Source organism: Neomonachus schauinslandi, chromosome 3 (genome assembly GCF_002201575.2).
Source record: "Neomonachus schauinslandi chromosome 3, ASM220157v2, whole genome shotgun sequence".
NCBI classification, from domain to species: Eukaryota; Metazoa; Chordata; class Mammalia; order Carnivora; family Phocidae; genus Neomonachus; species Neomonachus schauinslandi.
Window position 1 is genome coordinate 112,708,478 of NC_058405.1, and position 144,179 is coordinate 112,852,656.

At 38.2% G+C, this 144,179-nt stretch overlaps 1 protein-coding gene and 1 pseudogene across 2 annotated transcripts; both read left to right on the forward strand.

The window, feature by feature from the left end:
- The first annotated feature begins 49,218 nt into the window (after positions 1 to 49,218).
- On the forward strand, positions 49,219 to 109,930 carry MBD5 (methyl-CpG binding domain protein 5). Of its 2 annotated transcripts, none has more exons than XM_044913283.1 (10): positions 49,219 to 49,499; positions 58,135 to 58,237; positions 59,291 to 59,471; positions 64,322 to 66,457; positions 78,637 to 79,662; positions 81,321 to 81,532; positions 85,441 to 86,649; positions 98,001 to 98,074; positions 105,664 to 105,739; positions 108,668 to 108,748. In XM_044913283.1, the coding sequence occupies exons 1-10, from the start codon at positions 49,387 to 49,389 to the stop codon at positions 108,737 to 108,739; spliced, it is 5,202 nt and encodes a 1,733-aa protein (XP_044769218.1). In that variant the 5' UTR covers positions 49,219 to 49,386; the 3' UTR covers positions 108,740 to 108,748. The 2 variants fall into 2 exon arrangements, with proteins under 2 accessions (XP_044769218.1, XP_021558618.1); XM_021702943.1 differs by having other exon boundaries at positions 49,230 to 49,499; positions 78,637 to 78,963; positions 108,668 to 109,930.
- Positions 109,931 to 133,174: 23,244 nt separating this feature from the next.
- Positions 133,175 to 133,754, forward strand: LOC110592331 (annotated as a pseudogene).
- Positions 133,755 to 144,179: the final 10,425 nt, after the last annotated feature.

Genomic DNA, 144,179 nt, shown 5'->3' on the forward strand with positions numbered 1-144,179 from the left:
TCTAAATACATGGGCAAATATAGTTAGTGACACTGTAGAAACATAAAGACATGAAAAGGATGAAAATAAAAGAATAATAAAAAGCTATGCTGGGCAAACACCAAATGAACAAAAGCTGGGGTATCAATTTTAATTAACAAGCATGACTAGAGATAAGGAGACCTTCCTACATAATAATAAAAGGTTCAGTTCACTAGAAAAATAAAACAATATTAAGCCTGCATACACATAATAACTTAGCCTCAAAATATATTAAAATTCAATAAAATTAGAGGAAGAAATTTATCAATATCTTAATAAAGTTTAATGTACATTTGTCTACATAGAACTGTGTACCCAACAATTAGAGAATATGCATCCTTAAGTGATTAAGCATTTATAAAAATTGACTATATTTTTAGCCCAAAAGGTCAATAAATTTCAAAGAATTGTCTTACAGACCACATCTTCTGACATAAAAGTCAATAGCAAAAAGATAAATTTGTAAATGATTATAAATTTGGAAATTTGCTTTAAAAAAGAATAACTTATGAACCAAAAAAAAATGTACTTTTAACTAGACAAAAGCTAAACATATTGAATTTATAGGATACATAACCTTAAATGCTTATATTAAAAAAGGAGGGAGGCTGAAATTTCATGACATAGACTTCCAATTTAATGAGTTAGAAAATGAACAACACCTTAAAAAATAAAAGTAAGAATGAGATAACAAAGAGCAGAAATTAGTGAAAAGAAAAATGTACATTTAGCACGTGGGATCAACAAACCCTGAAATTGCTTTTTTAAAAAAGACATATAAAAGAGATAAACCTCTGGAAGTTTAATCAGTTAAAAATTAAGGAGAAAAATCAGAAATAAACAATATTATGAGTAAAAATACTCTATTTACAAATCAAGTAGATATTTAAAAGAGAAGAGGATTCTATGGACACTTTATACCAATAAATTGTGAAAACTTAGGTGAAATGCACAAACTCCTAAGAATTATACCTTACCAGAAATGACTCAAGAAAAAATTGAAGGCCAAGTTACTCCTATAACCATTAAAGAATTAAATATTTTGTTAAAGGCTTCTCATTAAACACACACACACACACACACACACAAGTCTCACATGGTTACAACCGACCTTCGGTCTTTCAAATATCCTGATATTTCAAATTTACTCATTTTAATGGAAAAGAGAAAAAGGAAGAATTATTCCCAAACTCAGCTATACACATCTATATCAAAACCTTAATATTTAAACCAAAGAAAAACAGCAAGAGAAAGGAAAAGTACAATTCATTCTTATTTATCAATGTTAGTATCAAATCCTACACAAAACTTTAGCAAACATAATATAACAATGTTTAAAAAGGAAAATACATCATGATCAAGAAGGGCATCAAAAGAATGCAAGTATGGTTTAACACTGTTGGCAAAGGGGTGGGATGTATGCATGTCATTTAGCATAGCAAATTAAAGGAGAAAAACATGGTCATCTCAATAGATTTTTTTAATTTAAATTAAAGTTAGTTAACATATAGTGTCGTATTGGCTTCAGGAGTAGAATTTAGAGATTCTTCACTTATATATAACACCCTGTGCTTATCACAAGTGCCCTCTTTAATACCCATCACCCATTTAGCCCACCCCTCCACGTCCCCTCCATCAACCCTCAGTTTGTTATCTGTTGCTAAGAGTCTCTTATGGTTTTCCTCCCTCTCTTTTTATCTTATTTTATTTTTCTTTCCCTTCCCCTATGTTCATCTGTTTTGTTTCTTAAATTCCACATACGAGTGAAATCAATACAATCATAGTTGTTTTAATTAATAAATGACTTACTTCATTTAACATAATACACTTTAGTTCCATCCATGTTGTTGCAAATAGCAAGATTTTATTCTTTTTTGTTGGCTGAGTAATAGTCCAGTGTGTGTGTGTGTGTGTGTGTGTGTGTGTGCATGCACATGAGCACACACAATACATCTTCTTTATCCATTCATCAGTCAATGGATATTTGGGCTCTTTCCATAATTTGGCTATTGTTGATAGTGCTGCTATAAACATCAGGATGCATGTATCCCTTCAATTCAGCATTTTTGGATAAATACCTAGTAATGCATCTAAAGATTTTTTTTTTTAATTTTTTTAATTTTAGTTGACTCATTCATGGAGGAGAAAAAAACCTCTTAGATAAACTGGAAAGGAAGGGAAGATTCCCTAACTTGATAAAGGGTATCTATCAAGAATATGCAGCAAATACCATTTTTACCAATGAAATACTAGAGGCATTTTCTTTAAAATTAGAACAAGACAGTTAAACATTGTAGTGGAGGTCAGAGTCCTCACAACAAGAACAGAAAAGAAATATCAAGTATAACCATTTGGAAAAGAAGAAATTAAACTACATTCATTTATAGATCGCATGTTATTTACATAGAAAACTCAAAATAATTTACAGGTAAACTCATTTTAGAAATAAAATGAGAGTTTAGCAAGGAGACTGACTATAAAATCAATATACAATAATAAATTACATTTCTAACATTTAGAAAGTTAGAAAAGATACTATTTACTACATCCAAAAAGATGTAAAATACAAAGAAATAAAAGTGTGCAAGATCTTTATGAAAAAACTATAAACTTCATTGTGGAACATTAAGTTTAAGTGGAGAGTTGCACTAATATTTTTGATTAAATATAGACAAGATGTCAGTTTTTTCCAAATTGGTTTATAGATCAATGTGATTCCAGTGAAAAATCCTAACAGGGTGTTTGAAGAACTCTACTTGGGTCTAAATTTCACATGGGAAAGCAAAGAGCCTAGAATAGCCAACAGACTCCTAAAGAATAAGGTAAATGAATTTGTTCTGTCAGATAACAAGATTTGTTATAAAGTGGAGAATTTAAGAAAGTGTGGTATTGGCAGAGAGATAGACAACTTGACCAACAGAACAAAATATGTTGTTTTGAGGTTGCTAAATACGTGATAAAACTTTTTTTTTCAAAAGCAAAAGAAATAATGAATACAAAATTTAAAGTAATGATGCCTTCTGGGGCAGTGAGTTTGAGATTAGAGGTTAGGTATGTGTTCGTGGGCGTTTATTATTATGCTTTATCACATATATGACATATATGTTATATACATAATATAATTATAATTATATTAGTTTTAAAAGGCTGCTGTACAAACTACCACAGACTGCATGACTTAAACAATAGATAATTATTTTCTCATAGTTCTAGAGGCTAAAGTCCAAGACCAAGGTGCTGCAGGTCTGCTTTATCCTGGAGTCTCTCTCCTTGGCTTGCCTCAGAGAGCTGCCTTCTTGCTATGTCCTCACATGGCCTTTTCTCTGCTGTCCCACTCCTAATGTCTCTTTCTCCTCTTATAAGGACACTAGTCAATCGGACGAGGACCCCACCCTTATGACTTCATTTAACCTTAATTACCTCCTGAAAGGCCCTGTCTCCAATACTGTCATACTGGGGGGTGGGGTGGGTTAAGGACTTCGGCATAGAATTGTAGGGGCACTCAACTCAGTCCATAGCAATAATTTTTAATTAAAAAATTTAAATAGAACATGCACCCCACACTGTTACCCTTTTTGGTTTTCAGAAGTTCTTCATATTAACCTCTTTGGGAATTCCTTTTAGTATTTCTCTGAGAAAAGCAAATAAAAGAGCCTGATTAGGATAGGAATGGTTATATCCCTTAACAGGCATATTCATAAATCAGTCTGCATAAGTCTGTAAAGTCTACATTTCAAATCAGTAAATTGAAACTCCCAGGACTCTTTTATAATGGAAGAGACCAGAGAAGAAAATGTTTTGAGGTTTCTGAATATTTTATTTAATCTTAGATAGTCTCAAGGTATGTTTCAAGTTGTTTTTTATCTTCCATAAAGGGCTTAGAGAAATGTTGATTACTTTTTAAATAAGTTTCAGAAAACAATGTTAAAGAGCAGTACTTATTAGGCAAAAAAAAAAAAAAAAAGCCATATCTAAAAATAGTTGAATCACATGAGTTTATATTTTAGCACACTAACAAACAAAAATGTTCAGGTTTCATTTGCAGCCCAGCTATATTTTTGACATATTCTTGCTTTGCTCAGACTGAATGACTCAATGACTTAATATTTCTCTGCAATGAATTTTAGCAAATACCCAGATGATTTAATGTAATTTATACTATTTAAATCTCTTTTTCCAGCCTGACAGTAATTTTTGATTCTAGAATGCTTTTCTTTTGACATCATATATATCATAAGTAATGTACTTTGGGCGTCACCAAAACAAAGAACGAGTTTCTTATCAGCAGACAGCATTCCCGTCTAATGTGTTCATCTGCCTGATTTTAGTAAGCATGTAAGTAAGAATTAATGGAAGCTTCCAGTTATTTTTCCAATAGTCATACTTCTTCAATTAGTCTGTATCTTGTCAAAGCTTAATAGCCTGAAAGCTAATAGACATATTGATAAAGTTGTCATTGTTCTGAAAACAGTTAATATTCATGTCTTAGGTTTTGCATTTGTTCCTCAAGGAATATAAATATACATGTATTCTATAAAATAATATTTCTGTTGACCTTTATATGTATTTTTTCTGCTCTCTGACTTGAATTATTAAAAAACAAATGGAACATTTAATGATTTTTTTCTGTAGCCTCCTTCAGTCTGGTATACTACATTATGTAAATTTCTGTTGTACTTTTTTCTCACAAAGTAGAAATTACTTCATTTTTTTGCTGATTATAAAGATGGTGCTATTTATTGAAAATATCTATTTTTCTAATAATGTAGACAAAGTTCATATTAGAATGGCCTTCTGGAAGACATGATATCGCATTTCTTTATTGCTATAGCTATTTCTATAATAAGAGCAGTGTAAACAATACACAGTAACACAGCATAAATCCAAATTCCAAGTCTTTGTTATGGGGTTTGATTGTTTTTTATTGACAAAATCAACTGGAGAACTGCCAAATATTTTATTCCTTTTTTATGTTATAGACCAGTGTTTTTCTTTCTTTTTTTATTTTTTTGAAGATTTTTTTAATTTGTCAGAGAGAGAGAGCACAAGCAGGGGGAGTGGCAGGCAGAGCAGGTAGAGGGAGAAGCAGGCTCCCCACTGAGCAAGGAGCCTGATGGGGGACTCGATCCCAGCACTCTGGGATCATGACCTGAGCCGAAGGCAGATGCTTAACTGACTGAGCCACCCAGGTGTCCGACCAGTGTTTTTCAATATACTGTATCCATACTTTCTGTTCTATCAAAATTACCTGGAGGTGCTTGTTAAAAATAGAGATGCCTAGATGCTATGCTATAGCTTCTCAATCAGAATACCATCAGTCTGGCCTGGACATCTGCATTTTAACAAATGACAGTGGTAATTCTTAAGCACTCTACAGTTCAGGAACCACTGATGTTCACCATAGCCTGAGTACTGAAAGAGCTTTATTCCCTGCCTTTTGAGTTGTGTTTCATCCTCCAAATTACTACTTTTTGTTTATTGAGGTATAATTCACATATAATGTTATATTAATTTCAGGTATACATCATAATGATTTGATATTTGTATATATTGTGAAATGATCACTACAATAATTCTCATTAACATTCATCACCATACATAGTTAACAAAAAATTTTTTTCCTTGTGATGAGGACTTCTGAGATCTCTCTTAGCAACTTTTAAATATGCAATTCCATGTAATCACTATGCTGTACATTATTATCTCCATGACTTATTTGTTCTTTTATATGTACCTTTTGACCTCCTTCACCTATTTTGCCTTCTTCCCAACCTCTCCACTGGCAACCATCAGTCTGTTCTCTGTATCTATAAACTTGATTTTTGTTTTAATTCCACATATAAGCAAAATCATATAGCATTTGTCTTTCTTTGACTGATTTCACTTAGCATAACGCTTTCTAGGTCCATCCATGCTGTTGCAAATGGCAAGATTTTTTTCTCTTTTATTCCTGAATAGTATTTTATATATACCACACTTTCTTTACTCATTCATCCATCAGTGGACTCAGGTAATTTCCATATCTTGGCTATTGTAAATATTATTGCATTGAACATGGGGGTACATACATCTTTTCAAGTTAATATTTTTGTTTTCTTTGGATAAATACTCAGAAGTGGAATTGCTGGATCATATGGTAGTTCTATTTTTTATTTTTTGAGGAACCTCCATACTGTTTTCCATAATGGCTGCAACAATTTACATTCCCACCAAGAGTGCACGAGGGTTCTCTTTTCTCCACATTATCGTCAACACTTGTTATTTCTTGTCTTTTAGATAGCTATTTTAACAAATATGAGGTCATATCTTATTGTGTTTTTGATTTGCATTTCCATGAAGATTAATAACATTGAGCATCTTTCCAAATTACTTCTTAATAGTATTATATCTATATTGTGGCTCTAAATCAAAAAAATCAAACAACAGCTTAAAGCAAAAAGAACTAGCCTGAGCTCTGACTCTGTGCTAAATGGTTTGCCCTACACTAGTTTACCTGAGGAACTTCTCTTCATCCTTTACAGGATGGCTGCCCTGTGTTTGTCTGTGTCAGGCCTGGAGTATAGATAGCATTTGTAAAATTTGTCCCATTCTTTCTTGTTACAATGAGTTTAGGAATTACCAGCTCTTGATGTATTTAAAGAAATATTTTAGTCTGGTATTCATTTATGGGATAATATTTACAATGAGAGATTCATTTTCATTTCTTCATTCAATGTAATTGCAAATTGAAGCAGTTTAAAACTAAGTTTAAAAAAATTCACTGCTAGGGCGCCTGGGCGGCTCAGTCGGTTGAGCATCTGATTCTTGGTTTGGGCTCAGGTCTTGATATCAGAGTAATGGAATCAAGCCTTCCTTCGGGCTCTGCGCTCAATGGAGACTCTGCTGCAGGTTCTCTCTTCCCCTCTCCCTCTGCCCCTCCACCTGCTCAAGCTCTCTTTCTCTCTCTCTCTCCCTTTCCCTCTCTCTCTCTCTCCCCCTAAAAATAAATAAATCTTTTAAAAAATTCACTGCCCTTCCACCTCTTACATATCCTGTAATTCTCTACTAGGAGTTATGGTATATTTCTTTTAGTTTTGCATTACTGGGATGTCGTTAGTTCCAGAAACAATATAAGCCACAGACCTTTTGATATCCTTTTGGTTATATAGAGACCAAAGAGGGTAAATATAAAGGCCTTCTAACAAATCATTCAGCTCTCACTCCTGTGAGAATTTCTAGACAAAGGGAAAAAGAAACTACCTGCATGTTTTAGGGAACTGAGAAGTTTGACAATCCTATGGGAAAATATTCCTATCTAATCTTTTAAATTTATGTCCACCTAAACTGTTTTCAGTAGGCTTCAGAATCTCCTCTTTAACCCCGAGGATACTAATGTAAAGAAATAAATCACCTCAAGTCAAAAGTCTAGAATTAAGGAAAGCAAACAGTACATTAACCAGACTTTTCTGGTTCTCCTACTAGTTAAAATAACAAAACAGAAAAGCAACATGGTTTGTGATTGACATCTCTTTTCCAAAGACATCTCTAGCCTTATGTCATCTTCACAGATTAGCAGGAAATAGATGGTGAAGCCATAATGGGAAAAATTGTACACCCCAGAAATCAAAAGAAGAGAACATATTGCTAATTTCATTCATTCCTATTCTAACTCAAGTTAACCAGACATACCAGATTGGGTGGGGGGGGCACTGGTAGCTGACATTTTCTTGTTCAGGACACTGATCTCTTCTCACTTTTATCCTGGTTTGGGAAATCTGATCTTCTAACCTGAAGTTCACCAACTTTGAAAGGGAAGTCCAACCTCCTCCCCAGTAAACTGGAGACAGAGCTGATGTTCATGATGTTCATGTTCAACCCTAACACACCTAAGGGATCAAGGAAGGGAAATTGACAGATTGGGAGTAAGAAGAGGAGTTGTTAAAAATCACTGAAAATGTATTATAATTCTGAATTGGAAGGAAAGGGTCATGCTTATAACTTTAAGGTAGAAATTTAGGAAATGTTACTATTACTGTCTAGTATAGTACTTATACATTTTACTGCTTTATGTTACAAATCTGATTTAAGATTTTGCAAATAGCAAATATGTTTTTGCATCAACAAACATATGACGTCCTATTCTTATTTTCTGCCATACTAAGTTCACCATATGGCTAGATTGTTTTTTTGCAGTATTATTTTTATCTTGTATTAGGATCAGAATTATATTAGCTTTTTTTTGTTATGTTAATCATCATACCTTACATCATTAGTTTTTGATGTAGTGTTCCATGATTCATTGTGTGCATATAGCTATATTAGCTTTTATAAATAACTTGGATACCTTTTGCTCTTTTCATATTTTCTGAAACAACTTACATGAAATAGGAATTATATATATCTTGAAAATTTGGTAGAACCTACCAGCATAACCTGGTCCTGGGGTTTCTTAAGAGAAGTGGTCTTTGGGGTACCTGGCTGGCTCAGTCAGTAGAGTCAGTGACTTTTGATCTCAGGGTCATGATATTTGATCTCTACCCATGTTGGGAGTAGTGTTTACTTGATAAAAAAAAAAAAAGTGATCTTTGACTACCACTTCAATTTCTTTTTTTTTTTTAAGATTTTATCTATTTATTTGACAGAGAGAGAGAGCATAAGCAGGGGGGCTGGGAGAGGGAGAAACAGGCTCCTGCCAAGCAGGGAGAGCCAGATGCAGGGCTCGATCCCAGGACCCTGGGATCATGACCTGAGCCAAAGGCAGACGCTTAATTGACTGAGCCACCCAGGCATCCCTAAATTTCTTTATTACTTATTTGAGTTCTTTATTACTTGAGTTTTTCATTTTGTAATAATTGTGATGTTTCACATTTTCCTGGGAATTTATTCATTTCATCTCTATTTTCAAATATGTCTTATTTTATTTTATTTTAATTCCAGTTTATTTAACATACAGTGTTGTATTAGTTTCAGGCTTATAATACAGTGATTCAACAATTCTATACATTACTCAATGCTCATCACAAGTACACTCTTTAATACCCATCACCTATTTTACGTATTCCCCACCCTCCTCCCCTGTGGCAACCACCAGTTTGTTCTCTATAGGTAAGAGTCTGTTTCTTGGTTTGCCTCCCTCTCTGTTTTTTGTTTTTTGCTCATTTGTTTTGTTTCTTAAATTCCACAGATGAGGGAAATTATATGGTATTGTGTTTCTTTGACTAATAACACTTAGCATTATGCTCTTTAGCTCCATCCATGTCATTGCAAATGGCAAGATTTCATTCTTTTTTATGGCTGAATAATATTCCATTTGAGATATATCTATATATCACAGCTTCTTTATCCATTCGTCTATCAATGGACACTTGGGCTGCTTCCATAATTTAGCTATTTTACAATAAACATAGGGGTGCATGTATCTTTTGAATGTGTGTTTTTGTATTTTGGGGGTAGATACCTAGTAGTGTGACTACTGGATTGTAGGATAGTTCTATTTTTAACTTTTTGAGGAACCTCCATACTGTTTTCTACGGTGGCTGCACCAGTTTGCATTCCCACCAATAGTACAAGAGGGTTCCTTTGTCTCCACATAGTCACCAACACTTGCTGTTTCTTGTGTGTTTGATTTTAGCCATTCAGCAGATGTGAGGTGATATCTTCTTGTGGTTTTGATTTGCATTCCCCTGATGATGAATGCTATTAAGCATCTTTTCAGGTGTCTGTTGGCCATCTGTATGTGTTCTTTGGAGAAATGTCTGTTCCCGTCTTCAGCCCATGTTTCAATTGGATTATTATTTTTTTTTTTTTGGATGTTGAGTTGTATAAGTTCTTTATATATTTCAGATACTAACCCTTTATCTGATTTGTCATTTGCAAATATCTTCTCCCATTCCATGGGATGCCTTTTAGTTTTGTTGATTATTTCCTTCATTGTAGTAATCAAAACATTATGGTACTGGCACAAAAATAGACACATAGATCAATAGAACAGAATAGAAAACCCAGAAATAAACCCACAATTATATGGTCAGTTAATCTTCAACAAAGCAGGAAAGATTATCCAATGGGAAAAAGACGGTTCCTTCAACAAATGATGTTGGGAAAACTGGTCAGCTACATGCAAAAGAATGCTTTCTTACATTATATACAAAAATAACTTCAAAATGGATTAAAGACCTAAATATGAGTCCTTGTGGTTATTTTCCAACTCATTTAATTTTAATCTTTTTCATTTTTTTTGAGAAATGTATTTGAGCTTTGGACTTCCTTCTGACTCCTGCATTAACACTCTTTCTTACTTTCTTTCCTAAGATCACTGAGGGTTGGATTTTCCTTTCTTGTTTAAGACAACCCTTTGCATTTTGACTCCTCCATGACTTACTTTAGTCCTTGTCTTAGGGTTGGAGTTTAGGATGCAAGGAACAGAAACCCATTCATGTTAAGAGAAAAGAGGAGCTAATATAAGGACATCAATAAACCATAACTTGAAAGATATAAGGGAAGCTCTCTTTCTCTCTGAATCTCCTTTAGAGGGTCATGGTCTCTCAGGGAGACTCTGCCTCTCTCCATACATCTCTGTCCTCTTCTGTTTCTCTAAGAGCTAGACCTTATAGATGCTTTCTTTAGCCACTCATGGTTTTTATTATTTCTAACTTTAGTTTTAACATGGCTTATTACTGCTACATTATCTTTTTTTTTTTTTTTTTAGTATGGTTGACACACAACGTTACATTAACTTTAGGTGTACAGCTTAGTGATTTGGTATGTTTATATATTATACTATACTCACCACAAATGTAGCTGTCATCTGACCTTTTACATCACTATTACAGTATCACTGACTATAACCCTATGCTGTGCCTTTTATCCTTGTGACTTATTTTTCCACAGCTGAAGGGCTGTATCTCTCTCTCTCCCCTTCACCCATTTTGCCCAACCCCCTCCCCTTGGCAACCATCAGTTTGTTCTCTATATTTATAGGTCTAATTCTGCTTTTTGTTTGATTATTATCTTTTTTAGATTCCACTTATGAATGGAATCATATGGTATTTGTCTTTCTCAGTCTGATTTATTTTACTCCATCCCTGTCTCAAATGGCACAATTTTACTCTTTTTATAACTGTGTAATATTCCTGTGTGTGTGTTTGTGTGTGTATGCATCGCATTTTCCTTATCTATTCGTCTATTGATAGACACTTAGGTTGCTCTCATATCTTGGCTATTGTAAATAATGCTGCAGTAATCATAGGGGTACATATAACTTTTCAAACTAGTGTTTTCATTTTCTTTGGTTAAATACCCAGTAGTGGAATTTTTGGATCATACGGTATTTCTCTTTTTAATGTTTTGAGAAAACTCCATACCATTTAACACATTGGCTGTACCAATTTACATTCCCATCAACAGTGCACAAAGGGTTCTTTTTTCTTCACATCCTCACCAACACTTGTTATTTCTTGTCATTTTGATTTTAGCCATTCTAACAGGTGTAAGGTAGTATCTCATTGTGGTTTTGATTTGCATTTCCCTGATGATTAGTGATGTTGAGCATCTTTTCATGTGTCTATTAGCCATCTATAGATCTTCTTAGGAAAATTGTCTATTGAGGTCCTCTGACCATTTTTTAATTGGATTGTTTGGGGTTTTCTTTGGTATTGATTGAGTACAGTATCCTTTCTTTCTGTATCACCACCCTTAAATCTGTCTTTATACTGCTGATCAGCCAATTATTTACATATTTCTTAGTTCATACTCCTAACAAAGAGAATCCAATTGGCTCAACTCATCTTTTCATAATAGATAACTAACTAATGTGCTTACCTCAGTCAATCACCTGTATTGAGGGGTGAGAAACTATACTCCTCTCATTCTAATATATTCAGTTTTACTCCATTAGTTTCTTCTCCTCGTAGTTTAATTTTATTTGGTTTGTCACTCTAAAAAAAATTCCTCTTTTAATCCTGTTTTCATCTAGCTATCATCAATTCATTTTCCCTTTCACCTCATGCATTGTGCTCAAAAGGTTATTATTTGCTGTATTCACATTCTTATCTCTCATTAACTTCTCATCCCTTTGAAATTGGGCTTCCTTCCTTACTACATTCCTGGAACTACTCTAACCATGGCCACCAGTAATCTTCTAATTGTTATATCCAGTGGAAAGTTTTCAGTCCATATTTCACTGCCTTTTCTTTGACATTTGACATTCATGGCAACTTTCTTCTATAAATTTTCTGCTTTCTTGGTTTCTATGAATCTACTTTTCTTTGGTGCTGCTTGTAACCTTTTGACTTTCCTTGCTCTTTTTCTTTTTATGGGCTTTTTCTATGCCCCTTGCTTAAAATGTTGATTTTCCCCTGATTTCATACATAACTACTACTTTTTTTACTCTGTGTTGTCTTCACTTTCATGGTTTCTATGAACCATCACATATAAACTACTGATTCCAAAACTCCTATTTCCAATCTAAACTTCTCTGTAGAACTTCAGGTTCATATATCTATAGATGATCTTTGAGCATCTCAGAGTCAACACATTTCAAAGTCAACATACCCAAACTGAATTTATCATTCCCACTCCCAAATTGGTTCTCTTGTACTTTTTTTATTCACTATTGGTATGGCCATTTACCATTCAGGCAAACTAGAAGTGTGAAAGTCTTCATAGTCCAGGGTTGGAAAACATGACACACATGTCATTCCTCCATCCCATGCTTATTACAGACATAGGACTCATGAGCACACATGCTAACACTGCCTCATCCCATTCTCATAATGGGCATATGCCTTTCATGCTTATGTATTCTAATGAGGTTGAATGATATCACAAAATCCTTTTCTACACGGTGTTTCAGGCAACTACTATCAATCAAGATTGGTACCTGCTTATTCTCTAACCTGCTCTTTGTGCAATCACCTTTGTGCAAGACTATTTCAAGAGATTTCTTGCCCTCTTTCTTCCAATTGGGTTTGCTCAGAGGCATTCACAGAAGATTGGAAAGTGGGACAAGAGTGATGTTTGGATATTTATTCTTACAGGAGTTGCCACGGGTTGTCTGCATTTCTTTACTGAAAGACACAACTTCCATCAACAAGCTCTTCAATTCCAGAAACTGGTCATTTCTGACTTAGGGGTGATAATAGGTCTCCTATTGCTAGCCCTGGGATCATACACTATCCCTTGTCAGTTGCCCTAAATCTTTCCCACATCTTTGTAGGCAAAGTTTTCCACAGATTACCCAATTTGAGTGTACTGTCTTTTTTCTGCCAGGCCCTGACTGATATAGCATGTGAATTAAAACCTATTTGTCATCCCTTTCCTACATCACTATCAGGCCCCACACATCCATATATTTACTAAGACTTGCTTATTTCAGATCCCAAATATTACTCAATTTTATCCCTTCTCTCTACTCTCACTCTCAGAATTCTAGTTCAGGCCCTTAGTGTCTCTCTGTGAAATAAATGCATGAAATGGAAAAGGATTTATGCTGAAGCAAACTATTTAGCAAAGACTGACAATCCTGGCAAGCTGATTACATGGCCTACTTGATTATATTTGGCTTTTTATTCTCTGGTTAATTCATGGGTGTCTATCCTGTGGCCCCTATTTTTCTGTCTTCTAATCCTTATATTTTAAAAGATTGATTTTATAGGATCCTAATATATAAAATAAAGGTAGAACTGGTTCTAGTTAAAGTAAGGCTAGCACTTAAGATATGAATGTGACGTCACAATCTACCAGTGATTAAAAGGATTTGTCTTTTCTTGTTTATTTTCTCTAGCTCATTGTTTTCATAGCTCTTGTTTCACAAAGATTTATTTATTCCCATTTTTTCTATGAATTAAAGAAATTTGATGAATGAAATATGAAAATGCTTCCAGTTTATCAGAAGAATTTCACATTCTGATTTAGGGTGAATATTACTCTCTGATAAGTATGATCCTCTTAACCCTTTTACCAACTGCATTGTACAGAAAGACTTAGTGAACTTGCAGTTAGCCAAAAAAAAAAAATTTATATCATATACTGTAAATTATATCTCCTCTATCTTCCATTTAATCTTATTTTTTTAAGATTTTTTTTTCAAAATTCATTTAAGAATATTTGGATCCTAATTCTGTTCTGTAGTCATCAGCCATTCTTCCAATTCAGTTTATCTTCATCCTAGTTAATGGAAAATGTTTATCTGGTAGGACTGCAGAGAAAGCCTTTTGATCTGCCAGTAGAGAATTCTAATAGGAGATTGAGTGTAGAAATTGAGTCCTAAACCTGTAAATAGTCATTCAGTGAATAACAAGTATATACAACTTTTAAAATACCATCTAGCTCTTATTTTACCATCTGGTCCACAAGATTTCTAGTGATTTTGCTAAATACCTTCTTGAAATCAAAGTTACTAGGTCTAGAGTAGAGCTTTTTTGTTTTTTATATCTGCCAAGCAAGCAATCCTTTCAGAAGTGATTAAGGTTGGTCTGACATAACTTGTTCCTGGTGAAGCTGAACTAGCTCATAGTTACTACTATCTTCCTTCCTAAATACATGTAAACCTGTCTTTTCATTAATTCCTTCTAAAATCTTACAAGGCTAAAAAATAAAAAGCATGATTTAAAGCCTGATCTGTTTATAATTTGAGATGTCCACATTGTTTGCCTTTTTAAAAAAATTAGAAACTGTTTCATTATCTAGTCTTCTAGCATCTCTTCTATTCTCTATAGTTCTTCAAAATTACCATCAATCTAGTCATTTCATCTCCAGGTTTCCCTCATTCATTTTTTTTCAGGCAATTATGTAGGTCAAGATACAAATAAAAGATCTGCTAAAATAGGTAAGAGATCTGTTACTACTTTTTCACTTGTCCAAGCTTGTGATTTATTCTTTAAAGTTTTTTATTTACAGTAATTTTAGACTTGTAGAAGAATTGCAAAAATAGTACAGAGCATTTCCATACAGCCTTTACCTACCCTCCCCTAAGGTTAACACCCTGAATAGCCATCATCCTATTACCAAAACTAAGAAATTAATATTGTTACAATATTATTAACCAAACCATAGACTTTATTCTGATATCACCACTTTTTCCATTAATGTACTTTTTCTCCCCAAGATGCAGTCCAGGATCCCACATTATATTTAGTTTTCATGTCTCCTTAGTCTCCTCCAATCTGTAAGAGTTCCTTAGTCTCTCCTTATCTTTTTATCACCTTGACATTTTGATTACTAGTCAGGCATTCTGTTGTGTCCCTCAGTTGTGTTTATCTGATATTTTGTCCTGATTAAATTGAGATTATTCATTTGGGGAACAAATATTGGAAGTGATGTACCCTCCTCAGGGCATTATAGCAGGTGGCACATGATGTTGATATATATTATTATTGATGATGTTAACCTTGATCACTTGGTTTAGGGTGTGTGTGTCAGGTTTCTCCACTGTGAAGTTGCTATTTTCCCCCTTTGTAATTAATAAATATTTGCAAGGAGATCCTTTGATACCATGCAATTATCTTCTTTCTTCTTAAACATTCACCTACTGTTTTAGAATTTATTGATGGATCATTCCAGATCTCATTCCTTTTTATGGCTGAGTGATATTCCATTGTGTGTGGCTCAATTTCTAGTGTGGTGTTCTAATAATAATTTTCTATCTCCCTTATTCCTTCTGCGTTTATTGATTGGAATACTTCTGTAAGGAAGAGTTGTTCCTTCTTTTATTTATTTATTTTTAATGGTTTTATTGAGATATAGCTGACATACAGTAAACAACACATATATAAGGAGTACAATTTGATGTTTTAACATACATGTAACTATCACCACAATAAAGAAAATTAACATATCCATAACCACCAAAAGTTTCCTTATATTCATTTCTTTTTTTAAAAAAGATTTTTTGTTTTAAGATTTTATTTTTTTATTTGTCAGAGAGAGAGAGAGCACAAGCAGGAGGAGTGGCAGGCAGAGGGAGAAGCAGGCTCCCTGCTGAACAAGGAGCCCGATGCGGGGCTCGATCCCAGGACCCTGGGATCATGACCTGAGCTGAAGGCAGCTGCTTAGCCAACTGAGCCACCCAGGCATCCTGAAAAGATTTATTTATTTTGAGAGAGAGAATGAGAGAGAGTGCCAGCCTGTGAGTGGGGGGAGGGGCAGAGGGAGAAGAGAAAGAGAATCTCAAGCAGGCTCCCCGCTTAGTGCAGAGCCAGGATGCAAGGCTTGAGATCATGACCTGAGCAGAAATCAAGAGTCTGACACTTAAAGACTGAGCCACCCAGGCGCCCCTCCTTATATTCTTTTTTATTTTTATGTTATGTTAATCACCATACATTACATCATTAGTTTTTGATGTAGTGTTCCATGATTCTTTGTTTGCGTATAACACCCAGTATTCCATTCAGTACATGCCCTCTTTAATACCCATCACCAGGCTAACCCATCCCCCCACCCCCCTCCCCTCTAGAACCCTCAGTTTGTTTCTCAGAGTCCATAATCTCTCATGGTTCATCTCCCCCTCCAATTTCCCCCCCTTAATTTTTCCCTTCCTACTATCTTCTTTTTTTTAACATATAATGTATTATTTGTTTCAGAGGTACAGGTTTGTGATTCAACAGTCCTACCTCCCTTTTCTTCCCACTCTCCTTGATGTCTCCAGGCAACCACTCAACTGCTGTCACCGTAGATTATTTTGCACTTTCTAGAACTTTATATAAATGGAATAATACAGTATACATTCTCTTTTCATTTGGCCTCTTTCACTCAGGATAATTATTTTGAGATTTATTCTTGCTGTTTCATAAGTCAATAATTTTTTTTTCTGAGTTATATTCTGCTTCTCCGTATATGAAAATTAGTTTATATGTCCACCTATGATGGATATTTGGATTGTTTTTAGTTTTGGCTATCACAAATGCCCCTTCTAGCATTCTTGTATTAGTGTTAACAGAATTTATTTTTGTCCATAATTTTATTTTTGACCTATTATATCATTATATTTAAGTTGTGATTTTTATAGGCTGTATACATTTGGGCTTTGCTTTTTTATTTATTATTTATTTGTTTATTATCATGCACAGTATTTTATTGCATTTTATTTTATTGGGACATCTATCCCAATCTGTTTTTTACTTATTGAAGTATAGTTGACACACAATGTTACATTAGTTTTGGGGGTACAACATAGTAATTTAAAACTCTATACCTTATGCTTTGCTCACCACAAATGTAGCTATTACAGTACCATTGACTATATTTCTTATGCTGTACCTTTAATCCTACTGACTTATTCATTCCATAACTAAAAGCCTGTACCTCCCACTCCCCTTTATCCCATCTGCCCACCCTTCTCCCCTCTGGTAACCACCAGTTTGTTCTCTGTATTTATGAGTGTATTTCTGCTTTTATTGTCTGTTCATTTGTTTGTTTTTTAGATTCTACATATAAGTGAAATCATATGGTATTTGTCTTTCTCTGTCTGACTTATTTCACTTAGCATAATACCCTCTAGGTCCATATGTTGCAGATGGCAAGATCTCATTTCTTTTTATGGCTGACTGATATTCCATTGTGTGTGTATATGTATATATATGTATTCTATATATTCCATATTCCATATATATATATATATATATATGTATTACCCCTCCCCATTGTATATTCTTGCCTCCTTTGTTGTAGATTAATTCACCATATAAACATGAGTTTATGGGGCGCCTGGATGGCTCAGTTGGTTAAACGTCTGACTCTGGGTTTTGGCTCAGGTCATGATCTCATGGGTTGTGAGACTGAGCCCCAAGTTGGGATCCTCACTCAATGGGCAGTCTCCTTGAAGATTCTCTCCCTCTACCCCCCCACCACTCATGCATGCTCTCTCTCTCTCTCTCTCTCTCAAATAAACAAATAAATCCTTAAAAACAACCAAAAAAATGAGTTTATTTCTGGTCTCTATTTTGTTCCATAATCTATGTGTCTGTTTTTGTGCCAGTACCATACTGTTTTGGATATTATAGCTTTATAATATATCTTGAAATCTGGGATTGTGATACCTCCAGCTTTGTTCTTTTTCAAGATTGCTTTGGTTATTCAGGGTCTTTTGTTATTCCACACAAATTTAATATTATTTTTTCTAGTTTTGTGAAAAATGCTGTTGGTATTTTGATAGGGATTACAAAGAATATGTAGATTGCTTTGAGTAGACTGGACATTTTAACAAATATTAATTCTTCCAACCCATGAACATGGAATATCGTTCCATTTGTTTGTGTCATCTTGAACTTCAGTAATGATGTTTTATAGTTTTCAGAGTACAGGTGTTTCACTTCCTTGGTAAAGTTTATTCCTAGGTATTTTATTCTTTTTGTTGCAATTATAAATGGAATTTTTTTCTTAATTTCTCTTTCTGCTATTTTGTTATTAGTGTGTAGAAATGCAACCAGTTTCTGTATATTAATTTTGTATTCTGCAATTTTACTGGTTCATTTATTACTTCTAACAGTTTTTTGGTGGAGTCTTTAGGGTTTTCTAGATATGGTATTATGTCATCTAGAAATAGTAACAATTTTATTTCTTTCTCATCAATTTGGATGGGGCCTTTTTTTTTTCTTTTTCCTGTCTGATTGTAGACCTACAATCTGACAATCTCTGCCTTTTAATTTGGTGCTCAGACCATCTACATTTAATATGGTTATTGATATAGTTAGGTTTAAATCTATCATTTTGCTATTTGTCCCATGTTTCCCATTTTATATTTGTCCTATCTGTTCTTTGTTCTTTTTCCCCCTCTCTTTCTGTCCTTTTTTGGATTGAGTACTTTTTATGATTCCATTTTTATCTCCTTTAATGGCTCTTTAGATACAACTCTTTGTTTTGTTATTTATTGCTTGTTTTGGGTTTGGAGTATATACATCTTTAACTTCTCATCATCTACCTTCAAGTGATATTATATCACTTCACTTGTAGTATTAGAACCTTATAATTAGTGTACTGCCATTTCTCTTTTGGCTTTTGTGGTATAGTTATCATATATTTTACTTTTTCATGTGTTATAAACCTTACACTACATTTTAAAAATTTAAATTGTCAATATCTTTTTAAAATTTTAAATATAAAAATATGTTTGTAAGATATAAGAAATGTATGTTTAGGGATGCCTGGGTGGCTCAGTCAGTTGAGCGTCTGACTCTTAATCTTAGCTCAGGTCTTGATCTCAGGGTCATGATTTCAAGCCCCACCCTGGGCTCTGCACTGGGCATGGAGCTAACTTTAAAGAAAAAGAAAGAGAGAGAGATGTATGTTTAGTCATATAATTGCTATTTCTGATGCTCTTCATTACTTTATCTTAGATCCTTATTTCAATCTGGTATTATTTTGCTTCTTCCTGAAGAGTCTTCTTTACCATACTTGTACTGGTGGTCTGCTAGTGATCCAGCTTTTGTATATCTGAAAGTCTTTATATTACCTTCATTTTTGAAAGATATTTTTGCTGTATATAGAATTCTAGGTTGACAGGTTTGAGGGAATTTTTTAGTACTTTAAAGATGAGAGTCCACAGTCTTCTCACATGCATTGTTTACACTGAAGAATCTACTATCATCCTTATCTTTGTTCTTATGTACATAATATTTTCCCCCCTCTAGCTGTTTTTAAGACTTCTTCCTTTTCTCTGATTTTGAACAATTTGATTATGATGTACCTTAGTGTAGTTTTCTTTATACTTTTTGTGCTTGGGATTTTTTTTGCTTCTTAAATCTCTGAGTTTATAGGTTTTTTTTAATCAAATTGGGGAAAATTTCATCCTTTATTTCTTCAAATGTTTTTTGTCCCCCACTTTCTTCCCTCCTTTAGGGATTCCACTTACACATATAGTAGGCCATGTGAATTGGCCCACATATCACTGATACTCTATTTTTTTTTCCAGTTTCTTTTCTTTGTTTGATTTTGGATAGTTTCTGTTATTATGTCTTCAAGTTTACTAATCTGCAATGTCTAACCTGCTATTAATCCCATCCAGTGTATTTTTCATCTCATAAATTATAATTTTCATCTCCAGAAGTTAAGTTTAAGTCTTTTTTTTTTTTACTATCTTGCATATTTCATTATATTTTTGAACATTTGGAATACAGTTATAACTGTGTTAATGTTCTTTTTTTTTTTTTTAAGATTTTATTTATTTATTTGACAGAGAGGGTCACAGCAAGAGAGGGAACACAAGCAGGGGGAGTGGGAGAGGGAGAAGCAGGCTTCCCGTAGAGCAGGGAGCCCGATGCAGGGCTCGATCCCAGGAGCCTGGGATCATGACTTGAGCCGAAGGCAGACGCTTAACGACTGAGCCACCCAGGCGCCCTGTGTTAATGTTCTTATCTGTTAATTCTAAAATCTGTCAATCTGGATCAGTTTTAATTGATATTTTTAATTGAAATTTTTATTAATTGTAGATTCATATGCAGTTGTGAGGAGTCATACAGAGAAATCCCCTGTGCCCTTTACCCCCTTTTCCCTGATGGTAACACCTTGTAAAACTAGTAAAATATCGTAGCCAGAATGTGTTGATACAAAGCACTGATCTTGCTCAGATTTCCCTAATTTTACTTGTATTCATTTTTGTGCCTGTGTGTTTTTAGATCTGTACCATTCTATCCCATGTTTAGGTTCTTTCATCCACCACCACAGTCAAGGTACAGTTCCATCACCACAAGAATCCCTCTTCTTGTCTTTTTATAACCAAACCCCCTTCTATCTCGCCCCCACCTTACCCCCATCCCTACCCCTGCAACAACTAATCTGTCCTCCATTTCTAAAATTTTGTCATTTCAGGGGCTCCTGGGTGGCTCAGTCAGTTATAATTTTGTCATTTCAAAAATGTTAAATAAATGGTCTCCTATAATATATAACCTTTGGGGACTGGCTTTTTTCATTCAATGTAGTTCCCTGGAAGTTCATCTAAGACTGACTGATTTTTCACCTCACTATGTGTTTTATTTTTCTGCTGCTTTCCATGTGTGATAATTTTTTTAAGATTTTATTTATTTATTTGGGAGAGAGAGAGAGCATGAGTAGGGGGAAGTGCAGAGAGAGAGGCACAAGTAGACTCCCCGCTGAACAGGGAGCCTGACAAGGGGATCAATCCCAGGACCCTGAGATCATGACCTGAGCCAAAATCAGAGCTTAACCGACCAAGCCACCCAGGTGCCCCCATGTGTGATGATTTTTATTTGATGCTAGACATTGTGAATTTTCTCTGTTGGGTCCTGGGTATTTTTGTATGCATTTAAATATTTTTCAGGTTTGCTCTGGATTGCAGTTAAATTACTTGGAAATAATAATTTGATCCTTTCAGGTTTTGCTTTTAAAACTCATTAGGCAATACCAAAAAGTGTTTTATCTAAGTCTACCTATTCCCCACTACTAAGCAAGACCTTCTGAGTATTCTGTCTTACATCTCATGAGTTATGAAGTGTTTTAGTTCCCAGCCCAGCGTGTCAAGTGCATTTGCTTTATCCTTTCAGGGAATTCTTTCCTCAGCTTCATTTAGTTTCCTCATTGCATTCACTGCCCAGTACTATGCTAAATATTCAAAGGGAACCCTCTGGGGCACCTGGCTGGCTCATTTAGTAGAGCATGTGACTCTTAATCTCAGGGTCATGAGGTCAAGCCCCATGTTGGGCATAGAGCTTACTTTAAAAATAATAAAGTACAGGTCAAGCCCTATATTTAAAAAGTTGGGGGGACCCTTGCAGATCTCTGCATTTCTTTCTCTCTGCAACTCTTCTCCAGTACTCTGTCCTGAAAAATACACACTGCCTTGGTCTCCCCTGACCCTTTGAGCTCCAACTGGGTTCACCCTCTCTGCACATAGACTGGAAACTCACTCAAGGCAATAAGTTAAGGCAGTTCTAGGGCTCCTCTCCTTTGTTTCCTGGTTGTCTCCTTTGATTGCCTGGTGTCTGGTGTCTTTAAAAAAAAAAATTGTTTCATATATTTTGCCTGTTTTTTTTCTGGGTGGGCGTTCTTTCAAGCAAGAGGGCAAATCTCACCCCTATTATTCCATCTTGACTGGAAGCCAAAAGTATTTTATGATTTATTCTTGATCAGATAAATTTTTTCATTTTGACATAGATTTATTCTCTTTTTTCAAGAAAATAGAAACAAATTGAAATTTAATTTTCTTTCAATTTCATTTTATTATTGCAGTTGTTTGCCCAAGTATCCCTTAATCTTCATGTTCCAATTATAACTTTAAAAGTACCTTTTATATCTTTAGGATTTTTCTAAACTCCACTTCATTCTGGATTTGATAAACTTTTTGATATTTTTCTCAGATGCCTTTTCATTTTTCCCTCCCTTCTACATTTCTTCCTTCTTTCCATTCAATAAGTATTTATTGAAGGCCTATAATGTGCCACATGCTATGCTAAGCACTGAGGATAATGCCATGAAAAGGATAGACAAAGTCCTTGCTCTCTTACTGAAATTCTAGTGATGGGAGAAAGGCAATAAACACATAAACAGTAATTTTATTTAAGTTATGAATATATGCTATGAAGAAAATAAACAAGATGACATTTTAAGGTGATATTGGAGCTCAAATATTAGAAGAGTTAGAACAAAGAACAGCAACTTCAAAAGCCCAAAGTAAAAAATAAGTTTGACATATTCAGGGAACAGAAAAAAGGACATGACTGGAGAGACACTTATAAAATGTGGTCAGGGAAAGACACTCACAAAATGTGGTAGTCAGAGGTCAAATCATACAAGGTCTTGAAGGCTGAATCAGGTTTATCTGCCTTTCCTTTTGCCTTTTATACACAGCCTCTTTATACCTAAGCAATATAGAAAGCTCCCTGTACAACCCCTTGAGCTTCTACACATTTCTCTCTGGTTTCTTATCTTTGGGCTTAGGCTGTTTGTATGGCTATGGTCAGAATGTTCTTTTTTTTAATAACTTCAAAATCTTTTTTGCCTTCCTTATAATAAATGCTTACAATGCACTTTTACCTCTTTGAATACTTTGAAATATGCTTTCCAAAGTCTAAAATACCTAGGTAACCACTCCCAATGTGCACGTCCTAGACTATTACAGTCCCCCAGATAACATGACCCATTTCTCCAATTATTCCAATTGTGCCTATTATTATTCAGTTAAATACAAAGAGGTAGTTTTAAGAGGCTGCTGTGAATAGGCATCCAAAATTTTGTCAGCTTTTATCACAAAGTCTTCTAGCAGATTGCTTCTACCAGTCCATTCTTAACACAGCTAAAAGGAAATACTTTCCTCAAGTGCAATTAAGGTCTGTCACCCCTCTGCTTAAACTCTTCTGTTGCTTTCCCATTGCAGTTAAAATAAAATAAAATATAAAACACGATTATGAATAAGGTCGCCCTACATTGTTCCTTCCTTGCCTGTTTCTCTAACTTCATCTCGTGCCACTCCCCCTTTCCCTCATTACACTCCAGCGACATCAATCTTAACTTCCGTTCTAGAACACACCCTGCTCATGTCCAGCATGCTGTTTCCCTTGCCTGGAGTACTTGTGTCCCCCGCCCCAGATTCTTATGGCCAGTTTCTTTCTCACTCTTCAGGCTTCTCAAATTTCACCTCCTCAGAGAGGACTCCCCTTGTCTCTGAAGGAGATCTCTCTTTTCACCCCAGCCCCCCAATCCTTGTTTTCTCTTAGGCCCTTGTTTATTTCTTTCATAGCACTTAACATGACCTGCAGTTATTTTACTTATGTATTTGCTTATTGGTTTATGTTGTGTTGCCACCACTACAATGTAAGCCTCCCAAATGCAATGTCCCCAGTGCCTAGAACTAGGTCTGATATGTGGTAGGCCCTAAGGAAGGATTTAAATAATTTCATTTGCGTTCATACCTGGTTGAGGCTTTTGGATGAGTGAATGGATGAATAAACATATTAGTAAGCAGATCATAAAGTTTCAGAATAAAATTCACTTTATGACCAAGATTTTCTTTAATACGAAAGTATTAAAAAGTCCAATGAGGGAAAAAAAGACAGGTATTGTAAAATTCTCATTATCTAAATTACCAATTCACTGTGACCCAATTACCCTTGTGCATCTATTGATGAACAATGAAAAAGATTAACATCAACATCATCTCAAAACATGCATTTTTGCTAAATATAATTTCATTTTTAATTTTTTATGGTATCTTCTTTTGTATTTTGTAAGATTAATGAAAATTTTCAGTGGCTCTTGTATATATATTAAAATGTATTTATATGAATCTTTATATATATGAAGTAGATTGAGGAATTTTCTTTAAAAAATAAAACTTATGTAGTAGTGAGCTGTTTGGCAATGTTTGATATAAAACCATGATTGAAAATATGAAATGGTACAGAATCTTATCTCTTTATTATTCAGTATTAGTCATATAATACAGGTAAATCATAGTGCTTGTATTATAATATCCTGGCATTTTTTTTTAGTGATTTCATCTGTTGAAGTGTTCATGATTAAAATATAAAAATTATTACTGCAGTTGTCTATTGAAGTGTTCATGCTTGAAGCATTAAAATTATCATTGCAGTCATATCTTCAGATTTATCTATTAATTGTTTATTACTAGTAGGAAATGACCTGGTAGTCTAAATTTGAAGTTTGCTTGAGGGTTTCAGGATTATTTTCTTACAAATATGACAAACTCCTTTTATTTGTCCCTCTTGTTTTTAGTGTAAAAATTCATAGCTATATTTTGTAGTTGTCTGCTGTGTTTAGTAGATGATTTATTTGTCAACTTCTGCTTTCTGATTCTAATTTAGATATCTTTCTGACCAATATAATGAATCAATAACTAGTAATACTGCTCAGCTAGTGAGCTAAATTAATATATGCTCCGTGAAGCTATGTTACCTTTTTTAGATACTTGTAAGTCAGTAGAGACTAATTTATTAGCTGATAGGTTAATCTGAGTCATTAGTTTATTAGCTGATTGGTTAATCTGAGTCATTAGTATCCATCTTGAAAACTATAAAAATAAAAATATTAAAGCATATTCTAATTGGAAGGTTAAAAACAAAAAGCTACAGTAAGGAGTAAAATCTTCAAATGGTACCTATGGTTAGAACTAAAAAAAGCTTGGGGCGCCTGGGTGGCTCAGTCGTTAAGCGTCTGCCTTCAGCTCAGGTCATGATCCCAGGGTCCTGGGATCAAGCCCCACATCGGGCTCCCTGCTCCGCGGGAAGCCTGCTTCTCCCTCTCCCACTCCCCCTGCTTGTGTTCCCTCTCTCGCTGTGTCTCTCTCTGTCAAATAAATAAATAAAATCTTTGAAAAATAAAAAAAAAAATAGAACTAAAAAAAGCTTTATTTTTTTATTCTGTTCCTTTGCCTGTGTTTTAAGTTGCCATGGAAATTTTTTCGTTAACATTAGATTGATTTGCCCAGAAATGAAATTGCTTGCATCATCTTATCTCCCCATGTTCCTAAAGCCTCCTAAGCCAACTTTAGTGTTTTAGAGTCCCAGCTGGTCCCGATGCCCAAGTTTCTCCCATGCTGAGTATTCTTAAAACTCAAATATAATACACTGATGTGTTCGTTTTTAGTATTAAGGTCACTGTCCTGTTTTCATTCTTGGTCCCCCAAAATTCTTTTAAGCATTTTAAGTCATCGAGGAAAAACTTCGAATTATAAGCTAAAGAATGCTAAGGAAATCTACATAATAAAAACAAAGTCAAATGCTTTTATAAAAGCTTATGTTAGCATTTTAGGCCCTTTTGCTATAAAATATTAAAGTCCATGGTAACGAACATAGAAAACCAGTATTTAATATGAGTAATTGAACCTCATACGCCTCTGTTATGTGTTCAAATTTATGCCTAAATCAGTTCTTGAAAGTAGAACTTTGTGTCCATTGCCGAAAATAAACATAATTCTCTTCTAAGTACTTGATTGCTTCATGCCACTTAAGTGAAGCTCCCAAGTGATTTCCAAAAAGGTTTGGAGGAATTGTACCATGTATTATTTGTTTTTGAGAACTTATATAGTGGGTACTCAATACATGTTTGTTTGAATTAACATGTAATTTTAGTCTCTGAAGATTAAGATACAAAGATTATTTTTACTAAGACCACCCAAGGAAGGAAAGGTTGGAAATTCATGGTATTTTATGTAAAAGGGAATCCAATTTCAGCATCTATAGATACTAAAAGTACTACAACGTTATGTGTGATATTTAAATGTCACCTAAATGTTTTTACACTTAGAATATGTTCTTCAACTTGCTTTTCTTCACTTGACAGTATGTCTCAGAAATCTTTCCATATCACTTATAGAACTACCTCTTTTAAGTGTTGTATTATCTTCCATATTATAAATGTTACATTATTTATTTACCTATTCTCTAATTAATAGGCATTTAGGTTGTTTTGTGTTTTTCATTCTAATGAATTAGTGCTACTGTGAATATCATCTTACATAATTCTTTGTGCACAAATTTGATTATTTTTCCATACATGATGAAGAAGGATTGCTGTGCCAAAAGATATGCATGTTTTAAATTCATATCGATACTGATACATTACCCTTCTAAAAGGAGGTAACAGTTTGTCCCTCTACCAGTTTATGACACTAGTTTTCCCATACTCAACCAAACTTGATATTACCAATATTTTAAAAATGTTTACATGTCTTATGAGTGAAAAGTGATACTTCCTTATTGCTTTATTTTGCATTTTCTGATTACTACTAAGATTGAGCATCCTTTCTTAAATTTACTGGCCTTTTGCTTTACCTCTTCTCAGCATATCCATATTTACTGTCCATTTTTTCTTTTGGGCTTCTTATCTCTTTATTACTGATTTTAGAAGCTCTTTATACATTCCAGATATTAAGGCTTTGACTGTTAAATATCTTGTGAATATTTTCCTCAGCCTATCAATTATTTTTTAAGTTTGGTGATTCTTTTGCTGAATGGAGGTTTTAAATTTCGATATAGTCAAATTGAGCAGTCTTTTTCATTATGGCATTTGGTTTTCATCTCTTTTAGAAGGCCTCCATAAATATGGCACAAATAAACATATTCTTTTATACTGTCTTAATGCATTTATATTTTAGTTTGATTTAGTGTTTTTTATTTAAGTCTTGAATCATCTGGAATATGTTTTGTGAATTACATGAGTCAAGGAAGTAACTTATTTTTCTTCCAAGTGGGTATCCAATTGTCCCAACTCTATGTATTGAATTGACCATCCTTTTCCTACAGAATTAAAGTGACATCTATATGATGAACTAAATTTGCCTATCTATAGGTTTATTGGTGGCCACTCCCTTTTATTACACTACTTACCTATTCTCGCATCAATACTACAACTTTTTATTTATTTTTAATTTTTTTAAGATTTTATTTATTTATTTTAGAGAGAGGGAGTGAGAGCAGGGGGAGGGGCGGGAGGGGGAGGGACAGGAAGAGGGGGAAAGAATCTCAAGCAGACTCTGCACTGAGCAAGGAGCCTGACACCAGGCTCGATCTCACAACCCTGAGATCACAACCTGAGCTGAAACCAAGAGTCAGATATTTAACTGACAGAACCACCCAGGTGCCCCAATACTACAGCTTTTTAATATAATTTACTATTAGATAGGGTAATTATCCCTTTCTTGTTTTTGTATGTTGGTTTTATACCCAACTATCCTCTAAATATCTTTGTCATTGGTTCTAATAATTTTTCAGTGTGAGCTTTCTGAATAAATGACCACATTGACTTCAAGTACTGACAGTTTTATTTCTTTATTTCTATTAACTATATCTCATATAGTAGTTGTTTGTCTTGCTAAATATGCAAAACCAATTCCTTAGTCAATATTCAAGACCAATCCCATTTTGCATAAATACCTATAAAGGGGCCCATTTCTATCAACTTCTCCAAAAGGTTTTACCTTCTCTAGCTGTTCCCCCTCTCAAATTCCGTCCTTCTCCATTGTGCAAGATGGATTAGAGTTATTTTTCTCAATTTCTATAGCCTCCACATCTTTCTTTTCCTTCTTTCTTTCTTTCTTTCTTTCTTCCTTTCTCCCTTCTTTTCTTTCTTTCTTTCTAAATATTCTTTACCTTAAATTTGAGTTATTCCAACCCGTATATGAGGCTGAGGGAGTTAGGCGAAATAAGGAAGAGATTCAAAAGTACAGTAGCCCTTTATATTAACCTTTTCTGACCTTATGCAGAATTTTACTTTGCCCTTTATTTAAGCATTTAATCACTTTGCCTTATAATTTTCATGAGGCTATATTTTATCTCCCCAACATTTTAACTGCTTCAGGTCAGACTATTTCTCCTGCCTTTTATCTACTTATATTTCCTTTCCTCCTTCCCTTATACCTGTACTGCATGTTCTTTAACTTCATATAGACCTTTATTCCAGTTTAGATTCTGTTTTCCATATCCTCAATAACACATTTGCCATATCTCAAACTTCATTGCCCCTCTTTCTTTTGCTCACCCATCTCCACAACTCTGGTCCTATTTTACTTTTGTTTGTGTTTTCCCTACATTTTTTTTTAAGATTTTATTTATTTATTTGAGAGAGAGACAGATAGTGACAGAACAGGGAGGAGCGGGAGAAGCAGGCTTCCCGCTGAGCAAGGAGCCCAACACTGGGCTCGATCCCAGGACCCTGGGATCATGACCTGAGCCGAAGGCAGACGCTTAACCGAACTAGTCACCCAGGCACCCATTTTCCCTATATTTTTAAAACTTTTTATTTTGAAATGATTTCAGACTTACCAAGAAGTTATTATAGTTTATGTAAATTATCTATTTATTAGGTAATCTATTATCTATTTATCTATGTATCTATTTATTATCTACGTGTACAAATTCAACAATTAACATTTTGCCATATTTACTTTATCATTCTCTCTCACACACACCCCTTGTGGGTATTTGTGTATATTTTTTAAGAACAGTTCGATATTAAATTGCAAATGTGATATTTTCTGTTTTTGCTTTTTCCATGCCTATACTCAATAACCCAGAAATCCAACTCTGTTCATACTGCTGTCTTGCCTAATAAGGCATGTTCTGGCAAATAAGGTCACATTTTGGATTATGCTATAAATTTATGATCTGACCTCATATTGACTTTCAAGGCTGCCTATATATGAGTCACTGTTTTTCAAATTTGCAAACACAGGGGTATTTGGGGATATCATTTTCTTAAAATTTTATATTAATTAATAAAAAATTAATTTCTATATTTATGAAAATTAATCAGATGATACACTCTATGTGATTTCAGTTATTTGGAATCTTTGAGATTGTCTTTATGGCCAGTTATTTTTATTTATTTACCAAATATTTACATAATACTTACTATGGTCCAAGCACTAAGTACTTAACAAATCTTTATTTATTCAATTTGCTCAACACTATGTGGTAGATAAGATTATTATCTTCATTTTGCAGATGAGGAAACTGAGGGACAGAAATGTAACATACCCTAAGTCTACACAAGTAAGAGAGCTGAAATTTTAATTCCACCAGTCTGGGTCCAGAATCTATGTTCTCAACCACCATACTGTGCTAATTTTTTCCATCTCATGTGCTCTTTTTTAAAATATGCATTTATAATTCTTACTGATTTGTATAATCTTCTGTGTATTTCCGTTAGATTGAGCTTTTTTTTTTAATGGGGAAAAAGTGTTTATTGAGGTAAATGAGGCAAGTTTTAATTGATGAAAATAAAAATCTATAACAAAATAGAAACAGTGATCAATCTCCATCTATCTATATTATAACTCAAAATATAAGTTGAAATTTTATAAGGATAAATTCATAGAAATGTGCTTTTTTTGACACTTAGATACAATGCTATGAGTTTAATCTGTGAGTTTATAAATTAGTGAATAAATAATTTCAAAGCAGATACGCACAATATATCTAACAAGATAAACCTAACAGAGAAGAAATGAGGCTGGTCCCCTAGCCTTTGGTTCTACCCATAGGAGACTGCTTATTCAAAATTATTTTCCTTTATTAAATAATTTTAATTCTAGGTATCTATGCAAAACCAATCACTAAAAATGTAGAAAATTGACCCAGCATTGTCAGTTCTAGCATTATTCACCTGGCATAAATTGGAAGCAGTATAAAAGTTTAACATTAATGAAATGAATTATGATGTACACATATAATAATATAAATTTATCATTCTCGTATCATATCATATTTATGTTATAAATAATATAATAATATTCATTAAAATTATTACATAGAAACAAAAATGTTTAATGGCCTGATACCACATTAAAAATAATATAAAGTGGAAAATTAGGACATAACAGCATAATCTCAGTTACATAAAGACAAATTTACAGTTATTCTAGAAAATCTAGACTGGAAAGACAAACTGGCATGTTAATAATGATATTCTCTAGATGTTGTGATTTTAACTTTGTACTTTCTTAAGATATTGCCTAATTTTCTATAACATATGGATCTTTCTTTTTTAATGAAAAGGAAAATTTAATGCAATGAGTTAGGAGAAAGGGGAACCCTCCTACACTGTTGGTGGGAATGCAAGCTGGTGCAGCCACTCTGGAAAACAGTATGGAGGTTCCTCAAAAAGTTGAAAATAGAGCTACCCTATGACCCAGCAATTGCACTACTGGGAATTTACCCCAAAGATACAAATGTAATGATCTGAAGGGGTTGGCACCCCAATGTTTATAGCAGCAATGTCCACAATAGCCAAACTATGGAAAGAGCCAAGATGTCCATCAATAGATTGAGCATTTTGTGTAGTTCTAATCATTTATATCTTTATTAATTTCTTGCCTATTTGATTTATCAGTTTCTGAGAAATGTATGTTGACTGTGGATTGATTACTTTCTGATTATAATTCTGTCATTTTTTGGTGTTAATTATTTTTAGGATATTGTTAAGTATATCTGTTTTCAGAGTTTATTTCTCACTAAAGATTCTTCATTCAATAATTATATAATAACTTCTTTATCAGTATGTTTCTAAAATAATGAGAATCAAAAGAAAATAGACCTTCAATCCCAAACAGCTTCATCATTTCAAAATGAATTCATACTCTCAGTCACAAATATTGCTTTTGTAACAGTAATAGAGAAGGCCCCTTATCCATCACAATCTGAACCTGTAGTTGATTTATTAATTGAAAAGATGTGTTAAAGCAAAGAGTCATTAAAAAATACTTACAATTAAACATTTCAATCTGTAATCTATAAATATACATTCAGTCAATAATCTTTTTATTTTTTTAAGTTTTTATTTAAATTCTGTTAGTTAATATACAGCATAATATTAGTTTCAGGTATACAGTTTGATGATTCAGCACTTATATACAACACCCAGTCCTCATCAGAAGTGCGCTCCTTAATCTGATCACCTATTTAACCTATCCCCCCGCCCCCCCCCCGCCCCGTCCCCTCTGGTAACCATCAGTTGGTTTCTATAGTTAAAAGAGTAGTCAGCAATCTTTTTAGATCAAAACCTTTCCCTATGAGTTTACTTGTTGGAGTACAGCAGTGTCTTTATACCAATGTGGTTTGCTTTTGTTTTTATTTTTTTAACTTTGGAGAGGAACGAGAATTCAAAGACACTTGCAAGGTAATCTGAATACAGAATTACTCAAGATTTTTAGGGTTGCCCCCCCCCCACCCAAGATTCTCCACTCTCTCATCCTATTTGATCTCATTTTTAGGAGGCTGATATTAAACATTATGCCTTCAACTTAATTTTCACAGAAACAGTCATTCTCTTTTTATGCTTACATTCCATTAGTTTAGAAAATATTTTTTTAAATTCCCAAATTACACCAGCAAGTGTTATTAACTCAGACAGCTTTGGAAACAACACAACTAATATTGGAAAGTATACAACTCAAATGGTAAGAGCAGAGGTAAACATTTGTCTGTTTTCAAATAGAAATGCTGTTTTGATTAATTGATTGATTTGTTTAAGTGGAGGTCAGTTAAGAGAGTTTCCTCTGTAGTTCAAATCAGAATATGTTCCTCAAGTAAATAATGGCAAAATTACTGACAAGTTAATCTCCATCTGACAGATGTCATTGTCAGCAAATGACTACATAGGAATGAGATTGCATTTATAAGTTAAGATACCTATAGACCATGGAGCGCCTGGGTGATTCAGTTGTTAAGCGTCTGCCTTGGGCTCAGGTCATGATCCCAGGGTCCTGGGATCGAGCCCCACATCGGATTCCCTGCTCAGCGGGAGGCCTGCTTCTCTCTCTCCCACTCCCGCTGCTTGTGTTCCCTCTCTCGCTGTATCTCTCTGTGTCAAATAAATAAATAAAATCTTGAAAAAAAAATAGATACCTATAGACCAGCAATTCTTATGTTAGAATGTCATGGATTTATGATACCAAAACTTTTTTGAGCCTATGTACATAGAGATTCACCCTATACAAGGAAAATGGACATATTTTTTAAAAGCTGTATTCATGATACTTCCTAACACAATTCTCCACTTCAATCTAATCAGGCTTTTTCCTGTTCCATGAGTGTCTTACCTCAGTAAACACGTATGAGATTGAGTTGAAAAAAATTGAAGTCATCTTTATGAAGTCTCTCTCACTTTTCTAGCTTAGGTAGAAATGATAGAATTGGATGGACCAGAAGAATATCCAGGTCAGAAGAGATTCTTCAAAGTTTTCCAAATGTTGGATGCAAATTTAAATTTTAAAAATATATTAACACTGTAATAAAAGTAGCATGGGCATTCAAAGTGTGTTATACCAAGTTGTAAACACATCATGAAACAAACACATAAACACATCATGAAACAAAAATAAACCATGCTATTAGTTTATATTTTTATGGACTGCTGACTGAAGTTTTATACCAATATTCATATACATATTTGAACTTCTTATGAGTATGCATTTTTATTTTTAAGCTTTTAGCTGAGCTTTTTAAAAACTTGAGTTCATTATGATATGTCCAAATTAGGTTATATAAGCAAGAGCATTGCTGCAGCATGTATGCCTCATTGAATAAATACAGACTCGACGTAGGGGCATCTCTCTTCCATGTATCCTTATCACTACTTAACAGTTTTGCAATGGCAAATTAATATGATAATATTGTATTAAGGAAGTTTTCTTGCTTAACTTTAGTTTTGAGTATTTCTTGCCCATATTTCACATTTATGCCCAGAAACATGAGTAATGATGAGATATACTCATTCGGTCTTGGAAACAAGATTTTCTTTATTCTTCCTTCCTTCAAGCTTCTAGACCATTTTAATTGCAGAGATCTTAATGTTGCCAAAGCCAAATTCACTATTTTATTTTATTTTATTTTTTTAAGATTTTATTTATTTATTTGACAGAGAGAGCAAGAGAGCGAACACAAGCAGGGGGAGTGGGAGAGGGAGAAGCAGACTTCCTGCAGAGCAGGGAGCCCGATGTGGGGGTCGATCCCAGGACCCTGGGATGGTGACCTGAGCCGAAGGCAGACGCTTAACGACTGAGCCACCTCGGCGCCCGCAAATTCACTATTTAAAAAAAAAGAAAGGTTGCCTTTGGCAATCACTTTTCTGTGGTAATCAGAATTGTATCAATATTAGAAAGCCAAAACAAAGTACAAAAATGACATTTTTGAAGATGATTTAAAATGGCAACTGTCACCTGTATCTCTTGACTTCATACTTTTTACTAATCAAAATAGTGCCTTATTTTTATTGATGGATTTTAATAAGTAATATTATAATTTGGTCTTACACAATGAATTATTACCAGTAAGTCTTTTTTCTGTTTTATATAATGGAGATTTCATTAGATTTCATTAGATAAATTAGATAAAAGAGACCTACACCTAAAGTAATTTGAAAAATACTGATCTAGTCCAAGCCATTAATTTTACAAATTGAAAAATTAAAGCTCAGGTTAAGTGTCTTACTCAAAGTTATATACAGCTAGAAAGTTTCAGATTCCACACTTCCTAACCGTTAGCTCACTGTTCTATCGTTTGTTACCTCATCTCTGAGTTTCTATAGTACATTTAGTTTGTATATAAGCATTCATTTTATTTACTCAACAAGTTATTCTGTGTGCCAGGCACTCTTGTAGACACTGCAGACAGTCCCCGAATTTAGAAATTGTACTGAAAATAGAATAAGAGAAAAGTAGATTCTTATTCAGCCTCCATTTGATTTTGGTTGAATACACACCTGCAATTAGCCACCTTTATATATCACTGGGTGGTTTTAACATATTACTAAACAAGAACTTTGCTATTTTATGATTATAGTTTAGGGGAGTAAAAAAGTTCTTTAGCATTTTGAAAGGTGAGAAAAACAAATAATTCAACTCAAAGCACATTATTTGCATACCATGTACCTGGTAATGTGTTTGGGAACCACAAAAACAAAGCTATATGAAACAAGGAATGTGTGTACATAAAACAGTGTGGTCAGCATGTAAACAGCACTATAGAATGAGAAAGGAATGAATAAGTAACTCTGAGCAGGAGCCTAAAGGGTTCTTCATGGAGTAGTTGACCCTAGAGTTTAAAGAGCACAAGGTTGCTTTAAGAATGCAGAAGGAAGGGGTGCCTGGGTGGCTCAGTCGGTTAAGCGGCTGCCTTCGGCTCAGGTCATGATCCCAGGGTACTGGGATCAAGCCCCGCATCGGGCTCCCTGCTCGGCGGAGAGCCTGCTTCTCCCTCTCCCTCTGTCTGCCGCTCTGCCTACTTGTGCTCTCTCTCTCTCTGTTAAATAAATAAAAATCTTAAAAAAAAAAAAAAAAAAAGAATGCAGAAGGAAGGGGCGCCTGGGTGGCTCAGTCGGTTGAGTGTCTGCCTTCGGCTCGGGTCAGATCCCAGGGTTCTAGGATCGAGCCCCAGGATTCTAGGATCAAGCCCCCAGCATTCTAGGATCAAGCCCCCAGGGTTCTAGGATCAAGCCCCCAGGGTTCTAGGATCAAGCCCTGTATCGGACTCCCTGCTCTGCTCCCTCTCCCTCTGCATACCACTCTGCCTACTTGTGCTCTCTCTCTCTCTTTCTGTATGTGTGTGTGTATGTGTGTGTGTGTGTCAAATAAATAAATAAAATCTTTAAAAAAAAAGAAAAATGCAGAAAGAAATCTTATGTCCAGGGAACAACATGTGCATGGGCATGGAGTTGTGAACAGTCCTGGCATTTCCATGAAAGTTTAATGCAGCAAACTACTAGGGTGTCTTGGGAGGAGTGGTGAATAAGCATTTTCAGACATCATTACATTGAAGAATGGAAGTAAGGAAATGTGAGGCCTTCTTATTTTGTACCCTGGGTATTCCTCATGCTTCTACCTACTTCTGTTCCTAGGTGTTAAGTTCTCTGAGAATACCAATGGTATTTTGTACTTCCCGATCTGACAGTGACGTGTGCAGTGCTGAGCATGACAAGAACTCAGTACATGCTTACTGATCAGTTATGCTCATCATTCACTCAACAAATATTTTTGACTCCAGCATGTGTGAGGTTCTATACTTCGTGCTATGGGAAGTAAAAATGTTGCGAGACAGCCAGCTTTCAAGGAGTATTGAACCTAAAGCAAAAAATTATAGGGAATTTTGTCTGTTGTGATGACTTATATGGCCATGTGCTCACAGAGCTTATGTTCTTGTCAGAGGAAATAACAAGAGGGTAAATGTTAAAAATGTAGAGGAAATAACAATAGGGTAAATGTAAAATAAGTTAAACACTAAGGAGAAAAACAATAAAATAGGAAAGGGGGATATAAATTACCAGAGAGGAAAAGAGAAAGTAAAGTTATTTAATTTCTCTTGCCTCCATTTCCTTAATTCTCAAAAAGAAAAAATAATAGTACTTATTTATAGGGTTGTGACAAGGATTAAACGAGTTAACATATGTATGTATAAAATGCTCCATGCTGTTCCCAGAAGATGGTAGGAAGTCAGCTAATATTATTCATACATTTGTCTAGAATAGCTTTAGAAGAGTAGTCATCTTATTTACATCACTTACGAACTTCTTTTATTGAAGGATATACTTCCAAATGGTTTTGAACTACTTTATATATAGGCTAAGACTCCCTCATCCATATCTTGCTCCTTTTAGCTTCTGCTTCCAATGCACTCACATCTAATAATACTTTCTTATTGAAGTGAATCATTGTCCTTCGATAGTATTTCTTCTAGAAAACAGTATTTGCTTATCTGGATGTCAGGTCACTGTTTTCTATTTCAGGCATGAGGCAGGCATCCAGATCTTCCTATGGAAAATGTTCATTAATGCTTTATCACTTATCCCATCTCAAGGTTAAAAGGTCTGACAAAATGAGACCTCTATGCTTGCTTACCAGCTTAAAATATATATATATAATATTGGAATTGTTATTATCAGACAGAAATGTAAAATCTTTAATATTAATCTTTTGGAACTAAGATCATTTGCATGGATGAGGTGAAGTTGCAGGTCTCCTACTACCTTTCTTTGTCTAACTTCAGTGCATCCTTAAATGTATCCTGTGTCCCCCTTTCTCTGATCCCCGAAAACTAGACTAGCTCTTTTTTTTTTTTAAGATTTTATTTATTTATTTGACAGAGAGAGACAGGGAGAGAGGGAACACAAGCAGGGGAAGTGGGAGAGGGAGAAGCAGGCTCCCCACCAAGCAGGAGCCCAATGTGGGGCTCGATCCCAGGACCCTGGGATCATGACCTGAGCTGAAGGCAGACATTTAACGACTGAGCCACCCAAGCGCCTCTAAACTAGCTCTTTCTTTGTACTCCTTTAGCACTCCATATTTAGCCCTATTGTAGCCAGTGTCATTCAATGTTGTAATTACCTGTTTCCCTGATTGCCCCACTCCCTGCCCTCCACCTCCTAGGCGTATATGCTCTTTATGTCCAGTTCCTTGGTATCCATTACTGTGCTTCACATGTAGTTGATGCCTACTTAATCTAATGTCTGGAATACCTTCAATATATCAGGATTATAAGAACATAGTTATTTAATCTTGGTTCCATATCCCTTAGTTGCTCCTTTGTCCCTCCTGGCTGCTTTCTGAGGAAGAGCGATGCTCAAGCATATGTACACCATTGTGCTATAAACATTCCCCTGTCCTGCTCTGGCCTAAAACTGAAAAGAAAAAAGAACAAGTAGGCTGGCTATCAGGAAATACCCAAAGATGGGGGAGCACCCTGTGGAGTAATTATGGTCCCAGATGTGGTCCTTACTCTTCCAATTAAAAGAAAAAGTTGAGGGCACCTGGCTGGCTCAGTCAGTAGACATACGACTCTTGATCTCAGAGTCATGAGTTCAAGCCCCATGTTGGACATAGAGATTACTTTAAAAAATAAAGAAAAAGTTTATTTGCCATTGCTCTCATGGGTGATGGGCCTCTAGGTTCTGATACAGATCACCTATATTTACAAGAAATTAACTTATAAGCCAAACATAACCCATTTGTCTGTTTATTTGCTTTCGCTGACTGAAGTACTTGTACCTGATACCCAAATTATGAACTTAATGATATCAAAGCACCTATGAAATCCAACAAAAATCGGAAGGTTGTTCATTACCTATGGAAAGAGAACAAAATGAGCTACACTGTCCCAAGGATTATTTTGCCCTGACTGAGAAAGAACCTTGTCAATGTCTCCTTGATGGCTAGGAGAAAATAGAGTAAGGAGTGATAAGGTCTCAAGTACACTTCTGAAAGTCCTTATAATTTTTTTTTTCTTATTTGCTGAAAGCAAACAATGTTAAAAGTCGAGGGGTGGCATTTTATAACTCAATAATGGTAATGTACAATTTGCTTCCATAATTCTTTGATCCCAAGATGAGTTCTTGAGATAATGCTAATGTGGTATTACTGATGATGGGGCTAAGAAAGAAGAGGCGATAGAAGATTAAAGTTGGGTGAGAATTCTGTGTACCCTCTACCTCCTCTAACTCAAAAATCACCATGGTTTCAGTCCTCTCAATTTTATCAAGAAAATTAACTGTTTGCTCTTGGTTTTAGCTGCTTTACTAGCACTCCTTCACATACTAATAATGCATGATGATCCACCGAGAGTTCATTCTCCACCGTTGCAAAGAAACTATGAAGTGTAGGTTAAGTGGTCGTTAAAAAAAAAAAAAAAAGTAAGCTGTTCTTCTTGTCAAGGGCTACAGTGAGTCCTTCAAGCCTTATCTCAAGGTCCTTTCTATTCCAGAGGTTGGAAACCCAAGTGCCTACAGGGGCCAGGCTGGTGGGAATGAAGCAGAAAGCTACTGCACTGAACTGGAGAGCCAAGTCCTTTCGGAAGGAGCAGCCACTGCTCCGTTCCAGATAATTGTTGCAAGGCGGGCATGTTGACCTAGTGTTACCACATTGTCCAGGTTCTCAGGTAAAGCAGGAAATGCAAATGTTCATGTGAAATCTTTTAATTTAAATATTGTCAACTAATTCACTTTTATTATTATTCTCGAACTGTGTACGTGCCAAACACTGCCACAGGTGGGATTTGGCCCAGAGTCCTCTTGTTTGTAACTTGGTCTTGTACTTTACTTAACTATTTGTTAAATTAGAGACTTTATTTTCTACAGGTTTTGCTTTTCTTCAGCACATTCTCTAAGATATACTCTGTGCCTGGTTTTATGGTACTGAAACTCCCTCCCTCTCCAACCTGAGTACTTAGTGCCTCAGTTTTCTTTGGCTGCTCCATTTTCTCTGCCTCCCTCAGCATTCCAGGGGGCAGTCCAATGCTAAATGGAGTTTCCTTGAGACACTTTTCATATGACACCACAAAACATCTGCAGGTATTACTACTCATTCATTTTGTTCCTGATCTGTGAGCTACATAAACCCAGTGAAAGTTCACTTATTTCATGGGACTGAGAGATTGTATGCTTTGGACTTCTGTTTTTAGAATCCACACAGAGACGATACTCCTCCTCTTCCTTCTTGAGAGACCTGATTAGTTCTCTTTTACATTTAATTACATTGCTGGAGGCATTGATTGGGCCTGAGTGTCCCTACATATTGATAAATATTTAGAGACAGTGTCTTTGGGTGGGTTTCTACAATGGCTGAGGAGTCTTCCTATTTCCGCCTTGTGTAAACTGATTTTCAAGGTTACTAGGGGGCACTATTACCTCTCTACAGAACTGATTATTCCAAGTAGTAACTGGGTATCCGTTGCCAGATGAATTGAGGAGTGCTAAACACTTGTAAGTAAAAGAGCATATAAATATTAGTTATTTAAATATGTTATACTACCCCAAATGGGCACAATTCGTAATTGTCTCATTCTTTTTTTTTTTTCCAACACTGATTTCTTTAATTTTAAATTGAAGTATAACTGATATACAACATCCTATTAATTTCAGGTGTACATCATAGTGATTAAATATTTTCATACCTTACAAAATGATCCCTGTGATAAATCTAGTTACCATCTGTCACTATACAAAGTTATTACAATATTATTGACTATATTCCCTATGCTGTACATTACATCCTCATGACTTGTTTATTTTATAACTGGAAGATTTTACCTCTTAATCTCCTTCATGTATTTTGCCTACCCTCCAATCCCTCCCCCTTCTGGTAACCAAAGGTTTATTTCCTGTATCTATGAGTTTGTTTCTGTTTTGTTTTTGTTTGTTCATGTTTTTTTAGATTCCATAAGTAAGTGAAATCCTATAGTATTTGTCTTTCTCTGACTTACTTCACTTAGCATAATACCCTCTAGGTCCATTCATGTTGTCACAAATGGCAAGGTTTCATTCTTCTTTATGGCTGAGTATATTCCATTCTGTGTGTGTGTGTGTGTGTGTATATATATATATATATATACCACATCTTCTTTATTCATTCATCCATTAATGGACACTTAGCTTGCTTCCATATCTTGGCTATTTAAATAATGCTGCAAAGAACATAGGGGTGCATATATCTCTTCAAATTGGTGTTTTCACAATTGTCTCATTATTAGTACAGTTTTGGGAAAAAAACAATATTGATATACATCATTTCTCAGCAATATTTGACCTGTATATATTGAGCTGTTCCTGGAGTAGCCACAATACATTAATGTACAGATAAAATGTGAAAGTTACTCCTTAAACGTGCTCAGTTTACTCTAAAATATATTATGTAAATGCAGACAAGTATTTTTTGTAAATATTCTCTAGGAGAAACTTCACTATACTATAGAAAAACAAAAATAGCAAACTCTGCTGGTGGCTAATATACAGAAAGAAATCATAAATAATATTTCCCTCAGCAGTATAGTGACTTTATCAATTAGCTTATAGATGTGCTGGTATAACTTACTATTATACTTAAAACAGTTCTCTAATTTTTTTTTTTTTTTTTTTTACAGAATACATATTTGGGAGCTAGTGACTGTATACTTTTTAGCTTTTAAGAAAGTAAAATGAGAGCACCTGGTTGACTCAGCCAGTTAAGCCTCTAACTCTTGGTTTTGGCTCAGGTCATGATCTCAGGTTCATGAGATGAGCCCCGCCTTGGGCTCTGCACTAAGCACCAGTCTGCTTGAGATTCTCTGCCTCTCCTCTCCATCAGCCCCTCCCGCTGCTTGTGCGCACTCTCTCTCTCTCTCAAATAAATAATGCATAGTAAGCATTTTTTACATATGTACACCGACCCTCACTTTCCACTTCCTTAAATATTTTTATTTTATTTATTTATTTACTTTTTTTTTTTTTAATTTTTTTAGAGAGAGAGAGACTGCATGAGCATGGGAGCAGAGGGAAAGGGAGAGAATCTTAAGCAGGCTCCACGCCCAATGCAGGGCTCGATCTCACAACACTGAGATCATTACCTGACCCAAAATCAAGAGTCAGTCATTTAACTGAGCCACCCAGGTACCCCTCCTTAAATATTTTTAAAGGCACAAAGGGAAGCTTTAACTTGAAATTAACTCTCTCAATTGCTCTTTCTTTGCAGTTACGTAGAATGGCAAGGGTGAAAAGAAAGCTCAGTTATGTATAGTAATATATGTGAATTACTGGGTATTATAAGGAGGAATTACAAGGGGTACCCAGTTTAGACTTGGAAAACCAAATAATGATTGGGGAAACCAGGGAAGGCTTCTCTGAGGAAGTGACATTTAAACCGAGATAAACAGAAGTTGGTTTAATGAAGAACAAGAATGTGGGGATGGGAGATGCATTCCAAGCAGAAAATTAAGAGTGACACTCTGAAGCATTTTAGAACCAATCAAAGGGATAACCTTAATTTTTTTTCTAGTATTTAGAACATCCAGGTTAATGTAGCATTTTATATCTTTTTCTCTAATTGGCTAAAACAGAAGGAGAAATAATAGCATAATACTAGGCACAAAGCTTGTGACTATTTCCAATAAAAAGTTTTCTTAATGCTTTTAAAGATTAGGAAAACATTAATTGGCTGATCTATGGATATAATATTTCATTTTTTGGAAATAATATTTTTCCTGATTGAAAAGCCAATACATTTTTACTATGGAAAATTTTGAAAATACAGAAAAGCAATGAAGAAAATAAAAATCATTCATATTCCTGCTAGCCAGAGACTACCCTCTCAATAGAGAGGGTAGTGCTGCTCTATTCCCCATCTACATATATAACAGCATTTTTGTAAATAAAGATTTATAATTATACATGCAACTTTGTAGTTTGTTTTTTCACCTGACAATATCACAGATATTTCCCAGTGCTATAAAATTTTCCATAACATGATTTTAATAGCATGCATAAATAATAACAACTTGGATACTTACTGTGTGCCGGCCATTGGTTTAAGACTTTTAACTTGTATCCACAGAACAATTCTATAGGGCTATAATCTGTTTTATAAAGGAAAGGAATTTTAAAACTTGCCCCAGGTCACAAGCTAATAAAGGGTAGACCTACATAGCTTCTCAATACGGTAATTAATTTACATAAAACACTGTTTTTAGACCTTCCAGTTGTTTTCTGTATAATTTTGGGCTGTTTGAAAAAATAGTCATGATTTTGTGGGTTGGCAGTCTAGGTTAGGTTCAGCTGGGCCAGCTCATCCCTGTTCCACATGGTGTTGACTGTACTCACATGTCTAAGCCCTTAGCTGGACTGGCTAGAATAGCTGGACTTGTCGGTCTCCACCTGGATTCTCATTCTTAAGCGGGCTAGCTCAGGTTGTTCTTGTGACAATGGCATTCCAAGAAGCAGGTGGAAGATGCAAGACCTCTCAAGGTTTAAACTCAGCACTTGAACAGCAGTACCTCCATCACATTCCATTGGTCAAAGCAAGTCGCAAGGCCAGCCCAGATTCAAAGTGTGGAGTAATAAATACTACCTCCTGATAAAAGGAGCTACAAAGTATTTCAGGCCAATTGCAGTCTACTATACTCAACATTTAGCTCTCTGAAGGCTAGAATGTATAAGTTGCTTAACATTGGTAGCTAGAAATGGATATAAATAATTCCCCTAACCATAGATGGGCATAGGCCAAGATGCCTGTTACCTTGACTTTAAGAACTGGCCTCATTCTGAGGAACCTAACCCCGTACTGAGTTTGTGAAAAAATGTAACCTTCCTACATAAATATAATCCCTCATGTGTAGGTTGTGAACATTTATACCTTTCTGCACTAAAAGTGCAAAGACGTTTGGAACTAGAGCGCTTCAGTCATCAGGTCAGGAAAGATGTGCTCATGGTACCCTGACACAACTGTATAAAACAAATGTAAATGTGCTGAGGTAGTTTGGGCTAAGTAGAGCCTGAAGGATAGTAGAGCCTGATAGAGCCTTCCTTACATCGGGTGCATCTAAGAAGTATGTTTTAGAAGAAGTGGCTGTACAGTGAAGATAATCAAATGACAATAATAACCAGAATGAATATAGGGATAATCTATGGGGAAGTTTTTTAAAAATGATAAAAATATGTAACTGCAAGATAAGTGTGCTCATAAATAAAAATGCATATAGCTTGAATAAATAGGTGAAAGGTGAAACAGATGGGAAGGTTGGATGGGAGGGCTGGCTAAGTGCTGTGAAGGAGCTGTTTGAATAATTGATATGAGGGTGAAAGATAATTGGAAAGGAGAAACGTGATTTAGGGCTGCTCTAACAAGCACAATTTAACTAATAATGATGGAAAGATTATGAGTATATCCATTTATTACCCAGTCAAATGATGATAATGTTGTAGCCACTCAGACATTACTTTCCAAAATGCTAATGCTGATGTTATTTTTTAATCCAATCATACCTATTGTGGTATATACATGTTATTTTGGAATTTAAGTATAGAGGTAGGTTTTATGTGAGACTTGTTCTCAGTTGGAGAACATGAGGCATTCACTTGCAAATGTTGGAACGGAACAGACTTCTTATTTAACTTTAAATATTTCAAGGGCTAAGATGATAATCATAGCATAAAAAGTATAAATGATGGCTTAGAATTATATAATATATGAAACATTGGTATTTTACCTGATTTACATAGTCTTACCTTGATAAATCAGCAGTTCATCTGGTATTCATTCTATCCTACTACACATCCAAGGAACTCCACTGGGCACAAGAGCAATGTGTGATGTCATTTTAAACATTTTAATAGAATTTACTCATGATATCACATGACTGAAAAATCAATTTATTATTTTTACCATTAGTCAAGTTTGTGTGATATAATTCAGAAGATTTATAATGTTTGATGTTATTTGGAAAGATTTATGAAGAATAGCTACTTATTAGTTTTCATGATGTCATAATCTGATAGTCTTCATGATGTCTTGAGAAAACTTTTAAGGTATACATTTAATACTGTATTAAGTAGAGAGTGTATTTGTAGGTTGACAAGAATGTCAGTAAAGCAGATGAAGAAAAAAGGTCTGTTGCATTAATTAGCATCCTATTGAAATAAAAGTTTAATTGTTATATTGTTGGATTCATTTAATGGTTTCTTCATTAATCCAATTAAAATGTGTATATAAACTACTTCATAAATAAAACTGATGCACTTTACAAATAAAGCATAAAGTCAGTTTGTTAATTTTCTTAAAAGCCCTATCATACTTTCTACACAGAAATTATCACTTGGAGATTATGAGATCATCAGGGACAGGTCTAGAGCGAAAAATCTTTTGTATATTTTGTCAACATTAATACTCATTGGCTTCTACTAGCCTCTTTTAAAAATCTCTTTCATTTTAGATGCATGTATTGCTAAAAAATCTTACTAAGCCTACATGGCAAAAATCAGAATATAAAACTATGTTGACTAATTAGAATATGCATAGTCTTCAGGAAGCACTTAAGCACCTACTGCAGGCCAGGTACTACCAGGAACTAGGAATATAGATAGGAAGGACCTAGAGAGACACTTCCCTGCTGTGAGGGAGTTTACATTCCGCTGGGAAGAGATAGCCAATAAACAAACAAATAAATGATGACAAACAAATGGATGACAAGAGTTATCAGTGACTTAAAGTCTGAGAGATTACCTATGGTATATAGTGTAGTCTCTTCCAGGACGTGACATCTAATTTGAATTCCGAACGGTCAGAAGAAGCCAATGCAAAGAAGTAAATCAGGCCACTAAATTCAATTCACCAAAAGCCAATTCTCAGACTAATTTACATATTGAAAGGAAGTAGGAAAATAAAAATGTTGGTAAAATTGTGGTAAATCTCCTCAGAACGTGCACACACACACACACACACCACTTTTTGAGTTATATTATTGTTGCTGCCAGAATTGTTTGTGAAATAAATTTAAATCCTGTCCTAAGTGTAAGATCGATCCTTGATCTGAGTGTTAGTGAGATGGAGGTACCTTTCATATCACAATATCTTTTCTGTTTTAACCTGTGTCTATTAGGCTTAAACCAAGCCATATAAACAAGGTCATAATGGAATTTCCAGAGGAGATGAAGGAAAAATGTTGTGGATATGTAGTTTTCTATGTTAAATTAAGAAAAGAGGAGAAACTATTGTTTTTATAATATCAACTATAAAAATAAAGCTTGACTAAATCTTGAATGACGGGTCCATGTAAGTGATAAAACTATCAGAATCTTAGAGGCAAAGAGAAGATTTTCATATTTAGCAGAAGAGGACATACATGGGTTTCAAAAGTTTGAGAACTATGGCCTGAAGTGCTTTCCCAAAACTACCCTTTTGTCACTTTAAAAAATTTGTCAAGGGTCTTAAAATTATGCAACTCTGTTTTAGAAAATAATTCTCAGTAAATTAGCTGAGTAAATGGCTATTGATTTATGTACAGATAGATATATTTATCTCAGATTTATTCGTAGTTGCAAAAATTCAGGAGAAAATCTATGTTCACAAAAGGGAAGTAAATAAATTATAGATATATCCCCAAAAATTCTATCCAGCAATTAAAAGTCATATTTTGGAAAAAATATTTAATGCCATAGTAAAATGCTCAGGATGAAAATAAAGTATAAAGTGGTAATGATTCAGTATTAAAAGGAAAAAGATGCGTTTATAACATGGAAAAAACTTGGAATCAGTGCAACTTTGGAGAGCAATTTGGCAGTATCTGAAAATTTGAGAATGTGCAGACCCCACAACCTCACATTAATATGATAAATATACCAATAGATGAGTAGTTCTATAATCATATGATACAATACCATTCAGATGTTAAAAATTAACAAATTTGATCTATATATCTGCAACAGAGATAGATCTATGTCTCTCAACTGAGATAGCTCTCGAACAGTGTTGGATTTTAAAAAGCAAGTTGCAGAATGATATATATGTGTAATAGTGTTTATATAAAAATTTTAAAATGCATATAGCAATACCAGATATTGTTTACATATACACATAGGGAGTATACCTATAAATGCATAGCCTGGAAGAATGAAGACCAGACTCATAATGGTGGTTGCCTTTAAGGTGAAGAGAAGGAAATAGGACTAAAGGAAGATGGGGTAGAGGAGGGAGATAGTATTTAACTCTATCTGTAATAGTGCTTTATTTTTAAAAATAAGCAAAACTGATAAAATGCTTACATTGTGAATTTGGAGTGGTGGTTTATTGTTTGTTATTATAAATTCTTTTTTAAAGTGTGCTTTTAAAATTTTCTAAAAACAATGATTGAAAGAAAGTATGTTCAGGTTTGCAGTGGTTATTATTCAACAGTGAGATTACAGTTCAATTTTAATTTCACCTTCAAACATCTCTGAATTTTCCAAATTCACAAAATGAATGTTGAGAAAATCAGGGCCACTTGCAGATAAATAAATGAGAACTGTGTAGTTACTGGACCTTGCTCTGTGAGGAGTCCCTAAAGCCCTTGCAATTGAGCTACTTCTAAAAGGCTGAATGAAGTATCAGCAAAAAAAAGGATGACCCTCCCAGGGCCAAAAGGGAGTAGAGGGCTGGCTGCCTACATAGTGTGGAGATATAAAACTGCCATGTCCTGGGAAGGAGGCAGGGGCAATAGTCTAAGCCAGTGGGTCTCAAACTTGAGCATGCATCAGAATCACCTGGAGGGTTTCTTAAAGAACAGAGTGACCCCTACAGTTTCTAATTCATTAAGTCTGGGGCCAGGCCTGTGCATTTGTATTTCTGACAAGTTCCTGGGCATTATTGACAATAATGATGTTTGTCCCAGGACCATGCTTTGAGAACTGCTGGTCTAAGCAAAACCCAGCCATCAGATATTTGTATTTTTCATTACTGAAATATGAGAGAAACATATTTGGCAGGAATCAATCCAATGTTATTATCTGGCAGATCCAAAAATTACTTAATGGAGCGAGCCAGCCTGTCTCAGGGAAGTTGGAGTCACATGCAAGAGCAGGCAAACAAACAGAAAAAAAAAAAAAGAAGGAAGGAAAGGAAAGGAAAGGAAAAAAGAAAGAAAAAAGAAAATAGGCATCAAATGGTCAGAAAGCTCAAAAGTAGGGAGAATGAGAGCTGGTCCAATCTAATGATCACAGGCCACTGAAGGCATTTTATTGAGAAAAGCACGGTAATAAAATGAGCATGAAAAAGGACTGTTTAAAAAAAACAGGTTCAATAATCTGGGTCTGTTACTATTTGACAAAACTGGGAGTCCAGGATGGTATGAAATTCATGTCTCTTTTCCATCTTTCATTAGCACTGGGAACTCCACTGGGCAGGACTGACCCTTCCTTGCTCTCTCCATCCTTTCTTATCCTTCCTCCCTCTTTTCTTTATATTCTTCCACACGGAACAGCTCTTTAATGCCAAACATTACACTGGGCTATGGATGAAGAGGTGCCTCCTTCTTTGTACTCCAGCCACAGCATAGTACCCTGTACCTAGTAGCTGCTGACTATCAAATAAAACATGAATAAACACATACATGATCAGCAGGGGTCATGGTTAAGATGCAGTGAATGGGAGACAAATGGGTCATTTCTGTGAGAAGCATAGACACAATGGAGTGGCCCCAACAATGTTAAGTTAGCAGCTTGAGACAGCATTGGGAATGATACTCCTGGGCACTTTTCTTTATACCCCACATTTTTCCCAATAAATTTTTGCCATTTTTCCCATTGCTTGTGGATGTTTACAACACCCATGCGCAAGGTTTGTACTTTCAGCTAAATGACCTTTATCTGTCTCAGAGTCCAGGCTGCAAATAGAGCATATGCCCAAATACATGATGCCTTTTAATATAAGGCATTCTCCTGTTTTCTCAATAAAGACAGCCCCAAAAATGTTTGGGGCTAACTTAAATTGTAGGCTTTTAGGAATGTAGATAAAGTAGTTATGTGTCTATTTACACTGTTTAATGTGTTAAGTTATGCATACATATTTTAAACAAGTAAAATATAAATCTTTTTTTAACTTTTGAAACGATTTTAATATTTTCATACGAATTTTAAGTCCTTTAACACAGTCTTCCAGAGCATATCATCTTCACCTTTAGTTAAGTTGTTTGAGTATAGCATTTTTGAATCTGTGGATAATGCTGTCACTGGACATTTTTATCCCAAGCCACATGTCCCACTCATTTAACACTAGAATGATTTTTTTATTCATCCTTTAGTATAGTTTCATGAGTCCCACAATGTACTTACACACTACATATTAAATTGATTATAGAAAGGCTTGTATACCACCAGAAATAAGGCTAGCAACTGTTACATCACATTCTCCATTAGGATTAAGTACTAAATCTTTTAAAAATTTTATTTGCTATCTTTTTTTACTTAACGATTCCATTAAGATGACCTCTTTCAAGCTTTCCACAGTAGCACTGATTGCTGTTGTCTCAAGCCAGTATATTTTCCCCAAGCAGCACCTTGTGACTTAATAAAGGAATTAAGAGAGTACCCCATAATAGACAGGAATTTGTAAATCTTAACTATAAAGCAACTCCCACTCTTATATTCAAGAACAGTGGGGGGAAATCTCTTGTACTTAGAAATGTAGTGTATATTTTCTTTTAATTTTTTCTTAAAAAAATAAAACACCTTTTCTTCTTTAGGCCAATATGATGATTAGAAAAGAAAAGTAAATCATAAGGGCATATACAATTAAAGACTGATAAAATGTAACTGGATTAGTATAAAACTTTCCAGTTGTCAGAACATAAGAGGTGATAGATGCATTTTTATTGTAAGAAGGAGGTTGTGTGTGTGTGTGTGTGTGTGTGTAAAATGCCACGATTATGTCTATCTCTAATAATTAGAAAGTTACACGTGGTGAAGAGCAAGCAAATTGGTTAACTGGAGTAAGTGGATCAAGTTGGAAGAAGAAAACAAGACAAATTTGACGTGTGATTTTGATGGCAGAGAACATCAAAGTGGTTTGGTGCACTTAGCAGTTTATTCTATTTTTAAATGTGTGCAGCTTCCCAGTTTTCAATATTAAATATAAAGTTTACACATTTATATATGTTTCAGGCTACATTATTGGAATTTTGAAGACATGAAAACATCAGATGAACCAACCTACAACATCTTGGATTCAGATTGGAAGATGAAGAGAAAATTTAAAGAATGTGGCCTCTAAAGGCGGGTAGTACCTGGAAATATTAACCGACTCACACTGTAAAAATGAGACCATTCTCTAGACCATAGAGGTTATTTTAGTCTGACATCAAGGTTCAAGACAAAATGTTGAACTAAAAACTTTACACTCCTCCCCTCCCCCAATTCAGGCAGGTACCAGCATTGGTGAATATGATTTTCCTTAGTCAGAGGCACTCATTTTTACCCATGTAGACCATCCTTAGGAATTAAATATTGTTTATTTAATGTAGATTATAATGGGAAACTGATTTTTTCCACAATGGCAGATTTCAAGGACTTGGTTCCAAACTGAGCCGAAGCTTCCCAATGCATTTTGTACAGTCTGGGAAAAACTGTGCTGCATTGGCCATTTTTGAAGGCCATCATGCCCTGTAATATAAGGATATCATCTTATTGCTGATATCTTTGGAGAGTTCCAAGCAGACACAGAAAATGAATGGAGGCAAGGACTGTGACGGAGGGGACAAAGATGGAGGTCTTCCAGCTATACAAGTTCCTGTGGGTTGGCAGCGTCGTGTGGATCAAAATGGAGTGCTTTATGTCAGGTGAGCCACCTTATTACCTTTGTCACCTCCACGTGTGCAATCCCGTAATTAAGGAGGTAGAGTCTGTTCCTTTGAGGGAGCAACATACCATCACTGACAGCATTTCACATAAATTTGAGTAAATGACCTTCGTGCTAGAAATATTCGAGTGTTTCATTCTGTACTGTTTTGCAATGTAAATTGCCTTAGGTTACAAGAGAGATTTTTTATGCATTACTTGTGTTTATATAAGATGTCATTCCGCTTATCTCTGTAACAAGGATAAAGAAAAATATGAAGATTTCTAAAAGAAACATATAAGCATCATTACCACATTCACAGGAGAATGTAAAATACTGGAAAGAGACCTGATATCTCTTGACAATATTATCCTGTCCTTCTAGTGCTTCATATGGCTTTTCTGATGTAAGGTTGAGTGTTTTTATCTATAAGCAGTTTCAGTTATGAGTCTTCTTAATTCCTGATATTAATTAAAAATAATTTCCCTATTTTTTTTTCTGTGCAGTTTTTAATCTATTCCATTGCATATAATAGTAAAAAAGAAAAAGTCATGACGGAGATGGCTGTTCCTCTCACAAGTAAAAATCATACAAATAAAATGCAAATGCCTGCTCTTTTTAATTTTGGTAACATGTATCTTGTGTACAAGTTGAATGGAATAACTCAACTATTGACAAGAAGTTTCAGGTTTTTTTTTAACTGACCTATAATATTGTATTAGTTTTATTAGTACAACATAGCGATTCAGTATTTGTATACATTATGAAATGGTCATCTCAATAAGTCTCGTTACCATCTATCATCATACAAATTATTCAATAATGACTGACTATTCCCTATGCTGTCCATTACATCCCTGTGTCTTACTTATTTTATAATTGGAAGACTGTACCTCTTATCCCCTTCATGAATTTTGTCCATCCCTCCACCCGTCTCCCCTCTATCAGCCACCAGTTTGTTTTTTATATCTATGGTCTGTTTCTATTTTGTTTGTGTATTCATTTGTTTTGTTCTTTAGGTTCCACATATAAATGAAGTTATATAGTATTTGTCTTTCTCTGTCTGACATATTTTGCTTAGCGTACTACCCACTCCATTCATCCATGTTGTCACACATGGCCAGATCTCATACTTTTTAATCACTGAGTAATATTCCAGTGTGTTTGTTTGTGTATGCGTCTCTGTGTGTGTACCATATCTCCTTTGTGCATTCATCTATCTATGAACATCTAGGGGGCTTCCATATCTTGGCTATTGCAAATAATGCTGTGATGAACATAGAAGTGCAAATGTCTTTTTGAATGAGTGTTTTCATTGTCTTTGGTTAAATACCTAGAAGTGGAATTACTGGATCATATGGTATTTCTATTTTTAATTTTTTGAGGAAGCTCCATACTGTTTTCCAAACTTGCTGCTCCAATTTACATTCATACCAACAGTGCACAGGGTTCCTTTTTCTCTACATCCTGACCAATACTCGTTATTTCTTATCTTTTTAATGACAGCCACTTTGACACCTGTGAGGAGATATCTCGTTGTGGTTTAGATTTGCATTTCCCTGATAGATAGTGATGTTGAGCATTTTTTCATGTGCCTGTTGGCCATCTCTATGTCTTCTTTGGAAAAATGTCCATTCAGGTCATCTGTACATTTTTTAAATCTGATTATTTGGTTTTTTTTGATATTAAGTTGTATGAGTTCTTTATATATTTTGGATGTTAACCCCTTATTGGATATTTGTCTTTTTGTTTGTTGATGATTTATTTCAGTGTGTAAAAAGCTTTTTAGTTTGATATAGTTTATTTTTATTTTTGCTGTCCTTGCCTGACATGGCAGATCCAAAAAAATATTGCTAAGACTGATGTTGAAGAGCTTACTGCTTATGTTTTCTTTTAAGAGTTTTATGGTTTCAGATCTTACATTCAAGTCTTCAATTTTGAGCTTATTTTTTCTGTGTGGTGCAAGAAGTGGTCCAGTTTCACTGTTTTGCATGTAGCTGTCCAGTTTTCCTAGCAACACTTATTAAAGAGATTGTCTTTTCCCCCATTGTAGGCTCTTGCCTCCTTTGTTGTAGATTAATTGACCATATAACCATAGGTTTATTCTGGGCTCTCTATTCTGTTCCACTGACTTGTGTATCTGTTTTTATGCTAGTACCATATTGTTTTGATTACAATAGCTTTGTAGTATAGTTCGAAATGGGGATTGTGATTAACTCCAGCTTTGTTCTTTCTCAAGATTGACTTGGCTATTCAGAGTCTTTTCTCCTTTTTCATTTGTTATTTTGTTCATTTGGGTCCTCTCTTTTTTTTTCTTGATGAGTCTAGCTAAATGTCTTAAATTTTGTTTATCTTTTCAAAGAAGCAGCTCTTAGTTTCATCGATCTTTTCTATTTTTTTTTATTTTTAGTCTCTATTTCATTTATTTCCATTCTAATGTTTATTTCCTTTTTCTACTAACTTTGGGTTTTATTTGTTCTTTTCCTAGTTCCTTTAGGTGTAGGATTAAATTATTTATTTGAGATTTTCTTGTTTCTTGAAGCAGGCCTGTGTCACTATAAACGTCCCTCCTAACACTGCTTTTGCTGCATCCTATAGATTTTAGAATGTTGTGTTTATTTGTCTCAAAATATTTTTTTATTTCTTCTTTGATTTCTTCATTGACCAATAGTTGTTCAGTAGCATGATGTTTAGTCTCCATGTGTTTGTGTTTTTTCAATTTGTCTTCTTGTAATTGATTTTACATTTGTTTTATACTGTTGTGGTTGGAAAAGATGGTTTATATGATTTCAGTCTCTTAAATTTACTTATTCTGCACCCTGACATCATGCTCCATTTGCACTTGAGATGGAATGTTCTATACATATCTAATAAGTCCATCTGGTCTAGTGGGTCATTTAAGGCCAATATTCCTTATTGATGTTCTGTCTGGATGATCTATCCATTGATGTAAGTGGGGTGTTAAAACCCCCTAATATTATAGTATTGCTGTCAGTTTATCCCTTTGTGTCTCTTAATATTTGCTTTATATATTTAGGTGCTACTATGTTGAGTACATAAATATTTGCAAATGTTATATCTTCTTGTTGAATTGATCCCTTTATCATTTTGTGATTTCTTTTTTTTATTTCTTGTTACAGTCTTCGTTATAAAGTCTATTTTTGATATAAGTATTTCTACCCCAGCTTTGATTTTGTTTCCATTTGCATAGAGTATCTTTTTTCATTTCTTCAATTTCAGTCTGTGTGTGTGTCCTTAGATCTGAAGTAAGTCTCTTATAGGCAGCATACAGATGGGTCTTGTTTCTGTTTTTGTTTTTGTTTTTTTAATCCATTCAGCCACTCTTTGTCTTTTGATTGGAACATTTAGTTCATTTATACTTAAAGTAATTATTGATAAGTGTGTACTTATTGCCATTTTGTTGTTTTCTGGTTGTTTTTGTAGTTCTTCTCTGTTCCTTTCTTCTCTTGCTCTCTTCCTTTGTGATTTTATGATGTTCTTTAGTTTTATGTTTGGATTCCTTTCCCTTTATTTTTTGTGTATCTATTTTAGTTTTTAGTTTTTGGTTACCATGAGGTTCATATATAACAACTTATACATATAGCAATCTATTTTAAGTTGGTGGTTGCCTAAGTTTGAAAGCATTCTAAAAGCACTACATTTTTGCTTTCCCTCTACCCACATTTTATGTTTTTGATGTTATGTTTTACATCTTTTTATTTTGTGTATCTTTTAGTTATTGCAGATATCATTGATTTTACTACTTTTGTCTTTTAACCTTCATACTAGCATTATAAGTGGTTGATCACTACCTTTCCTGTATATTTGCCTTTACCAGTGAGATTTTTTTTTCTTTCATATATTTTCTTACTTCTAGTCATGGCCTTTTCTTTTCAACTTAAAGTAGTCCCTTTAATATTTCTTATAAAGCCAATTTAGTTATGATGAACTCCTTTAGCTTTTGCTTGTCTGGGAAACTATTTATCGCTCCTTCAATTCTGATTGATAACTTTGCCTGGCAAAGTATCCTTGGTTGTAAGCTTTTTCCTTTCATCACTTTGAATTTATCATGCCACTCTCTTCTGGCCTACAAAGTTTCTGCTGAAAAATCAGCTGATAGTCTTATGGGCATTCCCTAATAAGTAACTAATTTTTTTCTTTTTTCTTTTTCTTTTTTTTTTTTTAAGGATTCTCTCTTTATCTTTAATTTTTGACATTTAATTGTAATGTGTCTTGGTGTAGATCTGTAGGTTCATCTTGTTTGGGACTCTCTGTGCTTCCTGAACCTGGATGTCTCTTTTCTTCCCCAGGTCAGGGACATTTTCAGCTATTATTTTTTCAAATAAGTTTCCAACACTTTCTTTCTTCTACTTATGTGACCCCTAAATATAATGTGGATGTTAGTATGCTTGATGTTGTTTCAGGGGTTTCTTAAACTGTCCTCATTTGTTTAAATTATTTTTTATCTTTTCTCATTCAATTTAGGCTATTTCCATTACCCTGTCTTCCAGATTGCTGATCCATTTTTCTGTATCATCTAATCTGCTGTTTATTCCCTCTAGTGTATTTTTCACTTCTGTTATGGTATTCTTCAGCTCTGATTGGTACTTTCTTTTATTTTCTATCTCTTTGTTGAAGTTCTAAATGTGTTGTTCAGCCATTGTTCTCACAAGTTCAGTAAGCATGTTTATGACCATAACTGATCTCTTTAACAGATAGATTGTTTATCTCTGTTTGTTTCGTTCTTTTTTTTTTTTTTTTGAGGTTTTATCTTGTTCTTTTGAACATAGTCCTCTGTCTCCTCATTTTGCCTACCTCTCTGTGTTTGTTTCTATGTATTAGGCAGTTCAGCTACCACTCCGGTCTTGAAGGAGTGGCCTATATAAGATGTCCTATGGGGCCAAAAGTGCAATCCTCCCTAACCACTGGAGTCAGCTGCTACAGGGGTATCCCTTGTATGGGCATTGTGTACCCTCCTATTGTGATGGGGCCACAATTGCTGTGGTTGTACTGCTGGGCAGGGCTGACCCCTGGCCTGGTTGGCTTGTGGCCCCGGGGGTAACTGCTGCAGGCATGCTGGTGGGCAAGATTAGTGTTTTGTTGGCTGCAAGGCCTGGTGGAGGTGCAAGGTTGTGTAGAGCTCTCAGCAACGCACACCCTTGGCATTAGTGGTCTAGTAGGAGGATTCCAAAATGGATCCAGTGCCTAGATCAGCATGGCAGAATGAGGTAGCAGAAATGACTGTCGCCAGTGTCTTAGTCCTTGGGAAGAGGCCCTGCCGCCTCATGCCTCTCCAGCAGGCACTCCAAGATTGGTAAGTAGGTATTCTTCACTGTGGCCTATGCACTTTTCAATCTAGTGTTTTTGCTCTAGTTTCGAGTCTATGCATGAAGCCCTTTAGAGCAGTTTTTTTTTTTTTTTTCCTATAAATATGTAGTTTTTCTGGACATATTCTCTGTTGGTTTTCAAAGCCAGCTATTTTGGGGGCTTGTCCCTCCTGTGCAAGATCTAAGGGTTGGATTGCCTGATGTGGAGCTTAAATCACTTGTTTTTTAGGGAAGAGTTCCATACCTTTGAGATCCTTCCTGACTGTGGAACTTCATGCCTCGGGTGTGGTTTTTTCCTTATTGAGACTGTATCTCTGCCTCTTCCACCCATCTCAGTGCTGCCCCTTGTTGTGGAGGCTCTCTGTTCATCTAGTTTCTAGGTCTTTAAGGGGCAATATTCCATATGTAGTTGTAGATTTATTATGTCCATGGGAGGAGTTGAGCTCAGGATTTTCCTATACTATTCATCTTGAATGCTTAACCAAGTTTTAGTCTTCTTATTAAACAAATGCCACCTAAGTTACTTATTTTGTAGCTTATCAGGGAGTATATGAAAGGTTATGATAACATAAATCTTTCTTTGTGATGTAATAAAAATACTATCAGAAACAGACTTAGGACTTTTTAAAAGATATAACATTGCATCATTACATTACATTACATCATTACATTTTAAAAGATATAACATTGCATCATTAATGTGGTTACATTACATTACATTAATGCTATTTCTTTCAGTGTGGTTATTTGTATCCCACTTCGGTGGAATTCTCTATTTGTACAAGGATGTATTTATATAAATGAGATCTTTTCTATCATATAAATACAAATGATTTCATACCTTAACAACTCAAAAGTCAGTTTAGATTTTATCTCAGATCTGTTTACTTTGTGTAAGTTGTTTCTTGAGGGAAACTTAATTACCTATTGAAATTGTTTTGCACATAAGTATTTTATTTCTGTAATAGTAAAGATGTGCTCTATATTAATTGGAGTGAAGAGAAAAGAAAGCAGGGAATATGGAGCTCATCTCACAGTAGATAAAATGGACAAGGACACATAACTTTTTTGAAGTGTTCCTATTGCCAATGTTGTTTAAAAACTGCTAAAAATACTTTGCTCTAATATAGCAAGATATCGGTGTTACTGTTTATATTTATGGTTAGTCTAGCCTGTAAGGAGCAAATATATATTCAACTTAGAGCAAATGAGTCTAAAATCTTAAGAATTTAATTTTTTTACTTCATCTCCATCCCTATAAAAGATATATCAGCTTTTCAGATTGCTGAGAACTAAGTTAAACCAAGTTAAGTCTAAGAATCTGTCATTCATCTTGTTCATTTATGATTTTCCAAGTGTAAGCAGACTTCATTATCTGTTACTGTGAGTTCTCCAAATCCAGATCTATACACTAAGAATTATTTTGGAAACAAACTTTGCTAGATAAGATTCAGCACCATCAAATAAACTAAGTCAGCATGGTTTTTATTTGTTTGTATATATAACTGGTAAAATTACTACTTAAACATATATAGGAGGCTAGCCCTCCTTCTGTAGCTCCCTTCTCAATGTGCAGTTTACTTGTAATTTTTAGGTTAGTCTCCAGCTGCTCCTGCCTGGGGGTGGCATTGAGGCTGCACATTAAATTTCCCACCTGCTTCCAATCTTTTGAGCTTTATCTGTGCCGTAAGACTTGTAACTATTTTTTATATTAATTATTACTCCCAAAAGTTAATTAAAGAGCTACAACTGAAGGGAAGAACTCAACTGACTGATTGAGAGGAAATGTTTTTAAAGTATCTAGAGTAGAGTACTCTAATAGAATTCAGGAATTCTTGTCTTCAGGTTTCATTTTACAATTAAATTCCTCTAGGATTCAGTCCATATGCTTTCTTTAACTATAAAATGCTAGGCAGTTTCTTTTCACAAAATTCATGAATTCTTCATATGACAACTGATTGGTAATCTTGTTTTATAAAAATTACCAGACCTTCAAAATCATCTGGTTGCCCCTACCACTGCGGTGGAACTCAATCTGTAACATGGGAATTATTTTTTGCATATCATCTGTAAAAAATTGTTAGTCTAAACAAAAGAATGAGTCAACAATGTTGAGGATTTTAATTGAGACTTTCTACATTCATAAGTCACTTATATGATTGTCCATAAATATGAATTGCATTTTAAAGCTGGTTTATTTATAGATCTAAAACTATTACCTCTGTTTTTGTACAGGCAGTCTGCCCCCAGTAGAGTAATGCTTTGTATACAAAATAGAGAGTATAGTTTCTGGATAAATTTAATCAGAGGCTAAAGTGAAGGTTTCAGTAAATAGTCATAAATAAGATATTCTTGAATGAAAAATATATGATAATTTTCAAAGCATAATATGCATTTAAGTTGTAAAATCAACATATTAATAGTAAAAGTCCTAAGGTGCAGATAGCCCGTTTTAAACTAACCCTCATTGTAAATAAAAATCAAAGACTTATCCTGTCATCTGAATTAGTATCTAATCTGTAAGCTTAAACTTGATCAGTATTCATGTATTATACTGACTTTTTGACCCAAAGAGTAGTAACATTGAGAGAACTACCCCAATTACCAACCAGAAGACCTGCAAGGCACTTTTCTGCCATGTAAAACCCTATTTTCTTAAGGAGTTCCCCATCCTTTGTCAGGTCTGCATGGCTCCTCTTTCCTTACCAATAGGGTATGGTTCTTCAGTACAATTTGAGTTGGGCCACACTTGTTTATCTTCAAAGAAACACATGGATTGGGAAAAAAAGAGAAATCTGCTTTTACACTGGGGCAATTTGGTTCTAGACCCCAAGACTAAAGGCAAGAACGTGTTAGCTCCAACTTTTATAGACTTAGTGACTTTCTGGTTTAACTTCCAACATGTTCCTAAATTTCAGTCTTTCCTCAAACAGCTTTAAAGGTAGATCTTCTAGTTTAAAATAATAACTACTTTCATGTAGTTTTCTTGGTCCTTTCTTGCCTGCTTCTGTACTTTTTTAAGAATAACATTTTTCCCATCCCCTTAGTCCACTCTTGGTTTTCAAAATACTTTTATTTAATTTTCTATGAAAATCTCTATTTTTCTGAGAAATAGTTTGGTTAAAAGAAAGAGTGATAGTGTTAAAGGCTATAATTTAGTAGATAACATAATATTGACAAAGCAAATGTTTTTCCTTAGTAGGAAAATGTCATCTTGTGAAGGACAGTAAGACTATGAATTATGCCTTTTTTCATTTAATATGTGCAGTCGGAATTATTTCCTGATGTTTTTTTAAACTATTTTTACAGTCCCAGTGGGTCTTTGTTATCTTGCTTGGAGCAGGTTAAAACATACCTGCTTACTGACGGAACATGCAAGTGTGGCTTGGAATGTCCTCTTATTCTTCCCAAGGTAACCATTTAACAACAGATCTCTTGGCAGTTTTGTATTTTTTTAGGTGTTTCATATATTTGCTTTTCTCATTTGGCATTTCATTTTTATATTACTTCTCCAATCATATATGCATTTTAAAGTCTTTATCTAATTAGATATCTTTTGCATGCGTTCTGGAATGCTTAAAATTGCAGGAAATAGTTAAGTCCCAGTCATGTTCAAAGGTGACAAACTATATTCATATTAAATATTTCATCAAAATCTTTTTAGCACCCTTTTATTTGAGCTACACCCATGCTCACTGTTTAATAGTATTTTTCCCCTACTATAACTGCTCAATCTGCAATATGATTTTTTTGCACTGGTGTTGATAAATTTGCCACAAATACTTCTAAAATCACAAAGCTGAACCCTCCGAGCCAAAAGTAAAGCTGTTTTAGTCCTTTGCTAGGTAAAAAATACAGTTATTTTAAATAATTAAATATTTTAGAATAGAATAGGAACAGGTCATTGTTCGCTGAATATCACGTGCTAATCTTAGAACTAAAGTTTAATAAATAGTTTTTTCCTTTTGTGTCACCTCATTCACCCCCCAAAAAGCATTTGAAACGGTCTGTAAGTGTATACACAATAAGTAATAAGATTTTTTAAAAATAGAGTAATAGACTTTTTAAATCCATGAAAAAGTAATATTAATATAATAATATATAAAGCCAAAGACAAAGTTAGCATGTAGAAATGTCAGCTCTTACGGGTTTTTAACTGTACTTCATCTGTTTTTGTACTGTTGTAACATCAGGAAGTATCTAAAATTGGAAACATTATCAGGTATTATACCTTTCCATATATTTATCTTGATTGTCTTATTTTCATTATTTACTTTGTCACTAAAAACCAAGAGTTCAGCAGAAATATTTATTATACTATATATAAAGTTATTTTCTTAAATTTAAAAACTTGAGACAGTTTTGCTCAAATTTATTGCTTAATCTATGCAAAACTTTTCTTATAAAAGATTTTTTTTTTTAATTTATGTTTGTATAGACATTCTAAACAGAATTTTTTCCCCAGGTGTTTAATTTTGATCCTGGAGCTGCTGTGAAACAGAGAACTGCAGAAGATGTTAAAGCAGATGAAGATGTCACAAAGCTATGCATACATAAAAGAAAAATCATTGCAGTGGCTACACTTCACAAAAGCATGGAAGCCCCACATCCTTCTCTGGTGCTCACCAGTCCCGGGGGAGGAACAAGTATGTAATGTGGTGAAAGGTTTAGAAATTTTCCTCCCCAACTTCTCTCCTAGAGGAGTCACTGGAAATCACTTTGCTAAACATTTTCTGAGTCCCCTTTTTAAATATGCAGAATGCTTTTTAAAGTTATATATGTTTTATCATTTTTTTACAAATAGTAAATTAATCTGAAAAATTCCTATGAAGTTATCTCCCCAAATTTCCTATTTAAATCACTGAGTTAACTGAGCAGAATAAACACCAATTAACACATACAAATGCTATGCAAGTACACAGAGCTGAGCTAACAAATGCGAAAGTACCATTGGTTTTTAGGAAACAAATGTAACCTTTCTCCGAGCTGGTTTAGATGTGTGGTATCAAGTCCTCAAACAGAACCAGCAATATTGTCCAGAGTTAGCAGTGTTAGTTGGTTTTTTTTGTTTTTTGTTTTTTTAAGATTTTATGTATTTATTTGAGAGAGAGAGAGAGAGAGCAGTGAGGGGGACAGAGGGAAAAGCAGACTCCCCGCTGAGCAGGGAATAAGGCTCATTCCCAGGGTCCCGGGATCATGACCTGAGCTGAAGGCAGATGCTTAACCAACTGAGCCACACAGGTGCCCCCAGTGTTATTCTTTCAGTCACTTAATAGCTATTTCTTGAACACCTACTAAGAGAAATCACCTTATCAGAAACTTTTCATACCTCCACCACACACAGAAACCACACACATGCATGCATGCTTTTATTTTTTTTTAATTTCAAAGCTGCAGAAAAATTACATTAACAGTTCACTGAGCACCCAAGTACCCTTCACTTGACAATTAACATTTTGTGGCAAAAGTTGCAAATATGATGACAATTCATCCCTAAATATTTCAGTACACATGGATGTTCACCTATATAAACCATGACCTAATTATCATATTCAAAAAATTTAACACTTATTATCTAAAATGCAGTGTATATAATTAAAAAATAGTTGTCCTAATAATTTCCAGTTATTCCAGTTGTCCTAATAGTTTCTTCGATTTTTAAATCCAGGAGGCAATCAAAGATTGTACAACTGCACTAAATTGTTACACTTCTTTAACCTACACCAATTTCCCCATCTTTTATTTTTTTTATTTTTATTTTTTAAAGATTTTATTTATTTATTTGAGAGAGAGAGAGCACATGAGGGGGGGAGGGTCAGAGGGAGAAGCAGACTCCCCGCTGAGCAGGGAGCCCGATGCGGGACTCGATCCTGGGACTCCAGTATCATGACCTGAGCCGAAGGCAGTCGCTTAACCAACTGAGCCACCTAGGCGCCCAATTTCCCCATCTTTTAAAATCTATTTTTGAAGAGTCCAGGTCAGTTTTACAAATATTCTTCAAGTTAGATTTGCCTGATTATTTCTTCATTTTTTTTTTTACACTCAGGTTAAACACAGTTTGATAGAATACTGCATAGGTGATGTTATGTCCTCATTAGGAGGCACATAATGTCAATTTATCCCATATTGATGACATTAAGCTTAAGTGCTTGGTTAAAGTTATGTATATCCAATTTCTCCATTGTTAAGGTAACTTTTCCCTTTATAACTAATATGTAATTTGTGGAACTATACTTTGAGACTCAGGAACTTCTTTTTGTATGAGCTAGGATGTGAACTCCTTTCAAAATATTACGATCAACTTAACGGTTGAGTAATAATTCAAGATAAAATATGGCTGAGCACCAAAGCATTTGTTTATGAAGAATAAGTGATATTGTTCTGCAGAGTTCTAAAAAATAGGAACAATGGGTATAACTTGTAGTGATCAGAGAAGGCTTTATGGTAGACCTCAGATTTGAACCAGCCCTGGAAAATGGTAAGATTTAGACATATGAGGGAAATAAGAAAATTCTTATTCAGTATGAGTATAGCATAACTAAGAAATGATGTGGACAGTAACCTGACTTCAGGGAATAGATTAAATTTGCGTAGGTAAGTTGGCGCCAAATCACTAACAGCTTTAGATACAGAAGGACCAGTTGTGACATCACACAGGTAATTGAAGAGTCACACTTAGAACTCATGTGAAGAGAGCAGGAAGAGACAAATTTGGCAGTTATTAGCAGAGAGCTCCTCTTCAATAACCCTCTAACCTTTGAACTTTAACAGGAATGATCAGAAAAAATTGCTCCACTAAGGTATGTAAGAAAAAAAAAATTTAGGGAATTTTTCTTTTTCTTTTAATGAGCTACATTTTTTTAAATTAAAAGATATTGCAACAATTTAAAGACACATTTAATAGTAATAAATTATTTGAAATTTACCATTATCTTGCCACCTTGATATAACTACGTTTTCATTTTGCATATTACTTTGCATGTATCTGCTGTCATTCTCATATCACATTGTATCAATTTTACTTACCTCTTTCTGCAAAGTCTGCCTTGTCACTTTTTTAATGACCCTAACAGAATCTTGATCTAGGTCCTTTGTTGTACTCTATACGTACAAGTTTCATTATTGAAATTACAGGTAAATCTTTAACCAGTATAGGTATAAGAGGTATATCTCCATCCCCTTTTAAAATGATATGCTTTATTGGATTAATTGCTACCCTTTTACTAGCTTCAGACATAGCATTTATTTTAATTTCCTAATATTAAACTATATTATATGGTTGGGATTTAAATAAAAGTTAAGGAGACTCAGGTTGTAGTTTTCATCCCTCTTTATTTACATACATGCGGGTATATTTAGTTTCTGTCTATTCTTTTGAAAGGTCTACTTGAGTATACATGAAAGCACTTGATGAGTGCCCAGCATTTACATTTGCCAACTCTTGTAATAATTTAGTTCCTAAATGTAACACAATGTCGGCATGACTTTTGTTTGTTTATTCAGTATTCCTGTCATTTTAAAGATGGTAACAATTTTTCCCCATGTATGGAAGAAATCCTTTCCAAACCACAGCTGTTTTCTAAATTCTGTTGAATATAAGAATGCCAGTGTCTGTATTTTTAAGCATTGAACTGTACATAATTATATAAATAACCAAAAAAAAAAAAACACACACAACTCCATGGTTTTGTTACTAATAAGGACACAGTTCATCATGTAATAATGCTAATGATTATGTGTTCTGTGCTCTCACTAGATGCTAGGTGCAATGCCCCAAATATTAAAATTCTGTCTTTAATAAGAAAATAAGTTCATTTGGGTTTATCTTCTGCAATTCTCTTGTATCATTGGTTCTCAACTTTTCATATATTATGTGCAGAAACCACTCTATCAAATAATCTCTACCATACCAGAAACAGAAAGCCCACTTTTCCAAGAAAAATATATGTTCACTTCGTTCTTTTATTTCTTTAATGCAGCCTACCTAGACTTCTATATATCTCAGGTTGAGAACTACCGTCTTAGAAATTGTTATGATATAATTTTACCTGTATACTATCTAGCAGGTAGGAGAAGTATATTTACCTTAAGTGTGCGATTATCCATTTAAGTAAATATACCTCTGATTGCAAGTGAACCCAAGTATACTTGCTAATATATTGCCAGTGGGCAATATATAGTATAAATGGTACCACTTTCCTCACCTGTGCCTGTAACAGACTCATTGGCATTTTCTCACAGAGCCCAGCCAGGGTGCGACATCCTTTCAACGTAGCTCTCTAAGCAGCCACCACCAGTTGATGGGAATTGGCATATGAAGCTGATTTTATTTGCCATCTCTGTTTTAGAAGGCACAACTTTATAAATTGTTAAACATCCTCAGGGGCTAAAAAACTTAAACCTAAAATTCTGACATGATAGAATGAAAATTCTGTATGATGAGCCAGCTTGCTTTTGTTGCCTGTATTCTGTCTGATCTCCAAAAGAACTGAAGGGATTCCAAAAAGCCAGGGAGGGAGCAATGCTTGCTGTAAAAAGAGAATACTCAATTGGAACCCAGTACTGAAGATTTTAGCCTTCTGAGTAAATTTTGCATAGGAATTCTATCCTAATAAAAGAGTCACAATCTTTTACCTAAGTTGGTTGACCAAGGCTGTTTTTACAATAATGGCTGATCAAGGGCAAAGAGATTGCAATGTTACACTGTTACAGACTTGATGAAGCTAAGCATGATTGTGATATCACAGCACTTACTATTGTTATCACTCCCATTTTAAAAGAATCAAAATCCCATTCACTTAATTCACTAGAGTTAAGGCTCTTTTGCTCTCCCAGTGAGAATGTTGAGATAAGGAAGAGTTTTCGTTCCTGTCCTGAGGAAGTTTCAGTAAGGTAACAGAAACATTTATAGGGTAACAAATTTTCTGGTGAATATAGCAATGCAATACACAACTAATAAATCATCGAACGTTACACCAAAAACCAATGATGTACTGTATGTTGGCTTATTGAATTTAAATTTTTAAAAAATAGCAATGCATTTAAATTATAAGAAAATATGCCGTATAGGTTATAATTCGCTATTGTAACCCTGTTTTTAAAAAATTCAAATCCGACAAGATAGTAACATCACCATTTCCGTAGAGGCTGTCAGTCTTGATTTTTCATATTATAAATACTGTTAGAATGGCTAATGTGAGTATATACTGATTCAGCTCCCCATCCTTCCTCAACCCATAAGAAGTAAACAAGCATAATGAGCAGTTATTGAGAACCTTTGGTCAACTGAGGGAGAATAATGTGTATTTTTTCCATCGAAGTTTACTGTAGAGTACAGAACTTTTTTTTTAATTGCATAGAGTCACAGCTTCTTTTTGCAAACTTCTATTTCCAGATGCCTTCCCTTCCTCAGTTCTTCCTTTCCTTCCCTCCCCCCCCGTGCCAACACAAAAGAATTGAGAGTACTAACAGAATTTTTGTTTGTCTTTCACATCAGATGCAACTCCAGTAGTACCTTCACGGGCAGCAACTCCAAGATCCGTAAGAAATAAGTCGCATGAAGGAATTACAAATTCTGTAATGCCTGAATGTAAGAATCCTTTCAAGTTAATGATTGGATCATCAAATGCCATGGGAAGGCTATATGTACAAGAATTGCCTGGAAGCCAGCAGCAAGAACTCCACCCTGTCTACCCCCGGCAGAGATTGGGCAGCAGTGAACACGGACAGAAATCTCCATTCCGTGGTAGCCATGGAGGCCTGCCCAGCCCAGCATCGTCAAGTTCCCAGATATATGGAGATGGCTCAATCTCTCCAAGGACTGACCCACTCGGAAGCCCAGATGTTTTCACAAGAAGTAATCCTGGTTTTCATGGAGCTCCCAATTCTAGTCCTATTCATTTGAATAGGACTCCTCTTTCTCCACCTTCAGTAATGCTACATGGTTCTCCTGTACAGTCATCCTGTGCAATGGCTGGAAGGACTAATATACCTCTTTCCCCAACCTTGACTACAAAGAGTCCAGTAATGAAAAAACCAATGTGTAATTTTTCAACTAATATGGAAATACCACGAGCAATGTTCCACCACAAACCACCCCAAGGCCCACCTCCCCCTCCTCCACCTTCTTGTGCTCTTCAGAAAAAGCCATTAACATCCGAGAAAGATCCACTTGGCATTCTTGACCCTATTCCTAGTAAACCGGTGAATCAGAACCCTGTTATCATTAATCCAACTAGTTTCCATTCAAATGTCCACTCTCAGGTACCTGTGATGAATGTAAGCATGCCTCCTGCTGTTGTTCCTTTGCCAAGTAATCTCCCTTTGCCAACCATAAAACCTGGTCATATGAATCATGGGAGTCACATACAAAGAGTTCAGCATTCAGCTTCAACCTCCCTGTCCCCTTCTCCAGTGACATCCCCAGTGCACATGATGGGGACTGGAATTGGAAGGATTGAGGCATCGCCCCAAAGATCACGCTCATCTTCCACATCATCAGATCACGGAAATTTCATGATGCCACCTCTAGGACCCCAGGCCACTTGTAGTGGTATTAAGGTTCCACCCAGGTCACCAAGGTCAACGATAGGGTCCCCAAGGCCATCAATGCCATCAAGCCCTTCTACCAAGTCCGATGGACATCATCAGTACAAGGATATCCCTAACCCATTAATTGCTGGAATGAGTAATGTACTAAGTACCCCAAGCAGTGCAGGTTTTCCTACTGCATCTGCCGGAAGTGGTTCTGTAAAGAGTCAGCCTGGTTTGCTGGGAATGCCTTTAAATCAGATCTTGAACCAGCACAATGCTGCCTCCTTTCCAGCAAGTAGTTTACTCTCAGCAGCAGCCAAAGCACAGCTAGCAAATCAAAACAAACTTGCTGGTAACAACTGCAGCAGCAGTAGCAATTCTGGAGCTGTCGCTGGCAGTAGCAACACTGAAGGACATAGCACTTTAAACACCATGTTCCCTCCTACTGCCAACATGCTTCTCCCGACAGGGGAAGGGCAAAGTGGCCGAGCAGCACTAAGAGATAAGCTGATGTCTCAGCAAAAAGACTCATTGCGGAAAAGAAAACAGCCACCTACCACAGTGTTGAGTTTGCTCAGACAGTCTCAAATGGATAGTTCTGCAGTTCCTAAGCCTGGACCCGACTTGCTGAGAAAGCAGGGTCAGGGTTCCTTTCCCATCAGTTCAATGTCTCAGTTACTACAGTCTATGAGTTGTCAAAGCTCTCACTTGAGTAGCAATAGTACCCCGGGTTGTGGGGGCTCAAATACTGCTTTGCCTTGCTCTGCTAACCAGCTGCATTTTACAGAGCCCAGTATGAACTCCAGTGCTCTTCAGAACTCACTGACACAGAACATACCTTTGAGAGGGGAAGCCGTGCACTGCCACAGTGCAAACACTAACTTTGTCCACAGTAACAGCCCAGTCCCAAACCACCATCTTGCAGGTTTAATAAATCAGATTCAGGCTAGCGGGAACTGTGGGATGCTCAGTCAGTCGGGCGTGGCTTTAGGAAACTCATTACATCCCAATCCACCTCAGTCAAGAATCTCAACGTCCTCCACTCCAGTGATACCAAACAGCATTGTTAGCAGCTATAATCAAACAAGTTCTGAAGCAGGTATGGTTTTACTAGAGAAAAGTACCCCAAGGTACTAAACTTTTCTACGTTTTTTTAAAATTTGTACCAAAATATTTATTATGATAAGAAATGATCCTTTCCCCGTTGTGAAACTGTCATCATTTCTTTAGTATTTATAACTTTATTTACAGAATGCTAGGGATTTGTCTATTAGAAAAAAAGAACAACCAAGGAGATTCCGTGTGTTTCCGTTATTTGTTGTCAATCTGTGTCATTTTGAATTTTGTTTGACTTTCAGTTGGTTATATAACCATTGGACTCTAAACTGCAAAAGAAGCCATAGAAGGCAGGGTTTCCCGGTTCGTGAGACATGTACTTACTTGGTCTATGCCAACATAAAAGCCGTTTCCCCTAGCTTTTGTTTGTATTCAGGTAAATGACGCTCATCTTGGAAAACCCAAAAAAGAAAAAATAAATGGATTTTTTTTTGTTCTTGCTGCTGACCAGAAATAGGTGAATGGATAGGAAAAGGTAACTAGAAGTTGTATGAAGTAGAAAGCTGCCTTCTAATGTGTTCTCTTAACCTAGTTTGCTATCCTTTATTATTATTTGTTTGAGAAAATTCAAAAATGGATATTGGCTCCTCCCTTTTAAAAAAAGGTAATAATTTAAGTTTTCTAATAAAAAAAGGCTTGAAAACCTGATTTCCAGAATTTTTGATCTTGAAATTGTTTTACAATTTTCTTGTAGAAGTTAACCATTATTTTTACCATTGACATTAAGGTTTTGAACCCAAATTTAATTATATCTCTTCGTCCACTATAATGAAGGAGACAAATTTATTTAAAAGTAGACACATTAGAAAGAACTGTGTTTTGTGCAATAGAGTCATCAGAAATTGTTAGAAAAATCAGGAAAGAAGCACTAAAGAGGTAAATTCATTGAGACATCAGATAATCTGACCGTGAAAATACCCAGAACCCAGCACTAATGATTTGAGAGGTTTGTAGGAAATGACAGGGAGGAAACAAAAGGTAATTGTAGAGACAGATACGAAAACAGTGGGCTCTGCAGACCAGATTGCTACTGGAGATGAGAAAACTGCTAGGCTTTTACTAATAAGCTACTGTGTAGATATGTGTAGACTGTAATATACCATCATGCTGCAAAAGCATTAGAACCAACATGTCTGTGTTGCTGAGAGTAAAATCCAGTGTTTTCCTTCCTGGTGTCACTACTTAACACCTGCCCTCCTCCACAACTTGTGTTATGTTCTATGTCTGGATGTCAGTGTTTAATGAAGAACTACTCATTGACCCTCTTTTGTGAAAAAGAATATACGATGGAGAAGATAATCGAAATGATTAGTGCCTTCTTGATATTCTTAACCTAAAGAATCTCATGAACCTATTTTGTATGTGTTTAACAGGATCCTTCTTCCAAAGGGGCTTCCAACTTTTCAATGACTCATATTCCTTTTTGAATAATTCTACACGAGTGAAAATTTAATCTTATGCTTTTAGCAGATTAAAGCCACATAAAATCCGTAACTATTTTAAGATATACCGTATTTATTAAGCATGCCTTCAGTCATTTGGATGAGGCATTGTTAGTCTCCTTGTATTATATATCTTTACATAATTGATACCCCTTACCTCAACTTACTTTGTTTCAGGTCTGAGTTCATATTGCAAAGTGTATATATTTTATTAATGATGTATTGCAGTTCATCCATAATGGAAAAGACCAACACTTATTTATGTTTTTGTTTCTTCTGAATGTTAAGTTTATAGACTTATTTTATATAGTCTTGGACATGTATTTTCTTGTTCCATGAACCTTTGTAAAGCGTCAGATCTGGATTGACAGTGCTGGGAGTGTCAAACACACAGGTTGAAAAATTTATTAATATGAGAAAAGTGTTAGCATAGAAGTAGCTAAATGGGACAAGAATAAATGTCTAGTAATGATATGGATGTGACCAATCATGTGTAAGCTAACAGAAAGCATATACTTGATGAAAATCTAGGTCAGTAAAAATTTTTAAAATATTAAACCTAATAAAATTAAATACTAATTAATGTACATAGATCTGATGTGCAGCTGGTTGTGAAAATGGGTAGATTTACTAATTAATGTATCTCTTTTGATGAGTTGAATATTGAAGAAGTCTCTAATGCCATGTTTCTTTTTGATACACAGTAAACTGTGCCAACTGAATGTACTGTCATTATAATTGCTCAGCCTAAATATTTATTTACACTGACATTTATTCATCCATCAAATAAGTACCAAGGCTAGGCATGCAGAGTGAACCAGCAGATGACAATCACAGCTATCCCTGTAAGTTCAGCTAGGTATTCCTAGCATACCAGTAAGACATCAGAAGAAAAATGCATTTTACTCTTAAAATGTTGCTTGTAGCTATCGAGTACTTATTATGTGCCAGATGATTTACCTATATTACTTCTAATTTGTGTAGTTTCCCAAAATATAAGGTATTATTGCCCCCATTTTAGAGATGAGTAACTGAGCATCAGAGAACTTAAATAACTGTCCGAGATTATGCATAACTGAATTAAGATTTGAACTCAGGTTCATCTGATCCTAAAATCCATTTTCTTCCCAGCTGTACAAGTTCTTCATCTAAAACATTTAGTAGTCAAAAATGCTGTTTTCACTTGCAAAATCTTTAAAAATGCCCAACAGGTCATGAATTAAAGCACATCAGTGAGTGTTAAAAGCCACATTTGTAAACTTTTGATGCACTTTTAGACAAAAGTCAGTTATTTTTGCCTTCTCTCTGGACTCTGATATCATAGTATATAATGATTAGGATATTTATGTCAACACAGATGAAATGTCCAAACTTATCAAGAGAACTGCCCCTCGTTTGTGAATCACATTTGGTGACCTTTATTTTAATGAATTTGTATCACCTCACTTAATCAAATAAGAATGTGTTTCCTAGTGAGTGACGTGTCAGTAGATCTTTGAAGGAGGCAACTATGTAGATATGAGTTCTGCCCTTCCGAGCATGATCACACAGTGCAGGGTGGGGGGGAAGAGCCCCACAGGAACATGGTCCTACTCTTCTCTATGGTAACGGATCCTGGACAGAACTCAAGTGACCTGCTCAACCCAGTGCCTTTTCCACTCTCCTAAGCAGCTCAAAAATGTTACAGTAAGACCTTGATTAAGAGAAGAAATCACTTGCTCTGAGAACACTTAATTTGATTGGTAATTTATTTTCAGACACTTCTTTTAAAATTTTTTTCTATTATAAACAACCCAAATACTGATTTTTTTTTACTACCTCTGCCTCCCATTCCCACATTTGAGATGTAATACATTTTAGAATTCACATATAGGCCTAAAAAAAATCAGATAAAAGATATAAAATGCTTAGAAAATATTTCTAAAATTTAAGACTATACAAGACTTTATTAATTCTATTTGGGGTTTTGAAATTGCCTTCCCATGAAAGCTCTCTGAGCACTTTGCTTGTAACGTTTACAGGTTTCTATTAACTTTTTGGATATCAAATTACAAGTAAAGTTTAATATTTCCATGTAACAGATTTAGAAAATGACCAGTAGGATACTTGCTGACATTCCTCAAGTTGTAAAGCAAAGCTCTGGTGGATCTGGCAACCAAACCCCAAAGTTCCTGATTCTCAGTCCAAACATTCAAACTGCTGAATGCAGGTATGTTCTGAAATCCAACAGTAGTGTACGTTTAAAGCAACTTTCCCTTTATGAAGAGAGCCAAGTTTCAGCATTTAAGTGGTTCCAGCATGTGTCCTGTGGTGTTTGGTTTAGGGAGGAATCCAAGAGCAAGTACCCTTGCTTGGCAAATTTTATCAGGCCCGTGCCGCCTGCCTGCTGGCCAGAGAACAAAACCACACGTGCCAGGAATCTCGGCCTCTGCAGAGGACCTAGTCTTGTCAGTGTCCATGTGGCCTGGGGTTTTTTACAATTTTCAAAGAAGAAAAAAGATTTAGACTACTCTGCTCACCAATTTAATAACTGAACCTTACCTTCTCCATTGTGATAATCATGAAATACAACTTTTTCACTTTAAAAGCCCTTCTATATTCTCTTATTTTTTCTAATAAAAAAATATTTAATCAACTCTTCTAAACACATGCAAATAGAATCCTCTGAAGAGGCAGAGTATGAGTTTGTACCAGAAGAGAAAATAATTCAAACCTTGATTTGCCTTAACTCTTAGAGATACATGGACTAACAAGAATATAAATAAACCTATGAGTAAATGTATGTTCATGGATATTTATACATATTTTTTAAAAACTCTGGAAAAGAAAGAGTTTTTCTTTCAGCACAAAATACATTTGATTGAAACTCAGTACAGCCATTGATATGGTAGGTATAAGAAAATGAAATAGAGACCACAAAAGAACACCTTGGGTAAAAGACTGCAAAGTAATGAGCTTGGTTTTTTTGTTCTATGTGTTTATTTATTCTCAGAACATGCCAGTAAAAAAATAAATAAATAAAGGGACATTGTCATGCCCTACATTTGAAGTTACAGGTGCAAAAAGATTGTGGGATAAAAATGCTCAAGAATGGATTGTACTATATAAGTTAGCCGTCTCAGGATACAGAAAGTTTGTGTAGAAATAATTTTCTAGTCTTATAGAGACTAATGTAGAGGGAAGAAGGGCAAAGGCTCCTTTAAGGTTGTGACTGAATTAATAATAGTTGCTATTAAAAGTATTTCCACCCAAAATTTTTAAATGCTTAGATTTTATCCCTCATCTGATGCACAAGGCTTCTAGGTTCAAAGTTGCCTTCTGCTCTGTTTTTTAACCAAATACCAAAACTCTATTAAATTCTTGACTGTGTGATAAAAATCTATGTCTGTTCTTTCAGTTAAGTTTTCGCAAAATGAGCCATTTCTTCTTTGCTGTAAGATATTTTAACAACAATGTCTTGCTGTTTAAGAAGGTTTCCGATTATCAGGGTAACACCACTTGTTTTGTTTACATATTCCAGGTTTAATGTTTCCTTGTGTACAAAAGAAGGAGTTAAAATATGTTTGACTTTAGACATTGATTGAGTCTGTATAATCAAAGGTGAAAACAGAACTCAGAGTGGTGTGATATGTTTGCTGATTCAATGATCTATTTTGTACCTTTCAAAAAATAAATTGTCCCAGTGTGCAAGTTGGGAGAATTTTATTCCATTGCAATACACTGAACTCACTTATGAAGTCACTAGAAATCCTTGAGTTCTCTAGGACATGCCTAAGCTACTATTTACTAAAATCAAGTGGTCTGAAAACATTGACGCAGCTTTAAAAGTACCCAAATTCTAGGCAGTAAATGTTAACTCTACAAGAATTTGACTCATTAAAATTATGCTTAAAAATATTTCTATGGCATCATCAAAAGAGATTTAATTTCCACATGCATATAGTACTAGATATATCATAGAGTTCTTCCTTTATAGGAACTCATATCAAAACAACATTAATGCCAATCAAGCAAAGAGTAGAGTAAAAATTATTTTGTAAGAACTATACTTCTTGAAAATTCAAAGTAACAACTCACCTTCTTACAGATTAAAAATGGAACTAAACACAGAAGTCTGAAGGAGTTGCTGAGATACTCCTGGGGGAGAGCTGCTCCAGGAAATTTCAGAGTTATCTGTCCAAGACCCATGGGTACAGGTATAAGGGAGCATATTTATCATAGAGACCCTAGAGCAGGACTCTTGTGCTGCAACTCCACAGGGATACCTCTCACACTAGAGAGCCTAATAAACATGCTTCCTGGAGCACAACTCCATAGACCATTCCCCACAAAGTTGAGCAACTCAGAGGCCTGGTTTTAAGGCAGTGTTTTTCAACCTTTTGGTACTTCTTCCTACAGTGAGAAATTAAGTTGCATTATAATCCACTAGAGATATGTTTTTAATGTATAACAAAAGTCTCTTTAAAAAAACTCTTATCATATGTGATATACTCTGAGCTTTTTGATCCCATTCTGTCTTACCCTGTCTTATTCTTTTTCTTTAAGACAGTCATGACCCACTGAAATGATTTTATCACCCACTAATGGAACATAACCCAGCACTCATATATAACATTTTGCACAAAATAATACCCTAGTTATACAATGTATTTTTATTTTTTGATTTCATTTATCAAAATATAATGGGGCATACTAAATTGGTTTTGCAGCCCCAGATAGGCCTAAACTGTCTTAGAATATTCCTGAGGTAATTAACTCAGCAAATATTTATTGAGCACCTAGTATGTGCCAAGCACTATTTTAGCACTATAGATAAAGTAGTATATAATGGAAGAATACAAATTTAACTGTATTTATAACTCAGAAACTCAGTTTGCTCTGCTCATTAAACAAAATAAGGAGATAGAAGTTCTGAATGGAATATTGAAGCATTTTAACTGACTCTACCCCCATATTCAAAGAGGAGAAATCCCACCAAGCAAGGGGATTTAACCTAATTTCTCAATATTTGTTTCCTTACAATATTTTTTAAAATGTGATAGAAAGCATTTGTAAGAAAACCCAAAACTTTGTTACTTGAGTAAACAATGGAAAATCTCAAGCATTTTTGCAAGTAACAGTTTTCAGAGTGATTCTATGTGTTAAGAGAGGAAACAGACATGATCAGTAGCAAAAAAAAAAAATTCACATCGCTCTCTTTTTTTTTTTGTCTGACTCCATTACCACCACAAGACTGATGTTGATGATGATTCAAACATATTCCAGTATTCAAGCTGCATCCCTTCCACTGGTTTTCCACCTTCCCAGCAGCTTCGTCCTGTTAAGGGTAGAGAACATTTCCTTAGATGCTGCATTCAATCTCCTCCCCCTCTTCCCCTTCTCTGAGTGCTTTGGTTTGGGGTCCCTCCCTCCTTCCTTTTAGGGAACAAATAGCCACTAGTCCCTAGGTCTTCCCGCCTACTTCTGGTAAGGGAATGCTAGGAATTTACATCAGGATCCAAAGCATGAGGATAGAAATTGATGTGTTTTTGTAAATACATATACCATGCCATTAAAATAATGTCTTGTTGGAAGATCTAGACTTCTCATACAAGTTATCTTTTTATTTTTTTAAAATCAATCCTTTAAATATAGAGAAAATTTTACTATTTCCATGGGATTGAAAAGTGAATTATATTTATTAGCCTCACTAGGGCATGATGTTTTCTCTTGCTTCTACAGGCATTCGTTTTTATTAAGGATTACCATTGACCTTGTTTGCATTTAAAGTACAACTGTCAAAGCAAATGATAAAGGTCAAATGGTGAAGGTGTATCTTTTATATGACTCGTTTCTTAGTTCTTGAATTTTTTATGGATAAAAATAAGTATTTGGGCATATTAACTTAGAATTTGGGCATTTTCACTTAGAAAAAGTTTTCTAACATAAAGTAGTATTTATTCTAAATTGGAAATTATAGATCAAACTGGTATAATGACATTTTTAAAACACCTTATTTGTCCATTTGTCATCTCTGTGCACATACAAAGATGTGTACAACAATATTAACACTTAAGAACCAACCATAGAAGAGTTTAGCATAATATAAACAATGACTTTTCTTAAAGAATATCAGTGACAAGAGAAATAAATCTAAAGGGGTAGATATTACCTTTGTCTTAAAAAACAAATTTTTTTTAAATGAGGCAGAAGAAAATCTTAAGAATGAAACTAGTAATCGTAGGAAAATATCCTTTAAAAATCCTAAAAAAAAAATTTACTGGTACTATTTCAGTATGTACGGACACATATACACTCACACACATCATAAATTAAATGTGTGGATAAAGAGTACTCTTTATATCCAGGAATCTACCCCACTGGGCAAGCTACCACTGTCATTTCCTGATTGTCCTGGTTTATCTCAATCTCTGATTGGGTGTCTAGGCACGTGATCTCACACCGAAAGTTTATTTGGATGGCTTTCGAGTCTTATCTCTGATTTCATTAAAAGCAACAGAGACAATGAGAAAGAGAAATTATGCCAGTTCATGTTGCTGCTGGCTGGTGTAAAATAATCTTTTTTTTTTCCAATTAAAGGACTTCTCCAGCTTACTAACTTGTTCCAGGCTCCAGCTGCCTTTTAGTTGTTTAACTACTAAATGTTTAGTGAATAGTTTGCTTAAAAAGAAAAAAAAACTTAGCAACTGTCCCTTTCATTAGTTTAAGCACAAAACATCTTGGCTGGAAAAAAAAAAAAGATTCAGCTTTAAGAAAACATTTTTCCCCACAAGCTTCAAGAGACCATATGGTTTTTGTGCAGAACTATGAAGTAGTTTTGCCAGAGAGTGCCTATTCAAGATTAAGTGGTTCAGAAATAAGCAAGCTCCAGTTTGCTTCAGATATAAAAATTCAAGGTCCTCTTTGGATGACCCCAAGCATTACTGAGTGACTTGAAGAACTCAGAGTACTTGGAGATGGACCTTTTCCTGTGTCAGGGGATTTTAACTCTCTGGAACACACGAGAGTCTAAAGTAACTTGTCCTCCTCTAAGCATCTCCTTTCCTGTCCCTTATCTCCTGGCTTTGGACCAATACTGGAGAATCAGTCTTCACTTTCTCCACAAATGGGTGGTATGCTCTTCCTTACTTCCCATACATATATGCTACACACACAGCATCAAAAGCTCTGATTTCTAGAACTTGAATGCAGGTTTTACGATCTTAGTAGATTCATTCAACCAACATTTTTGGAATGCCAACTGAATGTTAGAGACCATGTTAGGTCTTGGAAATAAGAAGTGATCCTTGCCTTTAATGGTTTAGAAAGATGATTTTAAATTTTTGTGCTGCTTGTTTAAGGCAGCAGGTTTAACCATGGTGGGAAGGTAGGGGTGTGTGGAAAGGCAGCCTACAATATTTTCAGTCACATTTCTTTGTTTTCAGGATAAAAACCTCCATGCACTTTATTATCGCCTTGTCTTTTTTTCTAATGACCTTATTTCTACTTGGAAGCCCTTTCTATCTCCTTTTCTACTCTCAAATCCCGGATCAAATGTTACCACTTGTTTAGTTTACTTTAACACCTCCAGTTATATACCTGTTAAATCTCTTAGCATATTGCATTATAGTTACACTAGCTATATGAACAGAGCTTTAAAATTTCCTGATTCATATAAGCTCTCAAAAGGTGTGTATTTGAGAGAGGAAAAAGAAAGATTTGTGCGTTTATCACTTTTCCTAAACTCTGATTTCCTGCAAGAAAAGGGCAGCGTGCTGTTTTTGTTGTTGTTGTTTTGTATCACCATTTCTATCCTTTTGTTCAGCAGAGCATTCATGTTTGTTGTTGAAAATTAGAGAAAATAAAAAACAGGCCTTGATTTACATATTACCCTTAAGAAGCTTGTGGTGTTCACCACCTTCTTGTTTGTAATACAAAAATACAAACAGAGTAACCATATTTCTTTATTGTCATTCCTCACGAATATTTAGATGGAGGGCTTTTAGAATAATGTCCCCAAATGTCTACTTTCTTGCATCCTAAATATGGATGCTTCTCTCTTACAAAAAAAGACAAAAATATTAATAACAGAGACCTCTAAGGAAACCCTACCTCTATGAAGCCTTGCTAGAGTATTTTGGGAAAATTTGTGCTCTGACTGTGGTTAGAGGAATGGTGATCTATACATTTAAATATGTCACTGTTGGTTAACAGATAGGAAAAAAGGCCACAGACAGCGATTACCAGTAAATAAGAGTTGTTATTAGCTTGTTTAAAAAGATGGTTTCCAAATGCAAATAAGGCATAGTGCCTATTTATGGAAATAGCAGCAAACTTTCAGAAGCAATGAAATGTTCAAGGTGTTGATTGTTTTATTACAAATGTGAATTAACATTTAAAGAATTGTACACCATATGCCTACTTCAGCTTTCGAAGTGTTCTTACTCTACTCTGTGAACATAGTCATTGTTTCATGATAATATTTTATAAATATTTATATATTTTTAAACAGAGGTTTTTTTTTTTAATCTCATTCTTTAAATGAAACACTGAGAACTTAAAAAAAACAGACATGACAGCTGGGAAAAATTGCAAAGTCGTACAATATAGAGATATTCTAGAAGGTGTGTTGCATATACATACTTACTACTTACTACTATTACTACATCACCACTACTAACTACAACTACTAATGTAAATAATAGTGCTGACAATGATAGCTCTTTTATTTGTATAGACTTTTACACATTACAAGCCTTTCACTTACCTATCTTTGATTCTCACAACAATCATGCCAATCATACCAGTTTTTCCTGAGGAAAAATTCAAAGGTAGCAAAGTATCATATGCAGGAAGATGTTCATCCCTGTGTTATATATAACGATGAAAACATGAAAATATAAATGCCAAACCTTATCAGAATGGTTCAATAAGTATGATCAATCCATATGATACGAGGTTAAAAAGATTAATACAAATGTCTGTATATCAAAACGGAAAAATTCTGGTGTTATTCTGTTAGAAGAAAACAAGAGGAATATAAAATTGTATTTGTGGTACTACTACGACTATGGAAACATTTCTGTATATTTGTATTTGGACAGGCCTCAATGATAACATGGTCAAATATAAAGTTTCTTAGGGCATAGCACAGCAGTACAGTGTTTGAATTACTTTAGAGTTTCAATAACACTGATGCTGTTCATTATATCATATATGTGTTTAATATAAAATTAAATGCATAAGCCTGTAACAGTATTTGCTGAATGCATATATTACGTAATGCATCTCTTTAGGGAAAGACCTTTTATTAGAAAAAATGATTGTAGGTTCCTTTTCAACAGAACGTGATTCTCCCACTCCATCCCTTGTGCGTCTGGATCACCAGGGGTGATTTCAAAGAATACTACTGCTCAGGCTGTACCCCAGGAGATGAGTTTTCAGCTGGTCTGGGATAGGGCCCAGGCATGGTTTTTGTTTGTTTCACGTTCTCCAGGTAGTAATTCTATTGTGCAGCTTGGATTGAGAACAGCTAAAACGATTATAATCCTAAGCAACTGAAAGTTTATGTCTTTAAATGTTAAGTTCCTTGAGTTTTCATCTCTAGCGTAAGACTTTCAAGATTAAGAATGCTATTTGGATGGTAGCATTTGGTCTGATTTAAGGAATCCTAAGTACAGAGTATCTTTATGCTATCAGAGTGATGAAGATTAAGAAATAATGATAAAATACAGTGTTGGTGAGAAATGAGCACTACTATACACTGTTTATAAAAATGTAAATGGAATGTGCATTGATCAGCTTCACTCTAGAGCAGTTTGACAATATGTATCCAAAGCTCTAAAAATATATAAAACCCTTTTATCTCTGGAATTCCATTTTTAAGAATTTATCCTTAGAAAATAATTGAGCATATTGGCAAAGATGAGTTAATAAGAATGTTTATCGTAGTGTTGCTTACAATAGTAATTGTAATTTGATTATAAACAATCAAATATCCACAACTGTGGATTGATTAAATTTTGGTATATTGATACATGATAATAGTTAAAATGGCTCTGAAGTTAACACAAGTTAACGTGGAAAGATATTCAAAACATATTGATAAAGGAAAAAAGTTACAAAACAACATGATTCCATTTTTGTTAAAATGTGTAATATGTGTATATATGTCTGCATGTGTATAAACATACAGGTGGGAAAAGCTTGAGGAACCACGCACTAACATAGTAATAGTTATCTCCATAGGTATTTTTTATTTTCTGTTTTGTACTCTCATGCATATTCCAGTTATTTTTTTCACTAAAAGCAAGTGGTAATATTATAAATCAAGACCAAAAACATTTTCTTAAATAAAAAATATATTTTGAAAAATAAAGCCTTGTTACCTTTATCTAGCCAATTGAATGAACTACAACACAGATTCCCCTACCCTCACTTTGTCCAGCTTGTGAAGAACAAGCTATTTGTTAGTTAGAAACAGTTATTTCTTTGTATTTTTTTAATATTTCTAAACTTCTTCAATATACGTATTTTCCAAGCTGATTAGGAAGTATAATGTTAGACTTAAGTTTTATTAACAGATTCCGACTCATCTCTGATTATAATTAACCTGATGTAAATCCTCAAAGATGACACGTCAGGAGTTAATTGAAATGTATCTTAATGTATTTTGATGGGGTCATCTTCCTTAACACCCACAATTAATAAGCGGTTTGGTTTTTTTCCTTCTTCATTCCAGGCGGTTCAGGATCGTCGTCCTCCATAGCCATAGCCGGCACCAACCACCCTGCCATCACCAAGACAACATCTGTTCTTCAAGATGGTGTCATAGTTACCACCGCAGCTGGAAACCCACTGCAGAGTCAGCTGCCTATTGGGAGTGACTTTCCTTATGTTGGCCAGGAGCACGCACTTCATTTTCCATCCAACAGCACTTCAAACAACCATCTTCCACACCCCTTGAACCCCAGCCTCCTCAGTCCTCTACCTATCTCTTTGCCAGTGAATCAACAGCATCTCCTAAGCCAGAATCTATTAAATATCCTCCAGCCTTCAGCAGGAGAAGGCAAGTCTGAGATCAACCTCCACCCTTTAGGTTTTCTCAACCCGAATGTAAACGCTGCTTTAGCTTTCCTCTCTGGTGACATGGATGGGCAGGTATTGCAGCCCGTTCACTTTCAGCTCTTAGCGGCCCTGCTTCAGAACCAAGCCCAAGCAGCTGCCATGCTTCCCCTGCCATCTTTCAATCTGACCATCTCAGATCTCTTGCAACAGCAAAATACCCCTTTACCCTCATTAACACAGATGACAGCCCCACCAGACCGTTTGCCAAGCAATCAGTCCGAGAGCAGCCGAGCTGAGACCCTTTTAGCCAGCCCCCTGGGGAACCCTTTACCAAGCCTTGCAGGCAGTGACACTACTTTTAACCCCCTGTTCCTCCCAGCTGTCACTGGGGCCTCAGGATTAATGGCCTTGAATCCCCAGCTGTTGGGAGGTGTCCTGAACTCAGCGTCGGCCAACACCGCTAATCATCCAGAGGTTTCCATAGCAACTTCCTCCCAGGCAACCACTACCACAACCACTACATCATCAGCAGTGGCAGCACTGACTGTCTCAACACTTGGTGGGACAGCAGTGGTGTCAATGGCAGAAACATTGCTGAATGTATCTAATAATGCTGGGAGTACACCTGGTCCCGCTAAACTCAACAGTAACTCTGTGGTGCCACAGCTACTTAACCCTCTACTGGGGACGGGTCTGCTTGGTAAGTTAAACTGTTTCACAAATGTTTACAAAAGAAACGTTTTTCTAATTCTATTTTCTCCTCCTTTAAAAACTCCATTTTGTCACACTATTTTTTAAAAATGTTTTTGGTATGTCACAGCTTGCTTAAGGAACTAAATATAATAACACCCCCACACATCCATAGTTATACAAACACAAAAATGACTTTTTTCCTTTTCCCCTACTCTAGCAGTACTAAATATCACCTTAATCTGCTTTCTCTGATCTTCTAATTCTGATGCCACTTAAACCTAACCTCCCTATCATTCTCTTAAGCCAAGTAGAGTCTTATTTTTCAAACAATAAAGCACAGGTCCATCTTAAAAATAACTTTTATTTGAATTTTAGTTGGTGTGGCATCACAGGGTTGGTATGAGCAGCTGCACTGTGGATGGAAACAGCTTGAGGAAGTGTTTTGTCCAGGTGATCCCTAAATAAACAAAACGAAATGCTTATCCAGCAAAATAAGAAACAAGGCATAAAAACATTCAAAGATAAACTCTGCCCAAGTTCAAGGAAACAGACAGTCTCAATAGCTGCGATTGAGAGAGGCAATAGATGGAGGCAATAGATTGCCTCAGAGAGTCTAATTCTTTAGAACTTTGTGGCTTACAAGCAAAATCCTTCATGTAGAGTATTCTATCACCAAAAGGTTAGAAAATAATGTCAAGTATGTCCAACTGACTCATGCAGGCAACTATAATATTAAGTACAGAGATGGTGTCCATAAAGTCTGGAAACAGGCAAATATACATGATATTGCCACAAGGGCATCTTCAGTACATAAAAATTAATAATAATATATTTCTTGAGTTTATGGACACCTTTATAATACAGTTTACTAACTTTATGGTTTACTAGTTGCTATAGTTTATAAGCTCGATTTGGCATTGAAATCAACAGTTAAAAAATTTAAAAAGCATTACAGATTTACATATTTCAAGTTACAAGACAATTTCAATCACATTGTCTTCAAGAGCATTTCAGTGTAATTTCCAAACAAGTTAAACGTGAGTTCTGAATATAAACGTAGTCATTAACTAATCCCGTCTGTATAACATTTATTTTAATGATTACAATGAATTCTTTTGTATTGTTAGCTTCGTTACAATTTTAATTTTAGGTGACCAACCTTTTACTTAAAAACAAAATATGTATTTCTAGGCCAAATCTGATTTTATTTGGTGGCATTTATTGATGACTGTGGCTTGAGAACTAAATTTTGTAAATAAGGCCTATTCAGACCCATTCATTTTAATAATTTGCTCAAAGACTTAACGATTACTAAAACATTTTAGGACTAATTTCAACCTTTAGTTTCAAGTGCTCTAGAAAAAATAATTTCAAGGAATTATGTAACACTGAAGCTCAACATATAGGGATTGGCTAATGGATAGAGCAAAGACTAAGTAGTGTCTCCAGGATATAAAATAAAAAAACTGATTACGAAAGATAAAATTAAGTAATAAAACTCCTCTTTATTTACCACTTAGGAAGACCTTGAGGAGAAAAAGAGAAAAGAATGACCACGTCAGGTCTAGTTTTCAGTTTTTGTTGCAGGAATCCTCAGGTGCAAAGATAGGCATAGGATCTCCAACGAGTCACACTGACTTACATTTTATGTCTTTCAAACTATAGGTGACATGTCCTCAATAAACAATACTTTGAATAACCATCAACTGACTCATCTGCAGTCGCTGTTAAACAACAATCAGATGTTTCCTCCAAATCAGCAGCAGCAACAGCAACTTCTTCAGGGGTACCAGAACCTGCAGGCATTTCAAGGACAGCCCACAATTCCTTGCGCGGCTAACAGTAACCCCATGGCTTGTCTGTTTCAGAACTTTCAGGTACTCTCCTTCGCTGGGTTCCTCGAATAGCAAATAATGTCTAGGTCTGTTGAAACATTTAATTGGGGAGAAGAGAAGAGACGGGAGAAGGAGGTCATGTGTCCTCTCACCTCCATTTACTATTATTTCCCAATAATGAATATTGTTCAACATTCTAGTCTTTTCGTGAAGGTTATTTTATTTTGTCTGAGGTATCTCTGTGGTCCTTTCAGAGCTGATAGTAAAAACTGATCGTAGGATCCTCTTAAACCCTTTCGTGGTTTCCATTGCTCTCCTGATTGAAATCCATATCTCTCACCTGCTGGCTCGGCCTCGGTCACCAGCCCCAGCCCTTACCACCCACCCTGGCTTCAACTACTTAGTCTTTCTTTAGTTCTACAAGCTGAATACATTCCTGATAGATTAAGGAGATGAAAAGAGTAACACTTAATAAATAAAAAAAGAAAATATAGAAGTATTTTTTAAATAATCTTGAGGTAGAGAAGGTTCTTTCAGTAAGGCACAAAATCAAGAAGTCAAAAAGAAGTAATAGGGTTGAATATTTAAAACTTTAACATCTCCGTATGATAAGGGTATTCTAAATGAACTTAAAGACAAGTGGCACCTGGCAGAAAAATACTTGCATAATAATGGCAAATAATTGACATCCATTATAGAAAAAAAGCTCCTACAAGTCAGGAAAAAAAAGGTAATTGATTAAAAAAATGAGCAATAGATCTGAACAGAAAATTCACAGAAAATGAAAAATAAATTATTAATGAACATGTGAAAAGAGTAATCAGAGTTATACAGATTACAACACTAATGTGTCCATCAGATTGATTGATATCCCTTACTGACAGTAGTGTGGAGAAATGGATTCTTTTAGATACATTGTTGGTCTGATTGTATGCTGATACAGTTCTTTTGGAGGTTAATTTGATAGTTTATCAGGTTTTTAAATATACATATCTTTTGATGCAGAAGTCCAGCCTCTTTGTATCTATTTTTAGAGAAATCTTCCAATGTGAACAAAAGGGCACATGCTAGAATGTTCATTACAACATGATTTGTGGCAGCAAAAATTAGAAATCTCTTAAGTGTCCATCAGTCTGGAAATAGTTAAATATATTATGATATATCTGTCTTTCTAGTAGTTTAAAAGGTCTAGGTAGATTTACATAACTGATATGGAAAGATCCACAAGAATGCAAGACTTTAATACTGTGATATTATAGAACAATACTAAAATACTATACTATTTATGTGAAAGAAGAAAGGAGAGAAAACTAGATATATACCTACACACCTTAATGTATTAAACATAAGTGTCTGCAAGGATGCACTCCAGCACTGATTATTTCTGAGAAAGGAAATGGAATTGGAGTGGGATGGGAAAGTCAGGTTTGGGTGGGGAGTAGTGGTAAAGAACATTTTTATCTTTTTTGACAATGAGAAAATATTCAGGCACATCTTATGTCATAAAATAATTTAGAAGGGAGGAGAAAGTGCCCAGCCATGTCACTGAGGATTTCAAGCAAGTAGATAAAGCCTGAAGAGAATCCCCTAGATTTGGGACATCACCACTAACAGGTAGAATTCAGTTTTTGTGGAGTAGTGGGAACACAAGACAGATTGCAATGGATGGAAGGATAAAAAGGTTAGGAATTAAAGAGTGTGGATTACTCTTTCAAAAACTTCACTATGAAGAACATAAGAGTAAAAGGGTGGTGCCCCAAGGCAGATGTAGGTTGAAGCAAACTTTTAAAATATGGAAGCTATGCACATGGTTGTATGCTAAAGGAAAGAGCCCCCCCCCCAAAAAAAAGTGGAAAAGATTGAACATAATGAAGAGAAGGGATGACAGATGAGGCAAAATCCCTGAGGAGTGCCTTGGGATCCAGAGCATAAATGGAGGACTTACCCTCAGAAAGCCGAAGAGGCCCCTCTTACACTGGGAAGCGGGGCAGGATTTGGGGCACGTATAGTTGCAGAGAAGTATGTGCTGTGAGGGGGTAGGAAGTAGCAGAGTATAAGAACTATGAGAATTCTTAACCTATCAACTCCATTTTCTCTGTTAAGTAAGGTTATCCACTAAGAATAGTGCTGGAGATGGTGGAGCAGTCAGCTGGAAGAAGTGGATAAAGATTTGAATAGTTGTGAAGGAGAATGTTACCTAACTAGAGGATCATCAGATTGATGGAAACAATAAGCCCCCTGCTGTAGTTGAAAGCCTTAAGTTCCTAGACAGATACTCGGCATTCTCACTGTGGATAAAGATAGCAGGCAGTTAAATTGATCCCAGATTGAGATTTTATCTGGTAGGTGTGGACAGTGGGAGAATAACAAGAGAGTGGTTGATGTGCTGATGGATCCCAGGTTCTGGTTTAGTGAGAAAGGATGCGAAGACAAGAAGGGAGAAATCACTGAGGAGAAAATCCAAAGTAGCAATGATCTGGAGCAGCAATTTTTAGGTGGGGTTGGTGCAATTAGAATAACCTTAGGGACTTTTTCAAACTGCACTCATCCTTCCTGTCCTGAGCATTGATATTCTTACCTGCTGGGCATTCTCTCCCTGCCTCTCTTCCCAGTTAAGAATCACTTCTATAGAGAGCCATTGTCACTGCTGACAGCATGGGGGTGTCCCCCAGTCAGTAGCCTGGTAAGGTTAAAGAGTAGGTGTCGCTATTCTGTCTGAACTCTTCAAAAATACAGTGTTGTATCAGAAATATTTTATCATTAAGAATGTATATATAGAGAGAGAAAGAGAGAGAGAGAGAATTTTCTTTTGGCTTATGTTGTATTTCAGTAGAAATATCAGTGACTTAGAACTCCTTTTCAAAATTTGGTTCCCTTTGTAATTTGAGGAGTGCTGGTGACTGACTTGTTTCTCTCTTTGATTTCCAATGTTGTAAAACCTGCAATGACACTTAAATATGTGTAGTCATGGGGCACCTGGGTGGCTCAGTCTGTTAAGTGGCCGCCTTTGACTCAGGTCATGATCTCAGGGTCCTGAGATTGAGCCCTGCATTGGGCTCCCTGCTCAGTGGGGAGTCTGCTTCTCCCTCTCCCTCTGTGTGTGTGTGCGCTCTCTCTCTCTCTCAAATAAATAAATATTTTTTAAAAATATGTGGAGTCATTACCTGAAAACAGTTTGTGTACAACCACCTCAACTTTAACTTTTCTAGAAAATGTTTGGTAATGATGAGTTCTTTATTTTTTATCTATCTATCTATTTTAGAAATATATCGTTTATTTGTATTTATTAAAAAGATTTATTTTAGGGCGCCTGGGTGGCTCAGGTGGTTAAGCGACTGCCTTCGGCTCAGGTCATGATCCTGGAGTCCCGGGATCGAGTCCCACATCGGGCTCCCTGCTTGGCGGGGAGTCTGCTTCTCCCTCTCCCACTCCCCATTTGTGTTCCCTCTCTCGCTGTGTCTTTCTCTGTCAAATAAATAAATAAAATCTTTAAAAATAAAAAAATAAAAATAAAAAGATTTATTTTAGAGAGAAAGGAGAGAGTGCATGAGCAGGGGGAGGGGCAGAAGGAGAAGGAGAGAAGCAGACTCCCCACTGAGTGCAGAGCCCTGACCAGGGGCTTGATCCCAAGACCCCGAGATCACCACCTGAGCCAAAACCAAGAATCCGACACTCAACTGACTGAGCCGCCCAGGTGCCCCAATGATGAATTCTTTAAAAAAAAATCTGTGAAATGATTTCAACCAAAGAAACTACCCAAATATAATCAAGACACAAACTTTTCCATGCAGAGTGACTTTTTATTTCATTTTGAGCCTTGTCCTTTCTTTATATTTCTCCCCTTGCTACATTTGTTTGCCTTTTGGTAAATCTTGAAATTATGGTCTTTCTTTTTGAGGTCTTTAAAAACTTTTCTCTCTCTCTCACTGCTTCCTGTCTGTTTCTTCAAGGTGAGAATGCAGGAAGATGCAGCTCTCCTAAACAAAAGAATAAGCACTCAGCCGGGGCTCACGGCACTTCCTGAGAATCCAAACACTGCACTTCCACCTTTCCAAGATACATCTTGTGAGTTGCAACCGAGGATTGACCCATCTCTTGGTCAGCAGGTGAAGGATGGCCTCATTGTGGGTGGCCAAGGTGATGCTTCTGTAGATGCCATTTACAAAGCAGTTGTGGATGCAGCCAGCAAAGGAATGCAGGTTGTCATCACCACTGCAGTCAACAGTACAACTCAGATCAGCCCCATTCCAGCTCTGAGTGCCATGAGTGCCTTCACTGCCTCGATTGGTGACCCATTAAGTCTCCCCAGTGCTGTCAGTGCGGTCATTCATGGACGAAACATGGGCAGTGTCGATCATGATGGTAGGCTGAGGAATGCAAGAGGGGCTCGGCTGCCCAGGAATCTGGACCATGGGAAAAACTCAAATGAAGGAGATGGGTTTGAATATTTCAAGTCAGCAAGTTGCCACACATCCAAAAAACAGTGGGATGGGGAGCAAAGCCCTGGAGGGGAGCGAAACAGGTGGAAGTGTGAGGAATTTTTAGATCATCCAGGCCATATCCACAGTAGTCCTTGTCACGAGAGGTCCAACAATGTCTCTACACTGCCATTTCTGCCTGGGGAACAGCACCCAGTACTGTTACCACCAAGAAACTGTCAAGGGGATAAAATTCTGGAGGAAAATTTCAGGTATAATAACTACAAAAGAACTATGATGAGTTTTAAGGAGAGACTAGAGAACACTGTGGAAAGATGCGCACACATTAATGGGAACAGACCTCGACAGAGTCGGGGCTTTGGAGAGCTGCTGAGCACTGCAAGGCAAGACCTGGTCCTAGAGGAACAGTCTCCAAGCTCCTCAAATAGTTTGGAAAGTTCTCTAGTCAAAGACTACATCCATTACAATGGAGACTTTAATGCCAAAAGCATTAATGGGTGTGTGCCTAGCCCTTCAGATGCTAAAAGCATTAGTAGTGAAGATGACCTAAGGAATCCAGATTCCCCTTCTTCAAATGAGTTGATACATTATAGGCCAAGGACGTTCAACGTTGGCGACTTGGTCTGGGGCCAAATCAAAGGACTTACTTCTTGGCCTGGAAAATTAGTAAGAGAAGACGACGTTCACAATTCATGTCAACAAAGCCCCGAGGAAGGGAAGGTATACCAATCTTTATCCATTGTCAAATACTAACCTTTGTTCAGATATCAATTGTTATTTTTTGTTGTCATCACTTTGGATTCTTTGGATTTGAAATTAGGATTCTTCATGACTCATTGAGGTCTCACAAACTTCTGGAGCATAAAATGAAGAGGGGATGGTTATAGTCACCAAAATGTCATATCAAGGGGTGAGTTGTGAAGCCTTTGTAGATCCCACTAGGGCCTCTAACCCAGGAACCAGATTTCCCGAATTTTGTTAATTCTGCCTTCCTTCCCTGCATGTACCTAACTCTTCATTCCATACACAGAGGATGAAGGCAAGTGGCAAGGACTGGGAAAAAATCTGGTGGCCTTTGGAGTCCAGGAGGGTGGCAGAGATAGGGTAACAGGAAGTACTGGGGGATGGCATCACACGGGACACATAGAACTGAGGAGAGGGTGAAACCCAGTGCAGCTGCAGCCATTTCTGGAAGCAGCCAGTGACGTCTGTGTTCAGAATGGTGTCTGCTTTCAGGAAAAGTTCTGGGCCTTTATAACATATGGAAATGTTTAACCCCACAGTCTGGTTCTACTTAACACAATCTGATCATATAAATTAAATGAAAACTTCTCCATGAGACTACCATTCAATTTAGAAGAAATTAGTAGGGGTCTTCTGGGTTTCCCCCCTCCCCCACAATTGGTAGAATTGGTTCACTAGGCGAGAAATATGCAGAATGTTTGAAGCAGATAGAAAAATTTATATCCGACCAGGACGAGATAATTATGCACATTCTCCACATATGATGAGGAAACAATTTTTCATCTCCTTAGGAAATAAAAATTACTCTTACAAATATATATTATTCTCTTAAAGAGTATATTACATAAAGCTATTTCAACTCTGTTCATACCTCCACTGGCACTTAGGTTTAATGGCAGGAAACCAAAAACATTTTTGCCAGCACAATAAAAAGATTGTCTTTCTCCAAATGACCAGGAGGTCCTTAAACCGTTGCTTATAATGCCTAATATATACTTGTCAGGATACGCTCTGGGCATAGTGTTTCTACGTTAGATAAGAAAATGAATTCCATACCCCTATTCACAAAACATTTTATTCTCTAATCTCTCTGAGACCAGACAAAACATTCTTTAGGTTGATAAACCTAAATATTTTTGACAGTTTATTCAAAAAGTAATTAGAAACAGCAAAATTGGGCTTTTATGATATAAATGGACTGCTCCAAATATAAGATGTAGACACTGAACCATTTTACAATTTTTGTGCAAATGAAACCTAGTCTTTTTTAAGTGCCATTTTACAATAAGCTTAACGAAAGAAAAGATTATGGCCTCCCTTTCCTGGAATCATTCTTCCTATCTTAAATGCCTTGTCTAAATATCTTTTTATGTCCTCAGGAGAATAAAGGCATGTACTTTTAACACATTTCACATTAAACAATGGTCCTAATCTTCTGATTAGTCTGTGTTTGCAAACTCCTGGGATTGAGTTACTCACTGATGTTTGGGGAGATACACTTTTAAAAAAATCATTATCTGAGAGTCCAAGAAACATTTATTTTGCTTCATTTAAATAAGCAACTGGTTTTCACTCACTATACAATAATAAGTGTTTTAAAAAATCCAGATTCTTCTTCCTTATTGGAGGCAATAGATGAATTTCTAACAGGGAACATAAAATTGTTTCTATCATCTCAAATATTCCCCTCACCACCCCCCACCATCTGACATTGTAATTTTGCATTCTGACAGCCTTAGTATCAAAACCTTGATATCATGACACACTAAAAATATTTTTAGTAATTCAAAAAAAATAATTTAAAGCACACAATTAGAGGTGCAAAACTGAAAACATATAATAAAATATTAATGATAACACATGAAATATTTATCTATCATTAAAAAGGAAGGTATAACAGCCTTAAAAGCTCTAGGGCACTTAACATTTTTAAAAAACCTCTGGTCTTCCCAGGACCTACCTCACTTTTGCACATTAAAAAAACAAAACAAAGTACTATTTCACAAGCACTCTTTTTTCTTCTATACTTCACAAAACAAAGGAAGGGCTTCCTCATACCTTATTTAATGATGCCCAGCAAGCCAAGCAGTTTTCTCAATTTAGAAGACCAGAAAAGGTGAAATTTCAAACACAAGTCTGTCTGACTTCAAGCCAGATGGCCTTTGCTTGATGTTTTGGTAATCCTGGTTCATCAAGAAAAAGTTAAACTATATTCAATATCTGTGTAAGACAAAGCATGGTCTTTTTTAAAAGATATCCAGTAATACATTTTTAAAATTTGTACTCTCAGTCCGGTGAACAAACTAGTCATGATTAAATTTTATTTACATAGAACCCCTTAGTCCTCAGCAATGCTGGATAAATAAAGTCTGTGCATTACTAATCAGATTTCTGCTTTTAAAAAGGTAAGCTGTGCATTAGGGTCTCTTTTATATACTGTGGCAATGGCTGACATTTTAATAAAGTCGAGAGAGAAAGAAAGAGACTGACTCCATAAACAATTTGTTATACGTAAAATCTAATTAATTCCACCTTGCTAATGTGGAATGTGGGACCACATCCCCCTAGTGTTTGCCTTTGTAGTATCTCAGAAGAAAAGGTTTAGTAAACAATTTTCTTACACATTATCATTTTAAACCTTCTTAGATTCTCCGTTTTTCATACTATTTCCATGTCCACAAAGTAAATTAATCCAAGATTCTGTCAGATCCCTCCAGATAAAATCCATGTAACTCAAGTGTTAGAATAGATTTATCATCTTATCTCTCCCCACCCCCCACATCGCAAAAACCTATCATTTATTTTTCTGTTGCAGTCTTTGTTATCAGCAAACCACTTCAAATTCTTTTCAGAAGTAGGCAAAAATTTTTTTAAAAAAAGCAGTGTATTAGCAGTATTGCAGGTTTCTAATTCAAAGTAAGCTGGGCACCTCTCTTGTTTTCAGGTTGTATGGGTGGTCTCTGGACTGACAGATCAATGCTGTGACTGACTGGAGCACTGATATCGGCCGGGGGCTGAGATGTCCATTATGTCCTTAAGTTGATACTTTAGCCAGCTGTCATGATAGTAAATGACCTGGTCAGTTTATGATCTTAAGAAGGCATTGTTAATCTTTGGTGGGGTATTAAGTGTAGCAGCATTACTAATAATGCATTAGAACAGTTCTACATTTTTGGAGATTGCTTCCTAAGAGGTTTTATTTCAAAACATCAAACACTGTATGAACATAGTCTGCAGAGAACTAGGGAGAACACAGAGTGTGGCAGAAAGAGGCATGGGCTTTGGACATTCTCACATGAGCTTAATCCCAGCTCTGTCCATTCCCTAAATGCTCCTGGGTAGGTGTATCAATCTCCCTGAGTTGCAGTCTCTTCACCTCTCAGGTGGGAATGGAATATCAGTTCCTACTCAGAAGATGTTTTAAGAATTAAATGAGATACCATAAATAGATTATCCAGCACACAAAAGAGGCTCAGTAAAAATTAGCCTCCTTGCCCCTGTTCTTTTTATGTTAGACAACCTTATTAATTTGGATGTCACCACTCTGGAATTGTGGTAATTTGAGTTTAGTTATTGTTTACCTATGCATTATCCATGAATAAAGGATTTACCAACCAGGTTGAGGGCGAGAGGATTATAATGAATATATTTAATGAATGAAATAGTTTATGACCGTTTTTTAATGAAGTTCAGCACATCACATACAAATTGGCATATCTGATTATAAATTATTATTAGCTTTTCATTTCAAGCAGGAGTTCTACTTGGAAGCATTTTCAAGCACTTTGTTCAGTGAGCCTGGAAGTCCCTCTCCCAACAATGTTTCTGAAGAATACCAACTCAGACTTTCTTCCTTTATTTTCCTACACCACTCCCACACATGCAACAATAATAATTAGGAGAGATGTTTAACAGTCCATGAAGAGTTGGGCTGAATCACCCCTATAGGATGCTGTCCCAATATTGAAGCTTTGTGAAACACTAAAGAATATTATGTGTCTGGTAGTACACCGTTTCAAAAGTAGTATCTCCTTACTCTCTAATACATTCCTTTCTTTTGTTACCAGTTTCTAATGAAGGATGGTCTGAAAGGTATTTATACTTTTTCTAAATAAATGATGCAAGTTTCTCTCTGAACCATGAATCCTTTATAGTTAAGGTTCAGTGGCCAAGAATAAGACCTCAGTGCTGAGTTCCAGTACATCATCACAGCCAGAGAAATGCACTGACAGATCTTGGCACAGTATTAGGGAATTCTTGGAAAGGGAAATGGCTTCCACTGGCATTACACCTATCCACCATAAAGTGCAAACTTTTTTTTTTAAGATTATTTATTTTAGAGAGAGAGAGAGTGGAGAGGAGGGGCAGAGGGAGAGAGAGAGAGAGTCTCCAGCGAACTCCCTGCTGAGTACAGAGCCCAATGTAGGACCCTGAGATCATGACCTGAGCTGAAATCAAGACTGGCCGCTTAACCAACTGAGCCACCCAGGCATCCCAATGTGCAAACATTTTAAGCAGATGCGACTGTGGGGGAAAATGGTTATCTTTATGTACTTGTTTCAATAATTACTTAAAAATAGGAAAAGTGCCCCTGTTTTCTAAAATATATTTTGTAATTATCATCTGCCCTCTCTGATCTTATATTAACTAGCCTAAGAGTATTGATTGACACTCAAGTGATAATCAAAAAAAATTTTTTTGAGTACATAATTTTTACTCTTTTTGAACATTTCCCATTGGTCTTCATATTTCTTTTTTTTAGAGATTTTATTTATTTACTTATTTATTTGACAGAGACACAGCGAGAGAGGGAACACAAGTAGGGGGAGTGGTAGAGGGAGAAGCAGGCTTCCCACGGAGCAGGGTGCCTGATGCGGGGCTCGATCCCAGGACCCTGGGATCATGACCTGAGCCGAAGGCAGATGCTTAATGACTGAGCCACCCAGGTGCCCCGGTCTTCATATTTCATTGCTTGTATATTCAATGTGTATTCTGACTTGAGCCAAATTTAGGAAAGGATTTATTTCTGGACTGGCACCACAATGTTTCTCTTCAGGGAAACACTAGTTGTTGTTGGACAGATAGAGACCTCTGATTACCCAGAAAAGTTGTACATTTCAGTGCAACACCACATGAATAAATGAAGACATGTTTTTAAAAGTAGTGGGCAGGGTACTCTCTCTTTAGAATCACACTTTGCCTTTTTATGTGTGGTTGTATTTGGCAGGTAGAGATAAAAATAGTTCTCTGAATAGTCAGTCATTCAAATGAGACAAAATTCATCATTATTAAAACTCATAACCAAACTTATTTTGGGACAGTACACTTTCTATGTGTCAGGTGAGTATCTCTCTCTCTCTCTCTCACACACACACACACACACACGTTTTGACAGTGTGAAACATAACGAGAGAGAGCTGACCGTCGCATTTTAAGGATGTATAACTGAAGTATGAGCTCTCTTGTGATGTTTAAACATTCTACTTTCAAGAACATCCTTTCTGTGCTTGATTATCAGCATTAGCTGTTTGTATTCTTTGGCACTGTAATTCTCTGTTGAAAGTATGCTTTGTAGGGCGCCTGGGTGGCTCAGTCGGTTAAGCGACTGCCTTCGGCTCAGAGCATGATCCTGGAGTCCCGGGATCGAGTCCCGCATCGGGCTCCCTGCTCAGCGGGGAGTCTGCTTCTCCCTCTGACCCTCCTCCTTCTCGTGCTCTCTGTCTCTCATTCTCTCTCGCAAATAAATAAATAAAATCTTTAAAAAAAAAAAAAAAGAAAGAAAGTATGCTTTGTGTATTGCCCTTGCCTTCGGTATCTCCTTAACTACTGTTGGGAATGAATCCTTGTCTCTACATTTGATCACCAACCACAGTATTTGGGCTGCATTGTGGCTGGTGGGATGGCAGGGGCAATCAATGCTCTGTAGCAACAGGATCTCCTTGAAATGGGAGGAAAATAGTTTTTGAAAAGTAATGTGCAAGATAAAAGCCAGGCTGACGAAGTCAGTGCCTGATCAAAATTTGGAAGATAATAACAATGAAGAACTGGGTAAGACCAAAAATGTGAATATTAACAAAATGACTAAACAGAGTAAAAGCTTAGGTAAGACTGTGAATGTCCCTGAAGTGAATTGTGAAATATTGTAACCTTTTTCCCCGGAACAAGGATAAAGAGGAAAAGGAGGCCTATCTCCATTTACAGATAAACTGAGACCCACACGGAGTTCTTGAGCTCGTCGGTACAGTTTTCAAAAGGATAGTAGCAACTGGAGTTTGGTTTGAGGCAGGTACATGCTTCATGAACTTTTAAGCAGTGCTGCTTTAGAAGTAGGAGCTTACCCAAAACATTTAATTGCATGTATGGGTGGTGGATCAATATGAAATCTGTTGTACATTTAGAATAGATTTATTCTAGTCCTGTAGTATACTTTTCTACTACTTAAAACCCTGCTTCCAAAGTAAAGAGGAAAGGAAACACACACACACATACACACGCACACAAAGCCTCACATAATGTCACCGACAAAAATCGTTAATGTGTATTTGGTTAGTTCATTTGAAAAGAAAAATGGGATTCACTTTAGGAATTTTTCCGTGAGTACTATTGATGGAAAATTAGGTTCATCCTTTATTGTCACAGGTGAGTCAACTCTTTGAATCATTTATTTATCATTAATTCCCACTTTTAAAAAAATATTGCAATATTGCCCTTAAGTTAACAGGACCTTTTCAGGTGGAAGATTTTTTTAAATATTTACTGTTTAATTAATGTTTGACAATAATGAACCTAATAAATGCCTCATGTTTGCTTATTGCTTCAGGGCTATACTTCCCAGGCTTCAGCTGAAGTTGCCTGCTCCCTACACCCCCTGACCCCCCCACCCTCTGCTGCCTCTCTGTAAAAAAAATAGGAAAAAAATGCATGCAATGTTCCTTTAGGGGCTCCTGGGTAACTCAGTCAGTTAAGGGTCCAACTCTTGATTTCAGCTCAGGTCATGATCTCACGGTCGTGAGACTGAGCCCTGCATCAGGTTCCGCACTGGGCATGGAGTCTGCTTAAGATTCTCCCTCTCCCTCTCCCTCTTCCTCTCCCTCTCCCTCTGCCCCTCCCCCCCCAATGAAAACCAAAAATAAAGTTGCGTGCTTGCCTGTACTATTACTTAGTTAAAAATTTTATTCAGATTCATTTACTTATTTATTTATTCATTCAACAAAGACTTTTTGGACTATACTATGAACTAGGCACCATTCAAGCCACTTTCAAATAACTCCTTCAGTCTTATTCTAAGATATAATACATGTGAAATCATAGGTGTAATGTTTTTTGTATTTTTCTAATATAAACTTATATGAGTATATATAAACTGATTGTGACTATAAACAGATTAAAAATGTTTAAAGGTCTGTCCTTGTATCACATGCCACTAATGACCCTTTGGTGCTTTGGTGTTTAGAAAGCACCCAACCATCCCTATTCTACAGCTGAGGGAGCTGAAGCTCAGCAAAGTAGCGTTCCTAAGGACACAGTGACAGGCAGTTAAACCAAGCCCCACCCCTCGTCTCCTAACTCTAAGCTTAGTACTCTGCACAGTGCCATTCCCCCAACAACAGGAGCTGACGACATGAAAAAAGGCGTGAAGAATGAAAAGGTGGCTTGAGTTCAGCTGTCCTGCCTCTCTTATGAAACCTGGGATGTGGCTTGTACTCAGTCCTTTGACCTTTGTGTGACAGCTTTGCCTCACAACTAAGTAGCGGCAAAGTAAATCACCCAGAAATTCAATCCCGTTACCAGGTTTAATGCCTGCAGGAAATTTTGACATCGTCTTTACTTAATGGGCTCTATTCAACAGTGATCTAGGATCTTTGATCCAGGCTCTTCTAATATATACTCTCCCTCACTTTCAGAGGGTCAGTTTGGCTCTCTGAAAGGTTTGCGTCTCCCTTTGTGGTAGATTTAAGTTACTTCTAAGATAGACTACATGCTACTGCGTTGACCCCAAATCAAACTTAATAAAATTACCAAATTTTAATATGTGCCTTGTGAACAAAATAGACAACCAGAGATTCAGACTTGTTCAGAAAAGTCTTAAACTTCCACCTTATAAGAGCATATGGGTATGTTTCTGGGTATGTTGCCAACCCTACTGAACAGGCTATAGGACTATGTGTGTTGAAGAATTGTGATACCTGAAGAATGTGAATGAGTGAAAGAGGGTTTTAGGAGTAAAAAAAAATATTCATTATATGTGTATATTTGCACATGAGATAATATGTGAACTATAAAGACATATAAATTCTGGTAGTTGTTTCTAATTCTTAAATGACATAGGTGCAAGGAGTTATATCATGTTGGTCATTACTGTTAGCATCATCATTATTAGAGTGAGTCTATGGGACAGTTATGAGTAAAGGTACATTATAAAGTCCTCCCATGATTTCTCACCAAGATAGGAATTAAATAATTTATGGAACTCTGGCTTATGAATGTACAGGAATATAAGGTTATAATTACAGATCAAAGTATTAAGTGTTTTAAATTACTTGCTCCTTCAGTGTAAGGTTTATAGAAATATTTGTGTGTTTATCCTTTTTAATGTTACATTTATGTATTTGATTTCTCAGTACTTTCTTCATTTACAAGTTAGCTAAGTAATTTATGAGGAAGTATTCATTAAATCATTAAATATGATTTCTGTTTTACTAGAAATTGAATTTATTTTGTTCTTCTCCGATACCATCTTAGGGGGTGCTGGTATCTTTAAAGAGTTTCTTGAATATTGCATAAGTGCGTGAATAATTCCCTATAAACAACATATGCTTTTCATGTATTTCACAATTCAGTAGAGTACTAAAATTCTGAAACAAAATAAGCTAAACATTTACCTCTGGATATGTATGATCTTGTCATATCAGAAATAAACAGTTATGTGTATCTTATTTGTATTTAGTTTCAGAAAGCACCATCATTGCTTTCTCTTTCAAGGTCATTGAATCCTTTATAAATAATATAGTTCATTATAGAGTACCTTACAGCCTTAGAGGCAATTTAAATGAAAAAAAAATTGCGGTAGAGGATTAGTTCAGAAAAATCACCAGAAAATTATCCAAGCATAAAAAATTTTTAAAGATAATTTTGGGCATGTGTTATCTAAATTTCTGTAAAAATCTAATTTGTTTTAAAATCATTTGACCTATTTTTTTTAGTATATGTGTGTGTGTGTGTGTGTGTGTGTGTAAAATGTATACTTCAATGTATATTGTAGTTGGTGTGGTGAAGAGAGCTTGAGCGAGCACTTTGGAGTCAGACCTGAGTTTCAGTGCTGGCCATGTTACTTAAATTCACTGAGTCCCATCTGTAAAATAACAAAAATAATACTAGTTTGCAGTGTTTACCGTATTAAATGATAAAACAGTGACTTTTCTATAATAAATGTACAAGAAATGTTTTTATTGCCCCTTATTCCTTATTTAATTAAAAATAAAAATTGAAGATTAAAAAAATAGTTTTACCTAACTTAGTTTTTAAGAATTAAGACCAGTGGGGTAAGTCTTCATATTGATGTCTTGCTTTGTTTCACTGTGAATCTTTCTGTTGCTTGCATCAATCCCTTCTGAGATCTTTCACTACATCAATTTGTGTCTACTATAAGTTTATGTTACAGGAGAACTTCCTTCCTACTGCCAAGGGGGGGGAGGTCATTTAAATATAAGTGGAACTAGCCATAGATTACATAAATGTAATGTGTGAAATATCTTTCATTTTCTCTTCATGTGAGTGAATACAAGATGAAACCTCTTTTCTAACATAAAATGTGAAAATGTATACAGGCACCATTTTTTTAAAAAAAAACAACACATGGATATACTCATCTTAAGCTTTTCCAGTTATTTCAGCAAGACACATTTCTTCATGGCTTCTGTGAAGTGTTATTAGAACAAAATTGTCTCTTGTTCTGGCACACAAGAAATTGGGTGTCCCCAATGAACTTGTGTAATTAGATATTTGCATCCTTTAGGACAAGATACAAAAATAGTGAAAAGGAAAATGTTTTCATTATTCGACTGTTTTTCTCATTGAATATTTAGAAATGCTTGTTTTCAAACTTGAAAAAGGAAACCCTTTGTTACTCATTACTGAGTACTCAATTTGAAGGGGTCAAAGAAAAATTATTTATAAATTATATTCATGAGTCAGGAAGATTTCAAGAGAAAAGTTAATAATTTCCTTGCTTCTTAGTATTTATTTTCTTACCCCTGAGGCATTTTGGCAAACTCTCAAATTTTTATATAAAAGTAGCATAGGGTTGGGGAAAAAACTGGGTTAAGGGATGGCTGGGACACTTGCCTTGAAGCTGTGTTTACACAGCAAGCAACACTGTTTTTACTTAAATTGGTGGTGGTGTTTTTTTAAGATCAATAAAAATAGCAATGTTTTTCTAAAGGTGTTTTTATTCACAAGTCACATACAAGTTTTTCTATTTATTAATTGTTTATCTTGGAGGGATGCCTTCAAGAACCATGATAGAGATTATTGGGGGAAAGTGGTAAAGGCTGCACCTCCCTACCTCCGTAAGTCCCCCGGTCACCATTTGGTGGCCACAGGGTGATGAAGTAGCAAGATCCCTGGCGGTAACAAAGCAAGAAGGGAGAGGACACTCACACAAGGCGTAGCCAGACCCTCTTCCCTTGACCGGAAGGACTATGGTGGTCTACTGCCCACTCATTTTGTGGCCTCTGCAGAGCCTAATACTACTAGGGAATAATAGCTGTTCTATGCTTAGTTGTGTTCAACCTGACTTGTTGCATTTTGATTGTCTCAGCAATTCTAGCAGGAGGGTAGGTATTATTGTCCTCATTTTAAAGAGGAAACTGAGACCCAGAACATCTGGGTGTTTTATTCATGCTAGAAAGTGAGGAGGTCAGATTCAAACTTCCATCTGCTGGCTCCAAAGCCCACCCCTTTCACTCACCACTGCTCTTGTCCTCCCCTGATGGAGTATAGATTTGCAGTTGCTGAGTATCAGGCAGTAGAGAAAGCAAACCAGGGATCTCTGATTTATATGATTTTGTGAATTGAAGGTTATTTAAAGTCCAAATTTTGTTCTTAAAATGTTATTTTCAAAATGTTGACAATAGGAAAGCCAAATGATCTTTCATTTCCATTGATGTTACAGCCTGGAGCCAGATAGTCAACCTCTGCTTGAGCAAGGACAGGGCATTTGACAGGGCAGTGAAAGTTAAGCCTCCCTTCCCCCAGCAGGAAAGTAAAAATGATGTTAACAATTGCAGGTCTGGGTAATATGGTTTGGTCTTCATGCCTTCACTCAGGTGGAGCCCGAGAAGTTGAAGACACTAACAGAAGGTTTAGAAGCCTACAGTCGAGCCCGGAAAAGGAACAGAAAGTAAGCGCTGATTCTTTTTTCTGCCATTTTGTTTTCCACGGATATAATGTACTGGTTTTTGTTCATAGGGACAAGAAAATCTCACTAATTTTGTCCACCTTAGGGCCTGCCTAAGTACAGTTTAGTAGTTATCACCCAAGAGGACCATTATAGTTAAGCCAAATCAGCTATTATAGAAAATATTTTCTTTTCTTAACAATCTGTACTGTTGTGTGGGATTTCCCTCTTCATGAGCTCTTTCCTCACTCCCTCCATCTCCATCCCTCTTATTTACTGGGAAAGAAACACTCTCGTAGCAATTAAATAGTCTCTAAAAGTGTAGCAAGCGATGGCTGGCTGGCTCAGTCAGAAGAGCATGGGACTCTTGATTTCAGAGTCATGAGTTCAAGCCCCCTGTTGGGTGCAGAGATTACTAAAAGAAATAAAACTTGGGCGCCTGGGTGGCTCAGTTGGTTAAGCAACTGCCTTCGGCTCAGAGCATGATCCTGGAGTCCCAGGATCGAGTCCCGCATCGGACTCCCTGCTCGGCAGGGAGTCTGCTTCTCCCTCTGACCCTCCTCCCTCTCATGCTCTCTGTCTCTCATTGTCTCTCTTGCAAATAAATAAAATCTTAAAAAAAAAAAATTTAAAAAAAAGAAATAAAACTTAAAAATAAATAAATAAAATAGAAAAATAAAAATGTAGCTGAAGTCTACATAGGCACAGGGAAAGTTATTCAAAATACATATAATTGACATGCCTGTTCAGTTACTAAAATGTTCATGTTATCAAACATCTAAGAATTACGAGATCAGAACGATTAGTAGTGTATCTTGTGTACATGGTGATATCAGTATACCTATTAAAGAGCACTCTTTCTCACAGTTGTGCCAGAGATAAAATTTCAGAACTGAACAACTCTTGGGGGAGACTCTTTATCTCAATAAACTGCCTCGCAGAAAGATGCCAACCACAAGAGACAAACTCCTGTGCCCCTGTGTTGGGGACTTCTTTGGAAGATAGCAAGTTGGCACTGATTGTCGTGATGGCTGAGTGAATTGCCAGATTTGCTACAGATACAATAAGGAATACGGACGAGGCCAGCCCCCTCTACTCTGACCATGCAGAGCTTTGTAGGAGGATAAGGCCCACAAAACTAGTTTTGGATGAAAGGAGGGAAATTGAAAATTACCTACATCACAAATTTGCAATGGGCCATTTGCTATGGAATATTCAACAATACTTGTTTATTTGATGTAAAAGATCCCTAAAATCTTTCCTCCAGTGAGATATTCCAGTTAGTTGAATGATGTGTAAAATATCCAAAACGATTGATAACACAGAAATGAAATAATGCCTCCAAATATTTAAATATACTGCCTTTAAATGAGCTGTATTTCCCCCATAAATTTGGTATTAATCAATTTCTGAAAGGTAGTAAGTAATACATAGCAATTTTAAATTTTTTTTCTTCAAAGCTAGTTTACTAGTTATGGTGAATTTACATGGGTCCTAAGTGGCATTATCTAAAGGAACTGTCATGAAACCATAAGCTCAGAATATGGATTGGCAATGTAAAAGAAGGAACTATGAAGCAAACTTTAGTAAAAACAGCCTTATTTATCATGCTACTGTCTATGCAGACTGACTTGCCTTATAAATGCCCAGTAGAATACCTTACATTTTGCATATACTATTTAAAATCAATTATTTTATTCTCCCAATCACAAAATGGGCCAGAATTACTAAGCCCATTTATGGATGAGGACACTCAGACCCAAACAGCTTAAATAATTAGTTGAAGGTTACATGAGTGACAAAGGATGTATTGAACCCAATCAGGTATTTATTTATTTAATCATTTCGTTATTCCCTAATTTAAGGAGGCTAATTGAGCAAAAATCTGTGCTGCAGTCCCTGGAACTCACTGTCAAACAAAGGAGACAGATCCAGAAACAATTAAAATGTTAAAATTGCAATGACAGCAAATGTATAGTATACTTGGGGATCATAGAGAAGTGGCATTAAACTCAGGAAAAGAAAGACTTTCTAAAGGAGATATCTGAGCCAAGCCTTACACACTACATAGCCAGACAAAGGAAATAAGGACCAAGATGGCATGGGGTGGGGTAGTGTTTAGATGAGATCAGCAGTTGGATTTGGGGCACTATAAACCCTCAGACAGGAAATTGTAAGAGATGCAGCCAAAGGTGTAAGCAGCAATCAGATCATGAAGAGCTTAGTGAGGGCCCAGAGGATCCTTTATCTTATTGGAAGTGCTTGAGGGGAACAGGTGGTTGGATTTTCACTTTAGATATGGCTATATGGAGGATAAATTTTAGGGGAACCATACTGGAGACAGGGACATTGTTTAGGAGGATGTGGCAGAAGTCAAGGGAGGATGAGGACTCAAACCAGAATTGGAGCAATAAGAACGGAGGACAAGGAATGCAGTCGAGAAATATTTAGAAGGTAAAATTCACAGAACGTCATGGTGATTGATTAGAATGTAGAGAGTAAGCAATCAAGGACAACTTTCAGGGTTTTAGCTGGGGTGACCTTGTGGGTGGTAGAAACACTGATTGAAGTGGAGAATACAGGGGGGGACTGTTGAATACATGTGGGGTGCCCATGGACTGTGTCTAACACTGGGAAGAAGTGGTATTTGACTGTGTAAAACTGGCTGTGATCACACAGAGATCCTTTGGCCCATTTGAACAGTGGGCTAAGCATTGAACTATTTGGGCATTTGAACATTTACTAGAGATAATGAAGAAGATGAGAAAAATCAAAAAGGAGGAAGAGAATGGGGGGCGGGGAGGGCAGCAGAGTAGGTGTTAGAAACCAAAGACCAAAAGCTTCCAGGATAATAGAATGATAAACAGCAGTCCACTAAAAAAAGAACTGAGAAATCTCCTTTGGACTGGGCAATGTAGAGGCTATTGGCAACCTTAGTGAAAACAGTTTCCAATAAAGTGGAAGGTGTAAAAACAAAGCGTCCATGGTTGAAGAGCAAATAAGTAGGGAGTAGAGAGAGCTGATATAAATTAATTAGGCTTCTTCCTATCCTTAATATGAAAAGTTCCTGAAAAATAACATGAAAATGACAAAGATTTGACTGCTTTTGTAGACAGAGGAAAAGGAAGGAAGAAGCAACTGAAAAAGGAAGGCGGCATTTGGAATAAGATGGTTAAGAGGTTGGTTTGGGGCCTGAGTTCAAATCCTGTTTCCACCACTTTAGAGCTGTGTACCCTTGCGCATGTTGCTTGATATCTCTGAGCCTAAATTCTTCATTTCTAAAATGGGCATATTAATATCTACCTCTTAGCAGCATTGTTATAATATAGATAATTTAAAGAGAGCCTCCATTAAAGAAAAAAATTCCATAGCTTTTAGATTTGTTATGATTTTCACTGAAATGAGGATCAAATCTTCTATCTATACATACATATAAACTTAAAATTTGGTAATCTGATTTTTGTGAAGCTGGAAAGGGATAAAGTGATAAAATAAATCATACTTTCACTTTAAAAGCAAGAAATTATTCTTAGCGTGTTAAATTTTCTTTTTTCTTTTTTCTTTTTTTTTAAGATTTTATGTGTTTATTTTGAGAGAGATACAGAGATAGCGAGAGAGCTCTAGTAGGAAGGAGAGGGAGAAGCAGGCTCCCTGTTGAGCAAGGAGCCTGACGTGGGGCTTGATCCCAGGACTCTGGGATCATGACCTGAGCCAAAGGCAGACGTTTAACCAACTGAGCCACCCAGGTGCCCCAAATTTTCTTTTTTTTTAAAGATTTATTTCTTTATTAGAGAGAGGGAGAGCACACACGTGCGAGCACACAGAAGAGAGAGGCAGAAGGAGAGGGAGAGAATCCCAAGCAGACTCTCCGCTGAGCGTGGAGCCCGAAGTGGGGCTTGAGCCTACAACCCTGAGATCATGACCTGAGCCAAGACCAAGAGCCGGACGCTTAACCGACTGAGCCACCCAGTTGCCCCAGCATGTTAAATTTTCTTCAATCTTCATACTTTCTCTATTAATTAGGTTTCAGAATCTAAGATTCTTGACATTTAGATGTCACCCAAATTTGTTCTGTTCTACATGAAGTGAGTTGCTTAAATTCTAAATTGAAAGTGTAGAGCAACATGCAATTTTTCATTTCCCTCATTTCTTATACCATTCACAGATGTGTACCTGCCTTTTTTCTCAATTAGTGCAGATAAGGATAATGTGTGACAATATAGGCAGTGAAGAATAGAAGTGGCAATTATCTCCATTAATAACTAGAAATGTGATTATGTGAACATCTATTGCTTAATCAAGTAGGTTTTAGAGTGTCCATTAGTAAAAATGTTTATTATTAAATGTCAGCAGGGAATCGAAAATAGTGGAAGAGACTCCACAGGGAGGCCCTTGGTACTGCAAGACTGAATTTTGACTAATTATTCATTTCATGAACTCATGGAAATTTTTCTTCTTCTTTTAAGTTCATTCTTTGTTGACCTGACCAGCTAGTGTAAAAATTAGTCTGCAGCTTTAACACCTGGGAGCATCTCCCTTTCCCTCTTGAATCTCCCGATGCATTCAAGCAATTTCATGCCCCACCTCTCTGTATCTATTCTCTCTTCCACAAGTAGTCACTTCTCCCTCTGTTAACTACTTAAGTTTGTTAAAGGAAAAACACTATTAACTTAGCTTAAATTAATACAAGCTGTTTACAAACATTTTAAACATCTTGTTGAAGAAGGAGATCACAAAGTCCTAAATTCTATCTTTTTATTCAGCAAGTAATATTAAATTATTTTTATACTTTAATGGTGATGTTATTGCAATTTTTCATAAATAGGGAAAATTTTTTCATGCCTCTTTGAATTTATTACTTTTAAAAACTATTTGTAGTTAAATATCCATCTTCTTCATTATCAAGTTAGGATTGGTTTCACCAGTTCTCCTAAAAAGTCATGAAGTATTGCATATAAACAGTTGTCATAATGCCTACCTCATAGGCTTGCTGTTAGGACTGAGATAATATATATGAAGATTTAACACAATTCTTGGCACACAGACAATTTTCAATAAATAGTAGCTATTTTTGCTATTAAGGTAAGTGTGAAAACCAAAATTCTTTAATGGTTTTTCATTGAAATGTTTTACCTTCATTTTAGACATTTAGAACTTTACGTAGTTGATTGTAAACCCATATTATAATAAATATCCATAACATAAATATCTTTTGAAATTTAGCAGCATTGTTTTAAATACAAAAGAAATAGTAAAGATAAATCTATTTAACACATTACTCAAGGTGTAATATTGTTAGGCAACTATTGAGATGTGTGATACTGTCAAGACCTTTGCCAAACAGCCCATAAATGGGGCCCCAACCCAACCCCAGACAAGCTTACATGGCCTACGGAGTTCTGGGATCAGACTGCTCCCCACCCCCACCTCACGTCACTCAGCATCAGGCATAGCAAATTTCTCACTGGGAAAGCAACCCAGACTGACTCCACAAGATGCTCACGGTCCCTTAAAACTGGAATGGGTAGGTAAATAAAAGAGTGTATGAATAGGTTATAATATCAACTTGGACAGTGCTCAGTGCTTGGACAGTAATAAGTGAGAAAGAGACAAGTTGCAGAATAGCATATATACCATACCATACCTGATGGACACCTTTGTGTGTATATTAAAAAAAAAACACACACACACAAAAAAGACAATACCAGGTATTGTTCGTGGACATATAAAATATAAAAACAGGGACTCCTGGGTGGCTCAGTCAGTTAAATGTCTGCCTTTGGCTCAGGTCATGATCTCAGGGTCCTGGGACTAAGCCCTGCTGGGGCTCCCTGCTCAGTGGGGAGTCTGCTTGTCCTTCTGCCCCTCCCCCTGCTTGTGCTCTCACTCACTCTCAAATAAATAAATAAAATTAAAAATTAAAAATATAAAAACATACTAGAAAGATACACAACATAGTTGCCTTTGGGGAAGAGAGGAGGAGAGAATGGGACTAGGAATTGATGATAAATGGGAATTTCAGCTTTTTTTTTTTATTAAAAAGACTTAAAGAAAGTAGGTAATTTATTATCAGTTTATTCTTCGAAGTGGGTTTGTTAGGGGTTAATTTATTCTATGCACTTTTCTGCATTGTGTATATTTCTAAAAATAAATGGGAAGAATGTAAAAGCTGGAGTCTGGCTTACAGGCCAGCAAAAGGTGGGAAGACGGAGTTGGTGCTGTATTGCCCACATAATTTAGTTAAAAGCATTACATTAACCTTTTTTTTTTTTTCAGTTAAACTGACTTAAATTCATGTATGTTTCCCAAAATATCGAGATGTCGTGTTAGCTTTGGACAAAATTTTTAGTTAGTAAATATGTGGAGCATGCATGATGTGCCTGGCAGTATACTCCTCAGGGTGTACACAGAAACTAAATGTGTGAATTGTCCAGTCCCGGCATATGAGGGTAAAACCTGGTGGGGGCTGTGGTAAACCGAAAGGCCTCATCTAAAGGCATTCCACTAAAGTTCAAATATGTTTTTAAACACGATGTGAGCCAAACTAAATGGGACTATGAGCCAAATTCCTCCACAACTGCAAATTTCCAATCTCCGTGGAGATGCTGAGGTGGGACTTAACTCTTGGAAAACCACGCTGACGGCCTGTTATGAAAAGGTTTATCTCTGCACCTTTTCTAGTAATTGTCGTGACAAGACAAATGAAATGAATCACCTTAGTACTCAGAATACCTGGGTAATTATTTATATGCATAAAAATGGAAAAAATAAGTTAGAGTAGACAAAGGGTACATAACTATGGAAGGGGATAGGATAGTGTGGATTTGCCCGGTTTTAAGTAGTTCAACAACTTCCTATAGTTTCAATAGTGGCAGAGGTACCCTTTTGTATTATTCGGGCCACACGTGCTGAGTAGAGAAAAAAATTCAGAGTGATAGATACTCTGAGATAGTCATTCTTTATCTGTTCAAATACTTAAGTCATTTCGGTTTGGGGGGAAATGTGGTGGGCCCAGTCATGGAGGGAGCCTTGGGCATGACGAGCGAAGCTGTTTCCCACCTAGAACGTGCAACGTGCGTACTTAGGCACACCAGGTTTCAGCCTTCACTTGCTCAGCTCTGGAAGCCAGGATGCGCCAGAGAGGGCAGAGGGAGCTCCCTAGTGGCCAGAGTGTGCAGTTCAGCCCCTCCAGCCTCCCCGCGGCTGCACCGCCCGGCTGCCTGAGAAAGAGACGAGCCCGAACAAGAGGCAATGCAGGGAGGCTGGAATCCTGGAGGACAAGCTGCATCTGCGGGAAAGGAGACCCGTGGCCCAGTTTTCTTGCAAAAGCATCGGACGGGGGAAGGAGCATGTGGAAAGGGAAAGAATCCGTTGTCCCCTGTCATGTGTTCCACTTTTTCCTTGTTCAGTGACTTTATTATTAATATTCAGTGGTGAGAATCCCAGAGCATTTGTCATCTGACTTTTTCATATGTAAATATAAATTGACTTTCTTTGGTGGAATTGGTACTTCTGTTTTCTGATTAGGGGATTAAATTGAGACTTTGTTTCCTTAATTTATTAATCTGGTGTGTTGTTTTCATTAATTCCAGAAGTGGAAAGCTAAATAACCATTTAGAAGCTGCTATTCATGAGGCCATGAGTGAACTGGACAAAATGTCTGGGACTGTAAGTTAATTTATTTTTCCATTATACTGTGTTTCTTTGAAAATAAATTGTATTACACTTTTTGGTAAAGTCTCTTAAATATTGACAAGCAACTCATGTAGCAATACTAAATTACTAGGCTCAAAAAAGGACTGATATCAGAAAAGATTCAAAGTAATTTAAGAAAAAATAACCTAGTAGTATTAACTATGTCTTTTTTTCTGAGATAACTCATTTTTCCCACATAGCATACTTTCTAAATGTGAGCAGCACAATATTCGAGTTCAAACCACAGGTTTCTGTGTTTGACTCTGAATAACAGTGGTCACTACTGCTGCCTAAATTGTCAATAATGCAAATTTTCCTTTGTCCATAGAACAAAAAAAGGGAAATTGAACAATAGGGTCAAGATCAAGAGTGGACGGACCTCTCAGACCTCTTGTTTCCTTTCTACTGTTAGCTAAAAAGGAAAATATTTGGCACAAAATCCTATTGTTAAATTATTGAACACTGTAACCTCTGGTTTTTGAGAGGTTGTGTCTATTCTTTCTTTACATTTTTACTGAACTGTTCATACAATAGTATTGCATGTGAGAAGTTTAATCATTGTCCTCTAATTCACATATTGGCCAGTGTAAACACTCAAAATATAATTTTGGTAATTTCTAAAAAGATGTAAATTATCTAAGGCTATTCAGCGATGAAAGCTAATTTCTTTTACTTTTACTCAACACTTTGTGTTAACAAGATTATCTGGATCCTAACAACCCATTCAGTGGCTACTGATTGACAGATATAGTTTATAGATTCACAGAATGTTGGGGTTGCTTTGGGCTTTAGAGATTTTGTGATCCAACCCATCCTTTTGCAGATGGGTGAATTAAGACCCTAAGATGTTAAATGTCCTGATAGAATTTAGGAAAGGTCTAAAACACCTTCTAAGGCCAGGCAAATACTATCAATAAGTAAAGTGAGTCAGCTGTGAGAAAAACAGCAACTCAAGGGGATTGAGAAATGCCATCCAAGAAGTCAGGGTAAGCTGCTTTAGAGGCTCCACACAGTAAAGGCTATTGCTCACTTCAGTGTGGTGCTGGTTGGGGAAGGGCTTGCTGCACACAGTCATTCAGAGACTCAGGTTCTTCTTCCTCCATCTAGTGCCCACCATTCCTTAGGGCCTCAGAGTGTTCCTTCATGTCACGATGCATCCATCCAGCAGGTGGGAGAAGAGTATATGCAGAGGGCTGCCAGGATAGGCTCATCACTTCTGCTGATTTCCCTCGTCTGACCCCATCATCTGGGTTTCTTAACTCAAATGGGCTGGGAAATGTAATAGACAATATGCCTGTTCAGGAAGAAGAGAAAATGGGTTTGGTGAGCATCTTGCTGGTCTTTGCTGCAGGACATTTGGCCTTTGTGGCCAGCAGGCAGTCAGGACTGGTGGGAATTGTGGCAACCTGGAGACCAGGCTCTCTCCAGAAGGAGATCCTTCTTCCACGCTCCAGCAGATCTCAACATATGGGAAATTATGCCAGAGTTGCAAGCTCTTCCAGTTTTTCATAAGATGCTAAAAGTCTGGAATTGAAATTTCCCCATTTTTTTTTTTACTGTTGACAACGATTTTTTAAGCATTAAAACATCATACAACTAAACAAAATACCTTTTCGGGCCACATTTGGTCCACAGATTACCAAGATTTGTTTGCAGTCTTGAATAAAGTTTTCTTTCCTCAATTATAACAAGTTTTCAGTTATGGCTTTTCATCAGAAACTAGTGGTTTTAAAAAATGTATATGGATAGGTTAGGAGGATGAGGCAGTTTGAGAAACTTATAAACGTTACTTTCAAAATTTAATTATTTTAAAGCTTTTTACATTTGACTTTGAGTAGCATTGGCCTCTGCTGTTATCTAAACATTATTTTTAAAATGTACAATTAAGCCAACTTGTAGTGGACCTTGAGAACTGATTGGGCACATCTCCTAACTATGAGTTCTGTGACATTATGTTGGTAGCTTTGAAATTGGCTATGGTGGAAGTATTTACACCATGGAAATTGGCAATGCTACAACAGGCTTTTGTCCCTCCATAGGGAGCTGGTTGTTAAGCATTAGCTACACCACTGCCTTGGGAATAGCCTGCCTTTCCTAGGTCTTGATCTTGCCCTCTCCTGTCAGTAGCCACATACAATGTGGGGCACCTGATCACCTCCCTAGTACCTGTCCTCTGCCCCTCAGAACCATACTTGCTGTCTGATACCTGGTGATCGTGTCCTGCCATGCTCCACCCCTGCTCAGTCTGACACACAGCCCTAATTACTACAGTTTCTGCATTAGCATCTACAGATGAGTTGTACTACTTGCTCGTCCCAGACTATACAAGCTCAGATCTGCCAATAGATGGTAGTGATTTTCTCGTTTTCACTCCGCAAGTCTTCTCGGGAATAAACTTCCTTGGGCTGAGCTGTGTGCGTGTTCTTACCACGGTTCTGACCCTCCTTAGTAGTGGTAAAATAAGTCGGGTGATGAAGGAAAGAAGAAAACATGTTTGGTATGTATTTTTCCACTTTTCTAGACTCTACTGAAATTGGTGATCTAGGGATCGCTAACAGGAAAGGCTTTATTTCTGTCTTAAATGGGCAGCAAGGATAGCAAAAGCACACTGCATTTCCCACACTTGATTTTCTCCGGTTCCTCTTGGGACCCCCACCATTTATGGGGTTCCCACAGTGTTGTTCTGCTTATCAGTTCCTAGGATTTCTCCTTCTCTGTAGTGACCATGGGCATGCTGAGATCTGGGGTCTTGACAGAAAACGTAAATGCCCCATGATATCAGTGATTGAAAAGGAAAGGTGGACTCTATTCTTTCCCCTGTTTCTTTGTCAGAAATTGTATGGTGTTTGTACTTTCAACCTCTGTTGTTGTTGTTTTTTTTTTCCACCTCTTTATTTCCAGGTTCACCAAATCCCACAGGGAGACAGACAAATGAGACCCCCCAAACCCAAGAGGAGGAAGATCTCCAGATAACAGGGACTACTCCACCAATGCGCAGTGTTTATTAAAGGAACGTGCACAGATAAATCTATCTATAGATAGGTATTGATATATCCACTGTTATATCAGTATTTATGCTATGGCAGATTGCTACCACCACCACAGGGTGCTAAAAGAAACAGTGATACAATATTTTTTTGAACAGGAAAGATAATGAAGGCTGGAAAACCAATCAAAACCCCTGACTGATGAGAGTGATAAACGGTCAAGAGATTACTGAAAAACTTTTTCTATAATGCTAAAATTGTGATTATAAGAAATGTCCAAATGTTTCGGAAGACTTTTCAATGTTGTATATAGAAAATACAGAATTTCATGGTGATATCAGAAGTGTAAATATTGTACAATATTGTCATGTACAAGCGTACCTAATGCACACTTTATCTTTTATTGTACAAAGAAATAGTGTACAAAATTCTTTGGTTTCTATGGAGTACACCTACCAGAGACTACCAGTGTAAAGTGATAAATAAAAATACAACCTAAAGGCTTTTCTATGATAATGTAACAGATGCTGTTTTTGTATTTAACAGCAGAGAAAAGGCATGATGATGTAGTACCTGAATGATGACATACACTGCACACCACCGAGTGTCCATTTATATTGTCTGTTTGGAATGAACCTTGCCTGGCAGCACTGGACTCGATTTCGGGTGCCTAGGAAATCAAAACTTTGCAGATTTCTAAGGGATGAGGGCTCACAGGTCTAAATTAAGAATTCAGAAACTGCAACCATTTGTTGCATATTTTTTTTACCTAAGTTTTAAAGTAGAATAGGTTTTATAAAAAAAAATCTTAGATGGAATATTTTACTCAGTCATTTCTGTAGTTAACGTTTGATAGCCACCTATTGATCTAGCTAGCTTATGCTGCACCACCATTGACACTCAAGAGTGGAATTTGTTTGCAGACGGTACCTGACAAGATAAAACTCTCTGTTTCCATACATGGAGGCAAAAGCCCCACTTCGAAACCATTATCAGAAGTAAGGTTGATTATCATTCAGTTTTTGTGTAGTGGCAAGAAGAAATACGAATCATCAAAGCAGGTTTCATAGCCATTCATCAGTATTACTCAGAAGTGAAGGTGGCTTACAAAATTATTAGCAATGGTAATTTTTTATCAGTATTATGTAACATATCAGATTTATTTTATTTAAAGAATTATTTATACCATTAACAGATTCTTATATATATTAATGTGGCTGAAATGTGCAGGTTAAATCTATTAACCAAATTATTTATATTATATTAAGTAAGAAAAAAATGTGAAACAAATGTAGAGAGAAAATACTACATTACAAGTATACAAACCTAAAACTGTGAGCCATTGTAAAGTACAAGGTTATTAATAAGAAATGTAGCACAACATAATCTTCCGTCTTTTTTTCACAATTTTTGTGGTGGTGGTCTAACCCTATCTCCCACGCACTTGAGTGAAGTTTCAGGCCTCCAGCCTGACTTCCATTAATGGATTATCAAAAGAAGGGATCCATTATCCCTTTATTCTTAGAATCACCAGCCCCCACCCCCAAACCCGTAAACTCCCCCAAGAGCACTCCCTGCCTTGTCCCCTAGCCTGGGGTTCACTCAACAGCTTAAACCTCCAGTTACTGGGAGCCTTTCGATAGCAGGCTCCAGACCCCCAAATGCCCACCACCTCTGTTATCTCTCCTCTCTCATCCACCCGCATACTCCCCAGTCCCACGATGTAGCAGAGTTCCAGTAACTCAGGAAAAAGGAGACCAAGGTCATTCTCCCAGTTGGTTTCTTGGGGCCACAGCACAGAGCACTCCATCTGGGCTCACTTTTGATAGCAACAGCTCTCAGCTCTTCCCCCGGTCTCCTGTGTCTCGCTCTCCTTCCACTCCCACCCTCACCCCTACCCCCAAGCCTGATGGAATGCAACCGGCTACCCTGGGCTTCTCGGCCTGGAGGCAGGAACCCTTCCTTCTGGGGGTAGGTCCATTGTGTCTTTCATGTAACCGCGGGATAGCCTGCTGGTCCTTCCCATGCAGTCACCCCGAGTCATCTTTCGTGTAGTTTGTTGATATGTCTTTGTGTGTTCGGTATGTTTAAACCATAGATGTCCTTTTTTTAAATTTTTTTGCCACCAACCTGCTTTTCTACTGTTTCGTCTACATGGTTGTTTTTACTCCCAGGTAGACGCATATGTGTGTTTGTGTGTTGCAGTGTCTGTATGTGTGTGTGTGTGTGTGTGTGTGTTGATATGTAGAAGTTCTTTTAGCCCTTGCTGTCCGTCTTTAGACTGAGTTTGTGTCCACCGAGCCTTCTTTTAGATAGTTCAAGCTAATTAGGTGTGTGCTTCCCCACCCATGTGCACTTTACATCAGTAGACCATGTAAAGTATGTTTGTGCCCATGATTTCACTGGTTCCTTACGGCTTTGATGTGGATGCTAGGTGTTGTTGTTTCAGTCCACATGAGCTTTTTTCCCCTCTCTTTTACAGTTCTATGGTTTCATGTAAGCAGTTAATGTAAATATTGTTAGCATTACAGGTCATGCAGTGCTGTAACATTTTTTTAAATGTTGCACCTACTTTACAATTAAAAAATTGGTCACTCATACTTGAATTTTGCCCATAGAGCCATTTCTTTCTCTTTGTATTGAAGCCAATTCATTTTTTAAAGATGAAGGCTAGCCCTTCTACGTTATTACATTTTTTATTCCCTAAAATAAACAAACTCTTTTTTTTCCCCAACAAATCTGACAGTGGAAATAATGAAAAATTTTTGCTCCTTTAAAGAACATAATATCCCTCTTGGAAAAGAAAATCTGATTTTATTTTGTGTCCCTTAACAGTCTTTGGAAGCACAAGGAGAATAAACTACACCTTTAAGTAGTTTTTAAAGATTATTTCAAATGAATGAAAATTAACCGAGCAGCTCTTGTTTGATTTGTCTCATTTGTAGCATTAAAAGCTATCAGGGTTTTTATTTATTTAAAGGAATATTTTTTGGTTTGTAGTTTTCAGTCTCATTGTGAATGTAAATGCTTTAAAAATATTCATCCCTTGTGAGATCATGGGCCACTTTTAGTCTTGTATTTGGACCCTGACTTTGAGTTATTTGCAATGTCTGTTTTTCAAGTAAACACAATCTTCTTCTTCTTTTTTTTTTTTTAACATAACACTGCACAATTGTGGGAACAGCAGAGGGCTGTTATTTTGTTTTCTGTAAGTTTTATGAAGATTCCCAACTGACTTATCCCATGAGGTGACTCCTTTTTCATTTCAGACAGTGATAACACATTTTAATTAACTTTGGTAATCTTCTCTGCAGTTTGCAATGTGTCCTTATAAGTCACAAGCGGTTTTGTACTGAGATTTTAAAAATCTAAGATGCTTAAGATGCTGGTGACATTGCTCTTTCTGACGAGAAAGCCAAGATTCTAGACCTTACTGAAAATCTGATACCTTGTTTACTTTGCCCATTTATGCCCAAATGGTGTAACACAAGTCTCAAGACTTTTCAAATGTAGTGTATAAAATGAGTTGTGCATTACTTGATTCATTTGGGGGCTATGAAAAAATGATATCAACCAGCCAGAACTGTAATATTGAATTAATTTATCTTTTTCTTTCATTCACTCTATCACATTTGCATTAGCCAAAGAGATAAGAACATTAGTAATTCATACGTGTAAACAACCCAGAAGTGAATATTAAATCAGTGAGCCAAAAAGCAATAAACAACTCAAGCATGGGGAATCCTGCTAACAGTGGGGAGTCTGATACAGAAAAAATATATAAAAAGCATTATCTTCAAATATGAAAGATTAATTTGTATCTACTGTACATATGTATTATCAGCCTTATCTGCTTTTATACACACTGTGTGTGTACCTCAGCGACCTTTTATAAACCGGAAAAATGGTTGATTTAATAATTTGTTATGTAAATACAAAGTTGTCTATAAATTGGAAAATTTGATGCCAGATGGCTTCACAATATACAAATGTGTTTTGTAACATCATGCCTTTATGGATTAAGTATAAATACACTGGATTGTCTGTGTAGAAGAGTAGCAGTTTACATTTCACCTGCATTTCAAGTGGATATTTTTGTCCAAATGGTTATCTTATTAGGAAAAGAAAATGACCTGAACATATTCAGTGTGGAAAACAAATATGGTTTTGAATTCACCAAAACTTTTCACACACAGGGGTCTGTTCAATTCCATCTAAATGCCGTTTATTATATTTCCATAGGAGATTCTTTGATCCAGGACTGGGATCTACCCAGGAAACCTCCCCAAATGGAATTATTCTATTTTAGAAACAGGCTGTGCATCTTAGTTTCTAAATCATAGGCTGGGGAAGAGCCACAGCCTTCTTACTGCTTTTTAACTTGTTTTTTTTTTTCTGCTTTGTTTCCACACATCTTGGAAAGCACTACACAGATAAACAGGGCCTAGTTCTTGTGCACCAAGGTGTCTACAGCGTGACCTCAATGCAGGGCTTCTCAACCCTAGAACTATTGACATTTTGGGTGAGATCATTCTCTGCTGTGGGGGCTATCCTGTGCATTGTAGGACCTTTGGCAGTCTCCCTTGTCTCTACCCACCAGATGCCAGTAGCATCCCTTCCAAATTGTGACAATCAAAAATGATGCTAGACATTGCCAAATGTCTCCTGGGGGTGGGGTGTGGGGAGTGGAGGGTGGGAGGAGGGGACAAAGTGAGACTTAAAAAACACTGCCTTAACGGAATCAGTTAGGGAACATATGTCTGTGTGAAATACTGGCATGTTTTGCATGCTGTAATCAACAGGAAACTGATTCCTAGATCAAAATCCAAAACAAAACCCACGCCAAAGTAGTGCTTCTCAGTCCATCATTAAGGACGTGAATCCGTTAGCTTCAGCTTCATTTTGAGCACATTTGATACTCTCTTTCATAAGCCTCAAGACGGTCATGTTTTGAGAAGTCCCATGTAGGGCTTAGGAAAGTTACCTAAATATCCTGGTTCAGTTTACAAGAAGATTAATAACCCACTTTGGTTGTGTGTCGGAGCTTCAGTGAGCGGAAGGCTTCTCAACAATAGTACAGTTGCCTGCCTTGGGTCAAAATGAGGACTTTGGCTGCGGGGGGACCGTGCTATGTATATATTTTAACAGCTCTCTAGCAGCTGGTTCAGGTAGCAGTAGTTTTTGCATGATCCTCCTATAAGTTTTGATGGAAGCAGTTCAGTAGATCTTGGAGATATCATTGATCTATTTATTCATGTAATAAATATTCTTGAGTTCCTCCCTATGCCACACCCAGTGTGCAGCAGTAAGGATACAGTGGTGAATAAGACAGACCCCCTTCTCTGCCCGCACAGAGCAGCCCAAGATGCTGGCCAGTGGTCCATGTAAGTACGATAAAGCGTGACCAGGCCTGGGCTGGGAAGCACAAGGCAGGCCCCTGACCTAGCTTAGTGAGGACCCGGGAAAGATGAATAGGATTTAGGCAAAGGAGAAGTGTGTGTCCTGGAGAAGGGTAAGGGAGTGTGTTGGTGTTCTGGGCCCACCATAATTCTTCATATTACATTTGTTGAGCAAGTTCCATCCCAGTCTTGAGGTACGTATATAAATCTGTGTGTGTAAATTCGCTTTAATAATCCTAAATTAGTGCTATTCAGCATGCTTATAGTTATTGCCAACAGCATCAATTCCCTGTTTCCTTCCCACAAATTAGCGCTGTATTGGCAGACCAATAATGGTTCTACTTTGATGATCCGGGGCTGGGGAGGTTTAAAATCCCCAAGCATTGAAGTGTTGAAAAGTGTTAAAGTGTTAGCAAGTAAGGCCTGCTAACCAGAATGCACAGGTAAGTGTAGGTCAGGTATAGATCTTCGGCAGGCCAACCGCCTCCTACGTACCTCCGCCGGGAAACAGGAAGCTGCACGGGAGCCCACGAGGTGCCACACGTGCCAGGGAAGCACTGAGGGTTGAAAAGGCACCGGAAAGTGGACTACAGGGAGTTGGGGGCCGGGACAAGGCCATCTGGCTACAGGGACCTCTGCCCCACAGCAGGAGAGACCACAATGGTCTTTCATCATCCATTCCAGCCCATTATTATGCACATACCCTTGAAAGTATCCCCAACCACATTAATCACCTCCTACATTCAATGAACATTGAACATAAGGGCTTTTTAAAGCTAATTATCAGTTAAAAAAAGAAAATCACACAACAGAGGCAGTGCAATAACAGGCATTCAGTGCTATGATCCAGAGTCCAGCAAATAGCCCTTCCCAGGAGCACGGGGTCCTGCACACAGGAGATGGACCCTCAAGAGGGAGGCAGCCCGTTGCAACATTTACAAACTGGGTCCTGGAGAGGGATCATCTACAGTCAAATCTAGACTGTGCCACTAACTCATTGAACTTTGGGCAAGTTATTTAAACTACCTCTGCTTAACTTCATCTACAAAAGGGGATGATAGTAGCACTTTCCTCATGGGGTTGAGGATCGAATGAAATAATGCAGACAAAGTTCTTAGTGCTGGCACAGAGCAGGCCCTCAGAGAATGGTCATTGTTAAGCTGACCCAGGAAAGATCTAGATCAGGAAAGGGAACTTCCTGCCAATGAAAAGTGTCACATGTAAGGAGGAGTTGTGTCTAGAGTTGCTGTGTCTCTCCAGGAAGCCCTTAAAGGTAGGAGAGTGGTATTTACCTCCAAGGCAGCTCGGCCCAAAGCAAACTGTCATGGGGGCCTTTTCTGGTTCTCCCGGTCCAGCCCTGAGCTTCTGGAGCTTCTGCCCAGGGTGTTTCTTAGATGAATTCGACTGTCCAAAACGGCACATGCAGACATGGACCTACAAAATGGTTTTCTAATAAACTGGTCTGGAAAATGATTTCTCTGAGAAGTGAACTGCATTGACTGTGGCAATCAGAGCAGAAAGAGAACTTCTAACCCTCAGCCTCAGAGTGAAGTCAGGACCGGCTCTTCAAATAAGTAGCTCAAGGTATGAAACGTTTAAATGACTTAAAATCCATCAAATCTGGGAATGCAGAGCTTAGTACAGAAAGAGCATGTTTAACTTAAGAGACTAAAATTTTGGGTCCCAGTTCTTACCACTGACTCCATGATTTAAGACAAATCACTAAAAAGATCCTGGGGCCAGATTCCTAGGATGCGAAACCAGTTATTCAGGGGCTGTGCGACCTCAGGCAAATTACCCTCCTGGTGCCTTAGTTTCATCATCTGAAAACTAAGGGATAATAGAATCATCAATGTGCTTGAGGATTAAATAAACCAATCTTTGTGAAGCACTTAGAAGAGTGTCCGGCATAGAGTAAATTCTATGCAAGTCTAGATATTGTCATTATTATTACTGCTAATAATATGGGCTGAGCCTCACTGGCTTCCTTCATCCACAGATGGGAATGACTGAGCCCTTACTTGTCTTAAAGAAAGATCCAGTCTTCTGTGGGATGATCACTTACGAGGGTCCTGCTAGTCACATTTAACCATTTATTTGTCTTCCCTGATTTAAACATGGGTGCTCTTGAGAGGAGCAAGACTTTGAACCAAGCAAGACTCAGGAAGTTCTTAAAAGATTTGAGAATATGCAGGGTGGGAGGAAGGTGTTTGTAACTATCCTAGAGTTAGCTGTACTCGGAGGACTAACAAGAAAATGAAAAGAAATAATACACTGAGGCGTGCTTTCAAAAGGGGAGAGGAAAGAACAAATAGTCTGAAGTGGTAGTATTTTCAAGTGCTATTAAGAATTATTATTTATTTTTAGGGGCGCCTGAGTGGCTCAGTTGGTTAGGCGACTGCCTTCGGCTCAGGTCATGATCCCGGAGTTCTGGGATCGAGCCCCGCATAGGGCTCCCTGCTCAGCAAGGAGCCTGCTTCTCCCTCTGACCCTCTCCCCTCTCATGTACTCTCTCTCTCTCTCTCTCTCAAATAAAAAAAAAATTATTATTTATTTTTAAATTGGAAGTTTAGGTCTAAATACTGTACCTAGACTTTTCAGGACTATGAATTCTTAGTCACCGCTTGCTAAAAGAAGGGGCAGAATTTGTTAAACACGGATGGAGTAGATTTAGCTAAATACTTAGGTCCCAGGGGCAGGGCCTCTTTAGGGTTTCCGGTCTGTTCAGCATCCTGGGCCGCTGCAGAACAACACATGTGGGAAAGGGACTAGGGGGTCTAGTTGCCAGGGCCTTTGGTCCCTGGACTGTGACTGACTCCCCCCGAACATAGTTTTTCCCTGCCAAGTTAATCTTAAATAGCTTTAATGATTAGGGAAGATATCCTTAGGCGATCTTCTGTGACCTTTTCCAGGCTCTGTCCCCCTTTTCCAATCAAATGGAGATTATCTAGAATCAATAAGTTCCTTCAAATTTCAAAACAAGCATGGAGGTTCAGGAGGCTGTGATTTCAGGCTGAGTCTCACTGTTCTGGTTTATTTGGCAAAGAGTGGGAAGCAAACATTCACAGGAGCTGGAGAAGAAAGCATGCGAGAATTGGAGTGGGGAAATGCACTGGCTCGCTCTGGATAAGCTCTCGGTCTGAGCAAGAGCCACCAAAGGCAAGAGAGACCCTTCCCTCCCCTTTCGCTTTGCTTTCCAGCTCTTCCCAAATGTGCAAAGTGATCACAGAGCAGGTGGGGCATCCTGGGAGGAGAGAAAGTGTGTGCGTTGTGCTTCTGTGCTTCACAAGGCAACCAGGTCAGCCAGAAGAGATCAGGCCATGGTGACGGCCATCACAGGGAGCTCATAGCTTTCTGAGTGGAGAACAACATACCAGAGAGGTGTGGCATAGATTTCCTTGTTGTGAAGCAGTGGTTTTCAAACTTTGAGGACATACTATATACAAATGTGTGTGTGTGTCTGTGTGTTCTGTGTGTACTACTGAATTAATTACATATGTGTGTTATAAAACACACAAAATTGAAATTAAGAAACACTGAGATGAACTGAACAGAAATAGAAGTCTTTCTTTTTCCCCTCTCTCACCCCAGCGGATTTTCTGACACTATGCCTGGGGCGTAAGCATCCACCTTCAGAGATCACCCTAAGTGACAAAATACTGGGAAGTCAGAATATGTTGCTTCAGTGAGCAAAAGACAGTGATGGAACTGAACCATCACAGGGAGCTCCTGAAGGGGGACCCAGTTTCTCTTCTTTAACTTTGTGTGCCCAAGCCTCCTTAACTGGTAAAGGAAAGAAAGCATTCCTGGGTATCTGATAACAAACATGGAATCCATGTTTTTGTTAGGTGAATAACCTCCATCTTTCTATAAGTTCAAAGTGTCTATTAAATATGTCTGTTTGGATGTGAGACAAGTCACTGCCCGATTCTGTCACCGGCTCAGGACAGTTGCCGACCCGGTGTGCAAGGGACTGACTGGAGGCCCAGTGCTGCCTGTACCCCTCGGGGTAGAATGAGAGGGCACACCCATGCTCACAGACCTGGGCCAGGCACCCTCACTGTGCACGTGCAATGCACTCCGTGCACGCCCAGGCTCGGGAATGTTCTGGGGCTTTCTTGACAAGTAGCCAAGGTGTATAGTTCTAGGCAGCCCGTTCATAAGGTTATGATATTGTGGAAAAGGAGCTCAACTGGGTTCTAGTCCCAGCTCTGCTGTGTGACCTTGGGCAAGTGCCTTAACTTCTTTCAACCTGAGTTTTCTCATCTGTCCCCAGGGGAGCTGGTATCACACCACCTGCCCCACAGGGTTAACACAAAGTTTGCATGAACATACCTATGCAGGCATTTTGAGAATAGCAAAACATTGTACAAATGAAGTCATAAGGTATTCAGATCCAAGTGTTAAGGTCTTTTCAAGGCATAAAGACAAACTTTTCCTAGTAATCTTAGACTGAACTATCCTGTGGAACTTTCTCTTGAGGAGCCCAGCTCAGAGGGAAATTGGCTCATGGTGGATTTCTCATCTGAACTCAGAGCTGTAGAGGTTTTATAAGCCTAAAGAATGAACCAAATGGACAATGATGACTTCTAAAAATGTGGATACATTTCCATACTTCCAGATAATGCCAAGATTCAAAGAGATGTCATTTTTTTGTTCATTCATCAAGTATTTATAGAGTGTCTTATCTCTGAGATAAAGTTAAAAAGGCCCCTCCCTAAAAGGCTCCTGTTCCAGTGAATGAGGAAGGCCTGTAAACAATCATTGCCATACTTTGACAAGAGCCGCTGCAAGGTGTGAATTAGGAAGAGCTTTGGAATACTGGGAGATTTAAATATTGGGGAATCAGGTTAAGTGACTTATGGAAGAGTAGAAATTCAGGCATTGCCAGCAGGGGTAAAGGACATTAAGAGAGAGGGAATGAAGTGAAGGTCAGGGGTTGGGTGAAGGATGGAAAGGGGTAGCGAACAACATGATTTATTTTCTGGGAGCTGTGAGGCACTCAGTAAGTCTTGACTTAATTTCCAGGAAGGAGAGAACGAGACAATAAGCCCAGAAAGTAAGCAGAAGCCAGCTCATGGTGGAAGTGGGGTGCTGGCAGATCTTCTAGGCCAGCAGAACATGGAAAGCTATTTGAAACATTTTACATCAGATGAGCAACAACCATTTATCTATACACATATCAACAAATATTTATATTTATTGTGCACTTAGCATATGCCAGCACTACTCTAGGATACCAGGGTCAATATGACTGCCATGTTCCTACCCTCATGGAGTGGATAGCCCAGGGTCAAAGACAGACACCAAAAAATTATTAAAGTGCAATGAGTATTAAAATGGCCATAGGATTCTATGCCACCCTATAATATTGTTTTAGAAAGGTCCCTCTGACCACAGCATAGGTCAGATAATTTTTCCTGTCCTCCTGGAAAATGCCAAGAGCTCAAGTTTTCTCTACTGACCTCAAAGTAAGAACCCAGCTGCTCTCTGAGAAGCTCAATCAAGATATCATTGACCCCCAGAATTAAGGCATGGGGAATGGCCAGGTTAAGGTCAGCAACTTAGAAGGGTTACATTTAGAACCCAGAGCCATAAGGTTGGAATCAAAAGCTTGTACTATAGCTCTCAGCTCTGTTCCTGTTTGCCCATGTAACTGTGGGCAAGTCACACCAGTCACTGGGCTTAATAATTTTAAGGGAATAATAGAGTTCTTCTCAGATTAATGTTCTAAGACTCTATGGAAGAGGGCTGGTAACCCCATGTTCTAGCTAATTCATGTTTACAAAGGAGACTTCGGCTAGGGCTTTCTGTGTTAATCTTTGTCAGATCTCCCTACCCATGGACTGACAATGAGGAGACAATTTCTTGAAGTACTTTCTCTTTTTTTTTAATTTTAATTTTAATATATAATTTTTATTTTTTAATTTAAGTTTTTATTTTGAAGCACTTTCTCCATATAACTTGCCCCCACCCCCAACACAGTCCTGCACTTCACACTGTCCTTCTTGTTGGATGGAATTAAATCAAAAAGATGGGGTTACAAGGAACAATCCAACTGATGTGTACATGTTGTCCTTATACCTCACAGCAGGCTATTAGCTCTGGATTTTGCCTTTCTCTTTTTTCACTTCAAAAGATTATATGAAGCACAACTCCTGAGGCAGGAAGATAATGCTTTCTCCAGGACCAGAACAACAAGCTACATAGGATGAGCTTTGATGGGCACCAAAACCCCTTACCAGCCCATCCTCAGTGTCTGTAATTTCCATGGCCAAGATTAACATCCCCGTGAGATCAAAGAAATGACCTGACAGCCTGATAATTGTCGCGAGGATGACAGGAAAGATGGGGGTGGAGTATCCCAGTGTCACATTCTGTCATTTCAGGGAACAAAATGGTGGTATACTTGTCAACATGCCTAAAAATGATGCCACTTAGATGATGACATGAAACTCATATGTTGTTCTACATCTATGAAACTCACTCAGTTTTTAAGCTAGGAGATAAGAACAAAGAACATAAATGGCAACTCCTCTCAAGACTCACCACCACCACGTACCCATCACCTGTGTGTGCCTACCCCGACTTCAGCTAGATGGCTACCATTTGAGATCTTGGTTGTAGTCAAACAGTGCTGAGGAGTCATGATGAAGGCTTCCCCTCCACAGGTCCAGTGGCTTATTGCTGCTGGCCATCAGCTAGAACCTCGACTGGGGCTGTTGGCCAGAACATTTACACATGACTTCTCTGTGTGCTTTGGGCTTCTTCACAGCGTTGTGTCTGGCTTCCAAGAGCAAATGTCTCAAGACACAAAAGAAAGAGCCAGGTGGAAATTGTATTGCCTTTTCTAACGTAGCCTCCAAAGTCACATGTCATTGCTTCTGCCCAGTTTAACTGGTTAGAAAAAAGGCCCTTAAGCCAGCCCATATTCTTGAAAAGGGAAATTCAACTGCCTTTCTTGATAGAGTGACAAAAATTGGCAGACACATTTAAAACCACTACATGAGTTTGGGACAAAATACGTGATTGGAACATATTCTCCTTGCTCTGTTAAGTATTGCTAAGATAAAAAATAATTGCTAATGTTTTTGGAGCACTTGTCATGTGCCAGGAAGAATGCAAAGCCCTCTCCATGTTGCAAGAGTTACATGACAAACCATCCTCTCTTCTGTGGAAAGGTACTCTTATTTCCCCATTTCATCACTCTGGAATCTAAAACTTGAAGATCCTAGGTAATTTGTCCATGGTACCCAGGTAGAAAGTGGCAATCCCAGCACAGGATTGTCCCTTAAGCCAAACTGTCAACCTTTCCTCAGTCTCTATTTTATCTACAGAAGATGAATTTCAGGTACATGAAATAAATTTCTCAAAGTTAATAAGTAAATGTATAACTGTATCCAAACTCACACAAGAAAATATACTTGTACAGCTCCTAATGATACGGAGAAAATATCTTCTTGATAACTGTTGTGTGAAGGTTTTTGGAGGGAGGGGGTTGGATTTGAGGGAAAGATGCTGTGATAACCCCTTTGTGGGGCAAAAGGGAGCCTCCCTAGCCAGGTTGCTGGGCAGAAGGGAGCTTGTTGAAGGAAGAGGTATTGACGGTGTGGAAGAAGGTTAAAGAAACAGGGTGACCCTCCAACCTACCCCATTTCCCACAAGAGAATCAGAAGATTTTAGGAGAAGAGACTTATTTAAACTCCCCCCACCCCCAAGCCTCTGAAAATCTTCAGTGAAATTGCAAAAAATCACAGTAGGTTTGGTGGAGTTGGATTTATTGTTTTAGCTAGTTTAGGGGCTGAGCTTTGTATCATGGATTGCTCAGAATTAGCCCATGCTAATAAAGGAGGGCACTAACCTCTGGGTTTTTAAATTGTGCCCTATAACAAGTAGTTCATGTCCTTGACAGAGTGATGGAATTCATTAACTAGTTTCAGTCCCACTAGGGGCCTCTTCATCCTTCCCAGTAATTGGCATCAAGCCCAATCTGTTCCAGGAAGAATGAATTTCTTCACTGAGCATATGCTTACCAAGTGCCTACAGCACTTGTCATACCCAGATATGAACAGACCTCAGTAAGACTAAATTCTGGATTGAGGGGTTGTTCACCTTGTTTTGCCCACTCTGGTTACCAGGAATCTACTAGGAAGGTAGGTCTCACTTGGGCCAGATACCTAACAATTCTGCAATAAGTCTATGAAACCAATTCCAGGTACTCATTAAGACTAACCCAACACTCTGTGGTGAGAACCAAATAAATGTTATTCCTTGTGCTTAACATCAAAGAACCTCAAGGATTGTCTCTAGTTCCCTTTCATTAGGGAAGTGACAATAACTCTAAACCTGCCTAGCTGAAGGCATAGCTCATCTGATCTAGGCCAGTTTTGGGTTTCCTGTGTTGTTCTTGTCCACGGTCATCTGCTGCCTCTTTCCACAGATTCTTGGTGGTAAGTCTCGGCCTTGGCACAAAACAGAGTCATTGACTACTTAGTGTCAATTGTTTCCTCCAGAATGCTTCCATTTCCTCCATCAAGCTCTGAAAAATCTGGCCGTGGTATTGTGAGTTCTGTAGCTTCCTGTCACTAGCACCTGCACTCTCTGATGGTTGTTGTGTTTTCCCGGTGGAGATAGATAAACATTCATAGCAACAACCAATAAGAGCAAAGGCTTTATGCCCCTTCTCATGGAAGGGATTAGTTATATTCTGATTGGAGTCATAACTTAAAATGGATCCGTCATTGTATAGAAATGTGGATACCATGGCACTTCCCTGGCAATACTTTTAAGTCTCTCCTTGTCAAGGTTCCCTTAAACAGTACTGTTTCATTGCTTTGTAGAATGCTGTATCATTTCCCCAATTATTCACAACACACTTTCTATAAAAGGACTTCATTGTTACATACTTGTGGTGTCTTCCTACTTCTCCACCCTGCTGATAATCAGACTTGACTGTGGACTAGTTTTGGCCAATGGATTGTGAGTAGAAGTGACAGAGCCTGTTCCAAGAAGGAGTCTCAAGAGTCTCAAGAGTCACTGTTTCTGTCATGTTTCTTGCAGTTTTCTGTATCCACAAATGTAGATGTTAGATGAGGAGTATTCCTTCACTCTCAGTCCCACAGTGGTTGAGACATTAAGAATGGAGCTGAAGATGACCTGCAGGAGTCATGAAACATGAGCAAGAAATAAACCTTTGTTGAGTTAAGCCGCTAGGATTTGGGGGTTGTTACTACAGCACAACCTAGCAAAAGCTGACTGAAACACTCATAAAGTAAGCTACGTGCCTACTGTATGGAAGCCTTTGTGGAATATGGAGTTGTACAAGACACAGTGTCTGCCTTCTAGAAGCTTACAGTCCAAGACAGAAGATTAGATGCCCCAGTATCTGTTAAAGTAGCAGAAGTGGCTAAGCTGATGAGTGAGGCAGGAAGACCATAAGGCTGGTTAGCAGCATGGAAAGTAAGAGGGGAGAATTTCACAAAGGAGGGCTGATCGGGAGGCTCAATGATGCAGGCACTGCAAGGAGAAAAAGGGTTGAGCAGAGTCTTCAGGGAATTGCTTCCGGATGAGTGGGTGAGGGGACCGTCAGATGCAAGGGGTTGAGGAGGTAGAGAGGAAGCAAAGCCATCATAAAACATTACTCTTGCAACACGTGTGGTGAGAGGAACTGTGGTCACGCGGGAAATCAAAGATTGTAGCAGTTTCACAGGGTAATGCAGCAAACATATTTGGGGTTTCTGTCCTTCCTTCATTCCCTTCCCATAGAGCCTGCCCCCGCCCAATGGATCTGCTGAAGGAGAGGGAATTGGTTAGCCCCATGCTCCCAGCCTCAGATGATTGGACTGAGGTGGGCACCTGATTTGAGCAGAGCCAATCTAAGTTGCCAATGACATAGCATTTGAATAGACAGGCTCAAAAATATGACGGGGGACAATCACATTCCATCTCAAGGAGCCCCAAACTAAGAGGTACAGATGAAAGATGCTCCTTGGGAATGGCTCCTTGAGCTGAAAATCAAGTAGAGGAGAATACAGAGGCTACTATCGGGTAGTGTACATACCTAAGTCATAAAGGCCCATAGGAAGTGGTTGGGAAATAAAGAATAAGAGAACAACAGATACAGGGAGAAAAGTGGAGAAGCCATGAGTAAGAGATAACAGTAAGTAAACTATGGTGCTTCATATGTGCCAAGCGCTGTCCTAAGTCCCTTATGTTGATATTACCTCATTTATTTCTCATAACAATCCCAGGAGATGGGTGCTATGATTATCCTCGTTGTACAGATGAGGAACCCAAGACACAAGAAGTGGTGCCCAAGATGACTCACAGTAAAGCCATGATATAAAGCTAAGTAGGCTGACTGCTGACTCCCTGCTTGTAGCCACCATGCATTACTACCCCTCAAAAGAGAGATGAGAGGCACTCCCTGTAGCCTCTGTGGGCCAACTCTTCCTAAGCTCAGGCACTTTCATTTTATTGGATTTCCTGAGATCATCCAAGCCTTCCAGAATGAGTTTCAGCTCCTGGCAACCGAAATAACCCAAACCAAACCAGATGGGGAGGTCTGGGCTTTCCAAGCGAGAGAGCCTAGGGATGTTAGAAAAAAGGAGTGTCAATGTAGCAGACCTACAAGAGAGCGCAGAGGGATGGGATTCAGGCAAGGGAGAGACTTTTCATCTCCCATTGCCAGGACCATATGGCTTGGTTTGACCTTCAGGCACCCACAGTGCCATACGGCAGCCAGCTAACTAACCAAACAAGACTGACACATAATTCAGGCTGTACCTTTCTGGGGGGCTCAGCCACTTACACAATGCGTGAGGTTGGGCTCGCATGCCTCCTCCTTTCTGGGCCTTGGTTTCTCTGTCAATAAGAAGGGAACGATGATTTAAAAAAAAAAAAAGGAGAGAATTTGATTTATCAGGACTTCGTGGAAGGTGCAGATCACCCTATGGCAGCCAGACCTGGCACCTTGGGTCAGGTTTCCCAGAGACGTCCTCTGAGATGGAGGTGTGGGTTCAGGAAGTGTATCAGGGAGTCCACTCAGGAGCGCCACCTGTGAGGACTGAGTGCTGCTGACGGAGCCAAGGGAGAAGTCGCAGCAAAGTCAGCAGCCAATTCCATGGGGAGCTTGAGCTCTTCAGAATTGTCCCAAATGGAGTCATGGGGCTGCGCCTTTGTACCCCACCCCACAGAGAAGTCATCGGGCCTAGGATGTCCTGTTAGGTGAGGCAGCTCCCTGAGTCAAGGGCAGTTCCCGGTGAGAGGCTCAGCTCCGAGCGTTTCAGGAAGCAACGCCCCCTGCGGATGGGGGATGTGTGACTCAGGCCTGAAAGGAAAGATCTGGGCAGTACATCAGAGCATCCCCTAGGCACCAGAACTGAACCCCACTTTTCAGGGGTCAAGTAGGGCAGGGGAGCCTGGACTTTGGGAAAGGAGGGGGCGCTGAGAGGGGCCAGGAGGGGATTGCAGAAGGTTGTTCCCTACAGGTATAATCTCACTCTGTCCTTGCCTGGAATCAGGGAAGTAAGTGACCATGGAAAATGCTGCATGAGTCCGGATGTGTGTGGGAACTGTAAAGGGGCAGACTCCTGCATCCAGTCTGAGGCCAAGAAGCCCGAGGAATTTAGTGAGGGGTCAGAGAGAAGCTGGAGAAAATGAGGCAAGGAAATTGTAGGGAGGCCACACACATAGAGTTCGAGCCAAGTTTAACCTAAATCTCCAAAGGGCAGGGAGGTCCCACGTGGGTCACCTTAGACAAGAGCACATTTCTTAGCACCCGGCTGAATTTTGAGGATCTCAGAATCTCCAAGAGCAGAATAGAAGGAAACAGCTCTCTGTGGGGCATGTGTTCCCAGCCCATAGCTGGCTGTTGAAAGAGCTACTGAGAGTGTACCGGGCCCGATTCAAGTGACACATGACAAGGTGTGTGAGAGGGTAAGCCTCTGCCCAAAGCATTCTCGCTTCAGGAGCTGAGGGACTGTTACGACTGATCATGTCCCCCAGAATTCATACACAGAAGCCCTACTGCCCAGTGTGACGGGCACATAGCACCTTTCATGAGGTCAGAAGGGTGGGACCCTAATCCAATAGTACCGGTGTCCATAGGAGAAGAAGGGCAGGAACGCACGCCCGCACCAAAGGCCATGTGAGGACACGACGAGAATGTGGCCATCTGCAAGCCCAGAAGAGAGGCCTCAGGTGAAACCAAACCGGCCGGCGCCTTGATCATGGACTTCCAGCCTCCAGAACTGTGAGAAAATTAATTAGTGTTTGTTAAGGCCCCCAGCCTGGGGTGCTTTGTTGCGGCCACCCGAGCAGACTGAGACGGGGGTGCGGTTAGCCAACCAGGCAAGCAACGGGCTGAGGAGGCTGGCGCCGGAAGCAAAGCCCATCTGTGTGCCCTCCTGTTTCTCCCTCTTCTCCGTCCTGCCTCGCACAGTCCAACGCCGGAGGAACTGGTGAGTGGCCAGGGGACACCTGGCAGAGTGCTGTTTAGAGGCTACATGTAGCAAACATTTAACACGAGAACTCAGGGCCTCCTGGGTTGCTTTGCAAACCGGCTTCCAGCCTGCTGTTCCCAGCTGCGCGCACTTGAGGAAGGACGGCAACGAGAAGCAGCTCACACTCGTGCCTCCTTCGTTTCCGGCCGCTTCCTTGTTTGTTTGCTGGTCATCACCAATGCCACTGGCCTGATTTCGGCTCTCCAAAAACCTCTGTTTCCCTGTTATTCTTTTGGTTCCACTTTGGAACTTGGATTAAAAAATATATGACCCCCTTTAAGAAAATATCCAATGTCCAAATCAAAACTGCAAACTAGGAAGGTGAGAGTTTACTTTCTGGACCTCCTTATCTGAAAAATGAGGCAGACACACCAGATTTGTGGTTGAAAAATTTTTTTTCTTTAAACCACGAGAAGCCTGTCTTCAAAAGAAGCCTTACGGGCAAGCAGAAACAAAGGAGGTATGTGTGAGCTCCGCTGGGGGGATCCGAAGGGGAGGAGCGAGTTTTAGGATCTTGCCCACCAAGGTGGGGCTTTACAAAGCGGCTTTGAAAACGATTTACTATCACCTCCTAGGGCAGTTAGTAGAGATGGAGCCAGTGATGGCCACCTGCCTTTGTCCTCAAGAGGAGAGCCAGGCCAAACGTGTTCACTGAAGCCTCTCCTGGGGAAGAAGATGGTACGTAGGGCAGGCCCATGTAGACTGGGGTGGGGGGAAAGGGGAGAAAGGGGAGAAGGTGTGGGGGTGCTAGAGGAGCCTGGCAGGTCCAGGGGAGACAGCAGGAAGCACCACAGTGGGGCCCCACGGAGGCTGGCCAGCCTGGCCTCTATAAAGAGTCAGTTGACTGGCTGATTGGTCCTTGCCCTGCTGCCCCCAACAGTGGTCCAGGATCCAGAGGAGGGGGAAAAAAGGGTCCTTTGCCTCCCTTGTTAAACTGGGATCCCCACCTTCATTCATTCCTGGCACCCTGTTTCCTTAACCACACTCCCTTACCCAATGTTCTAGAACAATTGGGTGGGGGACAGACCAGCCTCCCCACAAAAGTGACCCAGGCTCCAAAATCATTTAGTTCTCAGGCTTTGCAATCCAAACTCTCATTACTGGGCATTAAAAAAGCTTTTCCCAAAGCGTGGGTCACAGATCACCTCATCAGCGTCACCTGAGGAACTCATCTGCAAATTTCCTAGACCCACCCCGGAGCTATAATCCTTGAGGCGGGGCTTCAAAACCTAGGTCTGTAACAAGCTGCCCAGCCCAAGTGATTCTGATGCACTTTGACGTCTGAAAGCTGCAGGAAGCTCTCTAGACTCTCTGGTTCCACTGTGTGTGTCTGTGTGTCTGTCTGTCTCTGCTATTCGGTTTCAGATCTCTTTCCCCTTGGCGCCCCTCTCTTCGGCAGCCTGAGCTGGATTTGTCTGCACTCTGGGAATGTGCCCATAGGGAAGGTTGTGCCTCCAGGCTTTTGTTGATATCCAGCTAAAAATGCAACTGTAGATGCACCCAAATTAAGATTAAACTATTGCCACCCTCATGCATTCCCTTGCCAGTCAGCTGCCTCTCTCCATGACCTCTGGATGTCACTACAAGCCAGGTTTCTTTAGCTGCCGATGCTCTCAGAAAAGAGCTCTCCTTCCAGCAAGCTCCAGATGGATTGAAGGGGTCTAACAAGCACCACCCTGAGGGACCTCTGAGTACCAGACAGCAGGCCCTGCTTCCTCCAGGCCCCAGAGCCCAGCAGTACTTTCATTCCTTGGTTCTGTCTACCAGGACTGGGGGCTGGGGTGGAGGGGCGGGGGTCCTGCTGCCAGCCAGGCTCAAGGCAGAGCAGTGCCACCCTTAGAAATCCCAGGGGGATGCCCTAAATCAGCAACTCATCAGGCAAAAGAAGAATGGAGAATTCTCTCTGCATCTTTTCATGAAGTCAAAGACTCTCAATCTCCCATGCCCTTCCCAGACCCTAAAGGCAGAAGGAGACATGCACCAGTTAAAGATTTCACAGCCCTGCTCGCCCCTGGTCCTACTGCCAAGCACAGGGTACAGAGGACATGCACCTTCCGAGCACCAGGGCAGGGACTTGGTCTTCAGAGCATCTCACATGTTCATTTAACAAACATTTATTTAGTGCTGACTATAAGGCAGGCTCCGGAGGCTCTCTCAGAATAATACTCTCTCAGGCAGGGATCACACATGGGTTTCTGTGGGACAGGAGCAGGGCTAATGTATCACATGCATCATCATGCGGGAGTCCACAAACTATCCAAGGAGGCAGGAATTTCTCTTTCTCCAGGGGAGTCTGCCCCTTAGAAAAGTCTGTGCAGAGTGACTGGCAGAGCCAGGGGGGTGCCCCGGTCACAGGTCCAGGCCCTGCCTCACGTCCTGGTTCACAAGGAAGGAAAGGAGGCTCAGAGGGGCAGGAATGGCTGGTTCTTAGTCTTGGCTCAGTCTCCAAACATTCCTGAAAATGCCAACTCCTTTAGTGAAAACTTCTCCAGCAGGCAACTGCAATGTGTATTTGTTTATTGGTATGTGTATATTATACACTCTACCATATAATACATTAATAATGTAGGTGAAACATACATCAAATTATAAAATTAAAAATACAGAGGAGTAGGAGTTCTAATATTTTCTATGCACCCTGGCCTAAGCCTTTGCTAATCACATCGGGTGACATGTCTCTGATTCCTTAACTATTACAATGGGTACAGTGAGGATGAAAAAAGAGAACTACTTTGAAATTAAAATGACTAATAAGTGCAAATGAATCTAAATCATAAGCAGAATTTATTCTTATAGGAAATATCAGTTAAGCCCCTATGCACGTCAGGACTTGTGCTGGGTACAATGGGAGGTCATCGATAGTCTCAGCAAGAGCCTGTGCACAAAGGGGCGATCGCTAAGGACACGGGAGATACAAATACGATTGTCTGGAGAGCAGATGGAATGACGGGGATGGCTAAAACACTGGGTCCTATGAGACTTTTGAGGGGGAGAGGCAACGTGACCTGTGCAACCATTAGTGATATGGTTAATCCTTACTCTCCTAACTATGAGTTCACAATGCTTATTAAACATACTATAGCAAGAACACAACTATACCGTAAAGGGCTGAAAGCAAGACGGTGTATCAACTGCCATCATCGATAACATTTTGATCAGCCCCCATGTGTGAGCCCATCGTGCCTGCATGAGACAAGGCACTAAACCTGTCTAGGAAACCTAAGCCAACCCAGGAAATCCATGTGTCTGTGTGTTGTGCCAGTGTAGCTGGAAATAAACTTAGGAAGGCAAGGTCCAACTGGATTAAACCACTGATGCTGAGAGGAAATGGAGGTATAAATATTTGGTGCTTCAGTTGCCCAGAAGGGTAAATGTGGGGACCGAGGAGGTGCATTGAATACATGTGGGCCCTTTCCCCCTGGAAGTTCCCCTCCATGAAATGTTCCCCAGCCAGGAGCACCTGGTAAGCCTTTGCTGTTTCCTCGGCCCTAGAGAGGGTCCAGAGAAAGAAAGCATGAGTGGATGATTCCATGATCATACTTGGGAAAGGACTCCAAGCACACACCTACTGGTGATGGCCTCATTGCCATCTCTGGATCCAGAGGACAGATTATCAGCAGTGCTATCAAGAAAAAGGCCTGGAGAAGAGGCAGGAGATCATACTACCAGTTGGTCTGGAGGAAGGTGTATTCGTCCGCTAGGGCTGCTACAGCAAAGTACCACAGACTGGGTGGCTTAAACAACAGAAATTGATTGTCTCACAGTCCTGGGGGCTAGAAGTCCAGGATCAGGGTGTTGGCAAGGCTGCTTTCTTGGGAGGCCTCTCTCCTTGACTTGCAGGTTGCTGACTTCTCCCTGTGTCCTCACATGGTCTTCCCTCTGTACATGTCTGTGTCCTAATCTTTTCTTATAAGGGCAGCAGTCATACTGGATGAGGACCCACCCTAATGTCCTCATTTTAACTTGATTACTTCTTTCGAGACCCAATCTCCAAATGTAATCATATTTATGGTACTGGGGCTTAGGACTTTAACATATGTAATTTGGAAGAGGACATAATTTTTCAGCCCATAACAGAAGTGTTTTCTTAACTTTGTTAAAAATGAAGCAATGAGAGAAAAAAAGAACTAGCCAGCTCACTGTATGAAATGTCATAAAGGCTTCACCAAGACCTGGTATGAATGATGCGAAGACTGACCCAACTGGGCCACTTTGGGCCAGGACCCCAGGAGAGACCAGCTGCTACCAAAAGCCTTCTCTATAACAAGATGATACTATGGACTGAATATCGGTATTCCCCTCAAATTCCTATGTTGGAATCCCAACCGCCAGTGTGATGGTATTAGGAAGTAGGGCCTTTGAGAGGTGATTGGCCATGAGGGTAGAGCCCTCGTGAATGGGATTCGTATGTGTATATATATATAAAAGACACAAGAGCTTGCTCTCTCTCTCTCTGTTCTCCAGCATGTGAGGACATGAGAAGGCCATCTGCAAACCAGGAAGAGGGCTCTCACCAGAACAGAAACTGCCAGCATTATGATCTTGGACTTCCAGCTTCTAGAACTGTGAGAAGTAAGTATTTGTTCCTTCAGCCACCCAGTCTATGGAAACTTGTTACAGCAGCCTGAGCTAAGACAGATGGTGAGGACTCTAGGAGTGTGATGACCCAACCACACATGTGAAAAGGGAGAACCTCCTTGATCACAGTTTTGGCTGCATTGCCCAGAGGGACGGAACTGTCTGCAGGTAGCAGCTACGCAGGCCCCACGGGGTCTGACCTCGACGTAGAACTTCCAGGGGGTAGGCCCTGGTGCTCGCTCTTCGTGCCCCTGGATTCTTAGTGACCCACAGGCCCCAAGGCAAGTCCCCTTGTTTGAAATGCGGTGCCTCTAGGATGTTGTGCAGTCCAGCTGAAGATGTTTGTCACGGTGGTGGCCTGAATCTCCGAGACTCACGGGAGGAAGCTCTTGCTGATATGGCAAAAGGGGTTTTCCTGGGCGCTGACACCAGGAGGCATTTGTAATACTGGTAGCAGCTCTGCGTGGCTCTAATCTGGTTTATGCAAACCCAGTCATTTTGCAGCCCACAAGGAAGGCTAGGAGGAGGGATTTGCTTTGATCTATTATCAAAGAAGGTTTTGCATTTACGTGGGAATGGCTAATGCTAAAAATATTGCTGTTTGGGAGAAACGTGAGCCTATCTATGTCCTAAATTCAGATATTTTAAATGATGCTGTGGCATCTTGGAACACCCAGCATTAAACAAACAAACATGAAACTCCCCGTTTCATTCTTCAGATAAAGACCAAATGAAGGGAGGTGCTGAGCATCCAAGCGCTTGTGCAAGTTTCCTACCTCTTCTCTTGTACCATTGTCTTCCATGACCCTGGGCTCCAGTCTGGCCATAGCTGCCCCAAAGCAGAGGAATGCTTTCCCTCAAGGCCCCTGGAACAAGACTCTATACAGAAGCCTGGGGGGTTGGAACCATTGTTTCAGAAAGAATTTTCTTCCACATTCTGCTCTAGCCCAAGGGAATGGGATTCGAGTCAGGAGACAGAGTCTGAATGTAAGCACTGCCTCTCACCAGCTGTAAGGGATTAGCTTGGGCAGGCTCTTAACCTCTGAGTCTGAACTTCTCCTTTGTAAGATGGACCCCTCTAACCACCCACCCCCCAGCCACCTTCCTCCTGTTATGGGGTTTTTGTGAGAATCAAATGGAACAGTGTGGGGGAAGGTATTTGTAATGATAAAGCATCATATACCTTGCAGGGGACATCTTTGGGTTTTGTCACCCAGCATCTTTTACCTCTCCTAGTAACAACATATTATAACCTGAATCATAACCTGTAACCTAAATTTCCTCTGGACAACTAACTTGATCCCATGATTACTCCCTGGTCTACAGGTGTACTTGACCCTGGACAGTCCCAGAAGCTGGGGGTGTGGCTCCTTCCCTAGGAGAGCCTTGCACCCTCCCAGCCTCCTCCTGTGGTGGACTGGTCCTCAGAATCCTTTCCAACTGCCCCCCATTGTGCTATCCATATTGCAGTGGTTATACAGCTAAAAACCACCTTTCTAGACTTTTGTACAGGCAATGATATAAATGCAAATTATTATCCAAAATTTTCCATTCAAACTAGATTTGGAAGGCAAGAGTGCAGAAGAGATAGTTTCCCTATGACATTCACATTTTCTGTAGGCACGCATGCTCAAGGACACTTCCCATGAAGCAATGGTTCAACATCTGGTCAATTGTGTCTTGGGTTTCAGAAGCAGTTTGGAGGCAATGTCACCAGCTTCCTGGCTTCCTGATCCCCAAATCGCAAATATGACATGTGGTCTTGAATTCAACTGTTCTCATGGTGGCCTCCTGATTCCCCTTCCTTCCTGAGTGTTTCAAGAGTCATAGCTCTCCCCAGCAAGTTATTTCTGCTGTGTTCTGGGAGTCATTTCTAAAGCTTCAATCTAAAACTCACTTCTTCAGACAGTGGAGGTTGAAGACGGATCAGCTTGAAGAACTATGACCATCAGAAGGACAAACGCTTCTGAGGCACTGTCAGGCTTAAGTCCACTCCCTGCCCCAAGTTCTCCATTTGTGTTTTGGGGGGCCAGCAGCACTATGATGAGGCCAAGACTGTGTATATTCCCCACATGGACATTGAGGCACTGAAGAAACTCAATAAGAATAAAAAATTAGTCAAGAAGGTAGCCAAGAAGTATGATGCCTCTTTGGCTTCAGAATCTCCGATCAAGCAGACCCCACAAATCCTGGGCCCAGGCCTGAATACACTGGCAAGTTCCCCTCCTTGCTGACCCACAATGAGAACATGGCAGCCAGAGTGGATGAAGTAAAGTCCACCATCAAATTCCAGATGAAGAAGGTGCTGTATTTGGCAGTGGCTGATGGCCACGAGATGACAGATGATGAGCTTATGTACAACATCCACTTGGCTGCCAATTTCCTGGTGTCACTGCTCAAGAAGAGTTGGCAGAACATCCAGGCTTTATACATTAAGAGCAGCACCATGGGCAAGCCCTAGATCCCATACTAAACCATAGCTTAATAAACCCTAGTGCTACCATAATAAATAAATAAATAAATAAATAAATAAATAAAAATATAAATAAATAAAACAAAACTCACTCCTTCAGACCAACCAACAATTTTGCAAGCACTCAGTACTGGAATTAAATCCCTCTCTGCTTTAAATATCTAGGGTGGCTTCTATATTCTACAAATGAATCCTACCTGGTACAGAAGAGATGGATACTTGCGACCCCAAGTGGACCAAGGGGAGTCAGAGCATAGAATTTCATTCCAACAGTTGATAAATAGAGGCTAATTTTCCAATAGAGTTGGAAGTTATGAAGCCAGAGCAGCTAGCAGCCATCTTGCCTTCACAAAAGAGCTTGTCTGAGAAAAGCACCAACATGAGGGGGCCAAGCCAAGAGATGAGAGAAGCCTGATCTTGACACCGTTTGGGTAGCTGAATCAAGCAATGTCTTGTGTCAAAACCATCCCTGAGCTTTCCAGTTACACAAGCCAATAAGTTCCTCCTTTTATCTGAGACAGAGTTGAGCTAGTCCATCATTTAACCAAAACATAACTTATCAGGCATAATGGTGACCACAGGAGAGAAATAACAGGGCAGCAGTGGTCAGATGGCTATAGATCACATCTTCTCAACCACAGGTCTGCATCAGAATCACCTGGGAGCATTTTACAAGGTACAAGTGAACAAGTGACAGACACATGTGAGCCACTGGAAAATTCTCCCAGGTGAGCTGGTTTCCACATGTACCACTGGAGAGTGTGGCTACTATGGATCAACTCACAGGGAAGGGAGAGCAAGGTAGTGGCCATTTCTTGAAAATACTTGAATGTTTGAATCTCAGTTCAAAGCACTAACATTATTTTTTTACTTAATTTTGATTTTCTCCTTCTAGGGTTAAAAAACCTTTGCATTAAATCACCCAGTATTATAACCACCAGATGAGAATACTATCGATTGAAATATTTCAGCCCAGCTTGTGTAAGCTGAAGCAGCTGGGCCATTTTTTTAAAAATTATAATAAATAAGTGAATACATAATCAATCCCTCGAGTGCCAGCTCTCTGTTGTGTGTGCTCCCAGCGCTGTGATTTTTCATCTTTATTCTATGCCCCCCAAAAGAAAAGCATCATAGGGAAAAATGTTGACAGACTGTTCTCTATGACGTCAACCAACAGAAAAAGCTACGCTGTTGATGCTCATTCCAGAAGGCATTTCTACTGTGGGTTTTGGTGGGTGCAGATTTAGAACAACCCTTCCTTTTCTGGAATAAATATTAACTATTTAATACCAAAAAGCCACCTGAGAATAGAAGTCAAACATTTTGATGTCTGCAATGTGTCCAAGACACAACAGTGGCAGAAATAGGTCTATGGAGTGGAGTGAACCTGCACAGACCTAAATATTGATCAAGCATTTCTCAAGTGCCTGTCCAGGTCTTGTGTAGCCAAAGATGAACCAGACATACTCTATTGGTTTAAGAAATTTACAGTCTATAGAGAAACAGACTTGGTAAAAAAGCGTAATCATTTGATGAACAATTTTATCTTTGGAATCAAAAATTATTCAAAGACAAGCCTGAAGAATAAGTTGAGTGATCAAACCAGCTGACTCTGAGGTCTCACTCGTAAGATGGCTCTGAAGTCGCTTCCCAAAGATCATTTCTGCAAACATCATGAGCATCTTAGAATGTGTGTGTAACCTCCTGAGGTACCACTTTGAAGGGGCAAACTCATTCCACGTATAAGTTCCAGTTTGTTTCTTTTTGGTGATGTTTTCAGAACATATATAGGCAAAAAAGATCCCATGATTAAATGCTTGGTCAACAGAATTCTTCTCTAAACTGAATTTCCTCAAGCCTTCCCTGGATGTGAATACTTATTAGGCCACATAAGCATTAACATTCAGTTATACTGGCCCATTGCCTGGGCCCTGGCATCCCCTGGAAAGCTCCTGCTGGGTATTGATGGAGACTTCTCTGTGTGAAAGAACAGTTCCTGCTCTCAGGCCCTCCTGCCTGGCCCCTCACTGTTGACTGCTGCCCATGAAGCCACTCGAGGCCATTTTGGCCAGGATCTCTGGGAGCAGTGCCTTCCTTCTTAAAGCCCCAGATGTACTATAGACATGGGGAGATAGACCTTCATCCCAACCCTGTGCTTTATTTTGTCCTTAGGACCTGGGTCTTGGAAGCCCCCATTGCAAGCAGGTCATTGACCTGCCCGTAGCTTCTTTCCAATCCCAGCCCCTCCTCTACAGGGCAGGGGTCCCAGATGGCATGACATCCAGCTCCACCCTCTCCAGGCTCTGAACTGAAGTCCACATCACCACCTCTCTTTATGTACACTGACCCCTGAGTAGCTGGCTACCAGCTCACGACCCACCGGACAGCACGTTCCCATCGGGTTCAGCTACTTTTAAAATAAAGATCTGGCAGGAGCCTGAAGAAGTTAGTGTCCCTCCTATCACTTCTCTTGGTCTCTGACAGAGCTAACTTGAGGCCAAAGCTTACATTGAGTTAACAGAATGGGTTCTGGGCAGGACACTGCTGCTCTCCTTTGACAGGGTAGGGACAGTATCTGTGAGTGACTATACGATCGAGACACACCTCATGGACTGCAGGGGGCAGGGACGTCCAACAACACCCCAGGCCAGTGGAAAGAGAGATGCCACGGGCACTGTTCAAGAGGGTTTCTTTTAGGGAGTTACCCTGTGGGGAATGCTCACATTCTGCTTTGTACTGGCTGTAATGTTTTAATTCTTTTTTAAAAGTCTCTACCTCAGTGTGCCTGGGTGGCTCAGTCAGTTAAGCGTTGGACTCTTGGTTTCCACTCAGGTCATGGGATTGAGCCCACGTTGGGCTCCACGCTGAGCATGGAGTTTGCTTGAGATTCTTTCCCCCTTCTTGTCCCTCCCTGTCTGCTCCTCCCCCACTCACATTCTCTCTCTGTCTCTCTCAAACAAATAAATGAATAAAGATTTTTTTAAAAGTTTCTACCTCATAAAATTATGGGGAGAATGAAACAAGGGTTCGGATGTGAGGGGTCAAGTCCTCCTGACTTCCTCACTGTCCATTCTCCTTCTCCCCGCAACTTCCTAGAACTGTACATTTTAATTGAATAGCTAAAGAAAATAATATACTTATATTAAACAAGCCTGACTATATTACAAATTAAGATACACAAATTTACATGACTTTTTTAAAAGAGATTTTAAGTAATCTCTACACCCAATGTGAGGCTTGAACTCACAACCCAAGATCAAGAGTCTCATGCTCTACAGCCAGGTGCCCCTAATTCTCATGAATTTTTAAAATGGAACGAGGGACTTAAAGGAAATTTCACCTGTGTGGCTCTGAGGCATGCATTCACTCTTGTTAGGGACACTTTAGCGGAAAAGTTTGAGAATTCTGATGTGGACCCCACGGAGGCCCTGAAAGCTCCCTCACTGAGGATTGGCAGTCAGCTCGTGTGTTGGGAAAACCACTTTGAAGGAGGCATGGTGAGGTGAAGGGAATGGAGGTTAGGTTTTTGAGCTCAGCCCCCGTGTAATAATTATATAAGTTGCCTCTCAAATCTAGAGCCTTCTGTGTGCTACGGCATCCACTTGCATTTCTCTTCAGGTTTCCAGCAAGACCTAACCTATCACAGGACACTGAGACTCAAAGAGGTGGAGAGCTCTCAGTTGCATGGCCTGAATTCAAGCCTAGGCTTGCTGCATCTCACCACCACTGTACCTTTTGAAAACCATCCCCATGCTTCCCACCTTCTGGCCTTCCCCATCTCCAATATGGCAGGCTTCCAGAGTCCCTGAGGCCAAGCCCACCTATAGGAAGCCATGATGCCTTAGGCACCTGGCTGGGTCCAGGAAACTGCCACTGGATTCTTTTGACCCTCAACTAAACCCATTCCCTGACAGAACAGTCTCAACCATTCCTCATCTGACTCTGGGATAAAATGACTCCATGATTTTCCCAGAGGGACACTTTGCAATGAATTTCTAGTGGTTGTGGCTGACTCGGAAAAAAATGGGGTATTCTCCTGCCCAGGGTGGAGATGAGGCTTATGTAATCCAGAAAAGGGAAGCCTGACAGCCTTGCGTGGAGGAAGAAGAGTGCATCCCCCCAACCCCCGTCACATCTCCTTTCAGGAAGTTACACTACTCGAGTGTCCCAGGGACAGGAACAAGCCGTTCCCAGCCATGGTGTTTCATGTGGTCCCCACCCCCTGGACATCATACCTGTGGCTTCTCCCACCAGCCCTCTGCCTGAGTCCAGGAGAAGCACTGATGTGATGTGGAGACTTTAAAGGCTTCTACTTATTGCCAAGGCAGGAGGAGGACAAGGACACCCTCCCCCGTGGTATGTACTGCCCATGAACAGGAAATGGCTCTGACTTTTCTTCCTCTCAGCCTTCACTTTCTGTTTCAAGTTTTTAGTCTGTATCTCTAAGTCACACAAAACATTTTAGAACAAACAGTAAGAAACAAGTGTACTTGGGAGGGGAATGTCCTGAATTCTAATAAGCCATTTTCTCCGTAAGGCAACAACATTGCTTTCAGGTTCCAAATCGGACTCTAGTCTGTCTACATTTGTCCCTTTCTGTGCTCTGTCCTCTAGAGCAGGAACTTGGTAGGTGTGAGGTTCCATGGATACAAGAGGTCAAACGGGGCCCACAGGGGTCACTGGGACCGTACTTTTGGGGGGCCTCAGCAGTGGCTACACCTGATAGGCAGCCAACGATATTTATTTACTAATCATTGATTATGTTGCCAGATACTTTGGTAGGTCCTTGGGATGGACTGTGGAGCAATGTGGACAAAATCTCTACCCTCTTTATGCTTAAAATCTAATGGGAAGAGAGATGTTAAGCAAAGTTTCCAATTACACTGAATATTGCGAGGGAGAAGGGCAAGGTACTGTGGGTGCAAATAAAGAGGATGTAACTTGGCTGGGGGTAAGAGACAGAGTAAGAAACATTCTCCCCAAGAAGGTGACATTAAGATAAGACCTAAAGGAGTTGCCTACGTGCAAATGAGATGGAAGGATGGAGTACAGACAGCTCCAACCCGGGGCGATCAGCCTACGTGGAAAGCCTTGAGGTAAGAGAATGTCGAGGATTCTGGAGTGGAAAAGAAGGGAGGGAGCCGAGGGGAGGGAGGCAGAGGCATAGAGACCACGGGTGGCAGTGGAATGAGATTGACAGGTTCTAGGACAGGAAAAGACGCCATCAGATCTGCATTTTTAAAGGATCACTCTAGCAGTTGGGGGAAGAGTGGATTCGGGAAGAGGCAGGAATCCACTCAGGGAGACGTTGTGCCACTGCAGTCGGTGCTCAGGTGACAGGTGGCGCTTATTTGCACTGGGGCTGTGGCAGAGAAGGCGGAAAGGGGAGGATGAATCAACAGGAGACAGAGCAAGGAGTAACAGGGTGGAACTGTTCAACACCAGCTCCCACTAGAAACTGAGGAGACACTCTCTGCTTTATGAATCATGCCAGGCTCCATTCAAGGGCACCATTCACTGGATTTCAATCTACCTGAGAAGGAAGAGAGAACACTTGGATGAGGAGAAGACCCACAATTCCATCTCTGACATGTGGGGAAAGGCAGAGCCTTCCACAGGGGGCTCTTCTCTGCATCCCGTGACAATTAAAAGCAGATCTGCATAATTTCTGTGATGAATGTTCTGCCAAGGAATGGACACCATCATATTCCAAAGGCTATCCACAGCAGCATGGGCTGGGCATAACTTTCCTAAAGGTGACCCTTGATCTGTGTCTGCAGCTTTAGGGGACTATCATTCAAAGCAGGATGACCTGACATTAGGAAGAACGGTCTATCTGGGATGAAAATGGTAGAGGGTATGACAATGTCTCCACCTTCTGAAAGACCCCTCCAACCACCGCTCTTCTTTTTTCTCCTTCACTGACTGCTTCCTGCATCCCAAACAATGGTGGTGACTGTGGGGTCGGGGGCGGGGGCTATCCCTTCCTTTAGCACAGTCCCCATTCCACCACTGTCAAGACGAGTATTCCCTGAGCATTGGTTCTGTTAAGATTCTCTTGGTTATAAATACTCTTGGTTGTAAAAATCAAAAAAAGAATAAGAACATTTTTTATATCATGTAACGGGGAATCATGAGAGAGAGTGGACTTCAGGCTTGTTTGATCCAGCAGTTCAAGACGCTCATCAGGGACTTGGGTTTTTTCCATCTCTCTGCTCTGCTGTTCAGCATGTTGCCTTCTTCCTGGGCCTGGTTTCCTCTAGGATGCAGCATGGCTTCTGGGCATTTGGGGCCATCTGCTTCCTTCCAGCAGGAGAAAAATGCTTCCAGTGGCCCTTGAGGAGTAGGAAGGAACCTCTTAGGAGTCCCGGCAAAGCTCTCCTTCATCCCTTGTCCTTCCAGAAGCACTCACTAGTGAAAATGTTGTCAGATAGCTTCCTCTGTGTGGCTTATTTCACTTAGCAGGCTTGCCCTGATCTGTTGAGACTAATTTGGGCTAGAGGTGGGGATGGGGTCATCTTGCCTTGAGTCACAGGGGCTGTGTGGAAGAGTGGACACGTGGATAGAATTGAAGGTTCTTGTAAGAAAGAGCCAGGGAGCCAGAGATGTTGGGACAGCAATGACCAGGGTCCACCACGAGTTCTGGCTCGGATGGGCACCACAGGACCTGCAGGAAAAGAGAATTGTGAGTTTTTAAAAAACATTTCAGTATGGAAATTTTCAAACGTATAAAAAGTAGACAAAACAGTGCAGCCAACCCCCACATCCACATTGCTAAGTCTTGACAATGATCAACTCAGGGCCTTTTTCATCTATTTTCCGACCTGCTTTCCTGCTCTAATTCATTATGAAGCAAATTCCGTATCAAGCAAATACTGTATCATTTCATCCAAAATTATTCCAGCATGTATCTTTAAAAGACAAGAACCCTTTTCTTTTCTTTTATTTTGTTTTTAGTTTTAATTGCAGTATTGTTGGCATGAAAAATTAGTTTCGAGTGTATAACAGTGATTCGACAATTATATACATTACAAAATGCTCACCACAATAAGTGTATTATAATATTATTGACTATATTCCTTATGCTGTACTTTTTATCCCTGTGATTTATTTATTTTATAACAGGAAGTTTGTACCTCTTAATCCTTTTCACTCATTTCACCCATCCCCCCAACACCTTCCCTTGGGCAACCACCAGTTTGTTTTCTATATTTATGAGTCTGTTTCTCTGCTTTGTTGTTGTTGTTATTGTTTGTTCATTTGTTTTGTTTTTTAGAATCCATATATACGTGAAATCATATGGGATTTGTCTTCCTCTGTCTGGCTTATTTCACCTAGCATGATGCCCTCTTGGTCCATCCATGTTGAAGGGCACTTTTAAAAACCAAACCATTATCATCATTTCTCTTCTTAAACAATGATTAATTAACAGTCATTCCTTAACATCAGCAAATTATCAGGTCAGTGTTTAAATTCCTAATTGTCTTATAGATGACAAAGATTCTTTTTTCAGTTTGTTCCAAGGTAAATTCTTAGAGATCGGCTAACCTTCTGAACTTGCAAGATAAGGAGAGTGAGGTGTGGGAGCAATGAAATAACTTACCCCAGGGCCCTCAGATTTTATTTTATTGATTGATAATTCTATCCTGCTTCATTTCTTGATGTATTTGGGGCAGGTGGTTATGTACTGAGAGACCCAACAATTCATTCATTCATTTAACAAATAGTGGTTGAGCATCAGCTGTGTGCAAGGCACTTAATGAGGTCAGTGCATCACCAGCACTTGGATCTATAATCAGAGGAAATGAACTTTGACTCCTAGGGCTTCCGTCCATCACTCACACAAGTCTCCCCATCCACCATGGTAGTGCCTGAAATCTCCAGGAGAGGCACTCTTTTGGATTCGGGTGTTGTCTTGGGAGGCCCTTCTGAATATTCACCATATTATTTTAGTGGACGGTTGTTCTTTTGAGCTGCCCATATAGAACACTCTTCCTATCTTGGAAGAATCCTCAAATAGGAAAAAGGGCACTACTTTCTACCACAGAAACTGAATTTATGGATGGTCTTTCCCTACCTCCAGAAAGCTGGAGAGACCTAGGAAGGTCCTCCAACCAAATGCTACAGCCCAGGACCAGAGGCCCAGGCCAGTTGGAGATTATCTGCAGGTAGTACAGCCAAGTCAAGTCCAAGAGTACAGTGCCAAGCATCCAGAGCCCCCGGGGGTGATAACCAAGAAGACCTCTTTCCAAGAGTCACCTCTGCTCAGCCATGCTTCCCACAGCAACCTAATCCATTCTTTCTGCCCACGCTCTCCCTGTCCTTTCTGTAAGTGACATTTACTATATGTCTAGAGTGACTTCCTGGTCTGGGCAAGCAAAATCTCTAAGAGAGTCAGTTGATAATAATAGTACATTAATCCATTAACATGTTAGGCCTTTTATAACATCGCCTTATCAAATTAAATATTTGCCAACCATTAGGAAACAAAGTAGAATGCAAGATAGGAACATTTGGAGGGACACTGGGGGCGGGGGGACATGACAGGTTCAGAACCCACCATGAGGACCTGGAAGTCCCGTATGTTAGCTCAGGATGCTGGGTGGCTGGAGGCTGTGGGGGAACCGCCACCTCCTTTCTAAACCTGAGGGGTGACCCTGAAGAATAGATCAGTGTTCCACAAAGATCTGTGCTTTGTACAGCCCGTGTCTGGAAGGAGGTGATATATGGTTCCCTGTAACCCCACATGGAGGAATCTGCTCCTCTCGTCCCAACTCATTCGTTCTCAGCCGGAACTACAGCCAACTGCCCTCGGAGCAGAGACCGACAAGGTGGTACTGGGGAGTCTAGCTGGCTGCTGGGAGTGGCGTTCTTCCGGTGTGGAGAGAAGTGGGAGGACCTGGGGGCGGGGCCTCCCTGCTGTGGGGCGGGGCAGGCAGTATCCAGCCAGGCTCTGCTCCTCCAGGCACTTCTGCCAGGCCCCTCGCTGGGGTGTCTGTCAGCCTGGTCTCGGGTGCACAGCTCAGGGGAACTGGCTCAAAGGGCCATGATCCTGGGCTTCTCCCCTTTTATTTTTTTTTATTTTTTTTTTTTTTTAAAGATTTTATTTATTTATTTGAGAGAGAGAATGAGAGAGAGAGAGAGCATGAGAGGGGAGAGGGTCAGAGGGAGAAGCAGACTCCCCGCCGAGCAGGAAGCCCGATGTGGGACTCGATCTTGGAACTCCAGGATCATGACCTGAGCCGAAGGCAGTCGCTTAACCAACTGAGCCACCCAGGCACCCGCTTCTCCCCTTTTAAACCAAGATGAAGCAAGATTATCAGCTCGCCGGACACAATACCTACTGCCCTTCTAGCTTCGTGCAGGAAGTTGCTTAATGACCTCCAGCATAATTACTTGCAAAGATGAGATTTCTTACACTGCGTCTGTGGTTTCCTGTCCTTCAGAATGTTCTTTCTGCCCTCGCTTCCTATGCCTCTCACTGCCTATGTGTCTTTTTGGACTCAGGTGCCCCCTCCTTCCCGCAACCTCCTCTCTCCTTATTCTTGCTTTACTTTCTCTCCCCTTCACTCTGCTCTGCAAGACTTATTTTCTTCCTAACCCATGCCCTTGTGTTCGTGACTGCTTTCTGAAAATATTTCCACTTTCAAGGGAGTCCTGTGGTCAGCAGAACAAGGTGCTGTAGAATTGGGCAGCTGGGAAGGGCTGCTGGAGCTCTTTCTCCTGTCGGATTGCCAGCTCTGAGGGCACATCTATCTTTGGCTCTATTTCTCCTCAGTCCATTGCTGTTATGGTTGAATTGTGTCCCCCTAAAAAAGATATGTTGAAGTCCTAATTCCCAGTACCTCGAAATGTTATTTGGAAATAGAGTTGTTGCAGGTGTAATTAGTTAAGATACGATTGTACTGAAGTAGGATGGGCCCTACTTATAAGGAGCCAATACAATGACTGGTGTCCTTATAAGAAGACAACCATGTAAAGACACAGAAACACAGGAAGAACACTCTGTGACAACAAAGGCAGAGATTGGGGTCACGCAGCTCCAAGCCGAGTCACCCCACAGATGGCCAGGACCCACCAGAAACTAGGAGGAGGCAAGGAAGGATTCCCCTACATGTTCAGAGGGAGCGTCATCCAGCCAACACATCTTTCTAGCTTCCAGAACCATAAGACAATACATTTCTGTTGTTCTAAGCTGGCCAGCTCGTGCACTCTGTTTTGGGAGCCCTGGGAAACTAGCACAAAGACCATCAGGAAGACCCCAGGAACTCCTGAGTGCGCTTTTTCTACCACCGACCCTGGGCTTTCCTAGGCTCCCAGTTCCTAACTGGAAATCTCTGCCTCATTGCTGCTAAGGGTGATGTTTCTGTAAATGAAAGAACTGTCCGGATGTTGGAACTCCGTGACACACGAAATCTGGGGTGGTTTGTTGACCCTCACTGCCCAAATATGTTTTCCTACCTTATTCCAGGT

Coding starts and splice junctions, on each gene's coding strand:
- MBD5 (XM_044913283.1), top strand. CDS start 49,387: ATGAATGGAGGCAAGGACTGTGACGGAGGGGACAAAGATGGAGGTCTT. Junction 59,472..64,321: donor CAGTCCCGGGGGAGGAACAA/GTATGTAATGTG, acceptor CTTTCACATCAG/ATGCAACTCCAGTAGTACCT. Junction 66,458..78,636: donor TCAAACAAGTTCTGAAGCAG/GTATGGTTTTAC, acceptor TCTTCATTCCAG/GCGGTTCAGGATCGTCGTCC.